A 144,179-nucleotide genomic window follows, 5' to 3' on the forward strand; every position below is an offset into this window, starting at 1 on the left:
GACCCCATTCTGGAAACTACACCCCTCAAGGAATCTTTCAAGGCATGTAGTGAGCACTTAGACCCCAAAGGTGTTACCTAGAATTAGGAAACACTTGACTGTGAAAATGAAAAATTATATTTTTCTTTTAGCAAAAGGGACTTTAGGCCCAAATTTTTCACTTTCACAAGGGGGAACTGGAGAAAAGGCACCCCCTAATTTGTTGCCCATTTTCTCCTGATTATGGAAATACCCCATATGTGCTTGTATACTGCTATATTGGCGTACCACAGGGGTCAGAAGGAAAGGATCACCCCTGATGTACCCCTAGAAAACTCCCAAAAAGTGACCCCATTCTGGAAACTACACCCCTCAAGGAATATTTCAAGGTGTGTAGTGACCCATCAGGCGGTTTACAGAATTAGGAAACACTTGGCTGTGAAAATAAATAATTATAATTTTTTCCAGAAAAAGTTGCTTTACACCCACATTTTTTACTTTCACAAGGGGTAACAGGGCAAAATGCACACCACATTTTGGAACCCATTTTCCCCTGAATACGGCAACACCCCACATGTGCTCAAAAAGGAATGCATGAGTGCATGGCAGGGTTCAAAAGGGAAGGAGCGCCATAGGGCTTTTGGAGGACAGATTTTGCAGGATTGGCTTTTTGGAGCTATGTCGCATATGAAGACACCCTGAGGTACCCCTACAGTAGAACCCCCCAAAAAGAGACCCCATTCTGGAAACTACACACTCAAGGAATATTTCAAGGTGTGTAGTGAGCACTTTGACGCATCAGGCGTTTCACAGAATTAGGCCTCCTGCACACGGCCGTTATTTTTTCCCATTTACTGGCCGCTTTTTGCGTTCCGTATACGGAATCATTCATTTCAATGGTTCCGCAAAAAAAACAGAATGTACTCCGTATGCATTCCGTTTCCGTATTTCCGTTCCGTTTTAACATAGAACATGTCCTATTATTGCCCGCAAATCACGGTCCATGGCTCCATTCAAGTCAATGGGTCCGCAAAAAAAAACGGAACACATACGGAAATGCATCCGTATGTCTTCCGTTTCCGTTCCGTTTATTGCTGAACCATCTATTGAAAATGATATGCCCAGCCCAATTTTATCTATGTAATTACTGTATACTGTATATGCCTTACGGAAAAACGTAACGGAAACAAAAAACGGAACAATGGATCTGTGAAAAACGGACCGCAAAACACTGAAAAATCCATACGGTCGTGTGCAATAGGCCTTAGGAAACACTTGGCTGTGAAAATGAAAAATTACAATGGGGTCCATTTATCGCAAAATGGACATGGTTGTTTGCATGAGGCCTTTCAAGATTATTATTATCCCTATTATTCTTCATTTAATTGTTCTTGCATTTGACTTGTAATTGCCATAAGTAAAAAACATTTACAGCACTTAGGATATTCGTGCTAAAATACTATAGTCCTAATTTAGTTGGTGAGCCCAGTACATCCATGCATCACATGGACAGCACATTGATTTCAATGGATACTATCTTATGCTTCTTTTTCCTTATGGTGGCGCTGCAGGGGAACTAAATACTCACTGCCAGGTGAAAATCAGCTTATCACCACACTGACCTTTATTTAATAAGGTGTTGTCTTTGTGGATGTTTTACCGTGAATTCTGAGATCCGGGAATAAATAGGCTTGACACGACTTAGGTGCATGAAAGGTTTACTAAACTATGCTAAAAGATACAGTTAGGTCCATTAATATTAGGACATTGACACAATTCTAACATTTTTGGCTCTATACACCACCACAATGTATTTGAAATGAAACGAACAAGATGTGCTTTAACTGCAGACTGTCAGCTTTAATTTGAGGGTATTTACATCCAAATCAGGTGAACGGTGCAGGAATTACAACAGTTTGCATATGTGCCTCCCACTTGTTAAAGAACCAAAAGTAATGGGACATAATAATAATCATAAATCAAACTTTCACTTTTTGATACTTGGTTGCATATCCTTTGCAGTCATTTACAGCCTGAAGTCTGGAACGCATAGACATCACCAGACGCTGGGCTTCATCCCTGGTGATGCTCTGCCAGGCCTCTACTGCAACTGTCTTCAGTTCCTGCTTGTTCTTGGGGCATTTTCCCTTCAGTTTTGTCTTCAGCAAATGAAATGCATGCTCAATCGGATTCAGGTCAGGTGATTGACTTGACCATTGCAGAACATTCCACTTCTTTCCCTTAAAAAACTCTTTGGTTGCTTTTGCAGTACGCTTTGGGTCATTGTCCATCTGCACTGTGAAGCGCCGTCCAATGAGTTCTGAAGCATTTGGCTGAATATGAGCAGATAATATTGCCCGAAACACTTCAGAATTCACCCTGCTGCTTTTGTCAGCAGTCACATCATCAATAAATACAAGAGAACCAGTTCCATGGGCAGCCATACATGCCCACGCCATGACACTACCACCACCATGCTTCACTGATGAGGTGGTATGCTTAGGATCATGTGCAGTTCCTTTCCTTCTCCATACTCTTCTCTTCCCATCACTCTGGTACAAGTTGATCTTGGTCTCAACTGTCCATAGGATGTTCCTTAACTGTGAAGGCTTTTTTAGTTGTCGTTTGGCAAACTCTAATCTGGCCTTCGTGTTTTTGAGGCTCACCAATGGTTTACATCTTGCAGCGAATCCTCTGTATTCAATCTAGTGAAGTCTTCTCTTGATTGTTGACTTTGACACACATACACCTACCTCCTGGAGAGTGTTCTTGATCTGGCCAACTGTTGTGAAGGGTGTTTTCTTCACCAGGGAACGAATTCTTCGGTCATCCACCACAGTTGTTTTCCATGGTCTTCCAGGTCTTTTGGTGTTGCTGAGCTCACCGGTGTGTTCCTTCTTTTTAAGAATGTTCCAAACAGTTGTTTTGGCCAGGCCTAATGTTTTTGCTATCTCTCTGATGGGTTTGTTGTGTTTTTTCAGCCTAATGATGGCTTGCTTCACTGATAGTGACAGCTCTTTGGATCTCATCTTGAGAGTTGACAGCAACAGATTCCAAATGCAAATAGCACACTTGAAATGAACTCTGGACTAGAGATGAGCGAACTTCTGTTTTAAGTTCGGCGTCTAAAGTTCGGCTTCCGGTTAGCGGAGGATCCCGATATGGATTCCGAATTCCGTTGTGGTCCGTGGTAGCGGAATCAATAATGACCATTATTGATTCCGCTACCACGGACCACAACGGAATTCGGAATCCATATCGGGATCCTCCGCTAACCGGAAGCCGAACTTTAGACGCCGAACTTAAAACAGAAGTTCGCTCATCTCTACTCTGGACCTTTTATCTGCTCACTGTAATTGGGATAATGAGGGAATAACACACACCTGGCCATGGAACAGCTGAGAAGCCAATTGTACCATTACTTTTTGTTCCTTAACAAGTGGGAGGCACATATGCAAACTGTTGTAATTCCTACACCGTTCACCTGATTTGGATGTAAATACCCTCAAATTAAAGCTGGCAGTCTGCAGTTAAAGCACATCTAGTTTGTTTCATTTCAAATCCATTGTAGTGGTGTATAGAGCCAAAAATGTTAGAATTGTGTCTATGTCCCAATATTTATGGACCGGACTGTATATACAAAGTAAAAATAAGTCACCAAATCCGTGGGCAAATGAGTGAGCTCCCCATCTAATAGTTTCCAACATGGCACCTGGCCAACGCCAATATGATACAAAAAGAGTTGGTAGTAGCAAGTCACATCTTACCCTAATGATGTCTTCAATGGAGCTAACCTCTTTGTTACATGCCTAGCTGTTACTGCATGTACAATTACTTCAGACTTCAGGAACACGGCCCATCAGGTGAACAGAGAGCAGCCGTGCGTAAGCAGCCTCCGTTCACCGCTATGGGCTCGGCTATTTCAAGCAGTCCCATACTGGTGGCTGCGCTTGCGCTGCATGCTCTCTATTTACTACTATTGGACTTCTGAAAACAACCAACACCGCTCGCTCCGTTAATTTTTTAACTCCGAAAGCAATAGGTGGACACTGTGCATGGGTGGTGTGCTCTCCTTCGCTTCAGGGGCACCGTTCTGGAGATAGTTGTGGGTCCCGCCTCTGGGACAGTCTCCTATCTGACATTGATGGGACAACCCCTTCAATTATTCCCCATGACACATCTGTAATTTAAAAAAACACTGCTTTATTTTACCTAGTGTAAAAGACCTTCACAATCAACTTTTACTACTACAATTTACATTCTCTTATAGCTTCCTTTAAACCAATTTCAGATATCCATTGAAAACATTAATTTTACGACCCTAAATTCCCTTTCATTGTATAATTCCCCATGTATTCTCTATTCCTTCTAAAGGCCGGCTATGCTTCACGTAATGGTTAAATGGTTCCGACATTAGATTATTCATTTTTTTTTTCTTTTCTTTTTGATCACCATTACATTTTACATAACAATCAATTTGAGTATATAGAATATGTAAAGCCCGTCCCTTTCAAATGCTAACCAAGTTAAAGTACCTAAATGTATTTAAATGAATTAGTTACGTAAATGCGTTTCGGAAAAAAAAAAATGTAAATTAGTTCTTTTTTCTTTTTTTTTTCTTGTATTATGCTTATCAATAAAGGAGCAAAAGTAAAGTTTAACTAAAGCTTAGAGCTAATTGAACAGTATTTTCTCGGTCGGCGTCGGTTCTGGTACATTGTTTTTATTTATTTACAATGACTGTGCTCATTCAGGTTTGTAATGACACTGCTACGGGTGAACAGAATTTGCTTTAAGTATTACTACCCCAATAAAATCTCACAGGAGTAAATATGCGAAAAAGCATATTAAAAAGAGCACTTGACTAATGGCTGGGATTAGAAAACTCACTTTCTTTATGTTGTCAACCATATTTCTCATGAATTTATAGAAGGCAATTTGGCTTTTTTTTTAAGGAACCACTTAAAATGCATGCACTCATTATAACATTTTCATCCTAAAAATAAATTCAAGTTGATTAAAAATTTATATTACAGAACATTGATCCCCGTAGAAAAAGAAATCTTTGTCTGAAAGTTTAAAAAATATATAAATGACTATTATTGGTGCAGTTTTAATTTGTTTCATTTTTTTTTTTTCTTTAAAATTATAGCTGTTTAGCTACCAGAGTAGCAGAACTAGCAAAGGCTATGAGGTCCGATGGCTAAGGGGTGCTGCGGTGGCTCAAAATCTGCAATAATGGGCACAGGGAGAGAAGATGGGGGACAAGCAATGAATAGTGGAAGGTAGACTAGATTGAGAACCAGCAGCGGCTATGGGGTCCAATGGCCATAGGGAAGAAAGTGACCATGGCGTTATGGTTGCTCGAAAACTGCTACAATCTGGATAATGCGCAGGAAGGGAAAATAGGGGACAAGCAATGAATAACAGAAAGCAGATTGAGAACTAGCAATGCTATAGGGTCCAACGGCTAAGGGAAAGTGAGCGATCATAGTGTTAAAGTAGCTCAAAATCTGCTAGAATCGAGATGATGCACAGGGACAAGCAATGAATAGTGGAAGGCAGATTGAGAACCAGCTGCGGCTATGGGGTCCAATGGCGTTATGGTTGCTCGAAAACTGCTAGAATCTGGATAATGCATAGGAGAGGAAAATGGGGGACAAGCAATGAATAACAGAAGGTGGATTGAGAACTAGCGATGGCTATGGGGTCCAGTGGCTAATATAAATAAGTGATCCTGGTGCTATGGTCACTTTGCTAGAGTCTGGATGATGCACAGGGAGGGAAATGAGGGACAAGCAATGAATAATGGAAGGCAGATTGAGAACCAGCAATGGTTAAGGGGTAAGGGGAAGAAAGCAATCATGGTGTTACAATTGCTCGAAAACAGTTAGAATCTAGATGATGCACAGGGAGGGAGAATAGGAAATAAGCAAAGAATAACGGAAGGCAGATTGATGGGAGATTAAGGCCTTCTGCACACGACCGTTGTGTGCACCCGTGGCCGTTGTGCCGTTTTCCGTTTTTTTTTCGCGGACCCATTGACTTTCAATGGGTCCGTGGAAAAATCGGAAAATGCACCGTTTTGCAGCCGCATCCATGATCCGTGTTTCCTGGCCGTGAAAAAAATATGACCTGTCCTATTTTTTTCACGGCCAACGGTTCACGGACCCATTCAAGTCAATGGGTCCGTGAAAAATCACGGATGCACACAAGATTGTCATCCGTGTCCGTGATCCGTGTCCGTGATCCGTGTCCGTTTTTTCCTATCATTTCAATGGCAAACTTGACTTAGATTTTTTTTTCATTTTTCATGTCTGTGGATCCTCCAAAAATCAAGGAAGACCCACGGACGAAAAAACGGTCACGGATCACGGACCAACGGAACCCCATTTTGCGGACCGTGAAAAAATACTGTCGTGTGCAGGAGGCCTAAGAGAGAGAAAAATAAATTAAGGTCACAGAAGAGTAGGGCTATATTTTTTCCAACCCTAAAAATGGCATATCCACCTCTGGGACCTCTACGTATAGCATTTTGGCAGACTCCCATAGACTTCAATCAGAAAAGGTACGCACACGTGCAGATACTTGTCTAACCAGATTCTACCTGGAAAAGTAAAACAGGAGTCATTCTTCAAACAAGTGGAACAGGAACATAGAGGGTGGTGGAAACCAGTGAAGCATGTGCTTTTTATGCTGGGTTTTGGGGGGTTACCAACAAGTCCCACCGCCACAGCCAGGGTATTTAGATACAGGGCTCGGGCAAGCAATTAAATTTTTGCTCCAGATAATGGCATATCCTACAGGTATATCATAAATGTCTAAGATGGGTAAACCACTTAAAATGTTTGCTGTGGGTTCCTAGATTACTTGTTACTCCGTACTATACCCTTAAAATAAATATTTGCTTCACTATTTATAAAGTAGTATGCAAGTAGATGAGTATGCAGGTCATAGATTAAAGGGGTTCTCCGGAAATTAAGAAAATGAAAATACTTAAAGAGGACCTTTCACCTGTATAAACGATGTTAACTGAGTATGCTGCCATATAGAGCGGCGCCCGGGGATCTCACTGCACTTACTATTATCCCCGGGCGCCGCTCCGTTCTCCCGTTCTAGGCTCCGGTACCTTTGCTTCTTAAGTTATAGTAGGCGGGTCTTCTCTTGTCCTGTGGGCGTCTCCTTCTCCTAGGCTGCAGCGCTGGCCAATCGCAGCGCACAGCTCACAGCCTGGGAGAAAAAAACCTCCCAGGCTGTGAGCTGTGCGCTGCGATTGGCCAGCGCTGCAGCCTAGGAGAAGGAGACGCCCACAGGACAAGGGAAGACACCGCCTACTATAACTTAAGAAGCAAAGGTACCGGAGCCTATAACGGGAGAACGGAGCGGCGCCCGGGGATAATAGTAAGTGCAGTGAGATCCCCGGGCGCCGCTCTATATGGCAGCATACTCAGTTAACATCGTTTATACAGGTGAAAGGTCCTCTTTAAATATTATTTTATTATAAACATATTCACAAATAACTTTAATTTGTTATAATGGCTTGTTTTGTCTAGGGAGCAATCATCGGGGGAAATAAAATGGCAGCTGTCTTATTAGTGCACACAAAACCTGTCCTAATCATATAGCATGCCAAGTTACTTCACAACACTGAGGTAAAGAGCTGCCTCATCCTCCTCTCTGCTTGTCAGGGATTATAATCCTGAATACAGCTGATAAGATCTCTGTAGGAATGGAGTTCAGAGAGGATGGTGAGGATGTGAATAATGAGTAGCAGCACTTGTATGTAGTCTCCATTACCACAGTCTGTCCTCTCTGTACTTCATTTATCTTCATGAACTCCATTCCTACAGAAATGTAACTGAAAATCTTGGAGACTGCATACAAGTGCTGCTCATGACCCCTACCCTCCTCTCTGTACTTCATGTCTCCTCCTGAACTCCATTTATTCATCTGAAGATCATATAACTGTATTCAGGATCATAATTCCTGAAAAGTAGAGCAGAGAGGAGCATGAGGCATCTCTTTACTTCAGTTTGTGAAGTAACTTGTCCTGCTATGTGATTAGGACAGATTTTGTGTGCACTAATAGGATGGCTGCCCTTTTATTTTCTCTGATGATTGCTCCCTAGACAAAACGAGCCATTATAAATAATGAAAGGTATTTGGGAATATATTTATAATAAAGTAATATTTAAGTATTTTCATTTTCTTAATTCTCGGAGAACCCCTTTAAGGACATATTTTATTGTATATTTAAGAACATAGGGCTGATGCCAACCTGAAAATGTTCTGATCAACATTAGAGACTGGAAGATGTTCATGAGAACTATTGCTAGGTAAAATGGGGTAATTGTCAATAGCTGTCAATCAGCCTGCAGCAAAAGTTTCTGGGAGCTGGAACCTGACTGATCGTCATCAGCAACTACTCCACTTGCCTGCAGTAATTTTTTATAGATCTCCCTCACATTGATCTCCTTACTGCTTAAAGAGGACCTGCTACCAGTAAACGCAGTGCATTCTGCAGGCAGCATGTTATAGAGCAGGAGGAGCTGAGAAGAGTGATATATATTTTTGTGGGGAAAGATTCAGTAAAACCTGTCATTTATTCATTAAAATTTCTGATATTTCTGACTTCAGTTGTGGGAAGGTGTTATCAATGGTTGATAGCATTCTCTGTGTAAGTGTGTATACATAGATAGCAGTTAGTCACTGATAGTTGTACATGGGGAGGTGTTATCAGTAGTTGATAGCATTCTCTGTGTAGTTGTGTATACAGAGATAGCAGTTAGTCACTGCTGGTTGTAGTCGGGGGAGGTGTTATCAGTGGTTGATAGCATTCTCTGTGTAAGTGTGTATACATAGATAGCTGTCAGTCGTTGATAGCTGTACACAGGGGAGGTTTTATCAGTGATAGCATTCTCTGTGTAAGTGTGTATACAGAGATAGCTGTCAGTTAGGGATCCGAAGTTGATTTGCATAAAACTTTGTTTCAATACTATATGGAGCAAGTACTCCGTACAGTATTAGACTGTATTGGCTCCGATGAGCCTAAGTTATTACTTTGTGAAGTCTCGCAAGACTTCGCGTAATAACTTCATAAATCGATTTCTACTGTAAAAAACATTTCCCGAACTCGGGTTCAGCTCCAAGTGGTACCTTGGAACCGAACCCGAGTTTGGGAAATGTTTTTTTACAGTAGAAATCAACTTATGAAGTTTTTACTCAAAGTTTTGCGAGACTTCACAAAGTAATAACTTAGGCTCATCGGAGCCAATACAGTCTAATACTGTACGGAGCGCTCGCTTTGTACAGTATTGAAACAAGGTTTTATGCAAATCGACTTCGGATGTAATTAAAAATTTTGCATAGCCACTGAGTTTTTCAATAAAATGTACCTGTATAGCGCCACCTGCTGTTTGTTTTTTTCTTATTTCTTTGACCTGCTCACTGAGAAGGCCGCACATGCTCAGTTTTATCCTTCAGCTGCCTCCTGAGCTGTGATAGGGAGAGCTGAGACACGCCCCCTGAGCTGTGATAGGGAGAGCATGGACACGCCTCCTGAGCTGTGATAGGGAGAGCATGGACACGCCCCCTGATCTGCAGCAGAAAAGACACTCCCCTTGAGTTGTCAGCTTGATATAAATCTAGCAGAGCAATGAATGAGGAGATCTCTGGATCCATGTGAGGTACAGGGCTGGTTCTAGCTTTGTTAGAAAGAGATTGTCTTGTACTATATATTGTCTGGTTTTCATTTTTGACATTATTCCTTGGAAAACCACTTTAAGTCTCATTTATGATGTGCAACTTTTTAAAAAGTTGCATCTCCATGCCAGGCAACCTCCTGGTGTAATTTTACAGATATAGTTGTACACTACGTTGCACTGGCGCCAAATATATTATCATTGAGCCCCATTCCATAAATTTGGCACATCATCACAAAGCAAATATGTAAAACTGACACCAAAAAACCACAGCAAATGATAAAATACCTCCTACGTGTTATATTTCTGTCACTTTCTTGGTGGAGAGGAAGCTAACATCTTCATACCATTAAGGATTGCCAATGGCTAGAGTGTAAGCATAGTCTAAAAGGCCGCATCAAAAATGAGTTAAATGAAAAATGCGCTTAAAAAATAAAATAAAAATTGTGCGGATTCCATGCTGAATTTTGTAGGCAAATTTTCAAAATTCCATTGTGTGAACATACCCTAAGGATAGGAGGCGCTATATTCTTAAAGGGGTTGTATTACTTCAGTAAGTGGCATTTATCATGTAGACAGAGTTAACAGAAGGCAATTACTAATGCATTGTGATTGTCCACATTGCTTCCTTCGCTGGCTGGATTCATTTTTCCATCACATTATACACTGCTCATATACAGGGGTTACGTCCACCCTGCAATCCATCAGCAATGGTCGTGCTTGCACACTATAGGAAAAAGCGCCGGCCTCTCTAGTGGCCGGGACTATGCAAGCACAGCCACCACTGCTGGGTTGCAGGGTGGTCATAACCCTGGAAACGAGCAGTGTAGAATGTGATGGAAAAATGAATCCAGCCAGCAAAGGAGGTAATATGGACAATCACAATACATTAGTAGGTGCCTTGTATTACTTTTCTCCACATGATAAATGCTGAAGTGAGAGAAACCTTGTAATACAGAAATCCACACGATAAGTTCTATATTTTAAGGACCCCCTATGTCAATGGACATTCACGTGACTTTAGTCTTGCATTATACATGCTCCAGGCATCAGAAATAAAACGAACGGTGGCTGCCCAGGACTTAGAATTGATTTAGAAATGTGGCCATCTCTCGCTTTATGCCACTAGAGTATGCTATGGTGTCACCAATCTGCCCCTCTTCCTCCATATAATTAACTTCTGGGGAAGGATCCAAATCCCGGACTCAAAAAAAAAAAAAAATATATCAAAGAATTTTAGGCTCCAAATATTTGAGGAAAATGCATTTAATCTAGTCCTGGACACAAGTCATTGTGTTCCAAATATAATAGTGCATGTTCCAATTAACCCAGCGCAGCTCTCCATAGCAAGAGTACAATAAGTGATAAGCGAGTGAGAACTTACCCAATAGCCTGTCTAATGTAATTACCATTTACTGCCTTCTTCATTCACAACACTCTTCACCTTCACTGCAGGTTAATGAAAAGTTCCCCCGATATGTGACAATTGTCAGCCGCCATAATTAGTCCTGCGCTGTACCTACACCAGGCTTCACGCTGAAGGACGTTTAGTCCTTTCGTGAGGATATTTAAAGTCAACCTGACATATTGAAAACACAGGTTACAGAGCAGGAGGCGCTGAGCAGGTTGATCTATCGGAAAGGATTCGGTATAAGGGCGCCTTCACACGACCGTGCCCTGTTTTGCGGATCCACAAAACACGGATGCCGCCTGTGTGCGTTCCGCAATTTGGGTCCGCAATGGGGCTTATCCCTGTGCGGACCCACTGGCACATCTGTGCAATCTCGGATTTCTGGTGCGGAAAATACACATCATTTGCCCATCATAGAAATGCCTATTCTTGTCCGCAATTGCAGACAAGAATAGGACACGCTCTATATTTTTTGCGGGGCCGTGGAACGGAACTACGGATGCGGACAACACACTGTGTGCTGTCCGCATCTTTTGCGGCCCTCATTGAAATGAATGCAATTTGCGGACCCATTTATACGGTCGCGTGAATGTGGTTGTAATTTATTCATTTACATCCTTGCTCTATGTTTAGGAGTCCAGTGGGCGGTCCTATGAGTGATTGACAGCTCTCTCTATATACCTGGTCACATAAGGAAGGCTGTCAGTCACTGGGTAGCAGCGACTGTGACATTATGTTTGTAACTCTCTGTTTTAGTAACTACTTCTAATCCACATGTAATAACATTTCTGGAGCATCTATTCTTATGAATTTAAGTTGTGCCGTTCCTATATTATTCCTACTAGAATTTATGAAGGAATTGCCAGCAGTCTGCAAAGAAGGTCCAGCTGGGTGCTACCAGTTGAGGAGGTCCATGTGCAGTCCGAATGGCAGCACTGATTGGATAGTGACAGACTTTGCAAGTGCAAAATAAACTGAATATTGGCCAGCAGGGAAGCTGATTGAATTATTACATTTAGGGCTCATTCACACGAACATATTTTTTTTCCGTGTCCGTGCCGTTTTTGTTTTGCAGCCCTTATGCGGAACAATTCACTTCAACAGGGCCGCAAAAAAAAAAAAGGAAATTACTCCATGTGCATTCCATTTCCAAAAAATTGAACATGTCCTAAAATTGTCCGCATTACGGCCAAGGATAGGACTGTTCTATTAAGGGCCAGCTGTTTTATTCCGCAAAATACGGAATGCACGCGACCGGTATTACATTTTTTTTTATTTATTTATTTTTACACACTTATATAGCGCTGACATATTTCGCAGCGCTTTACAGACATTAGCATCCACCTGTCCCCAATGGGGCTCACAATCTAAGGTCCCTATCAGTCTGTCTTTGGAGTGTGGGAGGAAACTGGAGAACCCGGAGGAAACCCACACAAACACAGGGAGAACCTACAAACTCCATGCTGATCTTGTCTTGTTGACAATGGGGCTTATCCCTGTGCGGACCCACTGGCACATCTGTGCAATCTCGGATTTCTGGTGTGGAAAATACACATCATTTGCCATAGGCAAATCCTGGACATATGAACATGTGGATTTTGTTGCAGATATCCGTGAAAATCTGCAATGGACAAAAAATCTGCAGTGTGGGACACCTGCCTGCAGAGAAAAATTGTGTTTTTCCCCCTAAAGGGGTCTGCCCATGAATGAACATTATCTCCGATTGATAAGCGTCAGGTGTCTTACCCGTAATCACGAGAACAGAGGTCCCATGTTTCTCCATGTCCGCTGCCAATCCAGTCAACTCTATGGGACCGCCAGAGCTAGTTGTGTACAAGCACCTGGCTCATCCCCAGCAGTCACATTGGGGGTCATTTACAAATACTGGCTTCTTACGCCGGTCTTTGATTCCCCGCTGTTCTGCTGGAGGAATCGCCTAATTCAAGACAAGGCGCATGCCTGGAGTAAAAAACTACTCCAGCCCCCGAATGGAGTAGTTATTACTCCTCTTTTATTCCTAAAAGATAGTATATTTGCCACACCATGCCCTCGCAAGTGGCGAGGATGGCACAAAACGGCTGTGCGACAAAATTTTGTTTAAAGAGTCGCAAAAAGGGGTCTTGCAACTATTTTTATGTCAAAAACTGGCGTAAAAATGTTAGTATACCACCCCCATAGAATTTAATGGAGCAGCAGCATGTATGTATGACCTCCACCCTGTTCAAATAGGGGAACACAGGGCCCCAGCAATAAGATCCCTGCTGACCAGACACATCCCCTATCTTGTGGATAGGAGATATGTGTTTGTTGTGGGACTGAGAATTCTTAAAAGGTCTCAAAATCGTCGAAGTCTTAGGGCTCTTTCACACCTTCGTTGTTCTGTTCCGGCATAGAGTTCCGTCGTCGGGGCTCTATGCCGGAAGAATCCTGATCAGTTTTATCCTAATGCATTCTGAATGGAGAGAAATCCGTTCAGGATGCATCAGGATGTCTTCAATTCCGGACCGGAACGTTTTTTGGCCGGAGAAAATACCGCAGCATGCTGCGCTTTTTGCTCCGGCCAAAAATCCTGAAGACTTGCCGCAAGGCCGGATCCGGAATTAATGCCCATTGAAAGGAATCCGGATCCGGCTTTAAGCTAAACGTCGTTTCGGCGCATTACCGGATCCGACGTTTAGCTTTTTCTGAATGGTTACCATGGCTGCAAAGACTCTAAAGTCCTGGCAGCCATGGTAAAGTGTAGCGGGGAGCGGGGGAGCAGTGTACTTACCGTCCGTGCGGCTCCCGGGGCGCTTCAGAGTGACGTCAGGGCGCCCCAAGCGCATGGATCACGTGATCACATGGAACACGTCATCCATGCGCATGGGGCGCTCTGACGTCATTCTGGAGCGCCCCGGGAGCCGCACGGACGGTAAGTATACTGCTCCCCCGCTCCCCACTACTACTATGGCAGCCAGGACTTTAATAGTGTCCTGGCTGCCATAGTAACACTGAACGCATTTTGAAGACGGATCCGTCTTCAAATGCTTTCAGTTCACTTGCGTTTTTTCGGATCCGGCGGGCACCTCCGGCAAATGGAGTACACGACGGATCCGGACAACGCAAGTGTGAAAGAGCTACTCCAGTACAGTAGTGGCGCAGAAAGTGGAGTAAGGGTTAGAGACACCAAATCTATCAGATATACTGCAACATTTCATACATTTGGTCCAAATTACAGCAACGCAGACCCTCGTAAAACGTACAGTATTTTTCCCTCCCAAAGTGGTGGTGGTGAGGGATGTCAGTGCGTCTTATAGGGCGAATACTAGTGAACCCTTCCATTACTGAAGTGCTCATTAGTACAGCAGGACCAGGGAGCGGTGAATGCAGAGCTCCCTGTGCTGGTTGTACTCACAGATACCTGGTCTTCATCTGCTGGCGGTGCACGCTGTACTGTGACTTGCGCACACCATGCGGACGTCAGCGCACTCTGTGACCTCACGCCGTTCAATGTCGGGTCACAGCACAGCGCACCAGTAAGTCCAGGCGCTGGGCCTCAGGAGCGGCGGCATCTGGAATAGGAGAGGTGAGTCAACATTTTTTTTTTTGTCTGATCCGAGGTCTGATTAACATGGGGGTCTAATCTGAGGTCTTATTATAATTGGGGGTCTGAACTGAGGTCTGATTTGGGGTCTTATTAACATTTAGGGTCTGCTCTGGGGTCTGATTGGGGGTCTTATTAACATTGGGGGTGTGATCTGAGGTCTGATTGGGGGTCTTAATAACATTGGGGATCTGATCTGAGGTCTGATCTGAGGTATTATTAACATTGGGGGTCTGATCTGAGGTATTATTAACATTGGGGGTCTGATCTGAGGTATTATTAACATTGGGGGTCTGATCTGAGGTATTATTAACATTGGGGGTCTGATCTGAGGTATTATTAACATTGGGGGTCTGATCTGAGGTATTATTAACATTGGGGGTCTGATCTGAGGTATTATTAACATTGGGGGTCTGATCTGAGGTATTATTAACATTGGGGGTCTGATCTGAGGTATTATTAACATTGGGGGTCTGATCTGAGGTATTATTAACATTGGGAGTCTGATCTGAGGTATTATTAACATTGGGGGTCTGATCTGAGGTATTATTAACATTGGGGGTCTGATCTGAGGTATTATTAACATTGGGGGTCTGATCTGAGGTATTATTAACATTGGGGGTCTGACCTGAGGTCTGATGAAAATATTTTATTTTTATTTTTTCCTCCTCTAAAAACTAGATGTATTTTATAGGGCAAAAAAATAAGGTACTTTAAAAATTGATAAATCTCCTCCAGCGTCCATAGAAATCTGTGGGCCAATACCGTAGCGAGGTGTGGCATCATGGTGTATAAATGGCATGTCATATTACATGTGGAGGGCTCCCCATGGAGGCACCACACAGCGGGTAGCTACAGGTCTGGCACATCGCTCTGCATTGCTGTGGGCACGGGGCTTTGCTCAGTGGCGCATCTCTTCTGCTTCAGTTACTCCCCATTGAATTTAATAGAGGAAATAAAAAAATACTGAAAAATAAATGTAAAAAAAAATATTTCTCCACATTTTCTTTCTTTAAAAGTATATGAAAGATCTTTATTTTTTTTTGCATTTCTCATATGACAGGAACAAACATTAAAAATATCAAATGCAAAAATAACGGAATGACTGCTCAGTAATTAACACTGCAACATCTAATTAGGAAACATATGAAGGTAAACATGAGGCCATTAAGGCACAATTAGCCTAAAGCTCTGTTGTTTTTCCCCTGGTCTACGTTTTTCTGAATCACGGGCATTAATGAGTAGGTTCTGGAAAATGAAATTGAACGTGGAGATTTTTTTTTCTGTGTCCGGTGTTGTTTTAGTCGATACAAAAAAAAAAAAACATTCTGTAACCAGATGGGCGGACACAAAGATGGACGGGGCAGAAGGAGCAGGGGACCCTCCCCACCCCAAGGATACGACACAAAGCCTTTTCCCCCAGGATGCCGGATTACCTCTTCATCTGAACACCCTCCTCCTGCTGTTACCCATAGAAAAGTCACAAGTAATATTTAGTGCAAGTTCACATGAAGCAGATTTGGTGCTGAAATTTCGGCAAAACCCCCATCCCATGCATGTAAATGGGGTTGTTTCTGCAGCATTTGCCACATGTGGGGGTGCACCTTTGACAGTATCCTGATTTTTGCATTCTGCAACCTCAGCTAGGCTAATCTCACACATGCGGTACAGCAATCTGGCATAGCCGGATAGTGCCATGTGCCTGCCCAAACCCGCTGACTAGAAGAGGAACCGGTGGGAATCCAGATGCTCCCCAGCATTATTGAGGGGCACGGTCCGGATCCCCTCCGGTTCTCATAGTCAATGGGTTCCGGCAACAGGGGTGGTCTGGAAACGTAAACTTAAAAGTGGCCCCATTTTGTAAGTGAATGAATCAAAATTAATAGAAGCCGGGGCAACACAAGTAGGCAGGGCCAATATACGCCACATGTAGGGAGGGACAAAAGAAGTAGGCGGGGCCAGTAATACCATAGTGCAGCACTAAATACCGCCCCTGCAGAACCAAATACCACAGTGCAGCATAATACTGCCCTATCACCAAACTGAGGATGCCAATACAGTTGAGTTCAAGAGGGCAGCTGTAGCCGCCAGCCAGATGCATAAGTGCCTGATGCTCCTACATTAAAGGGGTCATCAGTATCTGATCGGTGGGGGTCCGACACCCTGGACCCCCACATTAGTAGTTTGAGAAGGTACCTGCAAACGCCACAGCCTTCTCCGCGCTGTACATTGTATAGTGGCTGATATTGGTTTCACACTCCGTCCCATTCACGTCAATGGGGCTGAGCGCGATACCAAGCACAGCCGCTATACAATGTACAGCGCTGTGCTTGGTAAACACGGAGAAGGCTGTGGCGCTCGCAGGAGTGCTGGTACCTTCTCTAACTGCTAATGCGGGGGTCCCAGGCCCCCACCAGTAAGATGCTGATTACCTATCCTGGTCATCAGTATCTGATTGGTGGGGGTCTTGGAAAATATCAGAAGACCCCTTTAATTAGAGGAAATGTGCCAGTTAGATAGTAACACATCTCCTTTTTTCCTTTTCTGAATACAGATTAATTCTATTTCCTGAACATGATTATGGGGGCGGCCATCATGCCTGAGCTGTTCTTTACAGCATTTAGAGAGCATTTAGAAAATTGCTTTACAGCAGCCCCATGGTCTGGAGGGGACCTCATTGATGTCTATGGGAGAGTCTTCTGGGCATGCTCTGTGACCTGTGCAGAGGTCATTGTACAGGAAAATCACCTATTGTGAATGGTGGATGCTGTCTTATCTTAACACATAGGTGATATCATTACAGGCAGGATTAGAGGGACAGATAAGCAGGTAACTACAGTAAAATGATCTGTACAGACTAAGAAGTGGGGTCTAGTATTAGGCCTGGTAACCTGTGGGAAAATTTATGTTTTTTGTTTAAACTATAGATTAATAAATAATCACAAATTCTTTAAAAATATGTTAAAAAAAAAAAAAATGTGACTTAGGCCTCTTTCACACTTGCGTTGTCCGGATCCGGCATGTACTCCACTTGCCGGAATTACACTCCGGATCCGGAAAAACGCAAGTGTACTGAAAGCATTTGAAGACGGAACCGTCTTCAAAATGCGTTCAGTGTTACTATGGCACCCAGGACGCTATTAAAGTCCTGGCTGCCATAGTAGTAGTGGGGAGCGGGGGAGCAGTATACTTACAGTCCGTGCGGCTCCCGGGGCGCTCCAGAATGACGTCAGAGCGCCCCATGCGCATGGATGACGTGTCCAATGCGATCACATGATCCATGCGCTTGGGGCGCCCTGACGTCACTCTGGAGCGCCCGGGGAGCCGCACGGACGGTAAGTATACTGCTCCCCCGCTCCCCACTACACTTTACCATGGCTGCCAGGACTTTAGCGTCCCGGCAGCCATGGTAACCATTCAGAAAAAGCTAAATGTCGGCTCCGGCAATGCGCCGAAACGACGTTTAGCTTAAGGCCGGATCCGGATCAATGCCTTTCAATGGGCATTAATTCCGGATCCGGCCTTGCGGCAAGTGTTCCGGATTTTTGGCCGGAGCAAAAAGCGCAGCATGCTGCGGTATTTTCTCCGGCCAAAAAACGTTCCGTTCCGGAACTGAAGACATCCTGATGCATCCTGAACGGATTTCACTCCAATCAGAATGCATTAGGATAAAACTGATCAGGATTCTTCCGGCATAGAGCCCCGGCGACGGAACTCTATGCCGGAAGACAAGAACGCAGGTGTGAAAGAGCCCTTAGACAATAGGTCCTTTTCTGATGACACATTCCCTTTTTTGATAAGAGCATCAGATCGTTATGTACCTGACCAGCAGTCGTGAGGAGGGCGTAGGCGCCTTCCGGGGCATTAGCCCACCGGAAAACTTTGCAGTAGGGTCTATGACCAGTCTGCTCCTGACCAGTGGGCAACCGGACCCAGAGAACGCCAGTAGGCTGTTCTCTGCTGGAATAGTCTGCCAGATTGCTGTGCCGCGTGTATGAAAGTGGCCTAAACTAGTTACTTGCACTTCACATCTACAGCATAACATGACACTTGCTGCAAGTAAACTCCAAATTTAATTAGGGAATATTTCCTAGTAAAAATGACTAGATGGATGCAAACAGTATATTGATGCGTCCAGATATCCGAAGACAAGCGTCGCGCCTACATTCGGCAGTACTTTACAATCAGTGGATACACGTAGATAGAAAATCAGAAGCAAAAACAAACACAATGCAACAGCGCTCTGCAAACACAAATAATAAAGTAAATACAATTGTGCCACACTCACTATAGGAAATGTACTAATGCTGATGCTATGTTGTAAATGTGACATTCTTGGCAAATACATTTTGTACAAAATTATTTGTGCCTGTCCCCCAGCGTCAAGGCGATCTCTTTAGGACAGGAACCTACACTAAATACTACCTCCTCTGGTGCCATAATGGCCTCCAATAAATTTAGGGAATGCAGGTTCCACATGCATGCTTTGCATGTGGCACCAAAAGAGGTATAATACAGTGTGGGCTCAACATGCATGTGGAACCTGCATCCCCTGAATCTAATGGAGGCCAGTATGGGACCAGAGGAGGTAGGTAGCATTTAGTGTAGATTCCTGTCCTAAAGAAACCGCCTTGACGCTGGCAGACAGGCACAAATAATTTTGTACAAAATGTATTTGCCAAGAATCTCACATTTACAACGTAGCATCAGCATTAGTACATTTTCTATTGTGAGTATGGCACTACTGTATTTACTTTATCATTTGCGTTTGCAGAGTACTGTTGCATTGTTATTGCTTTTGTGCTTCCAGCCGTAGTGACGTGCGCACTGGGATGTGCTGACTAACCCCCATTTCTTTCTTTGCAGGAAGGAAAACGGACATTACAAATTAAGGCCTCATGCACACGACCATATCCGCTTCGTTACCAAATAGAAGATTTGCAAAACACGGATGCTGGCCGTGTGCATCCCACGCTTTCCCATTCCGCATATCCAGCCCTATGTTAAAAATGCCAATTTTTGTCTGCAAAATGGACAAGAATAGGACATGTTCTATCTTTTTTGTGGGGCGATGGAACAGACACATGGATATGGTTTTTGATATATATATATATATATATATATATATATATATATATATATATATATATATTAAATATAGCTTCACCAATGTCATCATACGTGACCTCGGTGCATTTATAGCCACACATGAACCTGTATTACTAATGAACAAGGTGAGAAGTGGTCTGGATCATTACAAATAAGCAGAAATACAATGTCTAAATGACTGGTTCCAAGGCTGCTAATTAGGTGGAGAGATTGATTTTAAAATAGGAAGTCGGACCTGTTCCTCCGGGAACCCCAGTCCTTTGCGGCTGGAAATCACATTCCTCAGGGAAGCAATATCACAGTAATAAGCAAGGAAAGGAAAACAGCAGCAAACCACACCTGAGACAAAGGGACAGGTATGATGGATTCATTTCAAGGTTCCCGGTGACTAATGAAACCAATTTAAAATTAAAAAAGAAATATCAGTCTCTTTAAAGGGAATGTGCCATCAGAAAATGACCTATTGTTTATTATGTTAAGCATTTTTATTTTTTTTTCGAATTTTTGAAATTCCCCCCCCCCCCAAAAAAAAACAAAAACATTAAATCCTTCAGTTTTCACACTGGTCACTAGACCTAAAATATGATAAAGGGGTTGTGCAAGGTTATATATTGATGCCCCATTCTCAGCATAGCTCACTAAGATCTGATTGGCGGGGGTCCGACACCAGGGACCCCCGCTGATTGGCTGTTTAAAGAGGAGGTGGTGCTCCTTCCTTTTCACTACACTGCACATGGTTTTGGAAGTCACTTGAATGGAGCGAGTATTTGTAATTACACTACACCGCCAGTCCACAGGAGACGACGGGCAGTGTAAAATTCAGGAAGCGGCGCTCACATGGAATGCCACCTCCTAGTCAAACAGTTGATCAGCGTGGTTCCCAGGTGTCGGATACCTGCCGATCTGATATTGATGACCTATGCTACATCGGCCATAGACACAATGGTGAGACGCTGACCTCATTGACATCTATGAGAGAGGCATGCTCTGTGACTTGTGCAGAGTTCACCTGGGAGTAGATAAGCTGTGATATCACCAGTGGCGTAGGTATAGGGGTCGCAGCAATCGCTAATGCGACTGGGCCCCCTTGCCCGTGGAGCACCGCTGATTATGTATCACCATCCTCAGGACGGCAATACAGTTAGATACTGTGGTGGGGCACGGGAGCGATGTCCCCCTGCCCCGCTGTTACCTCTACTAGATTTATGTCTGTAGCATAGAATGGAGCCCACAAAGTGATAGAGAAGACAACCACACAAGCGTGGCCGTCTTCCATTCATTTCTATGGGACTGCCGAAAATAGCCGAGCCAACATTCAGTACACCATGAAAAAAAAATCCCCACCTCACCACAGGCACAGCTGAGAACACTCGCTCCTCACTGGAGGCGACAGGACCTGATATTCCCAGTGTGATCATGTGACATCACGACACTGGGAGCGTCAGGTCCTGCTGCCTCCAGTGAGGAGCGAGTGTTTTTCCTGGCATGCCTGTGGTGAGGGTAGTATTTTATTTATTTTTAATAGTTGGCACTACCGGGGGGGGGGGGGGGGGGGGGGGGGGCATTATATATAAAGGGGCCATGGGATTATGGGGGCACATTTATAACACTGGGGGCACTATGGGGGGATTCTATATACTGAGGGCACTGCAGGAAGGAGATGTACTGAGAAAACTGCAATTTTTAACGGCCATTTAAAAAAACGGGTACAAAAGGGATTTAAAAAATGGATAAAAGGCCACTAGCGTTGTTCGGATCTGGCAGGCAGTTCCAGCAACGGAACTGCCTGCCGGATCCGGCAAACCGTATGCAAACGGTAATGTTTTTTCCGGATCTGTCTCATCCAGAATAACGGATCCAGCATTAAATTTTTTTCAAAGATCAAAAGCAAAAATAGCTCCTCCTATGTCCCGGTGCATGCGCAGACCAGAAAACCGGATCCGGCAACGCGGCAATTTCCGGAACACTTGGTACCGGATCCGGCATTAATACGTCTCTATGGAAATTAATGCCATAGATCCGGCAAGTGCAGTATAGTGTTCCAGGATTTTGCCCGGAAAAAATACCACAGCAAGCTGCGCCATTTTGTCCGGTCACATCCTGACATCCTGATGCATACTGAACGGATTGCTTTCCATTCAGAATGCATTAGGACAAAACTGATGCGCTTTTTTTCCGGTATTGAGACCCTTTACCGGATTTCAATACCGGAAAAGAATAACGCTAGTGTGAAAGTACCCTTATCCGTTTTTAAAGGCAGTTTTTGTCGTGTGACTGGAGCCTTAGTATATTTTTGGGAGGCTAGTGACCACCTTTTTACTCAGTAACAATCTTCTTATCATTGAGAGCGTCATCGTGGAAGATAGCGGTAGAACAATAAACAGCCTTCCTGGTGATTAGTACATGGTCAGATTATCGGATACAAACAGTGCGATGGAGTATGTGACAATCTGGGTAATTATCCTGAGGTGCTGAATGCCCATGAACCAATTTGGTCATCCAAGTGCATAACCAAATCTGACATGAACGCTGCTGCTCCACGACTACCATGGTGTGTGGGATTCGGCCTTACACATCAAGATTAAAGGAGGTGAAAACTAATCTGATGCACGATGGCGACCGCACTGTAAGAGTGACCAGGTCTGAGGAGAAGGCGAGAGGAAGAAGCGTCCATGCTCACGTTCCTCAGGAGGAGGAGAGTCAGGGGGGCAGCACCTGCCTGGACCTTCTCATCACCTCAGGTGGTTCAGAGTCACTCCTGGTATCACTTCTATCACAAGGTCTGAGTATTTTTGACACAGAACGTAGTATAGAGAGGACCACCATGATCTGCTCCTGCTCCAGGGGCACATATATGGTCCCCTGTCAACCATCACTATCAGTATTAGATTTCTAAGAGTAGACAACACCAACTATCATACACTTCTGACCCTGCGCGGGAGGGCCCATAGGCACCTGCCTTACTAAAATTCTGGATCTATCTAGGACACATTGTGTCACATTAACTTAGGCTACTTTCACACTTGCGGCAGAGTGATCCGGCAGGCAGTTCTGTCGCCGGAACTGCCTGCCGGATGCGTCAAAAGGTATGCCAGCTGATGGCATTTGTAAGACTGATCAGGATGCTGATCAGTCTGAAAAATGCATTGGAATGCCGGATCCGTCTTTCCAGTGTTATCCGGAAAAACGGATCCGGCATTTATTATTTTAACTTTTTTTTTCAGTCTGCGCATGCGCAGACCAGAAGGACGTGTTCGGCATTCCGTTATTTTGAAGGCACTAATACATTCCTATGGAAAAAATGCCGGATCCGGCTTTTAGGCAAGTCTTCCGTTTTTTGGGCCGGAGATAAAACCGTAGCATGCTGCGGTTTTATCTTTGTCCTGATCAGTCAAAAAGACTGAACTGAAGACATCCTGATGCATCCTGAACGGATTACTCTCCATTCAGAATGCATGGGGACATGCCTGATCAGTTCTTTTCCGGTATAGAGCCCCTGTGACGGAACTCAATGCCGGAAAAAAAAAACGCTTAAAGGGAATCTGTCAGCAGTTTTGAAAATGCTAAACTGCTGACAGCACTAGGTAGGGACTGAGGAGAGAATAAAAACATACGGTATGTTTTGCAGAGCTATTATTATAAGGATGCTCACAGAAAATGAGGATAAATAAAGCAAGGGAAGAATCCAGAGGAATCACAGAAAATAAATATCCCTAAAATGTAACTTTTACTAGATATATTTAGGATTGGAACACAAAAACGCCAAAATAAATTGTAAATAATCACTCTAAAATCATAATCATCAAAACATGCCCACGCTAAGATACAAATGGTGCACGTATATATACACAGATGAGCGGAACAACCAGGGGACAGTATCAGGATAAGGCCTCATGCACACGACCGTTGTGTGCACCCGTGGCCGTTGTGCCGTTTTCCGTTTTTTTTCGCGGACCCATTGACTTTCAATGGGTCCGTGGAAAAATCGGAAAATGCACCGTTTTGCAGCCGCATCCGTGATCCGTGTTTCCTGGCCGTGAAAAAAATATGACCTGTCCTATTTTTTTCACGGCCAACGGTTCACGGACCCATTCAAGTCAATGGGTCCGTGAAAGAACACGGATGCACACAAGATTGGCATCCGTGTCCGTGATCCGTGGCCGTAGGTTAGTTTTTATCCAGACGGATCCGAAGATCCGTCTGCATAAAAGCTTTTTCAAAGCTGAGTTTTCACTTCGTGAAAACTCAGAACCGACAGTATATTCTAACACAGAAGCGTTCCCATGGTGATGGGGACGCTTCTAGTTAGAATACATTACAAACTGTGTACAAGACTGCCCCCTGCTGCCGGGCAGCACCCGATCTCTTACAGGGGGCCGTGATCAGCACAATTAACCCCTTCAGGTGCGGCACCTGAAGGGGTTAATTGTGCTGATCACGGCCCCCTGTAAGAGATCAGGGCTGCCAGGCAGCAGGGGGCAGACCCTCCCCCCCTCCCAGTTTGAATATCATTGGTGGCCAGTGCGGCCCCCCCCCCCCTCTATTGTAATAATTCGTTGGTGGCACAGTGTGCGCCCCCCATCGGCCCCCCCTCCCTCTATAGCATTAACAACATTGGTGGCCAGTGTGCGGCCTCCCATCTCCCCCATCCCCCCGCCATCATTGGTGGCAGCGGAGTTCCGATCGGAGTCCCAGTTTAATCGCTGGGGCTCCGATCGGTAACCATGGCAACCAGGACGCCACTACAGTCCTGGTTGCCATGGTTACTTAGCAATAGTACAATAGTAGAAGATTCATACTTACCTGCTGCTGCGATGTTCGTGTCCGGCCGGGAGCTCCACCTACTGGTAAGTGACAGGTTACGCATTGCTAAATGAACCGTCACTTACCAGTAGGAGGAGCTCCCGGCCGGACACGAACATCGCAGCAGCAGGTAAGTATGAATCTTCTACTATTGTACTATTGCTAGTAACCGGCTGCCACCAATGATCGGGGGGGGGGGGGGGGAGATGGGAGGCCGCACACTGGCCACTAATGTTGTTAATGCTATAGAGGGAGGGGGGGCCAATGGGGGGCGCACACTGTGCCACCAACGATTTATTACAATAGAGGGAGGAAGGGGGGGGGGGCACACTGTGCCACCAACGAATTATTACAATAGAGGGAGGAAGGGGGGGGGGGCGGGGCGAGGGGCACACTGTGCCACCAACGAATTATTACAATAGAGGGAGGAAGGGGGGGGGGGGCCGCACTGGCCACCAATGATATTCAAAGTGGGGAGGGGGGGGTCTGCCCCCTGCTGCCTGGCAGCCCTGATCTCTTACAGGGGGATATGATAGTACAATTAACCCCTTCAGGTGCGGCACCTGAGGGGTTAATTGTGCTGATCACGGCCCCCTGTAAGAGATCGGATGCTGCCAGGCAGCAGGGGGCAGTCATGTACACAGTTTGTAGTATATTCTAACTAGAAGCGTCCCCATCACCATGGGAACGCCTCTGTGTTAGAATATACTGTCGGAAATGAGGTTTCACGATCTAACTCATATCCGACAGTATATTCTAACATAGAGGCGTTCCCATGGTGATGGGGACGCTTCAAGTTAAAATATACCATCGGATTGGAGAAAACTCCGATCCGATGGTATAAAAGGGACTCCAGACTTTACATTGAAAGTCAATAGGGACGGATCCGTTTGAAATGGCACCATATTGTGTCAACGTCAAACGGATCCGTCCCCATTGACTTGCATTGTAATTCAGGACGGATCCGTTTGGCTCCGCACGGCCAGGCGGACACCAAAACGACTTTTTTTTCATGTCCGTGGATCCTCCAAAAATCAAGGAAGACCCACGGACGAAAAAACGGTCACGGATCACGGGAAAACGGAACCCCGTTTTGCGGACCGCAAAAAAATACGGTCGTGTGCATGAGGCCTAAGTATACTTCAACCAAAGCAAGGCAACAGCATTAGCTGAGATCCATAACTCACGGCTACTTGATACCAAATGCTACGATCAGCAGGTCTTCAGGGGTAACATTCTTTTTTTATATTATGTTTCCATCGGAGGACCCTAGTTATTATAAGGAGCAGTGAGAATGTGAACATTTATTCAACCAGGCTCTGGTTCACAAGAGTCCAGGGGGCGGAGCTCTCTGAATTCAGCTGCTTCACAAGCCCCTCCCCTCTGCTCTGAGTGACAGCTGTAGCATCCAACTAGTAGATGACTACAGCTGTCACTCAGAGCAGAGGGGAGGGGCCTGTGAAGCAGCTGAATGCAGACAGCACTTCACGGGGAAGCTCCGCCTCCTGGGCACTTCTAGTCACATCTGTTTTGTAAGGTTATAAACTTCTTGACAACCGTAGCCTACAACAGATGATGGCATGAACACCTTCACTACATTAGACCACCAAACATGAAAACCAGCAATTTATCAGCCTGGAACATTATAAGCGTTTTGCTGCAATCGTGTAAGATCGTGGCAAAAAATGCACTGTGGCTGCAATCTGTACTTTTTTTTTTGACTCTACTCCTGGCCTTGGAATCAAACTGCATAAAAAAAACCTGAACAAAAGTTGCATGTGTCAATCAATATACCTTTATGGCCTATAGTCACCAATCCTGTCAAATATTTAAATGGCGTAAACTTAAGGGATACTGTATGATATGCTCTACACCAGAAAAGTGGAGTAGGCATTTATGATGTACTGTATATTTTTGGACTATAAGACGCACCTAGGATTTAGAGGAAGAAAATAAGAAGAAAAAAATATGTTTCCTCAGATCAGACCCCCAATCCTCATCAGACCTCAGATCAGACCCTCAAAAGACTCCCAAGCTCTATCAGGCTCAGATCAGATCCCCCCACCCAACCTCCATCAGCCTCAGATCTGACCCCCATCAGACCCACGCCCCCCAGCCTACATCAGCCTCAGATCAGACCCCCCATCAGCCTCAGATCGGACCCGCGCCCCCCCAGCCTACATCAGTCTCAGTTTAGACCCCCCCCCCCATCAGCCTCAGATCAGACCACCCATCAGCCTCAGATCGGACCCCCCCCCCCCCCCATCAGCCTCAGATCCAATTCACCGTTCCCTGGCCTTCTTCCGGCCTGCACAGCCTATGTGCACCAAGTTCTGACGCTGTACGGTGTCAGGACACAGTGTAGCGCAGGGCAGAAAAAGACCTGGGAGGGTGAGTACAGCCATACGCACTGCACTTTCCCACATACTGATGAGTTGAAACGGTCATTAGCATTCGGACTATAAGCCACACATACACACACACACTTTTGGGAGGGGAGGGCGTCTTATAGTCCATAATGTATGAAGTGTGCTGTGCCAGAAAAAATGTTTTTGCCTGTTTTGCTGGTGGAGTAGGTATTTATAGCCAAATTTATCATCACAACTTTTTATAATAACAATTTTTTTTTAAAAAGGTGTAAGTGCATCAGTGGTGTACAAAATGACAAAACCCCGTTAGGGGAACTGCACACGACGCAGATTACATGTGTTTTTTTCAGCACAGATTTTCGTGCAGAAAAAAGCAGGGTGATTCAGTACGAGCAGAGTGAATATAATCTGACAAATCTCATGTGCACTTTGCATATTTTTTTTCTGTGCAGAAATTGACCTGCGGCTGAACTGTACTCACATAAAGCCACCAGTACGGTCTACAGCGGAGGTCGGTCAGGAGCTCACAGCACAATAAATCATTATAAGGCCTCATGCACACGACCGTTGTGTGCATCCGTCATTTTTCACAGTTTAGCGGAGGTCCCATTCATTTCTATAGAGCTGTGGAAAAAAAACGGATAGTCCTCCGTTTTTTCTCCCCGTCCGTGATTCCAGTCCGTCAAAAAAATATAACCTGTCCTGTCAGTGGAAAACGGAGGACGGACCCATTCAAGTCAATGGGTCCGTCAAAAAAAACGGATGCACAACTGGTATGTCATCTGTGTCCGCGTCTGTGTCCGTTTTTTTTCTACAAGACCTTGGTGCAATAAAATTACACTTTTGATTAACCTTCCTTTTTTCCCCCTGTCAGACAAAAAAAAAAGGAAGACACAAGGAAACACAACTGAAGCAAAATCGGACACGGACCACTGAAGCCAAATCACTGACAGTGAAAAAACACGGTCGTGTGCATGAGGCCTTATGTGTCGTTTTTTAGGTGGTTTTGCTGCATATTTTCTGTGTACAAATCCAGAACATGTGCAAGTAGCCTTCTAAGTAAGATTAGATTTTAGAAACAGAAATCACTATATCATTTGTGCAACAAATTTAACAAATGGCGTGCAACGAAGCACTCCCCCCCCCCCCAAAAAAAAAAAAAAAGTTGGGGAAAATGGCAACGAGTCTTATAAAGTGAATACTCGTTATTATGAAAGTGCTCACGAGGCGCGGGGAGCGGTTGCTGTACTTTCTCTGGGTGACGCGCTGCACTGTACTGACTGCGTATAGTGTCAGGACCCAGCGCACGCACTGTGACTGGGCATTGTATGCAGTCAGGTTGCAGTGCAGCGCGGGCCCAGAGATGACCAGAGAGCGGTGAGTGCGACTGGATTTGATCAGGGGTCTGATCTGAAGTCTGATGAAGTTTGGGGGGTCTCTTCTGAGTTCTGCTGACATTTTTTTTTTCTTACTTTCCTAGATACATGTTATCACCATGCAAGTCTTATAAAGCCAAAAAAATACGGTACTCAGTAGACAAAAAAAAAGGGCAAAATGTCCCCTCTTAAGGTACTTTCACATTTGGGGCACTTCTCTCCGCAGGCAGTTCCGGCAGAGAACGCCAGGAATCAGCCGGACAAAAAACATTGAGTGCAGCGTTTTTTGTCCAGCTGATTTCTAACATATTTGCCGGGTAGCAGCTGGCTCTCATTGTAGTCAATGGAACCGGCAGGCATTCCGGTAACATCCACCAATTCTGGATCCGGAGAATTCCGGCAGGCGGTTTTCTGCTGTAACAGCCTGCTGGAGAGCTGTGCCGCAAACGTGAAAGCAGCAGGCCTCTTTCACACGAACTTGTGAACTCTGTGGCCGTATTGCGGATCCGCAATACACAGGCACCGTTCCGTATGCATTCCGCATCCTGGATGCGGACCCATTCACTTTTATGGGTCCGCAAATCCAGAGATGCGGAATGGTGTGGAACGGAAGCACGGAACGGAACCACTACGCAGTGCTTCCGTTTCGTCCCGTACTTCCGTTCCGCAAAAAGATAGAACATGTCCTATCTTTTTGGGGAACGGCAGGATCGCGGACCCATTAGTGAATGGGTCAACGATCCACTGCGGCTGCCCCATGGTGGGTGTTCGTGCATTGCGGCCCGCGGGCGCACACGTTCGTGTGCAAGAGGCCTTACTTTAGACCATCATTTTGTCACCAAAAAAGTGGGACACGGCAATAATAAATTTGGTGCAAACTGCAACACCTCCAAACCCTGACGACATTCGAGTATTAGGGTACGGTATGCTGCGCCTGGGATGTGGCTGCGCACCGGCGGTGGCCCTACGAGCTGCCACTGTACGGTTTGTCTTCACTGATAACGTCTGGGCAGTAAAAGTGCTGCCGCACGGTCAGGGTTTTTGATGCAGTTTTGGAAGCCAAAACCAGGAGTAGATTGAAAAAAATAAATAATTAGATGGGGGTCATTTATTAAGGGACTTGCAAGTCCCTTTTTTTAACTGGCCGTGGGACGATATTTAGTCGCATGGGGCACATTTACATAGACCAGAGTGCGCCTGGTAATAAATTTGGATAATTTAAGGATGCTGGACGGCAAGAGGAAAAACTACGCCAGGCTGGCCTAGTTTTTCACCGACATGTATGCTGTACAGGTTAGTGGCCACTGATACACCCCCGCTCCACCTCACAAAACTTTTTGACACCGACTTTATATTGTCGTGCGGCCGGTCAAAAAGGGGAACTTGGGAGTATTTTTATACCAAAAGCTGACCCCCCCCCCCCGCATATTTGGCAGCTCGGTGGAGCAGCATTCTTATTGGCCGCTCAGTATTGAAGTTGCCTCAATGCCATTACCAGTACAGACAGAAGGGCTCATGCACACGACCGTATGAATGGGTCCACATCTGTTCCGCAATTTTGCGGAACGGGTGCGGACCCATTCATTTTAATGAGGCTGCAAAAGATGCGGACAGCACGCAGTGTGCTGTCCGCATCCATATGTCCCTTCTGTGGCCCCGCAAAAAAGATGCGGACAAGAATAGGCATTTCTATAATGGGCCGCCTGTTCTGCAAATTGTGGAACACACGCTGGCGGCATCCGTGTTTTGCAGATCAGTAAGTTGCGGACAGCAAAACACGGCGCGGTCGTATGAATTAGCCCTAAACAGTGCGGTCTTCCTTGGTCTAATTAGAGCCCGCTGCCAGCCGTACGGTATTCACCTGCAGCGGGGCCCCGCCACACTCCTCTCTGTAGAACGTAGAGCAAAGAGGCCTGTGCCACCATATACGGTGGCACAGGCATTCAAAAAAGTCGCAAAAAGGGGGGGCATGAAACATTTTTATAACAAAAACTGGTGTAAAAATGTTCGTAAGCGACCCCCGAAGTTTCACGCGGTATTGGTTGGTATCACAGGCACCCGAGGTGCGCTAGACCCATTGGTTCTGATTTCATGGGCGTCGTAAAAAATAAATAAAAGTATTTTACACCTGTCTTTGTTCTTTACGCCATGTATGTAAATGACCCCCTATGACTACTTGATATTAAGGAGCGATTTGAGCTGAGCGCTACAGCATAGGAGAAGGAGACCGCGGCAGGCTCAAGTGGGTGGAGCCTAACTATGACTTTACCGGAGCGGCGCCCGGGGATAACAGTAAGTGCAGGGGGATCCCTGGGCGCCGCTCTACATGTCTGTATATTCAGTTTACATACTTGATTCTGATGAAAGGTCCTCTTTAAGTCGGGATCTAACATTCAGGTAGTAAGTAACCAGTTTCTGAAGCAATATGGTAAAGTTACCTCACGCACCTCTATTTCCCATGCTGCCCCATACAGTGAAGCACTGTGGAGGTATGACATGCTGCATGCACACACAGACATAGAACAGCCATTTATAAAGGGAACGGGAAAAGACTTCACCTTCTCTGACTTTACTTCAGGAAATAAACACACCAACAGGTGGAAGGTGTAGCGTTTCAGGCTTCGCCTCTGGCTGAATCTGGTACTCCCGGGACACCGTAGGAGCCGGAAGCAGCAGCAGCAGCTCCTAGGCACCTGGAGCGCGAGACGCTGCTCCCAGACAACGGATCACGTGACCGGCCCAGGAGACAGGCGGCGGCTGTAAGTGATGGTATTGCAGATATGCTACATAGCTGCGGGCACCAATGGGTTAACCCTGTAGATATAGAGTAGGAGACAGCGGCGAGTGCATCATAGCCCCCTTCCCAATATTATCGCCCACCCTATGACAGGGGCTGCGCTTCCTGTGCGGCTCTGCTGCCGTTTGTATCCAGACTGTGAAGTGAAGCTGTACATCAGGGCTATTGAGACGATGCAGAACTACGACCCTCAGCATGGACAGTCAGTGGATGACAGGGCTTGCTGGGAGTTGTAATTTCATACCGGGGGGGGGGGCTGCTCTGTGCCGCCATATCCTGCCCATAGACTTGCATGGAGAAAGCCTTGCATGCAATCTCCTGCCCGGAGACATGCACTACTTTGATCTGTGATGCGGACCAAGCACGCTTATTTAAGTCTATGGGTCTGTGAAAATCACGGACACAACACTGATTGCATCCATGTTGTGTCAGCTTTTCACTGAATGAATTGCTAGCAGTCTGCAGTAAGGGTACAGAGGGGAGGTAACCAGTTGGGGGTGGTGTGTACCTGCACAGTCTGAAAATGGCAGCACTGATTGGATAGAGTGAGTCTGTGCAGGTACACACCCCCAACTGGTTACCTCCCCTCTGTACCCTTACTGCAGACTGCTAGCAATTCATTCATAACTTCTAGCAGGAATGTTAAAGGGAACCTGTCACCTCCAAAACACATATAACACCGACACCATCCCCTTACAGTAGCCCCAATGTGTTCCTAATCATGTGTTTCATTCCTCCATCAGTTGCTGCGTACTTTATAAAAATGCTGTTTTAATCTCCATTCCCGCTATCTTCAGAGCCAGTACCCGTCCTCTCTTCACTTGGAGTCATATCCTGCCGTGAGGCAAGTCTTGCGCATGCGCGGTGCGCTCCTTGTTACTGCGTGATCCCGGCTCCAGCTCCCGCAGTCAGCCGGCTGCTATTGTCTCACTGCGCCTGCACCGGCCATTTCCATCGTGCGCGCGCCCGGTGATTCTGGTCGTCAGTGTGATCACTGGCTTCAGGCGCAGGAGAATGCAAGCCAGTGGTCACGCTTCGCCCCTGAAGCCAGTGATCACGCTGACGCTGAGGACCAGAATCGCCGGGCGTGCGCAGTGAGACAATAGCAGCCTGCTGACTGCGGGAGATGGGATCACGCAGTAACAAGGAGCGCACCGCGCATGCGCAAGACTTGCCTCACGGCAGGATGTGACTCAAAGTGAAGAGAGGACGGGTACTGGCTCTGAAGATAGCGCGAATGGAGATTAAAACAAAATTTTTATAAAGTATGCAGGAACACACTGGGGCTACTGTAAGGTGATGATGTCGGTCCTGCGTTTAGGTGTGGATCCGTCTGGTATCTGCACTGACAGATCTGCACCTAAATGCAAACGATGGTATCTGTTCTGTACGGATCCGTCTGCATAACCTAGTCAAAAAAAGTCTAAGTCTAAGTCAAATGGATCCGTCCTGACTTTACATTGAAAGTCAATAGGGGACGGATCCGTTTACAATTGCACCAATATTGTGTCAATGTAAACGGATCCGTCCCCATTGACTTAGATTGTAAGTCAGGACGGATTCGTTTGGCTCCGCATCGCCAGGCGGACACCAAAACACTGCAAGCAGCCTCCAGAGCGGAATGGAGGCTGAACGGAGGCAAACTGACGCATTCTGAGCGGATCCTTATCCATTCAGAATGCATTAGGGCAAAACTGATCCTGAAACGCCAGTGTGAAAGTAGCCTTATATGTGTTTTGGAGGTGACCGGCTCCCTTTAAAGGAATGGTACAAGATACAGACATAAGAATTACATGGGGAATGCATAAAGTTATTAAAACAGGCCTGTCAGGAGTGGTGACAGCTCCTCTTTAAAAGGGGTTTTGCTGGGAATACAATATTGATGACCTATCCTCAGAGGCCCCCCGCAGCCCCGCCGATCAGGTGGTTGAAGAGGCCATTGAGCGCCGTGGACTACTCCTAGGCCAGTGACATTACATTCATCAAGTGAATGGGCCTGAGCTGCAATACCAAGCCCAGGCGCTGTCGGTAAGCTGTTAGGAGTCATAGCGCTCAATGGAGGACCGTGTCCTCTTCACACAGCTGATCGGCAGGGGTGCTGGGAGCTGGACCCCCACCCATCAGATACTGTTCAGCTATCCTGAGGATAGGCCATCAGTATTGTACTCCTGGAAAACCCTTTTAAATCCTCCGGCCTTGAAACAGCTGACCGGTGAGGGTACTGGAAGTCTGACCCCAACCCATCTGATATTGCTGGCCTTTCCTATGGGTAGGCCATCAGTATCCTTGTCCTGAAGAAGCATAAGCTCAGCATCTAATGGTAGCTTTCATGTAATGTTTCCTTGGCCTAGGTGTCCTGCATACAGCTGAGGAGGTGTCTCTCCATTCCTCAGACATGAGGGTAACTGGAATTGCCGGTTCCTGCTGAGTGACGGAGAAGCCTGTCCTTCACGTCTCACCATGGGGAAGAAGAGCATGAAACCTGCAAGCAAAACCTGCGCCGACCCTGGAGAAGGAGCTCGGCACCACGGCACCTGGAGCCTTGTGGTTTTCACTTGTGTTTTCGCTGTCTACATTAAGACTTTACACCCGTCTTTACCGGGAGGAGATTCAGGTACGGTGTGCAGGCCGGGAGGGTGCGGAGACTGACAGACGGGGAATGTTGGTGTACATGACAGTCTTAGGAATTCTAAAATCACGACAGCAAATGTGTGCCAGGGACTGGCCGAGCGGGAAATGCCCACTCAGCAGCTAACTGGCCGTGTTCTGACCGGGAAGCCTCTGAAAAGCAGCGGTAGGCCTTATACACACGACGAAGTGCTGTCCGCATCTTTTGCAGCCCCATTGAAGTGAATGGGTCCGCACCCGAGCCGCAAAAACTGTGGCTCGGATGCGGACCAGAACAACGGTCGTGTGCATGAGGCCTTAAAGGGAGTCCGTCAGCACGTTTACCCCTTTTTAACAGTTCCCATAGCGCTGTAGCCGCAACACAGATGATTAAAACGGTACCTTTATATGCTTTTGTGGACTTGTAAAACTGCCAAAAACGAACTTTGATGCATATGTAAATGAGGGCTCGCAGGTGCCCAGGGGCGGCGCCCACCGCATTGGTGCCCAGGCAGTTTTGCCTCTTCGGCTCTTATCCCCGCCCAGCCTCTTCCTCTGCCCGCCCATCTGTTTTCTCTCCCCCTCAGCGAGATCCCGCGCCTGCGCGCCGACTTCCTTGGCCGGGGCATGCGCACTGCGATGCCCATTGCTGGCACGGCATCGCAGTAGCTTATGCGCATGCGCCGGCTAACGGATCAAAGAGATAAATGGACCTCTGTTGGCTCTCTGTGTCTGCAGTGACAGCTGCTCGCTCGGCTTTCCTCCTCTTCTCCTGCGCCGATGGACCGCCTCCTTTCTGCAGTTTTTGCGCCGTTAGCCGGCGCATGCGCATAAGCTACTGCTTCTTTTTTTTTCTGCCTTTTTTCTGAAAAGGTTAATCCCTCTGTACAACCTCCTTTAGATAGATTAAACGGGTCTTCCAACCTCAACATTTGTGGCATATCGCTAGGATGTGCCACAAATATCAGATTGATCTGGGTTCCACCTCTGGGACCCAATTCTCTCTCCAGAACAGGGACCCCCCCAAAGTGACAGAGAGTGCACAATGCATGTGCAGCACCCTTTCCAGTCACTGCTATGAGAATTCTCAGAAGTCCCATAGGAGTGAATGGAGACGAAGCTGTGCGAGCGCGGCCACCCCTCCGGAAATAGCGGAGCCAGCGCTCGTCTACTTTCAGACCTTGGGGTGGCCGCTTATGCGCAGGTCTTCTCCTTTCATTTTGAGGGGGGCCCATTCTGGAGATAGGAGGTGGAAAGCGCCTATCTGACATTTCACTGCCAGGACGAGGTCTACCCTTGTGACGTGAAGAATTGCAGCCTGAATTATGAACTGTAAGTAGTTACCCGGCATATTCCGACCATCGCACCCAGCACCTTTACACTCCTGAGTATCTTTCTGCATTTTTGCATCAAAGTGTAAAATTTTGTGGAGAAAGGAAAAAAAAAACATACGAAATACCGTGTCTGTGTGTACACCTCTCATATTCACAAAAAATAGATCCTCCATGATTCGGATGCTCCTTGATCCTTTAATTTGAAAAAAGTAGACTCCCCAAAAGGGGTTATCCTTTCACGACTGGAAACGCGTCGCCGCTGAGGCCAGACATTGGCGCATTTGACCCTGTCTGTTTGGAAGTTAATGGGCAGAGTCCGGGAAGAGCAGTGATGGGAGCAGGTAAGTATATTTGTTACACAGGTGCAGTGGGTGCAGGTACATACTTGGCAGTTAAAGGGGTTCTCTGGGAATTTGATTTTGATGCCCTATCCACATAGATCATTGGGGGTCCAACTTCCGTCACCCGCACCGATCAGCTGTGTGAAGAGGCTGCTATGCTCCAGTGATTGCTGCTGCTCCTCACAGCTTAACAAGCACAGTGCCATTCATTGTATAGTGGCTGTCCTTGGTATTGCAGCTCAGCTCCATTCATTTGAATGGGACGGAGCTGTGCCTAGGCCATATAACCAACGTATGTTGAAGTCAGTGGCCTAGGAGAAGGCCTTAGTGCTCACAGAGCGCTGCTGCCTCTTTGATCAGCTGATTGGCGGGGCTGATGGGAGTTGGACCCCTGCCGATCTGATGCTGTGCGGTCCTGAGGATGGGCCATCAATATCAAATTGCCAGATAACCCCTTTAAAGGGTTTGTCTCAGGGCATATCACTAGGGTATGCCAAAGATGTCTGACACCATTTTCTCCCCCATCAATAGTTAGAACCGAATAGCTGAGACCATAAGAGGGCGCTCCGCCATTTCATCTTGTCAGTTCTGCTCGGCTTTTTGTAGGCGTTCACTTGGTCGGATGTTGAATTAGATAGGCCTACCATACGGCACAGCCTAGTCATGCCGGGGCTTTATTCGATGCAATCGATGTTGGCCATAGCATGTTGACCAGACATTGACGGCCTATCCTAATGATATACCACCAGGGTCTATCCTAACCAACCGCTTTAATTGGCGGCATGTAGGAAATGGGGTTCGCCTCACAACAGTTTCTCTCTCTCTCTAGAGAGTGCAGGCAGAAATCGTGACATCCGCACGTGCCCAAACTTAAAATAACTGCATGATTTTGCACATGAAGCTGAGGTGTCGCCTTTAAAATCGCACTGCCATCGGTCGCCGTATGTTCAGCCGCACGCGGACATCGCAACGTCTGCCGTTGCCCTAATGACATCATGTAGGCTGCACCCCATTCATCTGCTCAACTCTCATTCAAACGGGACACTGGACCCCCATTGTTATCATCAGTGGGCGTCTCATTGGTCGGATCCTCTCCAATTTACTTGTGGGTAGGGTATACCTGTTACCGTAATGTCCCTTTTCTGTGTATGGGTACTGGCATAAAAAGTTTTTATATATGCAAATGAGCCTCTAGGAGCAACGGGGGCGTTGCTGTTACACCTAGAGGCTCTGCTCTTTCTGCAACAGCTGCAACCTTTGATTTGAATACGTGATCACACCTGGTCCTGTCAATCAAAGTGCAGAGGGCTCGGCATTTGGTGAGAGAGCAGAGCCTCTAGGTGTAACGGCGACGCCCCCGTTGCTCCTAGAGGCTCATTTGCATATATTAAAACATCATTTATCTAATCAGTGCGGGTACATATGAACATGGGACCAACACAGATGTCTTCAGCTGCCAAGCGCAGATGTAACAGGTCAGCCAGTGTCATAGGGACAAATCTGCTGACAGATGTCCTTTTAAGGTGACATTTGAGAACAAGTCTTGGCCTATAGTTATGAGCGAGACTTGCAGGGAGCAGCTGAAGTAACGCCATCTGAATAGCGGTGAGCAATTGATTTCTGTCCTGGATATCCGATTTATTTCCCCCCTTTCAGATACTTATAAGGTATTTCTATAAGAAGCACAAACTGTTCCTTCTCATCGATTGTAATAATGTGTAAGGGCGAGGAAAAAATAAAAATCCATGAAATAATTTCACGCCTTTTTTATTCTATTTCATTTATTCAGAATGATCTTTTTAAATTTGGGGTGGTGGTGGTGGGGGGGGGGGTTCTACCATACCACCGATTTGCTGGAAATCATTGAGGCTATAACAACAGCTTTCTGCTATTGAACAAATATTACCGCATGTCAATATTCGCGGCGCACAAAAGAGCAGGCCACTTTTGTGTTTTGCGGCGGTAATGATTAACATTACGCTTATTTAAATAATGCATAATTACCGTGAAGTAGAAAGACGTTACCTGGAAAGAGCCTTAGAGAAAATTGTCGCTGGCGGCGCATTGTTTACGTACATTAAGTCTAGAGTTTCTCCATCCACTTCCCAGGCTCCGGGATAATTACTGCCTACAGTAAAGGTACAGCCTTTGCCGCCAGTTCACATCCAGCTTCATTTCCTTTTCAATTTCTGGTACTGGAACTGATTGCGAGCTCTTTGGGGTGACTGCCCACCCCCACTTCCTTTTACCAAATCGTAATCAAATAATAATTGTAAAGGCGCTGAGAAGGGTCTGCTTTTCACCCTCGGCTCCGCTCGTAGCAATCTAATTAAATAGCAATGTCTGTTATAATTACCATTACATTATTCCGCGCTCTGGTATTGTTTACCGGCCCCCTACCCACTCCCACTACCTGCTGCTAGTAATGTTCTATAAAGAGCAGGTGCTGGCAATATGAAAATGACTTATTAGCAAGGAGACTAAAGAGACAATATTTTAACATTAAAAGAGACACTTAAATCGGAAAGGGATCTGTTTTTTAGAATTTCTGGCTGTTTTTCTTTTTCATTTTGGCAGTACTGTACCGTTAAAAATAAAATACAGTCTTGTATCGGAGAGAGAAAACTCCTATTTTGAGAGGTAACCCATTGTCAGTTTACTGCTGCCGTGAGGGAAAGATGTTAGCATAATAGCAGGTGTAGAATTAGGATAACAGTATGACCGCTTTATTGTTCTCTTGATAGGCCTAAATAAAGGTGGCCACAGATGAGCATTGTACTTAGCAGTGTGATGCTGTCATTTTGTCACTCATCCCCTTCCCTCTCTAGGCACTGTGAGTGGTCTGCTGTGCTAAAAGTCCAAAAAAACAGCAGTCTGTCAGCAGTTCTGTACCTATGACACTGGCTGACCTGTTACATGTGCGCTTGGCAGCTGAAGACATCTGTGTTGGTCCCATGTTCATATGTGCCCGCATTACTGAGGAAAATGATGTTTTAATATAATCAAATGAGTCTCTAGGAGCAACGGGGGTGTTACCATTGCACCTAGAGGCTCTGCTCTCTCTGCAACTGCCGCGTCCCCAGCACTTTTGTTGACAGGACCATGCGGTGAAAACATCATCACACCTGGTCCTGTTAATAAAAGTGCAGAGGGCGTGGCAGTTGCAGAGAGAGCAGAGCCTCTAGGTGTAATGGTAACGCCCCCGTTGCTCCTAGAGACTCATTTGCATATATTAAAACATCATGTTTCTCAGCAATGCGGGCACATATGAACATGGGACCAACACAGATGTCTTCAGCTGCCAAGTGCACATGTAACAGGTCTGACAGTGTCATAGGTACAGATCTGCTGACAGATGCCCTTTAAAGAGACAAGACAGGAAGTAGAATATATCCAGTAAACCATCCACTCGTTTACTGTATTAAAAATATATATATATATATTGAATGGTTCCATATAGGCTGTTTAATATGAGGGAAAAAAATTGATGCTAGTGTCTCTTTAAATTAAAATTTGAAAAGGTATATGTGCATTGGTTAATTAAAAATATCACTGAGGTTTCAAAAAACTTTTTAGGGTACTTTCACACTAGCGTTTTTCTTTTCCGGCACAGAGTTCTGTCCTAGGGGCTCAATACCGGAAAAAAGTAATCAGTTTTATCCTAATGCATTCTGAATGGAGAGCATTTCATTCCGGATGCATCAGTTCAGTCCCTCTTATGTTTTTTTGGCCGGAGAAAAAACCGCAGCATGCTGTATTTTTCTGTCCGGCCAAAAATCCTAAACACTTGCCGCAATGCCGGATCCGGCATTAATTTCCATTGAAATCTATTAGTGCATTAAAATTGACGGATTCGTTCTTCCGGTCCGTGCATGTGCAGACCTTTAAATCTGTGAAAAAAATAAATACCGGATTTGTTTTTTCGGAGGATGACACTGGAGAGACGGATCCGGTATTTCAATGCATTTGTCAGACAGATTCGTCTGACAAATACTATCCGTTTGCGTCCGGATTGCTGTATCCAGCGACGGAACTGCCTGCCGGAATCCTCTGCCGCAAGTGTGAAAGTACCCTAATATGTCTTTGAGACATATGAAAAGTTTTGATCAGTAAGGGTCTGAGGGCCAAGAACCCTACCAGTCTCTAGAATGAGGAGGGAGAAGTGCTCGCATATAGCGCTCTCCCTCCTCAGTGCAGGAGATGGACTGAATAGAAAGTCTTAGGCTGGGTTCACACTTGAGCGTTTTACAGCGCGTTCAAACGCGCTGTAAAACGCTCAACACCTGAAAACCAATGCTTCCCTATGGCCCTGGTTCTCACTTGAGCGTTTTACAGCGCGTTTGAACGCGCTGAAAAACGCCCTACGCTCAAACAAGTTCTTGAGCTTCTTTGGGGCGTTTTGACGCGCGTTTGTGGCCATAGGACACTGCAGTCAATCACACAAACGCGCGTTTACTATTGCAAAAAACGCGCGACAAAAACGCGCGTTAAACGCGCATATAAATTACGCTCAGGTCTGAACCCAGCCTTAGGGCCCATCTCCTGTCCGTCTCCTGCAGCGAGGAGAGAGAGCGCAATATGTGACCGCTTCCCTCTCCTCCTTCTAGTGATCGGTGGGGAACTCAGCCCTCAGATCCCCAATGATCAAAACTTTTGATATGTCGCTGTGACGTATCAAAAGTTTTCTGAAAACTCAGTTACTCTTTAAGGAGCCCCCCCCCTCCCAAAAAAAATAATTATAATTAAAAAAATTCCTATTAACTATGGGTGCTCCGGTCATCCCTTTCTAGTAAATTGTAGAACAACTCTATATCATCATTCGGAGAAAGCTAGCGTGATAACCAGTGATTATCCCAAAAGACGTGGTAGCCATTGAAATCAAGGTAATGTAGAGGCACCAGGGGAATGTGATCGAAACTGGTGTAAGCAAAGCGGAGCGGTTGAACGGTAACCAGCCAGATTGGTTGATATGGGTATCGCCTCTATTTTTGCTTTGCATCACTTTTGGTAAATTTCTCCCACTGCCTTTTTCTCATCTCCGCTCTTGACTATTAGCGTCTGGATTCGTGACTGTTCCCCTTCCGTGTGCTGTCTGTTTTAAAACATAGACCCATGCAAGTCAATGGGGATACTCATACACGCACACGACCGTATGTGTTTTGTGGTCAGCAGATCCACAAAATACGGATACCAGCCGTGTGCATGTCACATTTGCCTAATAGAACTGCCTATTCTTGTCCTCAAAAACGTGTAATAGGGCCTTAATGTGTATGAGGGGTGCCAGACGGCAGATTTCCGGGGTAAAGTCCCTATTACACGAGCAGATCATTGTTGGGAGGGAAGCGTTCCCTTCCATCAATCGCCTGCTCGCTAGCGGAGGAGACCGCTGCTATTACATGCAGCGATCTCCTCCTCAGTATAGGGACGAGCGATCGCTAATGCATCACTCATACCTCTACTGTCTCTTGTATGCCGGCAGCAGAGCGCCTATTACACGGGCAATCTACCACCAGCAATCCAGGATTTTTTAACATGTTAAAAGATTCTTATTACCCAATGAACGAGCGTTTGCTTGTTCATCAGGTAATCAGCGGCAGTATTAGGGTCCATTCACGCATCCGTATGTGTTTTGCGGATCCGTGGATCTGCAAAACACTGACATCGGCTATGTGCGTTGCGCATTTTGCGGACCGCACATCGCCGGCACTATAATAGAAAGAATAGGACATGTTCTATTTTTTTTTTCGGGAACGGAATTGCGGACCCGGAAGTGCGGATCTGGACAGCACATAGTGCGGCCCCATAGAAATGAATGGGTCCTCAATTCCGTTCCGCAAAATGCAGAACAGAATTGCGGACGTTACACTGCCAGATCATCACTAACGAGCGGTCATACGAATGCTCACCAGCAATCCTCTTAACAGTAATCTGCCCGGGTAATAGGGCCGTAAGACTGATTGGGCAGTTAGATTCAACATGCCCAATCCTTTTGTTCTCAGGGAAGATAAGCTGTTGTCTGGCATTGGCTTTCTTCCCTTTTCCCCATTCACATACATGCATGCTCAGCCGAGCCGATCGGGCAAATGTAGGGTCAAGAGGTCTGAAGTGTGTGGCCTACCTCACTGGGTAACATCATTGCATAATGTACATATCCAATACAGTTCCTTTAGTCCGGCATTAGTCGCCCCCCCTTTAAGAAGATCGCCCAGGATAAACCGCCATGAACTCATCAGATCTTCCACGATCACTGTGTCCGTCAGATGATTCTCATAACCCCAGCCGTCCGGTGAGGTGAAATCCCTGACCTTCTCGCAGTTCGACGCCAGATTATCGCCCTTTCTGGACTGTCGGATGCCAGATTAAAGGAATTCTCCTCTATAGAACCAAGCCACTGCGTTTGATTTCATCGCCAGAGCAACAAAAGGCACGTTCTGTTTGTGAAATGATTTTCCGTGTCACTAAATCGAAAGTGGGAGGAATTTCTGAGAAAATGCCATGCTGCTAAATCTCCCTAGATTTATTTTTATCAAGTCAAATTAATGCAAAATCCCAGCGCAAGCCTTTGAATTTGGGAAACTTTGGAGGAGGGTCATTCCCTAATGGTAATTATTGGTTTTACATTTATTTTTTCACAGGGGAGCTGATCACAGCCGCCTATGAGCTCGGAGTAAGTATTAATTTTATTGTTTAATCAATGCTCTCATTAACAGTTTTAGGAATTAGGGAAGTTTAATTAAGCATGGAGTAAAGTAGATTAATTTATTTTCAAACCACAGTTTTACTAACTTATAAGTACAGTATGCGACAATTTACTTTAAGTTTTAAATCCAATTAAACAAAATTATAAAGCAGGGCTTTTTACTGTATGTACAGTGGCATGGCTTATTATCAACCCAAAATGTGGATAAGCTGGGGAGAACGAAATAAATCGGGTTAACAGTTTTAATAAGTTTTATTATTTTATAAACCTAATTATGGTGTCATGATCCCTTTAGGTAAGACCCAAAGTCTGTTAGACTGGCACTAATCTGGAGACCGTGTGGTCTAGGCGCGTGTATTAATCAATATAGAGTTCGTAAAGGGACGCAACCCCCCACCCTTTCTGGAGGCTCGTATGGCATTGAGAGCAGAAAGAAAAATCACCAGTAAATGTTAAAGGGGTTATCTGATTTCTGAAACATCCCCCCATGTGACGGGCCCATCACAGGTAATATACTTACCCCGCTCCCAGCGTCTCTCCTGGTCCCCGCACCGCCGCTGCTGCGTGTTCCTGGGTGAAAACATCCGGTGTTAGGGGGGGTGTTGGTGTCATCCCTGCCTGCCATTGGCTGCCCCCCCCCCCCGACACCGAATGTTTTCATTGGTGTGGTGACCAGGAGTATTACATGTCAGGGGCTCGGCACATGGGGGGGATGTTTCAGAAATCGGATAACCCCTTTGAAGAAGCGCTCCCACAAAAATGTTTATTTTCTGACCTGTTAGAAAGGTACATGATGTAAACTGTAGTGAAGGTACTCTTACCCGTGACTGTATTTGTGAGTTATAACCTCCCCTCCGATCCTCAGCTGTGTCATGTGACCAACACTCTGATCTCCACCTGACACAGGACAGGAAGTCAGTTACTTCTCTATTCATTCCTATGAGACTGACATTGAGGCTTCCATAGGAATAAATAGAGAAACTGGCCAACTGTCCACACATATGCTGTATTTTTTTGGAAAGTCACAGTTCGGGTCACATGACACAGCTGAGGATCAGAAGGGAGGGGATAATTCGCAAATACAGTCACTGGTAAGAAGATTACCTTCACTACAGTTTACATCATGAACCTTTCTAAGGCTACTTTCACACTAGCGTTAATATTTTCCGGTATTGAGATCCGTCATAGGGTCTCAATACCGGAAAAAAACGCTTCTGTTTTGTCCTCATTCATTGTCAGAACGGAGTGCTCCAAAATGCCTGTCCTGGGATGCGGAGCAAGACGGATCCGTCATGACCCACAATGCAAGTCAATGGGGACGGATCAGTTTTCTCTGACACAATCGAAAACGGATCCGTCCCCTATTGACTTTCAATAATGAGTTCAAGATGGATCCATGGCTATGTTACAGATAATACAACCGGATCTGTTCATAACGGATGCAGACGGTTGTATTATCAGTAACGGAATTGTTTTTTTCTGAACCCTGCCGGATCCAGCAAAATGTTTGTGGGAGTGCTACTTTAAGTCCTTCAGGTGTCCTGCTCAGGTGACAGCCGGCATGGTCACTATTACAGGTCCTACAGGCTTCATGCACACAGCCGTGTCCTGACTTCTCTCTGCAAGAAACCGATCCATGGAATACAGGAGCCTTCCGTGGGCATTCTGCGTTTTTTTTTTTTTGTTTTTTTTTCTCACTCCCATCATTAGAAAGGGTTATTCTCATCTGTATAAGAATAGGACATGTTCTATGATTTGTGGAACGGCCACACAGGTCCGTAAAAAATATGGATGTGTGCATGGCCCCTTAGAAAAGAATGGAATATAGCACATGAATGAAAAATATGGTCATGTGCATGAAGCCTAAGACGTGAGATCTGGACTGTAACACTGTATACTGCAGATCCTGGTAGACCAGGGTGCCCACCTGGCACGGTAACAGCGGCCATTTGGGTTGACCTCGGCTGTCTACCCTGATACAACAAGAAAGTAAGCATCTTATTGCCCTGTCTGAACAGGGTTAAAAAAAAAACAACGTTCTTATGAGACCCCATAGAAAAACTTACAGTGGGACCCCACAGTTGCATGAATATGAGAAGCTTATCGTTATGTTGGGATAATGCACACAGTGATGTCACAATGGTAGCATAACGTACACCATCAAGGATGTCACAGTGATGTCACAATGCAGCAATCAGGCTCACAGTGATGTCACACTAGTATGATAATATGTGTGGTGATGTGCAGAAATGATTCAGTGATGTCACAGGACAGAAAGAGTTAAAAAAAAGTAATGCGCACTTCTATTGTCCCGATATATCACAAACTGCACAGATGTCTCAGTGGAGATGGGCCCCTTTAGTTATTGGGGCCACATAGTAGCTGCTATGCCTGCTACCCTGGTAGTTATGCCCATGGTGCGGAGAGGTAATGTCATATAGTGCCCACATAGTGCCATATTTTGCTCACATGGAGCTAAGCCTTGCCATCAGATTGCCATGCCATGCTCGCAGCCATACCTAGAGAGTGTCATGCACTCCCAATATAGAGACGCTGTGCCATATTGTGCCTACAGAGCACCATACTTTGCCTAGTTGGTGGATTAAATTGCCCAGTTAGCGCCAACAGTCGCCCATCACAAATAACCACTTACCCCCCATTTACACGTTGTGTGAGTGATGCTGCCCTCTGTTGGTAGCTGCCGGTACAGCATGTAATGCCAGATTGTCATTATGAGTTTTATGTCCCGATGAGGCAAGGGGCACTTGGGAGGCATGAGGTACAATTGACTTCTTAGCATCCGAATTGTTCACATGCAGACACTTCACCAACAACATGGGAGAAGTAGGAGAGGTCCTCCAAATTTCTCTTTGCTAAGTAATTTTCCCCATTTACGTTTGTCAGGTCGCTCATCCTCCTGGATATCCGTTGTTCACTTTGCTGGCCAAACTGGTGATGGTTCTTCTGCCGATCGGCTCCATTGCGTATCGAGTCAACCTTCTCTGCAGCTTTTGTGGAGCAGTCGCTGCCTCTCTGCTGTTTAGGACGACTGTCAGGTACTTCTTCCTGTTTTAGATATTGGAAGCCTTAAATGTAGAATTTGTAATGCACTAAATATAGATCTTTAGATGGAATTTTGAGAAAGTTAATATGGCATCCCAAGGACCACCTAGGAAGTTAAAGGGGTACTGAGATTTTAGTATTGGACACTTATCTTTAGTATAGGCCAGTGATGGCTAACCTCCGGCACTCCAGCTGTGGTAAAACTACGACTCCCAGCATGCGCCATTCATTTCTATGTAGTTCTGAGAACAGCCTAGGAAGTGTACATCTTGGGAGTTGTAGTTTTACCACGGCTGGAGTGCCGGAGGTTAGCCATCACAGGTATAGGCTTTCAATATTGGATCCAGCATCCCCTCTGATTAATTAGCTGTTAGAAGAGGCTGCGGCACTCCCTTATTGTTTCCCTGGTACAGCGCCACACATTTTGTAGTGGCTGTGCGTGGTACTGCAGCTTTGTCCCGTTCATTTGAAGTTGCGTGTAGTACCACGCACAGCCACTACAGAATGTACGGCGCTGGGCCTGGTAAGAAAGAAAGCTGATTGGGTAAAGGGTGCAAGGAGTTGGCCCCCCACCGATCTGGTAGTAATGCTAAAATCTAAGGATAGGTCATCAATAACCCATTTAAAGAGGTTACTGGGATATACAATTTTAATAGGCCATTCTTAGGCTAGACCAGTGATGGGTAACCTCCGGCACTCCAGCTGTGGTGAAACTACGACTCCCAGCATGCTCTATTCATCTCTATGGAGTTATGAGAACAGCATAGTTTTACCACAGCTGGGGTGCCGGAGGTTGTCCCTCAAAGGCCTAAGCCATCGATATGACGTCAGTGAGAATAATATTCCCTGCAGTTTAAATCTAGTAGATGGCAACCATGTTTTTCTAAGCTTCTACAACCCCTTTAAAAGGAATATGTCACCAGTGACCTCCCGCCTAGACACACATCTGTGGTTCACCTGATTTAAAACGCTGTTTTTCTTTTATTGATCTGAGGCTCCGTTCCCGGGTTGTGATACTTTTCCATCATATGGCAAATTAGGCCTTTGGCGCAATGAGGGCGTCACCATTGCTCTTATTGCACCCAAGCCCTACTCCTTTCTGTGGCCAGCCTCTCCCTGGCTTCTTTGTGACTGCCTGGCCCTGCCAATCAAAGCAGCGGGGCAGGAGCTAGTCACAGAAAGGAGCGGAGCTTGGGTGCAACAAGAACAATGGTGACGCCCTCATTGCACCAAAGGCCTAATTTGCATATTAAGGAAAAGCATCATAACTCGGAAACGGAGCCTCGGATTAACAAAAGAAGATCAGCGTTCTAATCAGGGGAACCACAGCTATTTGTCTGTGCGGGACGTCACTGGTGACAGATTCTTGTGCATTTTAATGTGAAAATAAAATTCCAAAAAAAATCCTAAAATAGTTGTGATGATAAAATTTGCAGAAATCCGTCAGCAAGCTGCTAAAAAAATCTGTGCCCATTTTTTTTTTTCCTTGTGTGTGAACAAACAGAGCACTTTGAAGGCGGCAGATACATTCGTTTATCGCCACATTAGCCAGTCTTACTAATTGGGTTGATCGCTTTGATGGTGCGTTTAGTTCAGTGCCAGGACAGCCTTGCGAGCCGCCACAACTGCCAGTTTTGCTGTCTCTGTGATGTGCACGTCTACTGACCCATGAAAAGTAGATCTTTCTGAACTTTTGTTTTAAACTTCGTCTGAACTTGACCACCCACTAAAAGTATGTCTTCAGTTGAGAGATTCCTGCGCCGTGCCAAAACCTCGGCGTACTTTGGGGCACAAAGTCTGCGTGTTATTTCTTAGGGAGAAGAAAACTCAGAAGCCACTTCAAAAAGATCACCGCTCTGCTCTCCTTTTTTTTTTTTTTTTTTTCTGTCTTGGAGGAGATGCAAGGACCCTGACCATGGAATTAAAGGGATCCTGTCACCATGAAAACGCAGTGCAATCTGTCGGCAGCATGTTATAGAGCAGGAGGAGCTGAGCAGATTGATGTATAGTTTTATAGGAAAAGATTCAGTTAAAGTTGTAATTTATTCATTTTATTCTGGGCTTAGGAGTCCATTGGGTGGTCCTCCATTAATATATAATAATATCATGTATAATATTTTAAAAAGAAACAGATTTCATGTATTTATTTTATTTTTTTGCTGGATGTCTGACAATTTTCAGTATAAAAATTCCAGTAAAATGTATCTATATCTATATTTCTTTTTTTTTTTTCTTTTATGGATGGTTTTATCTTTAGACCCGAGGCTCTACGGTCCACCTCAAGGACTGAACTGTTGCATTAGAAAGATAATCTCTGTATTAAATGTACTAGAGTGTGGGCGAAGAGACCCCACCAAAGTACTGGAGGAAGAGGGGGTTTAGTGCAGGGATTATTTAAAGTGGAAATGCCTTAAACGGATAAAACCACATCTCGGCTAATGCATGTTATGATCCACGGCGAATGGCCTCACGTTGTCCATTTTTTCAATTTTCCGGCCAGTACCCTTTATGCTTTTATATCTGTCGACGACAGCAAGTTTGGTATCCACTCCCCCCCCCCCCCCCCCCCCCCCAAAAAAAAAAAAAAAAGATTTGTTCAAAGCATCTGTTTACCAGGATTTACTCTTTGTATGATTTACCAAAAATACCATTTAGGTCTGTGGCATGCATTACAGATGCAAAGGGAAAAAGCCAGAAAGTGGATTTAGCAGGTTTTTCAGATCTATAAGGACTCTGCAGCTTTGAAGTTTTCTAATACGGTGTAAAAAAATAAATAAATCACGGCCATGTTGTATACGGGCTTCTCTGCTGCTGAATGCCTTGTCTGTTATATTATTACATGTGGAAGTTGGATGGGTATGACGGTGAGACAGGTAGATATATGGATAGATATAATAGAGAAGATACATGAATGGGAGGGAGAGAGACAGGAATATGAGAGATTGATGAGTATCAGAGAAGATAGACCGATCTATATAAAAAGAGAGATGATAAATAGATAGATAGATATATATGAGAGAGATAAAAATTAAAGATATTGTAGATTGTAAGCCCTCACGGGCAGGGCCCTCTCTCCATCTGTAACTCGTCTTGTTCAGGATTAGTGCAATTGTCTGCATTCAGTATGTGCACCGCTTATCATATGGAATGAATGGCGCTTCAAAAATAATAATGATATGTGATAGATAGTTAGATATGAGCTAGATAGACTGACTACCAGAAAATGGAAAATAAAAGAACACCTGGAAAAAGGGGTTACGTAGCCAGTACACAAGGATCATCTGTTTGAAGAGGAGGTGGCGCTCTTGCACGCGCTACTTACTCTTCAAGATTACACTGTGCTTTGTTTCGGAAGTCTTGGCGGCGCAGTGTAATTGCAGGTGCTTGTTCCTTTCACTTGACTAGGACAAGCACTTGTAATTACACTGCACCTCCACTGCAAGCGAGACGACGCGCAGTGTAATCTGGAAGTAGCTAGCACAAGCGCTGCCTCCTCTTCTAACAGCTGGGGGGGGGGGGGGGGGGGGTGCCGGGAGTCAGACCCCCACCGATCGGATATCGATGACCTATCCTGAGGATCAATATGTACTGGCAGCACAACCCCTTTAATGCAATTGAGCTGAGATGGACAAAGTGGTGCTTGGTCAATGATCACACAACCAAGGTGGTGCCCCCTTCATTTGAGGTTCTGCAGCAGGGTATAAGTGGAGGCAGGGTCCCATCATTACTGCGATACAGGCTGTTGGATGCGCTCCTCTGATATGTCATTCCATAGTTCAGCCAAGGTGGTTGTTGGCTGCTATGCATGGGAGATCCGTCTCAGATATTCTCAATGGGGGAGAGATCTGGAGATTGATCTGGCCAGGGGAGCTGTTGGATACCCTGAAGAACACGTGTAGTGCAGGCCGCGTGTGCAAGGGAGGTATCTTGTTAGAACACCACGTCTCCTAAATAAGTGAATAATGGCAGTAGGACTGGTTCCAGGATGTCCTGGACATCCCGAAGGCTGGTCAATGTTCCTTCCTCCAATACCAGATGAAAACAGCCATGATGACTTTTGGGGCTCTACACCATGACACCTGGTGTTGGTCCTGTGTTTCTCCGCACTGTGCATGATGACAGTAGGCGCTCTCCAGCCCTCCTGAAATATGTGATGAGGCCATGGATGGTAAACTGTAGTCTTCAGTGATTAAAGCAGGTTCTGCCGTGGTAGTCATTATGGCCATGTACTTTGAAACGGATTTTTGCATTGAAAGACTTTAAGCACTATATTGTCTCTGTAGACCGTAACGTACCTACATCTAGAACTGTCATAGGAAGACCAGGTAGTCTACCTTGTTTACCCAGTTGTGTGGGTGAAAGCAGCAAAAAATGGAGAACCCCTTTAAATGTTAAATTGGTTGTCTGGCCACTACGTTTTTTTTTTTGTTTGTTTTTAATAAACACTCTGAATGCTGTAAAATAGTAAAAGAAGTAATGCTTACCTTACTAATCCCCCGCTGTCCCCATTCTGTTACTTCCATGCCCCTCCCAGTCCTCATCCAGACATGTGACCACTGCAGCCAATCACTAGCAACTGTGGTGACCTGCTACAGCCAGTGATTGGTTAAAGTGTCACATGTCCACGTCTAGAGGGACGAGAAAGTACAGAGACGGATGGGGGACTCAGGAAGTACTGGGAGCATAGAAACATAGAATGTGTCGGCAGATAAGAACCATTTGGCCCATCTAGTCTGCCCAATAGGCGGCAGGGGATCAGTAAGGTGAGTATTACTTTTTTTTTTTTTTTTTTATTATTTTAAAATTTTAAGTGGTGGGACAATCCCTTTAAGTCTTTGCACATATGTTCGTGGAATTGGGATCAGGTATCGATCTATTTTCCATAGAAATAAAAATAGAATGTGTTCGGTTAATCTCTGTTACATTTTCAAGGCCCTTGTCTCTAAATTAATATAAATATATATATATATATATATTATTTTTTTTAAGTAAAGCATATTCACATTCCTCCTGCTTTTTGGGTGCTCAGGAGGAGAGGCTAGGGAAATACCGAAATCATCACAAAGTGAGACGCTTGGGAGCTGCACTAGGTCCAGGGACTGATGGGGTTCACTACAATCTCCGCATTACTGCAGAATATGTTGGTGCCATATAAGCAACGGGAATGAAATGCATTAGGAAGATGTCTTCTCCAGTTAGTAGACATGATCAGCTGAATATTAAGCACGGGGCACGTCTCACGTCTGAGCATTTTACAAATTCCCTCTCGGTGACTTGCCTGATGGGTTTTGGTAATGTCGTAAATTGTTCTTTTTTTGGACCTCGGACCCCCCCCTCCCCTCATGAAAATGAAAACAATTTGAATCACATGATCCTGGGAGTTTGTTAACCTTGCTCCGCTTTGATGTGGACATTTTTCAGACTTCCTAACCCTAAGCTGACCGTATTTGAGAGGATTATCGTGCAAGATACAAACAATTTCTAATTCCTTTATGCTGCTCAAAGTAGGGCATAGATTATACAGGAACTCCTGCCACATCAGGGCTCTGGTGGCCGGCTAGTGGCACAGAAACCTGCACTTATTCTCCGTTTTCTAATAGTTCTAAGAAAGAACACTTTAAAAATGTATATAAATTGTCTATAACTATAGATAAAAATTCTACAAATACATATAGAAATTCTATAAATAATATATATATATATAAAAATTCTACAAAATATGTATAAAAATCCTATAGCTAGATATAGAAATTTTAAAAATACATTTAGAAATTCTATAAATATCTATAAAATTCTACGGTGTGTGTGTGTGTATATATATATATATATTATATATATATTATATAGAATTTTTATATATATTTATAGAATTTCCATTAATATATATAACGATTATAAACATTCTAAAATTATATGTAAAAATTATATATATACATATATATATATATATATATATAAATATATATATATATGATTTAAATATATTAAATGGTTGTAAATATAAAAATTCTCTAACAATATAAAAAAAATCTATATATACAATGGTGTAAATATATATAAACATTTTCTAAACATAGAATTTTTAGATATTTCTAGATACATACATAAAAATTCTATAAATATATGTACTTTTTATTTTTACATAATGAAAACTAAAATTATAGTGATCATTAGCATGTGGCATAGTGAAGACACTTTGGATAAATTGCAAGTTTACATCAAGCTATAATGAATTTTTTTTATAAGTATATTTGTTATATAAAACTGTATGCAGCCAAGGAGAATTTTTGTTCTCATGTATTGTTTTTTTATACTTCAAAATCATTACACTTAGTGTATTTTTATTATTACAATAGCTTTTTGATATTCTAATGTAATATTATACTATAATTTTGTTATTATACCTTTTTTTTTTTTTCGTATTTCATTACCAAATACTGGTTCATTAATTCTACAGATGTCGACACACGCCCTTATTTTTTATGATTTTTTTGTGTGTATTGTGTGCCTTTTCATGTCCTCTGAAGCAATGCATGTAAACTGATGAGATAATCGGTGTTGTCTGAGACTCATCCTTTGTCCAGCCTGACAACAATTGATAACGCCATGCCTCCTGCAGATTTAAATATGAAAAAAAAAAAAATAGTTTAAGTATGCAGAATACAAATAATGATGAAGTACATGTCCTTGGGGAACATCACAGTTCAAGTGGCAAATTTGTCTTGTCAAACAAAGAGAGCCCTTGGTAAAGAGCAAGCCATCTCTATGGTAATAGTGCTAACAGCGCCCTATTGATTGAGTGGAAGAAGACATTATACAATGTCACTTGTGTCCTTACAATTTAATTTGTCTTGTGACCTGAATTTAACCTCCGCAACCTTTCTACTGTGAACAGAAATGTACCAGCAGGGCACGTACGCTGCAGACGGTACAGTCAGGGACTTTAAAAAAAAAAAAAAAAAAAAAAAGAATAAAAAAAATCAATGTTTTAATATAGTGCTGTAATCGGACCTTTGATCGGTGGTACCTTTAGTGCCGGAGCTCGTAAAGATTAGACAGGAAGGCAGGCGGCGATGGAGAGGCTGAAAAATAATTATGTATCAGAGCGGAGTCCTGCCGCAAATAAGGAGCACTTTTTTTAAGGGGGGGGGGGCATTTTTTTTTGTACATTTTTTTTTAAACGGAAGAATGGAATTCCCGTACACGTCTTTATATATAATATTTACCGCAAAATAAGATACAGTATATGATATGTTACTGTGCTGTTCCTGTAGCTGTGGAGCATGGGGAGTAGAAAGAGACGGACGGATGGATGGATGGATAGAGAGAGAGAGATAGATATGAGAGAGAGATAGATATGAGAGCGAGAGAGAGATATGAGAGAGAGATGGATATGAGAGAGAGATGGATATGAGAGAGAGAGAGATATGAGAGATAGATGGATATGAGATAGATGGATATGAAAGAGAGATGGATATGAGAGAGATAGATATGAGGGAGAGATGAGATAGACAAATAGATAAGATAGATAGTAGAGAGATGGATACATAGGCAGATATGAGATAGATACTTACTATCTATCTATCCAAAATCAAATAATGAGGCAGCACTCCGATTCCAGTAAAGGGTGTTTGACCTGTTTATTTCCCCAGTTGCAGCGTTTCAGCCCAGCACAATGAGGCCTTTGTCTGTCTGTCTGTCTATCTATTTTTCTATCTCAAATCTATCTATCTTTCTGTCGATCTCATATCTACCTTTCTGGCTATCTATCTAAAAAGTTAAAAGCAGCCCCAATATCGTTTATACTGGAAAAGCTGTGTTCAAGGAGCTGACTTACAAGATGATGAGGTGGTGGAAGAGTTCTTCCCAGGTACGACCCGCCGGTCATGAGAAATCTCCCCCTGAATGTCGGTGTGACATGAGCAGTCCTCTTCCATCATCTCGGCATATTGTATCCCCTGAGGTGTCGGAGGATGCGCTTCATTTATGGCGAAGCTCAGGCCTCATCATGATTTAGGCGCATCCTCTGGCAGTCCATGCACCTAAAAACTGAAAACTATGGCAGCTCAGAGCTGCCGTTGATTCCAGAAAACTGGCGTCATTGAAGATAGATGTTTCCGGGACCACTGTCCCAACCCTCGCCACCCATCCTTTTTTTTTTTTTTTCTTTTTTTAAGAAACTGGCGAGGTATCATTAAAATTGCAACTCAATTTTGTCATGATGACTTTAAAAAGTCACAAACACAGGGTTATTTTATGCATTTTTTTTTATCGCATGCCTACTGGTAAAGGCAAAAGTTTCAATTTATTATAAAAATAATATTTTCCGATTATTGTAATGAGAAAGTATTGTGCTCTTGGCGGAGAAAAGAGGAATAGAAAATGCTCGTCGAAAAGTTCTTATTTTTTTTTTAAAATTTTATTTTACAGTAATATTTCATTCCTTGTCACTAATGAATTTTATCTATATTAAAAAAAAAAATTCATGCCGCCTGTTTTCTGTACGTCAAAATTAAAAAAAAAAAAAAAAAAAGCGCGGCTCATTTCCATAATATTTTAAGAGTCTACTGCTGATAGCACTTCAATTTGATGAATTAAAAAAAAAAAAGGAAGAAAAAAAAACCTGATATACAAACTCTTTAGAAATATGGAGTCCCGTCTGACAGCTAGTCAACGTTAAAATTAGTTCAAGGAAATGTTAATAACGCGCCGCCTGGCCTAATCCCTTTGATATCACCAGGTATCCTCCTGCTCACGGGTTAATTGCTTTAAAAAGCAAAGGCAATATTCTGAACGGTGGGCCGCTTCACCTTTTCACAGCTGTTACCATTGAGTGACAACTAAATCCCATGTGTAAGATGAGGAAGAGCTCAATCTCCAGTTGGGAGAAAATTTATGTAAACCGCAATCCCTTCAGAATGTGCGGAAGTCATAGACTTTCTTGATTTACCCTGCTTTTTCCGAAAAGCTCTATTGTTCCCTTCCCTAAGTCCCATCAACCCTTGTAGCGGAATATCACAGTGGCTGCAGATAGCTAAAATATATAAATGCTATCATCGCCGCGATTAATGGCAGTGCTTATGAGTCAAGTCTGATAACGGCGCAGCTCTCCACTCAATTTCAGATACTGCTAATGGAATCTGTCTTCTCCAATTGTAATTTGAGAAGGCCTAATTTGCTATGGAGCTTGGAGCTGTCATCAGTAGGGGATTGTGGGGTCAGCTGGGAGCTGCCAGGTTTTTGCCCCGCAGCTTGTATCTTTCTCTTTGAATAGCACAGCCCCCTGCCTGCCAGTTAGCTGATAGGCCGCCATGGGGTTTATGCCACTTCATACAATAGGACAGGGCTGCACGGGGCTGACTTTATAATTGTGAAGTGATCTCATATTTCCACAGCCACCGCGGCTGCATAATTTCTAATAAGTGGTTTTAAGAAATGTCAGATTATGAAAAGTTTCCTCAATTACAAAAACTTATAAAACATTTAAATTGCTAAATCTGTTCCCTGCAGAGTTTTTTGCTGCCGGAGCTGCACATTATTTATGGTGGTAATGGAGATAAATGCATACATTTGTAAAAAAGGGTTTCTTTTTTTTTCTCCCCTAATTACTAAAATAAAATAGAAAAAACACGGAGACCTCGAGGCTAACGCGAATTTGCTATGCCGGTAGAGTTCCTCTAAATCTGGCATAGGAGGGTAGGAAATGTTTTTTTTTTTCATTACAGTTTTCAATTTGGTGACATTAAGGGAACATTTCAATTAAGTCATTTGGAGGAATAACTATAGGGTTATTAGGGAGGGCTTGGCATATACTGTGTCTAATTGGCGTGCAGAGTACCTGGTTTTCGGTGTAGGGCTACTGGGATTTGAGCAAGAAGATCCAAGTAACGAGTCAATTTCTCTTCTTGCCATTGACTGCAGGGTTGGACTGACCCACCAGAGGATTGTGGCTCTGACACTGTAATGAGTCCTAAGGTTCCACCTGAAGGCACCCCCGCTGTTGGAGGAGACTTTAGAGCCAATTGTATACTACTAGGGTCTATTTCTGATGGGTCGATTTTTAGCTACTCTTAATTGTTCAGTTTTGACATAGGTTAGACCCTCAGAATGCACATTTCTCTCATCATAGGATACACCTTACCATAAGACGCACCTAGGTTTTAGAGGAGGAATTATTATTATTTTTTTTAATCAGACCTCTGTTCCTAATCAGACCTCAGATCAGACCCCATTAGACCTCAGATGAGACATAAAATGAATAAATGAACTTACCTCTCCGGCATCACCACTCGCAGATCCAGCACGCACTTCCTGCACTCAACGCTCCTGGTCATCTTCTGCCGGTGCCTGCCTGCTGTGATCTGACATCACACACCGTCAGGTCATAGTGCGCACTTACTCTGTGTGACATTAGGTGTCACAGCACATTGTGCGGCCCCGACAGAGGAAGACCAGGAAGAGGTGAGTTACAGCCAACACAAGGAGCGTTGTATTCATTGCTCTCCTGTAGTGTTGAGCGAACCTCTGTTTTAAGTTCGGCGTCATAAAGTTCGGCTTCCGGTTAGCGGAGAATCCCGATATGGATTCCGAATTCCGTTGTGGGTCCGTGGTAGCGGAATCATAATCGGCCCATTATTGATTCCACTACCACGGACCACAACGGAATTCGGAATCCATATCGGGATTCTCCGCTAACCGGGAAGCCGAACTTTAGACGCCGAACTTAAACAGAAGTTCGCTCAACACTACTCTCCTGGTTCTACCATGTGCTAGTGAGCTCTTTCATAATGGAAGTGCTCTCTAGTATTCACTTCATTAGACGCACTGCCATGTTTTCCCACTTTTGAGAGAAAAAAAGTGCTTTTTATGGTGCAGAAATATGATCATTCCTTCTGGTGGGCCAAGGGACCCATCCCACAGTGAGGCTCAGTTTTGGATGCTTTTCCTAAGCCATTCATCTTTACAATCTTAGTAAGTAGCAGTCTTTGTGTTGTCTGCCTTGGTCAAGTTGTTAGATTTCCTTTCATATGTGTCTCTATTATATCTATTTCTGGAATAATTTGAGAATCTACAAAAGAGGTTCTCCAGCGGGGCAACATTTTTAGTAAAGTGCTCATAACGGTATGAAAAAATGGAAAAATCAATATTCTCCTTTTACTATACCCTTACTGCTCCCATTACGATGTTTCCGGGTCCCTGCTGGTTACGGGCTCCACACATGGGTAATGGCAGGAGATGCCAGAATATGATCTGTTTAACTCCAGTTTTCAACTACAACAAAGAGAACCTGTCATCAACGTTATGCTGATCTCACTGAGGGCAGTATAAAATAGTGACAGAAATGCTGATCTCAGCGCTGTGTCACTCGTGAGCTAAAAGTAAGTGGTTGCTGAGAACCAGCATCATAATCACTGCAGCCCAGGCCTGGAAAAGAGTCAGATCTACCTGAGAAGAGTCCTGGTTATTCCTAATCTCCTGCTCTCTCACCCATCTGCTGATGGTTGGCAGTTCTCTCCTAGAGGGAAAGGGAGAAAACTAGGTAGGAGACTGTCAGCCATCAGCAGGTGGGCAGGAGAGCAGGAACTCATGGATAACCAGGACTCTTCTCAGGTGGCCGGGACTCTTTTCCAGGCCCAGTCTGCAATGATTGTGATGTTGGTTCTCGGCAACCACTTACTTTTAACTTATAAATGACAGACGGCTGAAATCAACTCACCTGTGTCTACGTTATACTGCCGTTAGTATGGGCAGCATAAAGTTGATGACAGGTTCCCTTTAAAGCGAACCTGTCACCAGGATTTTGTATATAGAGCTGGGGACATGGGCTGCTAGATGGCCACTAGCACATCTGCAGTACCCAGTCCCCACAGCTCTCTGCGCTTTTATTGTGTTAAAAAACAGTTTTGATCCATATGCAAATTACGTGATATGAGTCCTGTGTCCGGAGATGAGTCAAGCGGAAAGGAGCCCAGCACCGCCCCGCGTCCTCCGAATCTCCTCCTTGCTGGCTAACGTCACAGAGCTGGAGCGCCGAAATCTCGCGATGCGCGAGCTAGCGCATGCGCAGTGTCGGCATCATGTTCATTCCCTGTACTGGCATCAGCACAGGGAACGAACTACGCATGTGCTAGCTCGCGCATCGCGAGATTTCGGTGCTCCAGCTCTGTGACGTCCGCCAGCAAGGAGGAGATTCGGAGGACGCGGGCGGTGCTGGGCTCCTTTCCGCTTGACTCATCTCCGGATACAGGACTCGTATCAGGTCATTTGCATATGGATCAAAACTGTTTTTTAACACAATAAAAGCGCAGAGAGCTGTGGGGACTGGGTACTGCAGAAGTGCTAGTGGCCATCTAGCAGCCCATGTCCCCAGCTCTATGCGCAAAATCCTGGTGACAGGTTCTCTTTAAGAAATAATGTATTCTTGTATGTCGCTCTTCTTATTGAGCACAGTTTTGTGGTATTATTTAGGTATGCATGATTTGTCACCTTTTATGGTGGCGGTATTTGGGCAGTGGATGGTGATAACATGGCACATAGTAGGGATCAAAAACCTCTGGCACTCCAGCTGCTGTGAAACTACAACTCCCAGCATTCACATTTACTTGCCTGTCCTTGTAACTCCCATACAGGAGGATTCTGGGAGCTGTAGTTTCTGAACAGCTGGGGGGCCAGAGGCTGCCAATTCCTGGCATACAGAATGTAGCTCTGTATAGCGCTCTCTTTTGACAAGTATAAAGCCTGTATTGGACAGGGAGATCAGCAAGCGATTGTCGGGATGGAAGCGTTTCCTCCCAACAATCGCCTGATCGCTAGGGGAGGAGACCACTGCTATTACATGCAGCAATCTCCTCTTCAGTATAAGGATGAGTGATCGCTATTAGACAGCTTGATCTGACCCGATGTACAAGCGTTTGCTCGTTTTATCAGGCAGTCGGCGGCAGTATTACACTGCAAGATTATCGCTAACGAGTGTCCATGCGAACGCTAGTTAGCGATTATCAGCCAAAGTATTGATTAGTGTAATACAGGCTTTAAGGAGAATTTTTATTTGGAAGGAGGGAGAGAAGTTTTTAGGGCACGTTCGCAAAGACCAAATATTCTATAACATTTCGGAAAGAACTACTTAATCAGACCTCTACGTACTGAACCTTGAACTGACCCAAGAGCTGACAACATTTTGCATCTATTGCATTTTCCTGATCATGTTTATGGATTATGTGGGTTTTTAATAAAAAAAAAAAAATTGTGTTGTCCACCTTTTGAAACACTTTTGTTGGGCCCCTTTCCCACCCGCTAGACCTTTTGGAGTGAAGCACCCTTAGCTGCTCCCTGCTGCTTGGTTCCAGCTCCTAGGATTCCAGTTCACGGCTTGTCACCTAGCGGAGTGGACGGGCAGTCAGATCCCGCTTGGACAAGTCACCGCTGAGGTCGGTTATTGGCTACAGAGTCACACAAGACCCCCTTCTATGCTTACAAGACGGGACTACGGAGCGCAGCAAACACAGCCGTGTATAGAAGGAGCCGGAACCGAGCAGCGCGGAGACTTATTTTGATGGGGAGACCTCTTTAATACACAGGTTGCAGGGTTGGCATTTGCAACTAGCTCATTTCCCCACAATAATATAAGACATGTTTGGGTACATGATTATTAATATTGTCTGCTTCTTTTATAACAAACACTCTACTTAAAATCTGTTATGAAAGTTTTTAAATATTTTTTCTTTATTTTCGGCTTTGGAATGCGTCATTGGCATCTACTTGGGTATCTGTATTGTACCCATTTGGTTAGCTAAGACCTCAAGGCATTAGTAAAGTCCAGAATGTAGATTTGGGCTGTCGCCAAGTGAAATTTAGATCGAAACAAATTTCAGAAAGAAAAGGAACATCCGATTTGTATTTTTTTTGTTTTTTGTAGCCATTCACTGACAGCGATGAGAGGGCTTACCTACTGAGTGTTAGCAACATATAGAATCGTACGGAGAAGAGACGTTCATAGAGAGCAATCATGAATGGGTTGCACTTAACTGGGTTACACCATGATTTAATGTGAACAATTAAAATCTGACATCATATAAGACATGACAATCTCATCCTAACAAAGTTAGAACCTCACATGGATCCAGAGATTTCCCCATTCATTGTTCTCCAAGATTTTGTTTGAAGCTGGCAGCTTGTTCTTTCATGGGGGGGGGGGGTCCTTTTTCTGCAGCTGGTGGCAGTTGAAGGATGGAACTGAACATGTGTATCCACCTCAGTGAGGTGGACAGAGAAATTAGAAAAAGAACAAACAGCAGGTGGCGCTATACAGATAAATTTCATTGAATAACTCGGTGGCTATGCTAAATTTTTTATTACATGCAATTACAATGCCATTTAGATCCTGGTGCTGGTTTGAAAAACTGTAGAATATTTTTCGTGTGACAGCCCCTTTTAATTATGTACGGAGTAATTGGTCAACATCTGAAGCTTTTTCTCAGAAGATGACAGACCTTGGCCATTAGTTCAGCGAACATCCACATAGACGTGACAGAGAAGGGGAGGGAAAAGATGACCATCTTCAACTTGGGGAGTTGAGTGCTTTATGTATATGACATTGTGGCTAGATGCTGGGCATGCCCGGGAGTATATTGATGCTTTGTTAACCTATGTAAGTCAATACATTGGTTAAAGGGATTGTCCGGGTTATCCCTTTCTTCCCCCACTCAGCCTCTCTGACATGAGCATATTTCATGCTCCTACTCTCTCACTTCCCCTGCGCTGAATTGCACAAGGCAATTGCTGTTTGTTTGCATTTCTCACTGCTAGGCGGAGGCTTCCGCCTAGCAGTGTTCCCAGTGACGTCACTGGATGATGGGCGGGCTTTAGCACTGCTCCAGGCCTTTTAACAGGCTAGGGCAGCACTAAAGCCCGCCCATTAGTGGAGGTGATGTCACCGGACTCACTGCTAGGTGAAAGCCTCCTCCTAGCTTTACCCATGGAGAGCCCAGTACGTCACTGGATCTTCAGAAAAAAGCCCTTGCCCTGCGCGATTCATCTGAGTGGAGGAAGAAAGACATATGTCCAGGTTCAGCTACTACTGGTTGTATGATATCAGGATGTGCTAGATTTTATCTTTTGTTTTCTAATTATCACTCCTGTCGCAACTAGTTGTCGTGACAGGAAGGTATGAACCGTACATGCAGCGGTACACTGGTTGGCCAATGATCTTCAAGTTACAACGGACTCTATAGTGATCTTAAATGGGTTGTCCCATCTAAAAAACCCATTCTCTGAGGAACCTCAGGTGGTTAGCAGATCATCCTGAGCCTGACAGCTAATACTACCAGCAATTGGCAGATGTAGCATGAGTGTCTCCACAAAGGTGTTATTTGATACCCATTCAAATCAATTTATTACCAAGTTATACATGGTCGCTTTTATTCTTACAGTGCAGAAGCAGCTTTTTGCACTTGATCTTCACTATAGCAAATAGAGAAGGTCCTGACTGGGAACCCATCCCTATTAGACTTCAATTTTGCCCCAACAAGTCATATGGACATAGGTTGTCCTAATGGAGCAACTGTTCTCATGTTCCGCTATTTCTGTGGAACATCTGGATTTGGGTTTTCCACGTTTAGGTGCAGGATAGACAACCGGTTGTATGAAGCCTGGTGTAACAGGGTCTCTGTGGCCAACTTTAATTTTTTTGAAAGTCAGTGTGGTGTCAATGAATTATTTGAATGTGAACTGTTAGGGTAGATTCGCAACGAGGATTTTGGGTGTAGGCTTCAGTGTGGATTCGGTGCGGAAAACCAGGCCGAACCTGCGCTGAAACCGCCTCCCAGGAGGCCATACTACAGTTCATGCAAGTGAAGGTTTCTGCTGCACAGTTTTCAAGACGGCGTGAAGAGTGTACAGGTCCATTGTCGGCGTAGTTACCGCTCGGCTTTCTCGCAATGCCACAGTGGGAGCTACACCTAGAGCGGGTCCTCATGAAAACCCACGGCTGAAACCACAACACAGCAGTTTCTGCCATGGGATACACAGAGGATTTTCTACTCTTGGGCCTCTTGCACACGACCGTATGTTTTTTGCGGTCCACAAAAACGGAACAGCTGGCCCTTTATAGAACAGTACTATCCTTGTCTGTAATGCAGACAATAATAGGACATGTTCTATTTTTTTGCGGAATGGTATTACGGACATACGGAAACGGAATGCACACGGAGTAACTTCAGTTTTTTTGCGGACCAATTGAAGTGAATTGCTCGGCATACGGTCCGCAAAAAAAACAGAGCAGACACTGAAAGAAAATACGTTTGTGTGCATGTGGCCTTAGGGTAGGTTTTTTTGGAGGAGGGTTTGAAGCAGGTTTTTCAACCAAAGCCAGAAGTGCATTGAAAAGGAATCGAATATATAAAGGAAGGACTTCTCCTTCCTGCCAGATCCACTTCTGGCTTTGGCTGAAAAACCCACAGGCATAACTGCTTCAAATCCTGCTCCAAAAAACTGTGTGTGAACCTACCTCTGTATGAATCTTCATCTCCACACTTGTGTGGCCCTTTGTAAACTTGTGGTGCCCTATGATATAATCTCAATATTTCTCCTCTAAAATTTAGAGCAGATTTTATACAGTTGGTGCTTGTGAAAAGAGGGGTCTGTGAAAATGGAGACTCCAGACTGGGTCATTACACAATAATATGGAGAAAGGGAACATTGATCAGAGGGGTATTGACTGGTTATCTTTGGGGATTTAAGACAATTAGGCCTCATGCACACGACCATTGTTGGCCAGTGCCCGTATTGCAACCGCATAACGGATGTGTACCATTCACTTGAAAGGGTCCGCAATCCAGAAGGTGCGGTGCGGAACAGAGGCACTTCGTAGTGCTGCTTTGGTTTCCTGTCCGTGCCTCCGCACTGCAAAACAGAAGGGCATGCACTACTTTTTTGCGGTGTGGACAGTCGGATGCAGATCGTGGGGCACATTCAAGTGAGTGGGTCCTGCGTCCGCATACAGCCGCAGCACGGGCCCGGCCGGCACATGTTCGTGTGCATGAGCCCTTAGTTGATTTTGTGATTCAGTCTTTGTGTGATGGGTTTTGATGAATTTTGATTCAAGAAGACAGGGCATTACTAAATGACAATTATCTACAGCCGTTTCCTCCAGATAAGACTTGTGAGCTTTAAGGCACAATAGCCGTTCCTCACACACGTGGACGCCGGGGTTTTTATTTTTACATTAAATGGTTTGCACTGCCTTAGATTATCGAGAACAAGCCTACTTGAAATCTCCCTAGGACTGATAACCTTATTGTATACTGTAGCTAATAGCCAAGGCTTTGTTTTCCAGTCCTGTGCATTGCACATGGGTAGCCGAAGAAAGTGCAGGTTGGCAAGGAACCAAGTCTGAGACCTATAAGTACTAATGGCGGTGCCCTCGAGAGGAGTCATAGCGCCACATTAAGCATCGAGTGGAGCACTATAGGAGAAATTAACTTCACTCACTCCACGCCTTTCAGACAGGCACAAAAGAAGTGGTAAGGGGACTAACATCAGGAGATCCATAACTATTATTGCCGTGGAGGGTTGGGCATTTTGTATTTAATAAATCCCAGCTCAGATGTGATATACACATGCACGCATTAACATTTAGCAGACATTGTACTCTGGCCTTGATTAATTTGTGAAATCTGGAGTAATACAATTAGAGTCAGTATGGTAGACGGGATTGAACTTTGTACAAAGAATATTATTTTGGAAGACAAATACATTTTAATCCGTATTTGCTGGTCATTCTAAGACAATGATTCCCAATTATGTAACCACGGGGAACCCAGGGAAAATGCATTTCCTCACAGGGACCCCCTGCTCCTACCTTAAAGGGTCTGTCCAGGATTTTAAGACTGATGGCCCACCCTCCGCTTAGGCTATCCATATCGGATCTATGGGGATCTGCATCCCTCCAGGCTCCAATTCAGATGTGGGCGAAGCCTAAAGATGACCACTTGTATCATGATGATCAAATCCAGTCTGAATACCATGCATTTGAATAAGGTTTCAGCTGAGAAAACCTTGAATGGGGCTGAGCTGCTCCTAGGCCATGTGACCAATCAACGTGTCGTCACTTGGCCTAGGGAAAGCAGAGAGAAGGCCGCGGTGCTCACAGGAGCGGCGCTGCCTTCTCAAACAGCTGATCGGCAGAGATCCCGGGTGTCGGACCCCGAAGATCAGTAAAAAAAAAAATATATATATCTCAGAAAACACCTTTAATGCCAACAGGTGAACATAACCTAAAGCTGGCCATATACTTTTGTTGGATGAGAACGATGGGATCGGCCAACTGGGATGTGTGGGGAGCTCCCGACCATCATATGTTAGGGGAGACAGTGTACTTTTAAAGTGGTTATCCGAGGCTGGAAACAGGCCCCCATACACCCGGGTACCCTCACACTGATTCTACTTACCTGACTCCCCATCACCGCCTGCCATTGGCTGCTCCCCCGAAACGGGATGTTTTCATCCGCGCACGGGGAGAAGCGGCTGCGGCAGTGCGGGGACCAGGAGTGCCGTGGGGAGCCAGGTAAGTAGAATCAGTGTGAGGGGCCCGTGCGATAGGGGGCAATATCCAGCCTCGTATAACTCCCTTTAAAGTAATAGGCAAATTAGCAGTTAAGTGCATTGAGGGTGAGTCCTAGCCACTCGGTGCACCCTTGATCTTCCTGCTTCTCTTGCCAGCCCCTCTCTCTTCCACTTCCTGCATAGTGATCTTGCTTGCCACTGTTAGGTATCTTCTCTGCTACTGGTCTCCGCAGAACTCAGCGGTCATGTGCTGAGGGCATTGATTGGCCAGCAGCAGTTACCGAGCAATTAAGACAAAAATTGTACAAGATCATTATCAGACATGAAATGGTGTTCTCCAGAATCGGGAACAAATGGTCAGGGTCCCCACTGACCATAACTGTGATGCACCTCTACTTGTACGTACAGCTAGTCAGTGGCCTCAGCGGTGACCTGAACATGAACAGCACTTGACCGCTGAGCTCTGTCTGACCGGACCCGGGTGGAGACGGGAGCTCATAGAAATATAGAATGTGTCGGCAGATAAGAACCATTTGGCCCATCTAGTCTGCCCAATATACTGAATACTATGGATAGCCCCTGCCCTATCTTATATGAAGGATGGCCTAAGCCTTTCCCATGCATGCTTAAACCCCTTCACTGTATTTGCAGCTACCACTTCTGCAGGAAGGCTATTCCATGCACCACTACTCTCTCAGTAAAGTAAATACTTCTGATATACATTTAATAACCTTTGCCCCTCTAATTTAAAACTATGTCCTCTTGTACAGTTTTTCTTCTTTTAAAATTTCTCTCCTCTTTTACCTTTTTGATTCCCTTTATGTATTAAAAGTTTCTATCATATCCCCTCTGTCTCGTCTTTCTTCCAAGCTATACATGGTAAGGTCTTTAATCTTCTGGTAAGTTTTGTCCTGCAATCCATGTACCAGTATAGTAGCTTTTCTCTGAACTCTCTCTAGAGTATCAATATCCTTCTGAGATTATGGTCCACCAGTACTGAGCACAATACTCCAAATGAGGTCTCACTAGTGCTCTGTAGAGCGGCATGAGCAACCTCCCTCTTTCTACTGTGTAATTCCTCTTCTATACACCCAAGCAGTCTCTAGCATTTCCTGCTGCTCTATGACATTGTCTGCCTACCTTAAGTCTTCTGAAATAAGATCCCTAAATCCCTTTCCTCAGATACTGAGGTTAGGACTGTACACTGATTTTATATTCTGCTTTTGGGTTTTTTACGCCCCAGTGCTTATCTTGAACTTATCAACATTAAATTTAGTTGCCATATTTTGACCATTCCACTAGTTTTCCTAAATCCTTTTCCAATTGGTGTATCCCACCATGAACATCAACCCTTTACAAATCTTTGCGTGCATCAGCAAAAATGTATACCTTACCATCGAGGCCTTCTGCAATTTCGCTGATAAAGATATTAACACAATGAGTACCCAGGAACAGAGTCCCTGAGTACCCCACTGGTAACAAGACCATGGTCTGAATATACTCTATTGACTACAACCCTCTGTTGTCTGTCCCTCAGCCACTGCCTAATCCATTCAACAATATGGGAGTCCAAGCTCAAAGACTGCAATTTATTGGGACAGTATCAAAAGCCTTACTAAAGTCTAGATAAGCGATGTCTACTGCACCTCCGCCATCTATTATTTTAGTCACCCAATCAAAAAAAATCAATAAGATTAGTTTGACATGATCTCCCTGAAGTAAACCCATGCTGTTTTACATCTTTCAATCCATGGGATTTTAGATGTTCCACAATCCTCTCCTTAAGTATGGTTTCCATTAATTTCCCCACTATTGATGTCAGGCTTACTGGTCTATAGTTGCCCGATTCGTCCCTACTACCTTTCTTGTGAATGGGCACAACATTTGCTCATTTCCAATCTTCTGGGACGACTCCTGTTACCAGTGACTGGTTAAATAAATCTGTTAATGGTTTTGCTAGTTCACCGCTGAGCTCTTTTAATAGCTTTGGGTGTATCCCATCACAGGAATGCACTGAGCAGGTAAGTTTTTTACACCATGCCTGGCCATTGGTTCCTGGTCTCAGAGGACCCTTTTAACATGGCTGATATTTATCTTGTCTGATTTCCAATATTATTAGTGGACTTTGGGGATCCACCTGGGCATGCATGTGCCGTTGAGCAATATTACTGTACTGATGCCAGACTAGTTTAAAGCTATATCATTTGCTCTTCATAGACACAATTCTTGTAATACATAATCCATCTTTTATAAGGCTGGCAGAATCTGACATTCGGGGGTAAGTTTGATTTTGTTTACAGATTTAGGGTTTCATGGAGTGAAAATGAACTTTTTGTCCTACAGGCTTGGCAGGCTGGAATACTGTAAAGCCAAGCGCGTTTCAGTACTTGCCGACCCTTAGGGGAAACATTTATGACAGTATGTGGTTGTGGGAAAAGATGTGAACGACGAGAATATGGAATGGGACCCAAGATTAGTTTTCTTTGCAGTCAGCGGTACATTGCATATTTATCATCCAGTGCTCAGAAGTGCATTACGGCCGAAAGTGTGTTTGTCCTCAGCTTCATGGTGTCTAGATGTGCTGGATATATAGGCGAAAGTATCATGGACAACAAAAATTAATTCAGATTTATGGGAGAATACATATGTATGTTTGCCTCGATTGCTTTATTCATGTGGCACACAAGCATGTAGGATGGTGGAGGATACCTGGGGTGCTGGTGCATGGAGTAGATACATATACAGTTGATGAGACCTTTGTCACAAGGCAAAAGACCCAAGGCTGGTGCCAGGTGCACGGAGACTAAAATTGCACCAGATTTATCACACTGGCTGATGCTGATTTACTATCATTTACTCCAGAAACTGAAGATGTTCCAAATTTACTGGGACACCTGCGTTTCTTAATAATTTTGGCTCATTTTATGCCAATGGTGCTTACCACGCTCCCCGGCAACCACGTCGCTCCTGATGCCTGCACGGCTGCAGCTGCATCTCGAGCCTTCCTAGCGTTGCGTGTGACGCTAGGGAGGTTCGTTCCCGTCGTGGCTTGCTATTGACTGCCCTCCCCGATCGCTGGATGTTTTGATCAGCGAGACAGGGAGATGCAGCGGCCGCCATGCGGGCATCAGGAGCGACGTGGGTGCCGGGAGCAGGGTAAGCACAACCTGTATGAGGGGGCCCGGGCATTAGAGGGGGTATTATAGGGGCTGTATAGCCCCTTTAAATCCCTCCTGTTAGTTCAGCCTGCCAATGAAGCATCATTTAATCACATGGTACATATTACATTGGTGTTTGACTATTAAGAAGCGCTTGAAGCCAGGTCCAAGTTACAGTTGCCTGCAACTTGACCATGTCAGGACATCCCGTGTCAACAGCAGGGTTGCTCTTGAGAAACCTGCTGAAGAAAGGGCAGCCGTCATCTTGCTTTCTGCCCCATAGGTTAGCAGTGATGGTTAACCTCCAGCACTGAAGCTGCGGTGAAACTACAACTCCCAGCATGCTCAATTCATTTCTATGGCGTTCTGAGAACAGCCAACCAAGTGTACATCTTGAGAGTCTTAAGGGTACTTTCCCACTAGCGTTTTTCTTTTCCGGCGCTGAGTTCCGTCCTAGGGGCTCAAATCCGGAAAAGAACTGATCAGTTTTATCCCCATGTATTCTGAATGGAGAGTAATCCGTTCAGGAGGCATCAGGATGTCTTCAGTTCAGTCTTTTTGACTGATCAGGCTTTTCAGAAAACCGTAGCATGTTGTATTTTTACCTCCGGCCAAAAATCCTGAACACTTTGACTGAACGCCGGATCCGGTCTTTTTCCCATTGACTTGCATTAGCGCCGGATCCGGCGCCGTGTGTTCAGTCAAACCGGATCAACCGGATTCAAATGTAATCCGTTTTCACATGTTTTTCCGGATCCGGCGGGCAGTTCCGGTGACTAGTGTGAAAGTAGCCTTAGTTTTACCACAACTGGAGTGCCTGAGGTTAGCCATCACAGGGTTATAGCAAGTCAACATGTAATCATGGCCCCTACAAGCCGCCACAGGTTAGGGAAAGGACATCCAACTGGGATCCCACTAGGTAAATCAATAAAGGAGAAGAGTAACAATTTGGTGTATAAAGGCCACAGAGCATTAATTTATTTATTTATTTTTCCTCGCGTCTTAAATCTCAAATGGACAGTTGTTCTGAGACATGAAGTTGCTTGAGATGCATGACCTTCCATTGTGTACAGGAGCTGTTAGGTTAGGACAAGTAAGTGTATCCGGATAGTAAAGAGCCTTTCTGAACTCCAGAGTAAGTTAGTTTCACTCCGTAGGTTTTCCTTCTACATAAATAGTTACTTTTATAGTCACTTTGATCATAAAAGAACTTCCCACCCGCGAACAACCTGGCAGTGGTAGTTCTACAAGGATTCGAGACCCACGGGCAGCCTTACCCCCTATGTCAAATATCCTATCTAGAAACCTGGGACCGATATTGGACAAAGGCAGTCATTCACTGATCTCCCTTTCTTCCGTGTGACATTGAATCTGTCTGTTCCCCGTACACTAGGATCCATTGTTCTCCTCCTATTTATGTTAACATTACAGGCTTGCTGCTCGCTGCGGCCGCTGTTTTCATTCAGTCTGGCAATGGTCTTGAAAGCTTAGAACTTCCCATTCTACCTTAAGGGGCATGCCATGTGTGCTAGGACATGAAACAGTTGCTCTCACTTACCCTTATTGTGTGTGCTTTTTCTCCCCCCCCCACTCTAATTAATATTGTCATGAATTGGTTTGTGGAAATGTTACATAGCGAAGCGATCGCTCTGGGTAGCAAGAGCTGATCGTAGCTATAATATAAAATGCATAACAAACAGTTCTATTTTGTGGCAAAAGAAGATTTTCCCGTTATCTGTGTTTGCAGGCTTTCTGGCTCGTATACGGCAGGAATCCTTGCTGCAGGGTTATATTCATTTTCACGTCTAACATGGCAGTGGTCCATTGCAGCCGAGGTTTTCAGCCTGAACAATCTGTTTGTGGTGATGCTCATGGGTCTTACGGTGGAGTTTCACAAGGCGAAAACTGTCAGCGAGAGATCAAAGGTAATGTTGGATGCATCCAGCAGTGCCAAGTGAAATAGAACAATTCTGTCTCAATAACGAGAAGTATTTATTCATTTGTTTTGTGTGATGTTCTATGTTCAGTAATTCAGCTTCCATGAAGAGCATTTCCCCTTGAAATTAAACAGGAGGGTGTTTCCAGGATCTCCCATTCAGGGGTCTAGGAAAGCTTTGTGACACCTACCATACTTGGTGGTGATATTGGTTCACATCTAACGTCACCATGAACATAGACTGTACAACTAAGCTTGATGAAATGGTCAACTTGTCCCAAAGCCATTTCTGGTAGCTTCCCTCACTTGGCATGATCCCTTCCATTAGCCATGGTGGAGAGCTGCTGCCAGGAGACATCCTTTCAATGGGTGCCATACTACGAGGATGATTTGTGGCTGCTTTCAGCTTTTACTATTGGAAGTTTCACCTACTAGAGCTACAACAACCCCTATATACACCTACTTTTAGGATCATATACTCAGTCCAGTCTATTTCTGGCTTTGGAACTAAAGTCAACATTAGTTATCTAGAGACACCTATCTGTGGACAGGTTTGTTTTGATCTTTTGGACATCATCAGCAGAGAACTGGTTAGCTGTCTGACGTCCTGTTTTACCTAAAGACAAGTATCTGTGGACAGGTTTGAGGTCCGTTGTGGTCTTTTGGACCTAATCAGCAGATATCTGGTTGAATGTATGATATCCTGTTTTACCTAGATACACATATCTGTGGGCAGGTCTGTTTTATTATTTTGGACTTCATTAGCAGATATACTGTATGTTAGCTGTAAAAAATGCTGTTTTACCTAGAAACAAGCATCTGTGGACAGGTCTGTTTTGTTCTTTTGGACTTCATTAGCAGAGATCTGGTTAGCTGGATGGCATGCTGTTTTACCTAGAGACAGCCTGTGTTGGTCATTTGGACCTCATCAGCAGAGATATGTTAGATGTATAACATGCTATTTTATCTAGAAACAAGTATTTGTGGACTGGTCTGTTTTGGTCATTTGAACCTCATCAGCAGAGATATGTTAGATGTATAATATGCTGTTTTAATAGCCTCATTTCAAGATGAGCTATTATACATTTCTCATGGTGAAATGTCGAAAGCCACCTTTCTTGAGCATTGGTAATCCACTACTGTTGATTTTAAGGGGAATTGTTCTTCAAATAAACTTAAATTGTAATATTAAATCAAGTCATGCAAACTGTTTTAAATGATCCACAAATACATATGTAAAGGCTTCTGCTAGTTTAGCCTAATACAGTTCACTTATAAATTAGTTGTATTCTTCAAAGTGACTGTCCAATTAAAAGAAAAAAAATATTCAGACTAGCTGGGGAACAAAAAGAACACTTACATGGTGACCTTCTTTTCATTTGTTGAGATGCAGAGCCGTCACTTCTCCAGGCTCCTCTTCTGCTATCCATGATGGCAACACTGCTTCTCAGACTGCCCGATGCATACTCTGAGTTTGGTAGTCCAAGATGCTTCCTGCTGTCCTTGGATTGGCCAGCACTGCTCAGCTGAACAGTGCTGACCAATCCAAGAGCAGTGCTGGGCAAGCAGGAAGTGTCTTGGACTACTGATGCACAGTTTGCATCAAGTAGCCTGAGAGGCATTGTGGCTATCTTGGCTGGCAGAAGAGAAACCTCGAAATTGGTGGATCTGCAGATGAAAAGGAGGGAACCAGGTAAATGTTCTGTTCGTTCCCCAGTCTTGAACTGGAGGGTCACTTTAATGTCTATGGGAGTTGGCAGACAGGTCCATAGAAGGGTCATGAAAGAAAAAAAAATTATAGACTGCACCACCAGTGTAATGCATACTGTCTTAGAATGATTCCTAGCTAGAAATCTTGTGCTTAGTGAACAACACTATTAGGAGGTAGGAAAGTGGCTTCTCATCTTTACTCCATGCTGAATGGGATTGGGCTTTGGTTTTGCGGTGGAGATGGATCACTTGGCAAGAGAAGACTGGTGAATATGCCAAGACACCGGCTAAGTAGCCTTTGGTATGACGGGAAACAATGAAGTACAAGACAATAAATCTTCAAGTTTTCTATTGAAAGCAGACGCTTTGAGATCAGATGAAGATTGTTCGCACTCCATTAGTCCATGTCATATAAGAAGCTGCTTTCCTGGTGCCATGGGATTGTCACCACTTTTTGTCTGCAAAATGATCCAATCAAGCATGTAGAAGGATCATCAGTCTCATTCCTAAACACTTTCTGACATAGTCCTATTTCGCTTATAAAACTTGTTGACCTTTTGAAAAAATGCTTATTGATAACTTCTGTGTCATAAATGATTGTTTGTTTCCATTTTTTATTCTTAGATTTCTCTCTATGGTGCGTTTTGCTGTGGGCTCAGCTTGTGTAACCAGCACACTGTTGTACTGTATATCGTATGCATTGTGATTTGGGTTCTAGGACATCAGTTCCTGCATAAGGTTTGTATGCATATTTCTACACGGACACCCACATCTCCGTGGAGTCTTAGGGAAGGTGGGGAACTAGTGGCAGAGACTTTGCGAACCAATAACTTCGGCTCATCGGAGCCAATACATTCTAATACTGTACAGAGCTCCTGCTCTGTACAGTATTAAAACAAAGTTTTATGCGAATTGACTTCGGATGTGTCATCCGAAGTCGATTTGCTCATCCCTACTTACAACCTTTCTGCGTGCAATAAAAAAAAGCAGTGGCCCAAAATTAATGAGTAAAGAATTTTTTATTTAATTATGCAAAACTACCAAGAACATGCAGGAGCCACCCATTAGTGCTTTCGGTTCTTTAACTCCCATTCAGATCAGTGGAGAATGATTACACATATGTGGCCACCTTTCCATTAATGGCTGGACTTTTAAGCCCTACAAATAATTTTTTAGACAACCTCTTGAACGCCCTTGCGTTCTCTGGAAGTATATTGACTTTACGGCTTTGTTTGTCCCCTTACCACTTTTTCAAGCCTCATCTTCTTATGGCGTTTGCCTTATTATTACCTCCACCCTTAGTTATGTACTTTTTTTTTTCAAGTCTCTGAACTTGAACCTACATAGTTATATAGTTAATAAGGTTGAAAAAAGACATATTGGGTTCGACCAAGGGATAGGTGGGGATGTAAATTTTAGAAAAGGGGAGTGAAGCTGAACTTTTATTATTCATTCTTTTTATGTTACAAGGAACATCGGTCATGAGCTCTCCTATAGACTTTCGAAGGAAGTATAATTTAGTTGTTAAATTCACTAGTCACATACCATTTCTTATATGGAAACAAAGTTCTTCTCGAAACCACGTCTTGGAAATGAGATAGTCCGAGGCACCATTTTACAGTAGGGACCTGTTCCTACGGTAGCTCTTCATAAGCCTGTTGATGGACATCCTTTCTTAACGCTGTCTTAATTTTGTTGAAGAGCACAGGATGTTCTGTAAAATGCACTTATCAGCCTTCCTCTTCCAATTCTGGAGTGGGTTATCTCAGCCTTGCAGTTCCTACCTATGGATATCAGGAAAATGATTTCAGCACAGGCAATGCAGGTTATGATACTCGGGAGTGCGGGCTAATAATATTGGCTTCACTTACATTCTCACTCTGCCATGCAAAAGAGATCAGTTCGAAGCAATTTCTAAATAATCCCTAAAGTCAGGCGATTTGACAGCATTCCCGGAGACTTGTTACAAATTGGGAAATCGTCTATGTGTAAAAATATTATTTGATGTTTTCCAGCCTCTTGTAGAAGTTGGTCGGCAGTAACACTCAATGTTCTCTGTGCAGGAATTGTCCTTTAGTTATTTGGTGAAGTTAGGGCTCTGCTTCGCCACGGGGCTCTTACCTTATTCTTACCTAATTGTTTCTTCGTACTTCAATCAAGCACGATGGACCTGGGGAGACCAGACGACCGTTCAAGGGCTTCTGACTCATTTACTTCGAGAGGAGTACGGGACATTCAGTCTGGTAAAACCTCTCCTTCTTGTTTCCTCTCCTTTGAAGTTCTGTAGAACTTTAAACGCAATATTATCAGAAATTCCTTTCGTTCTCCTTTTTTTTTTTTTCAAGTGGATAATCTGTTATTTAGCTGAAAACAGTGATTTGGAATTAAATCCCTACCTCTGATTAATGTTGTTTAAAGGACGGTTCCAGAAGTGCCTCTCTTTATTATTTATTTTTTATTGCTTTAATAGCAAACTGCAAAAAGTAATCAGGATGGCCTAGCATAACTCTATTGGACGGGATTCCAGCAGAATTGCAGAACCAACGAGAATTGCAGAACCAACGAGATCCTTGAGTCTCTACCATACTTGTCCCTCATTGGTTGCATTGCATAAACAGAATAAAATAAGTCCTTTTAAGTGTTCACTTCCTGTAAATTATTAAAGGGGTTGTCCAAGGTAATTAAAAAATCTCGGACAAGCCCTCCCAAAAAAAAAAAAACATTTTGTACTCCTTTCTCCAGCGTTGTTCTCTGTGGTGATGGTCCAGTCCTCCTGCTTTTGCTTGTTTCCAATCTGCAGCGGGCACATACCGCACACCTTCGCGTCACAGCGGGAGTTATTTGCAGGTGTACAGCGCGTGACCGTTGCGGCCAATCGCTGTTTTCAGCATTAGGCCTCATTCACGCGTCAATGTTTTGGTCAGTGATTTCCATCAGTGATTTGATGAGCCAGAACCAGGGGTGGAGGCTACACAGAGATGAGGTACAAGGATTTGTTCTGTGTTTAGACCCTCCCCTGGTTTTGGCTCACAATCACTGGTGGAAATCACTGACCAAACACTGACTTTGTGAATAAGGCCTTATACTGCCAAGGACGGCGATTGGCTGTCCCACAAATCCCTTAGAAAATCTTTATGGGATTTGTGATGGTCGTCTGTTTATTCTTTCATTTGACCATTTATTAACGTTTTGCTTTTTACCAGGTTCTTGATGAGATTATAAACCTAACACACTTTTTTGTACCACTAGGCAAAATCGGAAGCAGGATCCAGTATGGGCGAGACTCTAATGTAAGAACTTAACGATATGTAATCATAGATTCCAAGGATACTCTGGACAGTAAAAAGTATATCTTCAGGATAAGTCATCCGTATCAGATCAGCTGTTTGAAGGGGTATCGGCGAGAGGAACAGCTGATCTGTGGGGGTGCTGGTAATCAGACTGATCTGATCTGATATTGGCGAACCTATGCTGAGGATAAGTCATCAATATTAACTTACTATACAACCCCTTTAATATGGTGGTTAGAGTATGTGTAGGGTACATGGGAGTGGAGATGACTGAATTGAAAAAGGGCAACTTGCATATTGAAGGCCCATTTTTCTCTTGTATAATATAATCCTGGTTTAAATAGGGATCGGTATTAAGGTATTTTGAGGGGTCGTCTAGGATTTTGATATTGATGGCCTTTGTCTAGGATTCTGATATTGATGGCCTACCATCAGGGCGCCCTACACCCTTGCTTATCAGTTGTTATGTTGTTGCTCCGTCTACTGTGTGGTGAACAAAGCTGGTAACTGCGGCGCTGCTCCATTCACGTCAATGGGAGCAGTGCTGCAGTAACCATCTTCTTCCACTACACAGTAGATCAGGGATGCTCAACCTGCGGCCCTCCAGCTGTCTTAAAACTACAACTCCCATCATGCCCTAATAGCTGTAGGCTGTCCAGGTATCCTGGGAATTGTAGTTTTGCAACAGCTGGAGGGCCGCAGGTTGGGCATCCTTGCAGTAGATGGATCTGTATAGTTCTTCTGACACCAAAGTTATAAGGTAACTGCTGATCAACAGGGATGCGGGGTGTCAGCTCACCACCAATGCGATCTTGATGGCCTATCCTGAGGATTGTCTATCAATATCAAATTCCTGGACGTGTACGTTGTCAGATATACTGCAGATACAGCTTTGTAAATTTGCTTCCCAGTGAATAAAAATGTCATTTTGGCACGTTTTGCATTGAAAGATACCACAATTATTCCTCTGCCCATAGAGTTTTTCCAGTCGTTACTTTATGAATGGTGAGTTTCTGGACTGATTGACATTTTTATATCTTTCTGTATTTGTGATTTTTTTATTTTTATTTTTTTATATTTTTCTTTCCTGTAGGTTTCAAATCAGCCACATGTGTGTAGAAATCACTCCTATGGCTCAAGGTCTCGCCGTGTTATCACTGTTGCTATGTTTTACTAACAGGTATTCTTTGCAAAACTATTGCTTTTGATTTCAACGACCCATATAACATGTGTAAATCTCATGTCAATCATTACAGATATTAATAGTCCCCTTTAAACGTTTCTCCCTTTATAAGCGCTGATATTCAGATCAGTGTGCCTTTGTTCACGCAGCTATGTGCAACCTTTTATACTCATCGGATGTCTTTCTCAAGCTTGCATAAGACTTGGAAAAGATCTAAAATAAAGTTGAAATGTTGCACATATTTATGTGCATATCGTCCATTGAATCGGGATGTCTTCCCGCAAGGCACCCAGTCTCCATATCGCTGCTGTTGTCTGTTATGTCACATATTGGATTCTACCTGTATAAAGCTGTAAATGTAAGTCTCTTCCATGACTTTAGATTGCACATATTATTTACTGCAGTTGTTATTTTTGGATATTTGTAGAATGGTACACGTATTAAAGGGGTTGTCCCATGAAAATACTCTACCTTTTTTAAACCAGCACCTGGATCTGAATATGTTTGTAATTGCATGTCATTAAAAATTTTGCATAGACACTTAGTTATTCAAAAAAATGTATCTGTATAGCGCCACCTGCTGTTTGTTTTTTTCCTTTTTTTTTTTCTTCTCTGTTCACCTTAGGGTACTTTCACACTTGCGGCAGAGGAATCCGGCAGGCAGTTCCGTCACCGGAACTGCCTGCCGGATCCGTCAAAATGTATATGCCAACTGATGGCATTTGTAAGACTGATCAGGATCCTGATCCGTCTTACAAATGCATTGAAATGCCGGATCCGTCTTTCCGGTGTCACCTGGAAAAACGGATCCGGCATTTATTTTTTTCCAATTTTTTTCGGTCTGGAAAAGGACAGATCCAGCATTGCGGTATTTTTCAATGGGAAAAAAAAATGACTGATTCGGCAATCAGGCAAGTGTTCAGTTTTTTGGGCCGGAGATAAAACAGTAGCATGCTGCGGTATTATTTCCGTCCTGAGCGGCATTAATGCAAGTCAGTGGGAAAAATGCTGGATCCGGCGTTCAGTCAAAGTGTTCCGGATTTTTGGCCGGAGGTAAAAATACAACATGCTACGGTTTTCTGAAAAGCCTGATCAGTCAAAAAGACTGAACTGAAGACATCCTGATGCATCCTGAACGGATTTCTCTCCATTCAGAATGCATTAGGATAAAACTGATCAGTTCTTTTCCGGAATTGAGCCCCTAGGACGGAAATCAGCGCCGGAAAAGAAAAACGCTAGTGTGAAAGTACCCTAAGCTATTCTATAAAATTACGTTGTTTTATAAGGAACTTTTCTTATTTCCTGTTGTAGGGAGTCCGTCTCCATTGTTTCTCTCTTTACGGCAATGCTACTTGGCTATTCATTATTTTTTTCCTGGAGAGCAAATTTAAACATTACTAAACCTTTGTTCTTGGGTGTGGTAAGTTCGCTATTTATTAGCTACATATGAAATGGAATTATGATGAAATCTGTTTAAAGGGCATCTGTCAGCAGGTTTGTCCCTATGACACTGGCTGACCTGTTACATGTGCACTTGGCAGCTGAAGGCATCTGTGTTGGTCCCATGTTCATATGTGCCCGCATTGCTGAGAAAAATGATGTTTTAATATATGCAAATGAGCCTCTAGGAGCAACAGGGGCGTTACCATTACACCTAGAGGCTCTGCTCTCTCTGCACTTTGATTGACAGAGCCAGGCAATGTAGACGTCATCATGCCTGCTTGGCTCTGTCAATCAAAATGCAGGGGATGCGGCAGTTGCAGAGAGAGTGGAGCCTCTAGGTGTAATGGCAACGCCCCCGTTGCTCCTAGAGGCTCATTTTCATATTTTAAAACTGCCCCTTTTTCTCAACAGTGCGGGCACATGTGAACATGACACCAACACAGATGCCTTCAGCTGCCAAGCGCACATGTAACAGGTCAGCCAGTGTCATAGGTACAAATCTGCTGACAGATGTCCTTTAAGATCATCTCAACCCTAAACTGGCAGCATATATTTAAGGGAAATCTTTCTTAAAGGAACACTAAATCTAGAAACAAATTCTAAAAGTAAGCAGGAGATAATCTTGCCAAAGCCATTTCTTCATCTGTAGCATTTTCTGCATGTTCCTGAAACAAACAGACTTGTAGAAATCCTGCAGAGAACGCAGAGGTTAATCTCCTGCTGAGCTGGTCCATCTTCAGCTGGAGACTGGCTTAGGGAGTGGGCCTTAGTCGGTAAAGTGGGACAAAGTCCTTCTATCCTATTGAGGTTTTCTCCATTTATTCATTATTTAGTTGTACATTTTTGTGTTAAAAGTAGATTTGTGCTTTGGTCATAGAACATCTCTGAAGTGTTACCAATTTTCTAAATTGATAATGGAACTTCCATGGCTTGGGTCACCTGCATGTGATGGTGATGAACTTCTGTCATACAAGTGTCATTCTATCCCATAGGTGGAGAGGTTTTGGATGCAGAGCAATATTGTGGTATGCGCTCTGGCAGGACATGGCTTGGCCTTATTGATAAGAAGCATAAGGTCAAAAATGCCAAACAAAAACTTCATTTTCTACTTAGAATGGATTTTCACGGTTGCGGTTGTTGCTCGGCAGATGCACACTAACTTAAGGTAGGTCCATTTTGGGTATCAAATCTTAGGACTTGTTTCAGACTAGACCATGGGGTATGTACAGTCTGGAGTCTTATAGTGAGCAACCAGAAAGGAATTCTGGTTAAAGGTTATGAACATCTTTGACATGGACAAATGATTATTACTTATGTTAGTGGTCACCTCGAGTTAAAAAAAAAGTTGCATTAAGTTTCAGGCCGCAATTTTAATTCCTTTATTCATCCTCCGACCTTTTGACATGTAGTTTTCAACCTGCTCCTAGTTTCAGATTTTTGTCGTTATCATGTGACTCTAGTAATAAATGCTGGATCTGTGTGTCCAGGATGCTTTTGCCCTTCCATGAAAACTGCCTTGTGTGTGCTTTCCTTCCTGTATACAGCCTGTGTGAGTTGACCTCCATGGTGTACAACCTCCTCCTCCGAAATGCTCTGGTTTCTGAAGGCTGTCTCTGCTCTCCCCTCCCTTCTCTCAGTGTTAAAGGTAATCGCATGGAGGAGGAGAGAGATCCAACAGAAACCAGCAGTGCACTAATGGATTTATGTCAGATTCTGAAGCACCAGGGGCTAGGTGAAGGACTTAAACACACTCGGCAAAGGCAAAATGGTAGAAAAATTTTCATGAAGATTATTTAGAAAGTTGCCTAATTTTGCATTTAGGAAGCAAATGAGCAATGAGAAAAGTTCAGTGGCAAGGTGTCCATTTCTTATAAAGGTCCAGGATTCAACTGTTCTATGCCTGAGGGTCCAGTTTTGTGGGCCCACCGATTCAGAGTAAAGAAATTGTACCAAAACGTGTTATTTAATGAAATATGTTATTAAATGACTAATTCTTCCCATTTTGTGTTTCTAGTGTTTGTGACCAAAGCAGCAATTATGTGGTAGACAAGTTTGCAAGGAATATTTTGTTCTCAATGCCTCAGAACGCTATCATGTTACTAAGAGGTGATCTGCCAGGAAATTCTTTGCGTTACCTTCATTATTGTGAAGGACTGCGTCCTGATCTGTCGTTAGTGGATCAAGAGGTGAGTGGAAAGATCCATCATATATGCAGTGTATGCAGATGTGATACAGTCAATGGTGGCATTTGGGAAGCTTTGGAATATATAAAAGCTTGTAAGACTCCTTGAATTAATGAATAGTAGGTATGGGATTGTGGTAGGGATCGACTGATACTGATAACCTGTGAACTTTCAGGCCGAAAACCTATACCAATATTCAGATTTTAATTTTTGGGGGAAAAAAATACATTTTCTGTAACGCCATTCACCACATAAAAGATTTAAAAAATATATATATTTGAATAGTTTGGACTTTTCAGACGTGGCAATATATGATATATAATTATATATACAGTACAGACCAAAAGTTTCATTCAAAGAGTTTTCTTTATTTTCATGACTATGAAGGCATCAAAACTATGAATTAACACATGTGGAATTATATACATAACAAACAAGTGTGAAACAACTAAAAATATGTCATATTCTAGGTTCTTCAAAATAGCCACCTTTTGCTTTGATTACTGCTTTGCACACTCTTGGCATTCTCTTGATGAGCTTCAAGAGGTAGTCCCCTGAAATGGTCTTCCAACAGTCTTGAAGGAGTTCCCAGAGATGCTTAGCACTTGTTGGCCCTTTTGCCTTCACTCTGCTGTCCAGCTCACCCCAAACCATCTCGATTGGGTTCAGGTCCGGTGACTGTGGAGGCCAGGTCATCTGGCGCAGCACCCCATCACTCTCCTTCATGGTCAAATAGCCCTTACTTTCAAAGTTTTCCCAATTTTTCGGCTGACTGACTGACCTTCATTTCTTAAAGTAATGATGGCCACTCGTTTTTCTTTACTTAGAATTTGTATTATGGCAAGAAAAAAGCAGCTAACAGTCTATTCAGTAGGACTATCAGCTGTGTATCCACCTGACTTCTCCTCAACGCCACTGATGGTCCCAACCCCATTTATAAGGCAAGAAATCCCACTTATTAAACCTGACAGGGCACACCTGTGAAGTGAAAAACATTTCAGGGGACTACCTCTTGAAGCTCATCAAGAGAATGCCAAGAGTGTGCAAAGCAGTAATCAAAGCAGAAGGTGGCTACTTTGAAGAACCTAGAATATGACATATTTTCAGTTGTTTCACACTTGTTTGTTATGTATATAATTCCACATGTGTTAATTCATAGTTTTGATGCCTTCAGTGTGAATCTACAATTTTCATAGTCATGAAAATAAAGAAAACTCTTTGAATGAGTTGGTCTGTACTGTGTGTGTGTGTATGTATGTGTGTATATATATATATATATATATATATATATATATAAATTTATTTTTTTTATGTAAAATTGGGAAAGGGTGTGATTTATACTTAATATTTTGGTGTTTTTTTTAACGTTTTATTTAATAACTATTTCCACCCTTAGGGGCTAGAACCTGGTATCTTTTGTCCTATTCACCCAAATAGAGCTCTGTCCCTGCTGCCCTGTGCATAGTACACACAGCAGCAGGGAGATTACCATGGCAGCCAGGGCTTCAGTAGCATCCTGGCTGCCATGGTAACCGATTGGAGCCCCAGGATTACACTGCTGGGGCTCAGATCAGAAGCTGCCACTGCATCACCAATGAAGAGGAGGGGAGGGGACCCTGTGGCCACTGCCACCAATGACTTTAATGCTGGGGGTGTTGGGGGGGAAGGTAGCGCACTGCGCCACCAATGATTTTAATACTGGGGGGTGGGGGGAGGGCGTACTGCGCCACCAATGATTTTAATATTGGGGGGGGGGGGGGAGTGCGCACTGCGCCACCAATGTTTTTAATACTGGGGAGGGCGCACTGCGCCACCAATGATGATTAACGTTTAATACAGGCGGGTGTGTCAGCACAGAATCACATAGCTGACACCCTGCCTGCCATCAGCAGCAGCAGTTAACCCCTCAGGTGCGGCTGCAGCTGATCGCAGCTTCCTGTCATATAGGCTGGGCACCACCTCCTGTATTTGTATTAGACGTTAATTATCATTGGTGGCGCAGTGCGCCCGCCCCTCCTCCTCCTGTCTCTCCTCATTGGCAGTGCAGCACAGGGGGAGGAAGAGAGTGACTCCTTCTCCTCCTCCATCTAATAACAAAAGAGCCGGCTGGATGGTACAACTCGCCCACATGTAAACTGTAACGCAGTGTCTGGTAAAGTACTGGAGATAAAAAGGATCCAGGAAAGCTGTTTTGGCAAAGTAGTTTTGCTGAGGCACTTTTCTTTACAGCATTTTATAGGCCTGGATTTTTATGGAATGGTGGGTAGGTTGCTAGAGGGACCTGCCATTCCCTCTCCACTCCAGTACAACATTTTCCCCTAGCCTGAAGTAATCCCAGGTGTAGATGCCCAGCTCATTACTGTGGGAATAAATACAGGGCTGAAATGCTCATTCAGTGTCGGTGCCTGGAAGCTGCAAGTTGTCAGCTGTGTAAGCCTGATCTACTATGTTACCCGAGTACATAGGTGAGGAAACCACTGTGTCGAGTTAGGGCCCAGAGGGTTGGTATTTTCTTTGTTTATATGAACCAAAGTGACTGCTACTTGGATGCCCCTATATTTTTGTTTGGAACGTAGATAAACAGTTTCTAGACTTTCAACCTGTGGAAGCCTGTGAATTCTGTCATTGCCAACCCACCCATACGTACAGATCTTGTCAGAACATTGGTCTTATGATTCCACCTGTAAGAGTATAGCATGCAACCTTGGAAAGTATGTCCATTATTGAGCTTCCTCCATTAGCTTCTAGAAACACCAGATCTATACTAATCATTGAGTACATTAATATTATGACTAGAGATGAGCGAATTTCATATTTTGAGATTTCGTTCACACTTGGTTTCTTGGTAAAAGGTGAATTGCGTTATGGATTCCGTTACCACGGACCATAACGCAATTCTATGACGGAATGAATAACGGAATGCCTAAAGAGACATTCTGTTATTCATTCCGTCATAATAGAAGTCTATGGGCTGCAAAAGGATCCGTCCAGTTTCCGTTATGCAGGGGAGTCCTCTCCGGACGGATCCATTATGCAGCCCATAGACTTCTATTATGACGGAATGAATAACTGAATGCCTCTTAAGGCATTCCGTTATGCATTCCATCATAGAATTGTGTTATGGTCCGTGGTAACCAAGCGTGAACAAATTTCATAAGCGGAAATTCGCTCATCTCTAATTATGACATAATTGATTACTTCCTGATCAGGATTTCCTTCATGATCAGACAGTCTTGGTTGCTCAATTAGCCAATTAAAAAAAATTGCCAACTGTGTCTGAATCACTCTTTAAAAATAAATAAATTTCCTCAGCTTTTTTTGAATAGACCCTAATAGACAGTGGCGTAGCTAGAAATGACTGGGCCCCCCCCTCCCCCAGTAATTTTTTTGCAACCCCTTCCTTTCATGCTGCCCCCATTCCTGTGGCTAGTAAAGATCGCTCTCAGACCAGGACCGGCTCTATACTGTCACTGTATATAATTTCATTGTGTAATACTGTTGAGGGGGCCCTGACCAAATCTTTTAGTCCTCCTCCTCCTGGATGGGCCCCTTCTGGGTCAGGGCCCCAAAGCAGCCGCTTCCCCTATAGCTACGCCCCTGCTAATAGAGTGCCATGCACATGTGTGGTCGACTTTTTCCGTTTCTCCTCCCTTTTCTCTCAATAACCCATGCTTCCATCCTTTTGGACCACCACCTATCAGACATTTATGGTTAATAGTTGGGAAATGCCATTCAGGTCTGGTATCGGTATAAACCTTTCATTTTATAGAGTTTGGGACATTGACTTCAATGAATTATTAATTTTACTTGAATATGTTCATTGTGCAGATGATGACATATGAGTGGTATCTACCAAAGACAGCAAAACACTTGGCAGGCGTCCATTTTCCTGGCAATAAGTGGAATCCAGTGGTAACAAGACGTCTGGACGGAACAATTACCTTTAACCTTCAGCATTTTATCAAAGTAAATGAAAAGTAAGGGTTAAGTTCACTGTAATGGCTTTATATGATGTCTGTAAAGACCTATTAGACTGCGGCAGGGTCCTCTTCTTCTATTGTGCCTTGTTTCTATACACATGAAAGGACAGTGATACATGTAAAGTGTGTGTCTTCTTTTCCTTTTCTTTTTTTATATGAAATTTGGGAATGGCATCACCTACGTTACTTATCATGCCATTAGAGTCAGCTATCATGGTTGTTGATGAGAAGAATAGGGGAAGAGTATAAACTAGAATATAAGAGGAGAATAATTGTCCTCAGTTTTCCTGCAGTGCCACCTCTGGCCAAATATGGCATTACACATTTCTTATTGAAACCTGTGGCCTTTCCATGTTATACTTGGACATGCTAGGTCCTCCAGAACAAGAGATGCTCTTTGCAGCTCCTCCGGTTAAGATTGGGATATCCTGTTCAGAATTCTCATATCTATTAACTCACAAATGCCTAATACTGTATTTGAAATTGGGATTTCTCTCCCATATTCATTGGGGGACACAGAGACCATGGGTATAGCTATGTCCTCTAGTAGGCGTTGACACTAGTAAAAGCTGTTAGCCCCTCCCCTGGCAGCTATACCCCCTCCAGCCTGGAGAGAGAGCTTCTGTTTTTTCCAGTGTCAATAGGAGGCAAGACCTCCCTGCTCTGCAGGGATCTCCTGAAGATTTTTTATTTTAGTTTATTTTTTTCCTTCTTTTTCAGATGGGCAAACGGGGACGCCTCGCCTCCCTGTTCTCCCAGGGTCGAGTTGCGCCAGCGCCGGTCACCCGCACTGCTGCCTCCCCCACAGAAGACAAGGTGGACCAGGGCAGCCTCGCTCCCCTGCATCCCGCCAGCCAAGGGGTCACCCATCCAAGCCCCCTTTTCCAGCGTCCTGCCGCTACGGTGCCAGTAGCTGAAGGGGTGACCCTGCTGGACCAGAGGAGGTGTGAAGATGGCGGCAGGAGAGAGAAGATAGGTGAGTACACGGGACTAGGTGAGTATTTAACCCTCTGGGTTGGTCCCCCCTCCCTCTTGGTGGCAATAGTCTGCGACCAGACAGGGCTTCAGCATAGCCCAGCACCCCTGAAGCATTCCCCTCCGGCACAGGCAGTTTGATTGATTGAGTGGAGGACATAGGGGGTTAATGGGTGCGGTATGCATTACTGGCGCCAATTAGGTGGACTATGTAACTCCCTAGGTCTAATTCCTTATTAACATGCAGGGAGCGGAGTGCAGCTCCCGCTCACAGACAAGGCGGCATTTACCCTTCTCCACCCCTTCGGGAGCGGATGCCGGGCGCGTCGCTCCTGAGGGGGTTAACCACCCTGCGTTCGGCCGGCACCGCTTCGGTGCTCCGGCCGCGATTTTTGCCGCCCCCTGCTCAAAGAATATGGCGGCAGCAGGGCAGACGTTCACACATGCGGAGAAGCTCTGCTCCCCGACACCTCCCACATCTACACCCCTTGGAGCGGACGCGCCGCTCCGGAAGGGGTTAACTGCAGCGAGATCGGCCGTGCACCGCATCGGTGCTCCGGCCCGCGCCCTCTCTGCCCTTACCCCACTATCAACGGCCCAGCCGGCGGGGTGATGCCCCCATTCTGTGACACGGCCGGAGCAGCATTAGGTGGGGGGGAAGGCAATCTCTGAAAAGCCACGCTGCTGGGCCGCCGCCTTCGTCCCCTGGGGGGGGGGGGGGGGGGGCGCGCCTTTCTCCCCCTCCCCCAGTCGCCTGCTGAGCCACTGCCTTAACCCTTCATGGCCACCCACCATTCTTAGGCTGGGGCCCTTCCCCTAAGTGCACTGTACATGAGTGGAGGATTTAACCCCTTAATGCCTCGTCATTGAGGCCGGCTTCCTAGTTTTATCCAAAAAATAAAATAAATAAATAATAATAAAGGACATATCCGTCCATACGGGTCCCCCTCCTCAGCCACACTCGCATAGTTCCCAATACCGCCTCCGGGCCGTTTGGTTGATGATTCTCCACATGCGCAATCCAGTGACGGACCGCTGCAGGATCCGCTGGAATCTCCCATCCACCCTCCGGGGTTCTTTGGTTGATAATGCACCGCCTTCGCAATCCGGTGGAGAGACCTCTGGGAGTTTCCGTTCCACCCTCGGGTGGTTTGGTTGATAAGTCCCCGCCTGCGCAGTCCACTACTGCCAGGGGCGAGATTCTCAAGGGTAGCTCTACGCGTAAGCGAACCGCAGCAGGACAATTTTCTCCACGAATATTTCCACTCCCCTACTCTTCCTCCCTAAGTCATGCTCAGACACACCCTCCCTTACTGGGGCGGGTCCGTCCAGGAAGAGAGGAGAATCTCTGATTCGGACGCTGACATGAGTCCGAAGCAATCTTCCAGAGATTGCGTCTAGGTGGCCAGCAGTACTGTCGTATGCATTGCCCACTTCCTTTGGTGTTGTAACTGCACTACTTCAGGATACAGTGCCTGCCTTATACATTGTCCCCTGCCATAGGTGGACTAAGTACAATGACTTGGGGTTCGGGACCTGCCATATGCAGATCCATCGGTGGCGCAATGACATTGTCACTGGTTACATGATGTGCTGTATGCATTACCCCCTTAGGTGCACTATTGCACTCCACGGGGTACAGGACTCGCCATATGCGCTAGTTCTCGCTGTGGGCATTCGCCCATCTTCTTAGGTGGGGTATTCTCCCTACCACTGACCAGTACTTGCCGTATGCTCACACCTTCCTTAGTTAGCTAATTACTCTACCATTGAAGACTGTCCGCTATCCTTCCATAGGCGGAGTGTTTCACATCACCGTGCTTCTGTCGCATTTCCCCCTTCCGCTAGTGATCCACTAGCGGGGAGTAACTAAACATCTTCTGCGGCACTACGGCTCTAGGTGCCTTCGCTTATTTCCAAGAGGGCGTGGCTACAGTTGGTTCTCACAGGCGCCCTACACTCTTACCCTAGTGTTATATGGGAGCCACCAGTGGATACAGTGGCTATTCATCGTTGCATCCTTCTTTTGGTGCTGGTTTCGCGCCTGATTATAACATCCTCTGTCTTCCAGGGGGTCCCTAGCATCACTTGTGGGTCTTACAGACCCCCCCCCCCCCCCCAATCTCCATGGGCCTCTGTTGCTCCGGTCGGTCCTGATATTGTCCAGCGTTCCAGCGGGTCGACTCTTTTCACTGACTCCGTATTCTCTATCCACCACTCCCCATTCTCTGGGGAAGTGGTTATGCTGGCGACTCCGATTTAGCTCCTACAGCTTGTTTTCCTCCACAGGCGCAGCTTGTCGCTAATGTTCGAGTTCATGGTCGCTGCAGTGGGACCATCCCCCTCTGGTAGGGGTCCTACCCTGGAGCTAGCTTGGCAGTTGCGCCTGTTCAGCGCCCTTCCAGGTAGAATTTTTAGGGTTAGCTCCACGTAACTGGGGCAGTGTGGCACGTGGTTTCTATGGATAGTATCGGGCCTCTCCCTCAGTTTTTGCATTGTCGGGGCAAGCGCTGGCTACCACTGTGGTAGCGGTATTATTTTCCCTACATGCTTGGGTTCTTACTGCACAGCCCTTCGCTAGGCAGTGGACTCTTTAGCACCGGATCGGTGGCTTCTACGGGAGTTCCCTCCTCTGCTGGGATATGGGGCTAGCATTGCAGTGTGACTTCCCTTGCCTGGCTTCCTTCTCGGGCGGAGTTTTTTTGGCACGGCCGCTTGATCTTTGGCTACTTCTGTATAGCGTCGGTCTCTTACAGGGTATGGGCTTAGACCTAGCCTATTGCTTCTCCTGTCTTTCCCCCTCTGGCTCATGGTTCATTGTCACCCGTATGCCTTGGTAGTTCCTACGTTGCTACCTTCCCTCACCTGTGTGGCATGGGGTATTCGTTGGGTGCCTTTCCATTCCAGACACGATCTGGTCCCAACTGGTGGGCTGTGACACCCTCCACATTCTTCCTCCTACAGGGACTCTTCCATTGGTCCGGGTGTGCTAACGGTATCTGCACAAAGGCTTCCGCCTTCTCTCCAGAGCCAGAGTTCCGGAAGCATCCGCCATGGAGGTCCTGATTCTCCTTGGCGGGAGTTTCTTCCCCTCCTTCTCAGGGTTCTACGGAAGGTCTGGATGGAGGACATTCAGACATATCCTAGTCGCTCCGAAACTGACTCGTCGTGCGTGGTACGCCGACCTCGTTCTCCTGGAGACGTCCCTTGGTCACTGCCACTCAGAGACGTCCTTCTTTCAAGGGGTTCAGTCTTGCATGACCTTTTCAATGACGGCGTGGCTATTGAGACCGCCGTTCTAACGTGGAGAGGGTTTTTCGGCGGATATCTTCTGCACTATGATTCAGGACAGGAAGTCTGCATCGCCAGTATCTATTATGGAACCTGGAGGTCCTTCTGAGGCTTCTTTGAAGCCAAGACGTCCCCCTCACTTTGGGGTTTTCTCTCTCCTTTCTACTTTAAGGGTTGGACCTTTGTTTAGCCCTTGTTTCCTTGATGGATGGGGCAGGTGTTGGCGCTTCCGTCTTGGGCAGCCTTCCAGGTTCCCTGGTGCCCGTGGGAATCTTCTTTCAAGGAGCTGCACATATGGTTCCTCTGTACCGTCCTTACAGCCTTGGGATCTGAATATGGTTTTCTCAGCATTCCTTCTTCTCCCGAAGGTGGTCTCTGACTTCTATAGCAGGTTCCCTTCCTTCGCACCCTATGGAAGGGAGTTACATTATGGACATTGTCAGTGCTCTACTCATTATTAGCAGCCTCCAGTCCCTCTCGGCGTACGGATCCCCTTTTTCTCTAAGGAGGGTCCTCGCTGGGGATTGGCGGCCTCCAAAGGGCGATTGCACGTTGGATTCTGTCTGGAAGTGCTGCAGCTCACCGCGCTCGGAGCAGGGTTCCACCCTTAGGTGTCACGGCTCACTCCCCCAAAGCGGTGGGCGCTTCTTGGGCTAGGAGGAATCGCGCTTTGGCTGCACAGTAATGTATGGTGGCTCCGGTCCTCCTTGCACATGTTCGCAAGAAGTTGCCAGGTGCATACTTATACATCGATGGTCTCTGCGTGGGCCGCGTGGTCTTGCAGGCGACAGTTCTTAGTTGACTGCACGGGCGCTTGCTTCATGGGTCTGTGGTTTTCCCTCCCTGTGGACTGCTCTCGGACGTCCCATGGTCTCTGTGTCCCCCAATGAATATGGGCGAGAAAACGAGATTTTGTAAAACTTACCAGTAAAATCTCTTTCTCGCTCTTCATTGGGGGACACAGAACCCACCCAGTATTGTTGTTCGGCCACAGTTGTAGCTGTTGCTGGTTAGAACCTGGTTCGGTTCTTGGCATTGTTGCTGTTCCACGTTTTTTTCGTTGGTTTACTTGCTTCTCCTACTGCTTCTCACAAACTGGAGCACTCTCTCCAGGCTGGAGGGGGTATAGCTGCCAGGGGAGGAGCTAACAGCTTTTACTAGTGTCAACGCCTCCTAGAGGACATAGCTATACCCACGGTCTCTGTGTCCCCCAATGAAGAGCGAGAAAGAGATTTTACTGGTAAGTTTTACAAAATCTCGTTTTCTAAACCAGACCAACTCCTTAATGGGGTCGTCGACTCCTTTTATATTGATGGCCTGTCCTCAGCATGTGAACATGGCCCTGTCTTGGTGCAGAATCTCCCATTGAAATGAATGGGAAGCAGCAAACAAAATATGCCGTACGCTCTGTACATATCCGCGCCAAAAACCACAAGCAGAAAATGCACTTTTGCATTGACGTATACCCGACAAAAAAAAGCGTAAAGAAACACGCCCCAAAAAGATTCCGTGCTGATTTTTGGAGGCAGATTTTCAACCTCTGTTGTCTGAACGTACCCTTACAGATTCTCTCGCTGTGCAGTCAGCGGATAGAGAAATCGGCGAACCATTTAAAATATACATTTATCCTCCATGAAAAGGTATTTTACACTAAAAAGCCTTCTTGGCCGATTTTCTTTTGGTAAAACCTCAGTTGAGTCTTAAATGGTTGTTTTTTTTCTTTTTGTTTCCAGTAGGGAGACCTTTGTATGCATAGGACTGAATGAGGGAGATCCAACATGGAAGAAAACGCATTCACTGTGGCCATGGGGCTGTTGTGAGAAGCTTGTCTCGAAAAATGTGATTTTCAATGCTGAGGAATGGATTACGCTGACTAGCAATCTGTATAACTGGACGGAGCAGTATGGAAAGTACGTGCAGGGCTGCAAGTTGTCTATTTACCCCTCCTGGTCCAAGCAGTATTTTTATTTCTTCCTTTTTTGGCTTACAGTAGCGCCCTCTGCAGACCCTATGATGACATTGCAATGAAAATGATTAGTTATGTCATAACTTTTATATGCCAGCCTCAGTGGCAGTAGTCATTGCTTATATGGAGAGTGAACTGTTCTATTCAAATTTGTGGAGGAGCCATTTTATTGTTAAAGGGTACATACACATTACAATTATTTTTCCTTATTACTCCGATACATCTAAAATTAAGAAACAAAGCAGTCTTGGATAAAAATATTTTATTGTTTTTATGTGAATAGCATCTGTGGGTTACAGATGGGAAGGTGGCATGGCTGCAGGATCAGACTACTTGGGATTTGTTTGTAGTCTGTAGCCATGGAGACACCTAGGTTTGCGTAGGAGCTTTAGACACAAAACGGTAAAATATTTTTAATTCAGACCCTTTGAGATAAAACGGTTGCAAATGATGATAAAAATGGTGAAATATATAATACATATTTTGAATTGCAGGTTTGAAATTTCCTCGTGGGAAGCTGTAGCCAATGAAGAGATGTGGGAAGCAAGGTACATTTCATTGTATATTTCTATACAATCGCTGTGGTTACCCGCAAATGTCAAATATGGAAACGCCGCACTGAGCTATTGCAATGGTCCGACTTCAACCAACCAACCAATTTTTAGCATCTAGTTGATATTCCATAAGGTTTAAGGATCTGTTCACATCTTCATCAGTTCTACACTCCATCATAAGATCAGAACAACGATGGCACCGGACAGACCCCCATTGACTTTAAAGCGGCTCTGTCACCAAGATCAACCCCATTAAACCAGACATACTGGCTTGTAGGGCTGTGCCCTCAGCATGTCTAGCTCTGTCAATCAAGGGGAGGGGGGAGGGGCCAGAGCACAGTGGGGTGTTACAAAGCAGTGCTCCAAGGATCCAGCCCCACCTCCTGGTGCTCGAACCTCTAATTTGCATATTAATAAAAACACCGATTTCTCTGCAGCTGTTTAGCATACAGACAGAAGAAAGGTATTGTTTTAATCAGCATGATGTCTGGTTTAATAGGGTGGATCCTTGTGACAGAGCCGTTTTAAAGGGTTTTTTGAAATTCAGATATTGATGCCCTGTCTTCAGCATAGGTCATCAATATCAGATCGGCGGGGGTACCTGGTGTTAACCCCTGTTGATCTGATATTGATGACCTATCCAATCAGCTGTTTGAGAAGGCCGCAGCTCTCTGGCGAGCGTTAAAGCCTCTTCCTAGACCAGAAACTTCATATTGATCAGTCAAATGGCCTAGGTGCAGCTGAGCCCCATTCAACTAAATGGGGCTGAGCCGCAGTACCAAGCACAGCCGCTATCTAATCCTTAGTAAGTTCAGAGAAGCTTGCGGCGCTCACCCGAACACCGTGGGGTTACTGGTATTATCGGACCACCACAGATCACATACTGATGACCTATCCCGAGAACACGTCATCAATACCTGAATCTCAAAAACTCCCTCTAATGGGATCTGTTCGGTTTCGGTCATGGTGTCTATCATTTCACAAGACAAAATTACGCAGCATGCTGGGCTATTTTGCCTTACTTTTCTAAGAGATGTGAACACAGCCCTAGGTGGGAGCCCCCTTTATGTTTCACACAAGTGTTTAACCCACCTGTGACCTGTCTATTACAGAGTGAAAACCGCTTTCTTTATATTTGACCTTGCGGAGTCTCCACATTTGTCGTCATCTGTCAAAAATCAGCTGTACCTCTATTCTTACCAGGTAATATACTGCCATCTATATATTTAAATATTTCTTAGCTTTTTTGATTTTTATGGCTACAATAATCTATAACTACAAGTCACATACAGCTAGTGTGAGGCCTACATTATAATATTATCATTATGCCTTTATCAATGGTGGGACAATCTCTCTTGCTGCACACTCTTCCTCCCTCGGCCCCTGAGAGGGGAGTCCTCTCCTGCATAACGGAAACGGGATGGATCCGTTATGCAGGCCATAGACTTCTATTATGATTCCGTTTTGCATTATGGTCCGTGGTAACTGAATCCATAACGCAATTCACCTTTTACTAGTAAACGAATTTCATAACCGGAAATTTGCTCATCTCTAGTCCTGAGCCCCATTCCTGTGCTCTCTTGCATACGCAGGACAGAGCCTCGATTTCAGGAGTTGTTCTAGTGTTCCTGTAATACTGTTTTTTTTTTTATGACCAGTTTCCTAAATCTAAATCAGATTTATCCTAAATTCTCATTATAGTGCACTAAAACTGCACAACTTCCATGCCTCACAATGGGACCACTTGCTCGCAGCTACATATCTATAAATGGCGACTACCAAATTCAGCGAGAGGCTGTTTTTTTTGTTTTTTTTTAGAATTTCTAAAATATGAAATTGTTGTGGATGGTAATGGTGGCACAGTGCTGTGACAGACCATAACCAAAGCATTCTGCACCCAAACTTTAAAGGGGTTGTCTCATCTGAGACATTGCTGGTGTATCACCAGGAGAACGGGACCCAAAGTGAGCGGCCGCCCTCCATTCATTTCTACAGGACTGCCGAACATTTGCTCAGCTATCTCTGGCGTTCCCATAGAAGTGAATGGAGCGGTGGTGTGGTGCACGCTCCATTTCTTTGGGTCTGACAAAAATAGCCAAGCGCTCTCGCTTGGCTATTTTTGTAACTTCCATAGGAATGAATGGAGAGCATGCTGTGCATGCAGTGTGTGCTCTCCTTCATTGTCGGGGGTCCGTTCTGGAGATAGGTGCAGGTCCCAGATGTGAGACCCATAGTTAGCTGACTCTAATGGCATATCCTAGTGATATGCCATCAAAGTCCCGGATGACACAACCCCTTTAAAGGGGATATTTCATTCTATACATTGGAGGCCTCACAGCCATCACTAGGATAAAGTGGCAGTGAAGCGTGAGAATATCTTTCCTGGGACAACTCCTTTAAGCAGTTTAGAAAGCAATAAGGCTCTGACACCATGGCATCCCCACTCCAGCAGCACCCAGAATTCAGCTATCTCTCCAGAATTCCCCATACACCTGCTCACTCCGCTTAGCCAAATGAGCATTGAGAGAGGACAGAAAGCCGCCCCCAGGTTCCTCAGGCAGCAGCTTATATCCTGGAGAACAAAAGCATCGGGCAGGTCAAGATGTCCTCCGACATCTGCCACCACGGGAGAGTTGGGGGGCTCCCATACACATGAGAGTGTGGGCCGTTCCTGTCAAATTCAGTGGGTTCTACCAACATTTATCCAATGTATATTGCCTGCATTAAAGAGTCACTGTACTTTCACACAACTTACATAAATCAGTAGTACAAGAGACCACAAGAAACTTTGTAATATGTTTTATCAGTAATAAATGTCTAGTTCTCATATTATCAGCTGTTTACCCCCTTCCCCCACCTTGCTAATTGCTTTTCACTTTGAAAAATGCTTTGAATTCTGTCTTGAGATGAGTCAGCTCCACAGGACGATCATGTCACACATGTCAATACAAGAAACACCAAATAAATAGCACAGATAATGCCAATAAAGGAACCTTTATTGAATACTATTAAAAATAACATGATATTTAAAATTCACAAGGTTAGTGTCAGAAATACCTTAGGTACCGGGCCCATTTTTTTATTTATTTTTTTCTCACCGTGTTCCAAAAGCCAAAACTTTTTTAAATTTCCGTTCATATAGCCATATGAGGGCTTATTTTTTGCGTGATAAGTTGTATTTTTTAAGGGCACCATTTAATTTACCATGTCCATTATTGGAAAACGGGAAAAAAATTCTTTGTGGGGTTAAATTGAAAAAAAAAAAAATTCTGCCAAGGTTTTTTGGATTTTAATATCACGCTGTTCACTGTGCACTAAAAATGACATAACGCCCTTAATATGAATACGGCGATACCAAACTTGTATAGGTTTTTTTTTTTTTGTTTTACTAGTTTTAAAGAAACAAAAACCTTTGAAGAAAAAAAATATACAAATTTTCTTTGCATCGCCATTTTCTGACAGCCATAGATTTTTTATATTTCCGTCTGCGGAATATGGGGGCTTGTTTTTTGCATGACGAACTGTAGTTTTTATTGGTACCATTTTTGTGGTACGTGCAACTTTTTAATCACTGTAATTCAATTTATTTCGGGGTGGTGACTAAAAATGGCGAATCGTAGGGTTTTCATTTTTTTCTGTTGCAGTGTTCACAGCTCAGGAATTTTTAAAAATTATTTTAATAGTTCATACATTTTCGGACACGGTATGTTTATTTTTTTATTAATTTTTATATGTAAAATTGGAAAAGGAGGTTGATTTAAACTTTTTAATATTTTAATGTTTTTTTTTTTGTTTTTTTTTACTTTTCTAGTAATAACTTTTAACCCCCTTATGGGGGGCTAAAACCTGCGGTCTTTTGATCCTATGTTCTATGCTGATTCAGACGTGCTCCCTGCTGAGCTCTGCTTCGTGCACAGTTCAGCAGGGAGCTTAGCATGGTAGACCTGGTAAGCTTCTAATGCGTCCAGGCTGCCATATAACCTATCACAGCCCCACGATTTCACTGCCAGGGCTTCGATCGGAATGCAGAGGGAGCCGCATCCCTCTGCCTTACCTCACAGATGCCGTGATCGATGTTGATCGCGGCATCTGAGGTGTTAAATGACGGGGTTCAGCGCGATCGCTGTTCCCCGTCATTGCGACCATGTGCCGGCTGTGTTATGCAGTCGGCACCCACCGCATGTGGGGCGGACTCACCACAGCAGCCCACTCTATATACTCCCTCGAACACCATGACAAACGAGAACATTTCGGTTTACATATTATTACACATGAATAAAAAAAATACCATCAGCAGTTCAAAATTTTAAGTGCAAGTGCCATTACATAAACATGAGAACGCTGTAGAAGAGTGCACTAGAATTACGCATTATTCAAAATGTAGTAAATAATACCAATCAGGATGCCCCGCCATGCGTTTCGCCTAATGCTTTATCAGTACAAGTCTATGGAGAGGGGTGAGGATGAGTGCGCAGCAGCAGGAGTGAGACTAGACTCAAAGAGAGACACTTTGTGTGCAGTGAATGGCAGCTGGTCTCCACACACACCATGTCTGAGACATCTGCAAAGGTACAAGAGATATAGTGGTCAGAAATAGTGTTATTCCTCATGTACACACTGTACTATTGATTAATGCAGAGTTTGTTGAAGGGTTACTGATACTGGCAGAAGGAGAAGAAAAGGCAAATCTCACCTGTCCCCTTTACTTTGCTTATTTTTCAGCTGTACAAAAAGGCAATAGACAAACATGAAAATCACCCCGTTACCTGGCACAAAAACTACGCCATAGCATGCGAACGAATGCTGCGCCAGCACAGGACCGACATTGAACCGGAAGATCTTCTAAAGGATGCCATCAAACACTTTTCCACTTACGCCAGCAAGGCTACGGCTGACGGCCAGATCGAGGCCATACTGCAAGCGGTCGACTACTTCAAAGATGAATTCCTGCGACTTAAAAGACTAAAGGGCAATGTCCGATGAAGCATGTCACATCTTCTCAGCAAGGCCTCTTTCACACGAATGTGTGCGCTCCGTGGCCGTATTGCGGACCGCATTTGCGAATCCGCAATACACTGGCGCCGTTCCGTGGGACCCGTGAATGGGTCCGCAAATCCGGAGATGCGGAACGGAACCCTACGGAAGCACTACAGAGTGCTTCTGTAGGGTTTCGTCCCGTACTTCCGTTCCTCAAAAAGATAGAACATGTTCTATCTTTTTGTGGAACCGGCGGATCGCGGAGCCATTAAACTGAATGAGTCCGCGATCCGCTGCGGCTGCCCCACGGTTGGTGTTTGTGCATTGTGGCCCGCAGCACAGCCACAGGGCGCACACGTTCGTGTGCAAGAGGCCTAAGGGGAACCTCTCCCTGAGGAACACATCTTGTGGCTCAGACTTTATGCAATTAAGACGTGACCCATCAGTTTACTGGTACATTACAGCACGGGTAGACAATTTTGGTGCTATACCTCAACTTTTACTCAGCAACTCCCCCCTCCATTGGTATTGATATATCACGTGGCCTAGGAGCAGCTCAGCTCCATAGAAGTAAATGGGGCTGGGCGCGATCCCAAGCACAGCCGCTATACAACGTACGGCGCTGTGCTTGATGAGCTGAGAGAAGGCCGGGGCAATCAAAGAAGTGCTGCTGTCTTCATAAAACAGCTGATCGGCAGAGGACCCCCACCAATCAGATACTAAAAAAACTTCTCTTAAGTGGAAAATGTCCTTTCTGGTGCTTTGATGATTATCATACAATTGTCACTATTTTACACTGTTGTGCTCTCTGATGCTAATTTTTCTCATTGCTGTTATTCCCCCCCCCCCCCCCCAACACTGCAGATATCAGGAAAACCACTAATATACCGTCTTGTCTGTGTAAGAAAATGGTTCCCCAAGTCCTGCCAAAACATTGTACATATGGGGAAGTTGTTTTATACTTTTTAATAAAAAGAAATATGTAAAATAAAAATAATTACTGTGATTAAAAATTTAGTATTTCTGTGGAATGTGCCCTAGAGAATATACAGAGGTTGTGTATTATTCATTTTACGCAATTAGCTTCATGGTCTACTGGGCATCCGTCAGCAGATTTGTCCCTATGACACTGGCTGACCTGTTACATGTGCACTTGGCAGCTGAAGACATCTGTGTTGGTCCCATGTTCTTATGTGCCAGCATTGCTGAGAAAAATGATGTTTTGATATAGGCGAATGATCCTTTATGAGTAATGGGGGCGTTGCCGTTACACCTAGAGGCTCTGCTCTCTCTGCATCTGCCATGCCCTCTGCACTTTGACATGAAGGCGTTATGACGTTTTCACTGCCTGGTACCTGTCAAAGTGCAGAGGGAAGCAGAGCCTCTAGGTGTAATAGCAACGCCCCCCGTTGCTCCTAGAGGCTCATTTGCATATATTAAAACCTAATTTTTCTCAGCAATGCGGACACATATGAACATGGGACCAACACAGATGCCTTTGGCTGACCTGTTACATGTGCGCTTGGCAGCTGGTGTCATAGGGACAAATCTGCTGACAGATGCACTTTAAGGGTAAGTTATGTGGATAGGGAATAACTAGCTGATCACTGGGACCCTTACCGATTTTAAGACGGGGTTCCAATCCTCCGCTGCGATGCGCTCATGCTGTTCCTTCTCTGTGGGAACTCCAGAGATAGTCCAGACATGTACAGTCTCCAGTATAAGTGAATGGAGGCCACTCATGGACAGACCCCTCAATCAGCGGCCATGTTCCCAGCGCAGCACTGGACGCAGGTCAGGATACTGAAGTTTTAATAATGCTTATTACTAGCTGCAGGCATGTATGTTCCCAAGCCCCATGTGCAGCTAATAATATAAACTAGCCAAACCCCCTTCAAGTCTTTATTGCCACTTTCTTCTTTGCATCCTATTAGCAAAAAAAAATATTAAAAATCCACTTTTGTCATTTCATTTTTATCATGGCTGCCGAAAACTGTTAACTGTTGCCAAGTCAACTGGATTATATAGATAATATTTTAAAAAAAAATCTTTTTTATTATTTTTTCTTAATCACTTTCATATTTCTACTTCCGTCTATTAGTCCCTAATAATTAGCAGGCTCCTGCTGCCTCCGCGTAGAAGAAGACTTTGAGGCTCCTTTATCCTTGAATGTCGTTTTCAGGCATCTTTTATACGTATTGCTAACGAGACCGTACAAAGAGGGGGGGGGGGGGGGGGGGGGGGGGGAGGAAAAAAAAATGCAAATAATTGTTCTTTATTTTATTATGACAGTTAATTAATAGCAACCTGTTTTAATGAATAAAGTCACTCCCGAGTCCTTCAGCATTTCCTAAGTAGAAGGCAGAATCTGTAGGGATTCTTATTCTCCCAATTGTATAGCTTGTAGACTCCGAGCACTGTATAGACCCCTGTATAGAAATGCTCGCTAATGAAGAGGGAGGGCTAGAAGCTTGTCTGCATTCATGGATCACTAGTGAGTCATTCGGCAAGAAAGGCCCCCTCACCGGGCATAGTCACAGTTCCGTGGCATTGTACTAGAAAAAAAGCCCGATCAAAGGTCTCCTGTGGAGCTTGCATGGTTCCCTTTCATACTACGACCATAATTAAAACCACTAATTCTCTTTTAAAATGCTGCAGGATGCCATGTAGGCATCTGTCTGGAGTGTCCTTTGTGATGTCATAAGCTGTTAAGGACCAGCGCCGAGGGCTTTTGAGCAAAATGCCAGTCATGAAGGCGATTCAAGACAAGGGTTGTGTCTAAAGGCTTGGACAAGGCTTTGACTGCACAATTCGATCTGAATTTGCCCCTTGTCAGCTGCCAGTAAATAAATCTCAAAGGGGAGAAAGCTGAAGTTTCATTACCTGATCCACGGTCTTTTGTTAGTTTTGGCATCGCACAGGGGGAAGCTCTTGCTTCGCCTTTCTCTAAATTTTGAAGATGTCCAATGGAGCCTGCAGATTCTGGATAGGGTTCAGAGCCGAACCTTTTGATGAGTGTCAATAGTTGTAACAGTTCAGCTGTTCCGAAGACAAATAAATGGAGGAGCTCATTAATTCCCCTTTTTTTTTTTGGCTTTTGCCCCTTTTATCGCAGAATTATTAGGCTCCTGATCATCTTAAAGAAAAAAAAAATGGATAGAAGTTGTCGAGTGCTAATTGGCAAAGGGCTGCCTTGAAAGACGGAGGTGGGGGGGGGACTTCAGCTGACTTGAAAGTAACTTCCCCGCAGGGGAGAAGAAAAAATGCAGTCCCTCCTAAAACAAAAGCCTGGATGGTCAGATTGGGAGGAGCATGCTAAATGTTAAGTATGATACGGGAGGGGGGTTCTTAGTTGGAAAACGGAAGTTCCCACTGACAGGTTGTTGTGTGTGTTATCACGGCTGCTGACAACCAGCTGCTCCCTTAGCACGGAGACCATTGTAAATGTAATTATTTCCTGCCCTTTTATTTGGGGGCTGTTTAAAAGGTAATCACGTGATCGAAAGAAATGGTATAAATAAGGTGAGACAGCGCTGCCAGGGGTCACCGATTTTCATCTTGAGCTAGAAAGGAGAGACGTGTGCGACATCACTGTGCGTAAAATATAACTCTGTACAGGCGCCGGCCCCTTGGACTCCAATAGCCAAGCGTGAACAACTCCCTAATATCCCCGTAAGACATCTTTTACCTTCCAGTGAATTACTGATGTATACATCTGGTTTTCCACCTTCCGTGGCGGAAGGGGCAATATTTGAATTCGCTAATATTTTGTAGAATATTCGTCATATATTTGAGATTATATTATTCTTAAATGCGAAAATCGGCAATGTAATATTCACATAATGCGCGCGAAATACAGGCGTTGGTCACTTATGCTACATTTTTCAAGCTGGTATAAGTTTCCTGAGACTGGAGAAAATGGTTGGCACGGCAGAACAGCAGAATAGCTTTATACGCAGATAGAGTGCTCCGATATATTTGCGCCTGCGAATTTTTGGCCTTTAATGATGCGCATATTTTTTGTATAGTAAGGGGCAGGCAACTTTTCTATTGGTTGCTAGGGATGTTGCTAAGCTGTGACAAAGCCTTCTCATTGGCCCACAAGCTAGAAGAAGGGAGGTATGATCACCTGGTGTGTACTGTGTTAAAAAAAAAAAAAAACATATATAGCACTATATTCTAAATATTCGCGAATTCTCGAAGTGCCGATATTTGCGATTAAAAATTCGCTTTTAGAATATTTGCGCTCAACACTAGGCGACACCACGGAAGCATTCCCTATTTTGTCCATGGTTATGGATCCCTCAAGTACGTGAAAACCACAGACACAACACTGATGCCATCCATGTCTGGGCCGTGGTTTTCATGGACCATTGGTAGGAGATGAACTGGAAACTAATTGCAGCCTAGCAGTGTCCATGGAATATAGATGACACAAGGTGGACAAAAAACGGACACACGGTCCAAACACGGATCCTTCATGGACATCTTAACAGATGAACCATTGACCAACTTGTCACAGATGTCAACATGGACGTGTGGATGAGGCCTAACACTCCACCAGTAATTGTGACTTAGATTAGTTGCTGCTTTTAAGGGTGCATACAGAAAATCCGCAGAGTAAGGCCTCATGCACACGACCATTCTGTTTTTTGCGGATCCGCAAAACACGGAAGCCGCCCGTGTGGCTTCCGCAATTTGCGGAACGGAACAGGCGGCCCATAGTAGAAATGCCTATTCTTGTCCGCAAAATAGACAAGAATAGGACATGTTATTTTTTTTTGCGGGGCCACGGAACGGAGCAACGGATGCGGACAGCACACTGAGTGCTGTCCGCATCTTTTGCGGCCCCATTGAAGTGAATGGGTCCGCACCCGAGCCGCAAAAAACTGCGGCTCGGATGCGGACCAGAACAACGGTCGTGTGCATGAGGCCTAATACAGTAACAGCTATGTAGAGGATAGTTTCAAAATCTCATGCACACAGTGCAGAAATTGACTTGCGGTGTGGATTTTGAAATCTGCAGCATGTCAATGCAAAAGGTGAGATCTGGGGCAAATCTGTATCAAAACTCGTGACAAAATCTGCAAGTAACACATGCAGAATTTGGTGCAAAAAATGTACAGGAAATCCGCATAAACTACACTGCCATGTGCAAATACTCTTAGGCCTCTTTCATAACATGGTTATGAGGGAAAATAATAGCTTTCTTAATACAGAATGCTTAGTAAAATAGGGCTGAAGGGGTTTAAAAAAAAAAGGTGATGGACCATGTGATGAGCGCAGTGACGTCACAAAAGGTCCTTTTCCTCAAAGAAGAAGAAAGAAGAGAAGCCAGGCTGCACGAACAAGTGGATTAAGGTGAGTTATAATATATATTTATTTTTTTAACCCCTTCAGCTCTAAAATGTTTTGCACTCACGCGGAAAAATAGCGCATTTTCCCGCGACTCACCCGCATCTTATATGGCCCAAATCCGTGACGCACGTGTGAAAGAGGCCTTAGGCTTTTAGAACACTTAGTTGTTGTTTTTTTGTTTTGTTTTTTCCTGCAACACTTTTTAGCCTTTTATTTTTGTAACAGGCATAAGGGACAGTGCTAGAAAGAAACAGCATACCTAGAGCAAGCTGCGTTTTGTAAATAAACACACTAAGGCTAGGTCTACACGACGACATTTGTCGCGCGACAGTTTTTATAATGGCAGTCTATGGTGTCGCACTGCAACATGCAACATACTGCGACGCAACAGTCGCAGAAAATCCATTCGAGATGGATTTTTCTGCGACTGTTGCGTCGCAGTCGCAGCATGTCGCATGTTGCAGTGCGACACCATAGACTGCCATTATAAAAACTGTCGCGCGACATTGGTGCGACAAATGTTGCGCCCTATCTGTCGCGCGACAAATGTCGTTGTGTAGACCTAGCCTAAAACCACACAACTGCAGCTAAAAAAAAACTCACCAGAAACATTTTGGGGGAGGCCTGTACTCCAGAATTCTGACTTCAAAAAGCTTTATTTTTTTGACTGGATTTATTTGCACAAAAACTTTAGGCTTTTTGTGACTTTATGCTGCTCTTGTTTCTTTTGAAAAGTGGGCACCTTTAGTTATGTTAATGAAGAGTTACATAGTAGGGGGTGTCCTAAAAGCTTAGACTAACATCTCTAGACATATTTAAAGATGTGCCAAATATGTCAAACATTGACATGCGATGTTTGATAAATTTGGCGAATAGCAGCACAGATTCAAGGAAGACTGACTTCAAAAATTCCCCTCACGATAGATTTTAGATGTATTACAGACTAACATCTGGATGAATAAAAAAAAGTGAGAAAAAAGCCTAAAAAGAACATGCATTTTAGATGTATTGCAGACTAACATCTGGATGAATAAAAAAAGTGAGAAAAAAAGCCTAAAAAGAACATGCATACAAAAATTAAAAAAGTGGCAAAAAAAAGTCTATAGGGGGAATTTATCCTGACGAGAATTTTTAGTTCAATTTTGCGGGGAGTCTGTGTTTTGCCGTAGTTTGAGCTATAATTATTAAATGTCCCATGATGTTTGATAAATTAGGCATATCTTCAAGTCTGAAGTTGAGCATACACATTCAATAACGGTCGTTCGAAAGATCGTTCAGCCGAGACGAGAGGTATCTCTCCCATCTCCCCATACGCATACATATTCTGCTCGGCCGAATGTGTATTCTATGGGCAGAGTGGAAAAAGACGCCAGACAGTTCTGCCCGATCCTTCTCTCCCCCGATGACATCTGTTGAGGGTGAGTCGGGAGCTCCCCATACACAGATTGTTCTGCCATAATACACTAAAGGGTAAGGGGGCCCTAAGGCCCCTTTCACATGTCAATGTTTGGTTGGTTTGCATCAGTGACTGTGAGACACAAAACCAGGTGAAGGTCAAGAACACAGAACAGTAGCAAGTCTTTCCATTATACCTGATCTCTGTGTAGGTTTTGGCTCACGATCACTGATGGAAGTCACTGATCAAATACTGACTTTTTAATAAGGCCTCTTGCACACGACCATATGCCCTCCGAGACACACGGTCCGTGAGTGGGCCATATGTCCTGGAGTGGCATTGATTGGGAGCACACAGCATCATAGATTACAATGATGCTGTGGACATCGGGCCGCCCGCGGGGCTATATGATCCTATGAGTGCAGGACAATAGCCCCGCGAGCGGCCCGACGTGCACAGCATCATTGTAACCTATGATGCTGTGCGCACGATCAATGCCGCTCCAGGACATATGGCCCACTCACGGACCGTATGTCTCGGAGGGCATATGGTCGTGTGCAGGAGACCTAAGTCTGTTGATAAATCTTGCTTAAAACAGGCTAACCATGCCCCCTTTCCCATCTGCTTTTCAAAACTGGAGTGGAGTACAACAAATGGAGTAAAAATGCAAAATGTCACAAAGGTTTTGAGTAAGACCAAAAAAGTCCTATTATGAGACCTTGATAAATTCCCCCATTGGGTTAAAACAACCCTTAAACCTAACCCATAAACTGACATACCTAAGAAATGACTCTCTTGACATAACAGACTTTGAGGGTATTTATTGGTCATTTTCTGGTTCTAGGGGAAAATTTACATCTATTTTGCTTTTGTACACTTATTTTTTGCTATTGACCGCAACTATTATTTGCAGCTATGGAGGTTCACTTTAGTCACAGGGTCACCTAGGCATCATAAAAGTGTATGGCCCCTGCACATTCCCTTCTCTCTTTTGGATGGGGTAAACATTTTTCAGTGCATGATCTGTGGAAACCTAAAAGAGGAGAAAGGCCAGGCTGAATGGTCAGCAAATCTTCCAGATATTTATGCCGTGTTTTTGCTTTTAATTGCTTTGAAATGAAAGGATTATTTTATTTATTATACTCATATAGTGCTGACATTCTATAGCGTTTACAGACGGGGCTCACAGTCTTAGTGCCGTATCAGTATGTGTTTGGAGTGTGGGAGAAACCGGAGTACCCGGAGAAACCTACGCAAACACAGGGAGGACCTACAAACTCCATGCAGATGTTGACCATGGTCGGATTCGACCCCAAGGACCCCAGAACTAGAAAGGCACCAGTGCTAACCACAACTTCAATATATTAATATAGGAAGTAAGGTTGTGGGACTGTTTCAAGTTGTACTAATTACGTCTTGCACAGTGAACTCAGTACAAAGTTGGCTGAGTACATATCTCTACCAACTGCACTATAAACATGCATGCTCGGCTCAGCCAATGTGCGTGTTTATTTTGGTAGGGATTGCCTCTGACGGCAGACATCGGTAGGACAATCGAGCTGCCCTTCTACACATTAGATTACATGGATATGGCTAGCTTTTGCTGTGTGGTGCAAACATTGTAAGTAGAGCAGTGGAGGAGAATTTGAATTCTCCGCAAATGCCTTCCCTTATTTGAGTACGCGAGGCAACCTGTAACTACATGTACCGACGATCAACTGGTTCTAGGTGAAAGTTGGTTGAGTTACAGTTTCAGTGTCCATGTGGTGGACGTGACATCTAGACCCCCATGATTCTACTCAACTGAGATCTACATACTGATCCTCATAGTCCCGTTTTCATGGGATTTCATTGGAAGAACCAGCCTACAAAAGGGAAGTATACACGGTGTCTAACAGGTTATTGACTCAGATGTTCTTGGTCCAAAACTCCTTTAGAAGACAAATGCCATGGATATGGGTTATGCTGATGCACATACATTGAGTGTATTCCGTTAGCCACTCAGTACGGAGTTTTGGGCCATTCATTGGGAGATATTGCACACACTATAGTGTTAAAACACCATCTATAACATCTAACACCATCTATATCTTAATGGTAAAATGGTTTTCCAATACTTTAATACTGATGACCTATGCTCAGGATAAGTTATCAGTATCTAAGAGGTGGGGTCCAACACATGGGACCCCCACCGATCAGCTGTTTGAGAAGGCACTGGTGCTCCTGTGAGCACCGCCAGCCTTCTCCCTGCTTGCCAAGCACAGCGCAATACATTGCATAGGGGCTGTGCTTGGTATCGCGCTCAGCCCCTTTTACTGTACTTGAATGGGGCTGAGTTGAGCCTAGGCCACGTGGCCAATGAACGTGTCGTCAGTGGCCTAGAGAAAGCTGTGAAGGCCACAGCACTACCACAAGCACGGCTGCCCTCTCAAACAGCTTATCTGGGGGGGGGGTCCCGGTGTCGGACCCCCATCGATCAGATACGGATGACCTATCCTGAGGGATGGGTCGTCGGTATTACATCTTCGAAAACCCCTATAAATATGAAGTTCACTTGCACAATCATTTGTTTAATTCTTTCAATACACGTAAAAAAGAAAAATGAAGCAGCTTTGCAATAGGTCTTAATTAAACAATTCCTACCATCTTACAGCTCCTATGCAGACTGTCCGTCTCCATGGTAACAGACAGCAAACAAACTCTGTGTAGTCTGATCCTGCAGTCATCTTCCCTTCTATCCGTCCTCTTCTGGAAAACCTACAAAATGTACAATACATTAGGATAAACCAGGGGGCAAACCGATGAACGATAAAGACTGCACGATTACAGCACACCAGGCCCCAGGGTTTGATTCGTATTGCAGATCATCCCATTCTATTGAATATGACATAATGGGGTGAATTACAGTGCCAGGCAAAGCTGCCCAAATGGACAAGCTGCTGTGCCTGTGCTCACCATAAAGGGGCCATTGTGCTGATTGGTGGTGGACCTGGACCTGATCAATAAGATTTTGTAGGTTATTTGTCACTCTACCTATGAAAAACAGACCTTAATGGGGTCATGATAAGTCATCAATATCCAATCAGCGGGGGTCCAACCCCCCCCCCGCTCCCCTACCAGTCAGTTGTATCCTGCAGCCTGTGGTGCTGTGTTGGGTCACTGCAGCTAATGTCCCATTGAAATGAATGTAACCTGGCGCAGCCACTACACTTTGGACAGAGCTGTGCTTCTGGCTCCATTCAAAGTGCTAGCTCTGGCACCAGGGAACAGTTGATCTGTGAGGTGTGGTGATCGGATCCCTACCGATTGGATATTGTTGGCCTATCCAAAAGACATACGTTTGGCTATAATAATCTGCTTCAAACAGAGGTTGTCTTCTTCTAGAACCTTTCTGTCGAAAAAAGGGCCCAACAGAGATCCTCTGGTGAGCTGCTCCAAAAGAATACAACCTGGCCAGTCATCATTATATCCTTCCAAGATCAATTTACTATGGATGTTTGGTGGCACATGTAAGACTGTTGGTGGATGCTCTTGAAATCGGTTAGATCAGGCAACAGCAATCTAACGCCTATGGATGAATCACTCATTTTTACAATGTTGGGGAGCATTCACACAACATTATTTTGAGTCTTCATCCGATCCGCATTTTTTTTGCGTATCGCATACAGACCCATTCATTTCAATGGTGCCGCCAAAGATGCGGACAGCACACTGTGTGCTGTCTACCTCCATATGTCCATTCTGCGGCCCCCAAAAAAAAAGCAACATAGAACATGTCCAATTCCTGTCCGTTTTGCAACAGGGGGCTGGACATGCTGGTCCGCAAAATGCGGAACGCACATGGCGGTATCTGTGTTTTGCTGACTGAAAAATGGATAGAGTTGTGTGAATGCCCCTTTAATGGGGGGGGGGGGAGATCATAGATTTTTTTATGATTTAATATTTAGGGGGTTAAATCATAAAAATATTAATAGAGACGCCCTTATAAATTGAAGACGATGATCTCACCATCAGATCGAAACCTCAATGTTCCTTAACTAACCCCACTTGTAGCAAATGTGTAACCTTATGTTTACATTGAAAATCTTAATAAAGAGCACGATCTCCCTGATATTTCTGCGAACAATAATCACGCTAAGTACATCTTAATGAAATTCCCCAGAGCCGCGTACCTTGCAGAAAGTGCATGCTGCTCCTGCCAACACCTGCGACCCTCGTGAGGCCTGAGCCTTTTTCACAAGTGACTCATTTCGCTCATTCTACCCGGGCGGCCTCTGACACTTTACATTCCAAGTTGCCTGAATTCAAAATGAAATTCAAGTTTATCCTTTTTGTTGTAATATGTTTTTTTTCTTCTAAATTTTATGTGCTTTTTTTTTTTTTTTTCTTCCCGTCCACTGTTCATACCACGGAGGAATTCATTAGCATCTGTGCAGTAAAAACACATTTAAAGTGGTATTATGCCTAAGTAATTACTCCTACAGGACGAGAAAAAAATATATCAAAATTTTTGCACAGCATGGAATTATTCTTGGCAAGCGCAGGGTTTGGTAACAGATTTTCAATAGGACCACTTAACAAGTATGCATGCAAGAAAAAACCATTACCAAAGGCAAAAATCCTCTCCGAGCTGTATATACTTTTTGGCTGAATGAAATATTAAACCTGCTACAACAATTTTCATGCTTTGCATTCCTAAAGCAGATGTGCTTCAACCATGCCAGCATTTCATTGGAAATAATCTGACTTGCTTTGTGTGCTCTACCCAGCAGAGGGCATAGCAGATAGTTAAGTGCGCTGTGTGTCGGGGCCTTAGGAGACGCTATAAGGTTGATTTGTAAAAAAAAAAAATATATAAAAAAAATATTTAGACGCATACATAGGTTGGGATGGGATTTATGAAATGTGGCCTTGAATTTGGTTTCGAGGTTTGCACTTTTTTTTGTTCATCTAGCAAAGCACAGGAGAGTTCGAGCATTTTGGACGGGGTTCCGGTTTAGAAATGCAGCATTGTTTTCGTGTTATTAGCCTGAACATAGTGACTTTTATCATTCATTTTTTTAAATATGCAGCCTGGAACATTTTATATACTGGGTTTTTTATGGAAATGCATAAAAAAAAAAAATAAAGATTTTTCTGGTTTGCAATTACAAATCAAGAAAGGGTCCCAGCATAAGGTAGTTCTTGGTCATTAGTTGCTCAGAAAGTCAATGTTGTGCTTTGTTTAATTGCTGTTAGCGTTGTTTAAAGGGAAGTTCAATGTTGATGGCCTCAACTCCTGGTACCTTCACCGATCAGCTCCGCTGAGCGCCGTGGCCTCTTCCTAGGACAGTGTTGTCATGTTCATCAGTCACGTGGCCTATCTGCAGCTCAGTCCCATTCAAATGAATAGGACTGGGCAGCAATGCCAAGCACAGCCATTATACAATGTATCGCGCTGTGCTTGGGATGCTGAGAGATGAAGCACTGCAGCCTCTACAAACAGCTGATCGCATGGGTGCAGACCCCCACCAATCAGATATTAATGACCCCTCCTGAGGCTAGGCATCAGTTATACTTCCCTTTAGTTTATCTAGCTGCATCTTTGGCCTATTTGCATTTTGACTTTTTTTAAATGTTCAGTTCTAACAGACCTCTTGCTACTTTTTGGTCTGGGCACTGTAGCTATAGGAGGGGCAGAGGTAGCATTTGCAACAGGACTTGGTGCCTGAAGGGGCCTCCATTATTCTGTGACTGTAAGACAGTAAAGAAGGAGATTCTCCTCTACTTTCTGTGTGTGCAGTGGATGGCAGCTAATCTCCACCTACCATGTCTGAGAGAACTGCAAACCAGATATTCAGGTTTATGATTTTTAAATTATACCTTTGGGACACACTGGACATTTGGTATTTTTGATGCAAACTATAATGCCAGGCAGATGTTACATGTAACTGTAAGAACAGTAATATCCCCTTTACCCATACAGTAGTACCACATTTCTAGTATTTTTGGAGCATTTTCATACATGGGGATATGTTTAGAAGTCACTGAAGGGATCTTGAACATGGACAGGTAATAGGTACTTGAGATTTTTTTGAGCATGCTAAAGATACCCAACTATCTGAGTTTTTTTGGGTTCAAATATAAGAAAATGACATCAAAATGTAAATATAAACTGTGCTATATTACGTATTCTGTGCTATAATATGTATTCTACTCTGATCTTCCTCCAGTGTCTTGCATCCCCTGCTACTCATGTGGTTCCTCCATACACGCTGAAGTGACATCCATATTAGGTTGCTGTCACTGCACCTTCAATGACCAGAGCATTGGACTATGGATGGAACATGATCATCATGTGCATTGTTGATATTGCTGAAATTTCTCATTCATACATTGCAGTTTATTTTTGTTCTTCTGTGATGTTGCCACAGTTTTGAGCATCTTATTCCCCTCCCCCCCCCCCCTTTTTCAGTTTATGGGAAAATGTTAGGTTTTAAACAAATTGCAACATTGTGTATTTTTTTGTTCTATTTTGCATCTGAAATTCTAGTTTCGTAATGACCCGATTTCAACCAGTACAGTTAGGAGGGCACCACTGCAGTGCAAATTGTAATTTCCAAAAATGTCCACAGGCCCCTTGTTCTTTAGACACCCTCCACACCTGCTCCTCTCTTGTTCATTAGGCTGGAGACGAGTGTGTAATTTTATCCCCGCAGTATAGTCTATTGATTATTAGCACTAGGAAACAGAAAGAATTCTCCATCTCTCCCCCTTGTCCAATAAGGACATTTTAGATCTGCAGCATTAGTATTGTCTCTTCTTCTATTTTACCTGTTTGGATGGAAGAAATTGCTTATTTTTTCATTTTTCAATTTACAGGATGATGTTTTTGTGTCTTTTTTTAATCCATTTGCATGGCTACTTTAATCTTCATGTGCCTGGTTTTATCTAACACTGTAATGTAGGTCAAGGGCATCATTGTATTGTATTCCAGAACGCATCACATTGTGAAAATCTGCAAAGGAAGTAGGATTTTCGGCCAAATTTTTTAGCCATAGTTATCAGTAACTCATCGATAAACTAAAATATATTGTAGCTATTAATCATAGTCCATTTGGAAATACAATGCAGTTAATGGTTTTTCTGAAGTTTCATCCAAAAAGGACACGTCTGTGAAGAGATTAGGGGTTCTCTCCACTTTTTGAATTGATCTCAAAGGGTGATGTGATCCCCCAAATGCTTCATGTTACCTATGTAATTTGTTCTTGTAAAAGGCTCAGGTCATGTGCAGGTGTAGCTATAAGGAAAACTAATAGAAGCACAATAGGGTAGTTAAGTTCATATAGTCTAATAAACAATATACCGCCAGTTGTAGGCTCACTTTAACCTTATGGGGCTGTGCTATACTAGACTTGTATAATAATCGATGAGAAAAAGGTAGTGAAGGTATACTTCCCTGGACGTTGGTACAATGAGAGCAAATATAAAGGAACGTTAAAATAAGCAAAAAAATAAAGTTGTAAAGTAGAAAACGTATAGAAGTGAATGACCCTAAATATAGTGGTATTGGGCCGAATCAGATATGTAAATCAAATCCCACCGCTAGTGGTGATTGAATATAAACATCCAATGAGCAGGGTTATGCCTCTGCACTAGCAGTGATGGCCAGTTCGCAGTGGTTCGCCGACGAACACATCCGATCTGCCACTTCACTCATAAGTCCGGCGATGCAGAGGTAAGTCCTTACCTGTACCTGTGCCTGCGCCGAGAGCCGGTCTGAACACATGTGGGTCACCGGGAGCAGGCAGTTCAGAGACAGCCCGATGAAATGCTGTTCTCGGAACTGCCTGCTCCCGGTGACCGCATGTGTTTCAGACCGGCTCGCGGCACAGGGTAAGGGACTTACCTCTGCAGTCGCCGGACTTGTAAATGAAGATGGCAGCTCGCATGTGTTCGTCAGTGAACACTGCGAACTGGCCATCACTGTGCTCTAGTTGTGAGCTGGTGGGATTAGTACTAAACGGAAATGGTATCACCACTGGGATAGACAGGTGTTCTCAGAGATGTGGTATCTCACAAAGAGAACCAGTGGGGTAACATTCTCAGCATACCAAACTGTCCAGTACCTAATCAGTCCACTGGGCAGTTGTAGTCAGCAAGAGGGACAGCTGTGCACTACACCGCCCCTCATACAATGACACTCATGCGGTGCACAATAATAAAAGGTGATTGCTGGTCTGGCTATGTACCACCAGCTACCAGCAGTCCTAATAACCCTTAGCTACAGCTCAACGCGTTTCTATGCACATGTCTCGTGCACTTCGTCAGGAGCCAACGTAGCAGTACACCTGAATCTGCCTAAGCCGAAACCCTAGTGTGGGAGACGGCGTGCTGCATCAACAAACATAGCCCTGGCACTGTGCTATACTCGGCACAACACTAGGGATAGAGTGTCAGAGTAGGATGTCTTGGGTCCTATGCAGCCACTGTAGTAGACTTTCAGAGGGATAGTGCCCATTTCCCTGGATAGGGGTCAATCACCTATACAAAGGGTCCACAGCAGTGGGGTAACTAGAACTGACTGGGTCCCACAGCTAATTTTTGAACACCCTCTACTGCCGGGCAACCCCCCTCCTTCTGTGCAACCTCCCACTCGGTGGCTAGTCAAGATAACTCTCAGGCCAGGCAGTTGCTCTGTACGTTTCCTACACGTATATACTGTCATGTCACTGTATATACTGTAACTGTATATAAAGTAATTGTATAATCCTGTTGAGGGGGGCCTGACAAAATCTTTCAGTTCTCCTCCAGGGTGGGTACCGTCTGAGGTCAAGCCCCATAACAGCCACTTCTCCTGCTTCCACTATAGGTACGCCCCTGGTCCACAGCTTCCCAGCGCAAGGACAATACTCGGCATCCACAAGTCAAGATATTCTTTATTGACAAACAATGCGGTTCGGGGATAACACTTCTCCTTCTTCAGGAGTTTAATTACATTTATATAGAAAAAAGACTGAGAATCAAAGGGCTGAGGGCGGGATAGTGGCTCAGATCCACCTACCAAGCGGGTCATTAACATAAATAATCTAGATGATTCCTTTACATGGGGTCCCTAAAGCTTGTGGAGCAGAGGGGCCTCTTGTGTAAAGAAGATATACTTTTCAGTATGCCCCGATCATGACATGCGGACAAGTATATCATCTTCTTCTTCCAAGAGGTCCCTCTGCTCTACAAACTTTAGGGACCCCATGTAGAGGAATCATTTAGATTATATATTTGTGTTAATGACCCGCTTGGTAGGTGGATCTGAGCAACAATCCCGCCCTCTACAAGGCGGCACTCAGCCCTTTGATTATCGTGGTCTTTTTTCTACATACAGTAAATGTAATTAAAACTCCTGTGTCTTTATGCAATGGTGTTTAACCTGAGAAGGAGAAGTGTTATCCCCAAAATGTGGTGTTGTTTACTACTTGCCAATAAAGAATATCTTTACTTGTGGATGCCGAGTGATTGACCTTTGTATGTCTGATGTGCAGGTTGTAGAGGCATTTAAAGGGAACCTGTCATGTGGATATTTTATTATAATCGAACTAATTATATACAATCATTAACTACTAAAAAGTACCTTAGATGTATTCACTTACTGGTGTGACAGATGGTTACCTCATAATATACACACAAAGATGCCACATGCCGCATGCTAATGAGCTGATTTGAGTCCAGCGTGATGTCAGTGAGTCCAGCGTTTTTTTAATTCAGAGATATAGCCACTCATCTCCCCACCTGCTGCTGATTCATATGGGAAATAACTGTCAATCAGCAGCAGGTAGGCGGGAACAGTCAGGAGCTCATGAATATTCAGACTCATCATTATGAGCTGGAGCTTTTCAATACAAGATGTTGGCAGATTGACTGGGTCAATTAAAGAAAGTGACCCAGCATTTTGCTAAGAGAATCAGTCACTTATTTATGTTGCCCTTAGTTAGGACACCATAAAACTGGTGACAGGTTCCCTTTAACCTCTTAAGGACATAGGGCGTACAGGTACGCCCTTGTGCCCTGGTACTTAAGGACACAGGGCGTACCTGTACGCCCTGTGTATTTTCGATCACCGCCGCGCGGCGGGCGGTGATCGGAACCCTGTGCCTGCTCAAATCATTGAGCAGGCACTTGGGGCAAATGCGCCGGGGGGTCCGGTGACCCCCCCATGTATGCGATCGCAGAAAACCTCAGGTCAATTCAGACTCTCTGAAGACCCGATAACCCGGAACAGGATGGTGATGGTGGTGTGATTTCACCCCACCAATCACCATCCAGCGATCCTGAGTGGTGATGGTGACATCACCACTCAGGATCGCTTTCTGATTGGTCTGTAGGCGGTCCGGCGGCAGATTCAAAAGAGGCAGGCGCTCCTCTCCTCCTCCTTTTGTGTTCCGGAGCCGGAGGAGAGAGGAGCTGCCTGCACGTGTGTCTGCCATCGCTGCCAGCACCCCACAGGACCTGATCTCTGCCCCCAGGACCCGATCTGTGCCCCAGCACCCCCCATCAGGTACATAGGGACAGCACAGGGAAAGTTTGGTTTAGGCAGGGAAAAAAAAGGGAAAGTTAGTTTCTGAACTTTTCTAAACTTTGATTGCATCACCCTAAGTTAGGGTGTCTGGGGTCCACAGCACCCCCCAGGGGTGCTGCCACTTGCCCCCCCCCCCCCACCTTTTTTGGGGTGCATTTTTTATTTTTTTTTGTGTACGCTGACTGTGGCCGGCACTTAGTGTCCGGCCACTGTTAGCGGCATCGCACACACCCACCGCTGATCAACTTCGGACGGTGATCATCGGTTTTGAATTTTTTTTCCCACATTTTTTGCCCTTTTTTTAGTTAGTTTATTTTTTTTTCTGTTAGTTTTAGGGTGAGTTCGTGAACACCCGTGCCCCCACACACACGCACACAAAATAAAGAGTTACACACACGCACATATACACGCAGACACACACTCCCCTATGGCCCGCCGGACATTCTCGGCCGAGGAGGCATACGCCCAGCTTGCCTCCGACTCCGAGAGTCCCCAGTGAGGATGAGGATGACCCCACATTCCTGTTGTCTAGCGATGATGATGAGCCCCCAAGGCGGCGGAGACGCCGCCAGGCGGAGCAAGGGGACCGCCATGTTAGGGACCCTGTGGCCCACACTAGTACGAGCAGCTCTGGGGCTCGTACTGGTTTCCCGGCCCACCAGTTAAATCCACCGGAGCCCCCTGCCGGTGAACTTGTCTGGTGTGTAGCCCTGAATATGACTTTTTTTGTCATTTTTTCAGTGACCCACTGGTAAATCTGATGGTGGAGCAGACGAATCTGTACGCCCAACAGTTTGTCGCTCAACACCTGGGCTCCTTTTTGGCCAGGCCCGGTGGCTGGACGCCGGTCAGTGCAGCCGAAATGAGGATATTTTGGGGCCTCGTGCTGCATATGGGCCTGGTCAAAAAACCCAGTGTCAGGCTGTACTGGAGTGGGGACGTCCTATACCAGGCCCCACTTTACAGTACAGCCATGACACGCTCCCGGTTTGAGGCCATCCGGAAATGTCTGCATTATTCCGATAATGCAGCATGTCCCCCCCCGAGGTTGATCCTGCCCATGACCGTCTGTATAAGATACGGCCGGTCATCGATCACTTTGGGGCCAAATTCATGGAGGCCTATGTACCTGGAAGGGAGGTCGCGTTGATGAGTCTCTCATTGCGTTCAAGGGGAGACTCATTTTCCGCCAGTATGTGCCCTCCAAGCGGGCGAGGTATGGCGTGAAGCTATACAAAATTTGTGAGAGTACCTCAGGGTACACTTACAAATTTCGTGTGTACGAGGGGCGAGATTCCGGATTCAACCCCCAGAAGGTCCCCCCACTCTGGGTGTTACCGGGAAACTTGTGTGGACCTTATGTACCCACTGCTGGATAAGGGTTACCACCTTTACGTGGATAACTTTTATACCAGTATCCCCTTGTTCCAGTCCCTTGCTACCAGATCCACGTCCGCTTGTGGGACCGTGCGGAAAAATCAACACGGCCTCCCTGCCACCCCCTCCAGGTACCTATCCCCAGGGGTGAGACCCGTGCCCTTACCACTGGAAACCTGTTGCTGGTCAGGTATAAGGACAAGAGGGATGTCCTTATGCTGTCCACAATTCATGGTAACGGCATCACCCCTGTCCCTATGCGAGGGTACCGCGGCAACGGTCCTCAAGCCCCGATTGTATCGTCCGCCTACAATCGGTATATGGGAGGAGTTGATCTCTGATCAAGGTCCTCAAGCCATATAATGCCATGCGCAAAACCCGGGCATGGTACAAAAAAGTTGCGGTCTACTTGGTGCAGGTTGCCATGTACAACTCTTTTGTACTATCCCGAAGCGCTGGCAGCACAGGGACATTCCTCCAGTTCTATGAGGCAGTCCTCAAGGCCCTGATCTTTTCGGACCGGGAAAGAGCAGGCCGGAGTACCTCGGGAACTGTAGGTGCCCGGATCGTCCCTGGCCAACACTTTCCAGGTGTGGTCCCTGGAAAGAAGGGACGAACCCAAAAAAAAGTGCAGAGTGTGTCGCAGGAGGGGGGATACGGAAGGACACGACTACTCAGTGCGACACGTGCCCCGATCATCCGGGCCTCTGCGTTATTGGTTGCTTCAGGGAGTATCACACTTCCATGGAGTACTAAATTTATATCCCAATTTAGCACTGACATCGGATAAAAAAAAATGGTTCTCAGACTTGACACCCAAAAAAAACTAAAATATTTATTAAAAGTAGACATATTAGGTATCGCCGCGTCGGTAATAATCTCCTCTATAAAACTACCCCATGACCTAACCCCCCAGATTAACACGGTCAAGGGAAAAAAAAAAAAAAAGGTGCAAAACAGTTTTTTTTGTCACCTTACATAATAAAAAGTTTAATAGCAAGCGATCAAAAAGTCATATAGCCCCCAAAATAGTGCCAATAAAACCGTCCGCTCATCCCGCAAAAAATGAGCCCCCACATGAGATAATTGGATAAAAAAAAAATTTAAAAAATGACCCTTAGACTTTAGATACCCAAAAAATAATTTGTATCAAAAAAGATAATATAGTCTAAAACCTAAATAATTGTAAAAAAAATGTAGACTTATTAGGTATTGCCGCGTCCGTAAGAATCTCCTCTATAAAAATACCCCATTACCCAACCCCCCAGATTAACACGGTCAAAAAATAAAAATAAAAAATAGGTGCAAAAAAAGATTTTTTTTGTCACCTTACATAACAAAAAGTTTAATAGCAAGCGATAAAAAAGTCATATAGCCCCCAAAATAGTGCCAATAAAACCGTCCGCTCATCCCGCAAAAAATGAGCCCCCACATGAGATAATTGGATAAAAAAATTTTTTAAAAAATGACCCTTAGACTTTAGAGATACCCAAAAAAAGATTTGTATCAAAAAAGATAATATAGTCAAAAACCTAAATAATTGTAAAAAAAAAAGAAGACTTATTAGGTATTGCCGCGTCCGTAAGAATCTCCTCTATAAAAATATCCCATTACCTAACCCCCAGATTAACACGGTTAAAAAAAAAAAAAAAAACGGTGCCAAAACCGCTATTTTTGGCACTTTTCCATTTCAATCCGTTTTTTCCGGTAACAAAACAAGGGTTAACAACCAAACAAAACTTAATATTTATTACCCTGATACTGCAGTTTACAGAACACACCACATTTGTGGTCGTAAACTGCTGTATCAGTAAAAGGGAGGCCGCAAAAGGAAAGGACCGACATGGTTTCTGGAAGGCCGATTTTGATGGCCTTTTTTTATTGACACCATGTCCCTTTTGAAGCCCTCCTGATGCACTCTAGAGTAAAAACTCCCCAAAACTGACCCCATCGAAGAACTACACCCCTCAAGGTATTCAAAACTGATTATCAAACTTTATTAACCCTTTAGGTGTTCCTCAACAGTTAATGGCAAATGGAGATGAAATTTCAGAATTTCAATTTTTGGTAACCTTGCCTCACAAAAATGTAATATAGAGCAACCAAAAATCATATTTACCCTAAAAATAGTCCCCAAAAAAATGCCACCTTATCCCGTAGTTTCCAAAATGGGGTCACTTTTAGGGAGTTTCTACTCCAGGGGTGCATCAGAGGGGTTGAAACAGGACACGGTGTAAATAAACCGGTCCATAAAAATCAGCCCTCCAAAAACCAAACGGCGCACCTTTCACTCTACGCCCCGCTGTGTGGCCGTACAGTAGTTTACGGCAACATATTGGGTGTTTCTGTAAACGGCAGAGTCAGGGCAATAAAGATACAGTCTTGTTTGGCTGTTAACCCTTGCTTTGTTAGTGGAAAAAATGGGTTAAAATGGAAAATTAGACAAAAAAATTAAATTCTCAAATTTCATCCCCATTTACCAATAACTCTTGTGCAACACCTAAAGGGTTAACGACGTATGTAAAATCAGTTTTGAATACCTTGAGGGGTGTAGTTTCTTAGATGGGGTCACTTTTAGGGAGTTTCTACTCTAGGGGTGCATCAGGGGGGCTTCAAATGGGACATGGTGTAAATAAACCAGTCCATAAAAATCAGCCCTCAAAAAACCAAACGGCGCACCTTTCCCTCTACGCCCCGCTGTGTGGCCGTACAGTAGTTTACGGCCACATATTGGGTGTTTCTGTAAACGGCAGAGTCAGGGCAATAAAGATACAGTCTTGTTTGGCTGTTAACCCTTGCTTTCTTAGTGGAAAAAATGGGTTAAAATGAAAAATTAGACAAAAAAATTAAATTCTCAAATTTCCTCCCCATTTGCCAATAACTCTTGTGCAACACCTAAAGGGTTAACAACGTATGCAAAATCAGTTTTGAATACCTTGAGGGGTGTAGTTTCTTAGATGGGGTCATTTTTGGGTGGTTTCTATTATGCAAGCCTCGCAAAGTGACTTGAGACCTGAACTGGTCCCTAAAAATTTAGTTTTTGTAAATTTCTGAAAAATTTCATGATTTGCTTCTAAACTTCTAAGCCTTATAACATCCCCAAAAAATAAAATATCATTCCCAAAACAATTCAAACATGAAGTAGACATATGGGGAATGTAAAGTCATCACAATTTTTGGGGGTATTACTATGTATTACAGAAGTAGAGAAACTGAAACTTTGAAATTTTCAAATTTTTCCAAATTTTTGTTAAATTAGGTATTTTTCGGTGCAAAAAAAAATAATTTTTTGACTTCATTTTACCAGTGTCATGAAGTACAATATGTGACGAAAAAACAATCTCAGAACGGCCTGGATAAGTCAAAGCGTTTTAAAGTTATCAGCACTTAAAGGGACTCTGGTCAGATTTGCAAAAAATGGCCTGGTCCTAAGGTGTACAAAAGGCTGTGTCCTTAAGGGGTTAATGTAATGCAGCCATACATGTGTATATCTAATTACATGCTGGTCTGCCAAAATAATGGATGGGCCTGGCCAACTAGACTGAAAGCTGCTCTTAGTAGCTCACAGAGGGGAGGTCACATATTGGGTACCATTTCTATGATGTCCATTGACAATGTTTCTGTCTTAATGCAGACAGCACAGAGGGGGGAGGCTCCTACTGCAGCCAGTCGCCCTGCATCTAATTTCTGCCAATGGAGACTTCAATGGTCACTAACTTTTCACAGCACTTTGCATAAATCAATAGTACAAGCAAATACAAGAAACTTGTTTTATCAGGTAATGTCTAGCTCTCCTGTTATCAGCTGTTTACCAGTGAGCAGCAGCTGAGGAGACAGGCACAGAGAGAGACTGCACAGCTACATAAGAAGGTTATAGACAAGACAAGAGCATCATTCACAAAAATACAGCTTAGTACTTCTCCGTAATTATCCTGGGGCTGCTCCTGAGTGACTGTGACACAGTTAGGATGGAGATTCTCCTCTACTTTCTGTGTGTGCAGTGGATGCCATGTAGTCTTTGCCCACCACATATGAGAAAACTGCAAACCAGATATTCAGCAAGCACATATAATAGACAGAAATAGTGTTATTCCTGATGTCCATACACTGTACTATTGATTAATGAAAAGTTTGTTGGAAGGTCAGTGACACGTTAACTATAAACATACCCTCTTAAAAATGTAAACTAGCTAATAAGCTTTGTTCCAGGTGCACAACCTGTTAATGTATCTGGTGCAGGGTCAATACACTAAGTTGAACCTCTAAACAGGATAACTTTATGAACTTGTCCCAAAAATCTGCCTGGCTGATAACTGATCTGATGGTCATTAGCCTGTAGATTATACTAAATTCAGAAACGTTTATTGGTGTATTATTATTATTACTGTATGCCGTTTGGCACATACGGTAACTCTATGATAGTTGAGTATGATGATAACTAACATTTAGGGGACATACATAGACTTGTATTTGCAATATTTCTATAATATGATAATAAGATACAGCCAAACAAATGGGGTCAGTGGTATTTTTGAAGAAATGGATGCCATTAAGCTAGTAACGATAAGGGTGTGTTGTGTTTCTCACCAAAGAAATAGATCCTTCCAGCTGCAGTTTGGTATTGACTAGATAGAAGTGCATTTTCTCTGGAATCTCCCCATACTTCAAACCAAGAAGGTACAGACTTTCCCAGCTGGATTATGGGTGTGCTGGAAGAAATTGAATCATGTTAAGAAACTCCCACAGGTAGCCACCAGAGAAGTGAGACAGAGACATAGTCAAAGGAAAGGCCAGTGGTCAGAACTAGAAGTAGAACATCAGGAACCAAGCAACAAATCTTAGGAACAAGACAAAAGCAGAATCTGGTAGCAAAGAAAGGGTTAGGTCCAGGATCTGTTGCACATTTGTACACATTCTTCAGGCGTGTTTTTCATAAAACAACTGGTCGTACGTAATTGATATAGGCGAGTTCAGTCTGAGCCCAGCAGGGCCGGCCTTAGGTGTTCAGGCGCCCTGTGCGAGCTAACCTTGTGGCGCCCCCCCCCCCAAAAAAAAAAAAAAAAACACTGCTTGTTGCTGGCATCATGGCATAGGCTGGCTGACTATCCAACCAAGTAGTTACCAGCCCACACACCCCAAAGGCCAGTGTAATGTTATACTTCCCTACTTCGTGAGATTTCCCTACCCTCGTCACTTCCGGTCGCACCGGACATGACGTGATGAGGTGTGCAGCGCCGCGCAGGCGCAGAACGACAGGTTAGGGAAGTTTCACAGCAGAGTGTGCATGTGCCAGGAGCCTCGCCGGCGGTTTGTGTAGGGAAAAACTATGGGCCAATGCGCAGGCGCAGTGATCGGATGGATGTTCTCAGCTGAACACCGGCCGACACTGCGCATGCACTGGGAGCCTCACCAGCGGTTAGGGAAGGGAAAAATTACGTACGGGCCAGTGCTTTTTCCCTACCCTAACCGCTGGTGAGGCTCCCAGCGCATGCGCAGTGTCGGCCGGTGTCCAGCTGAGAACATCCATCCGATCACCGCACCTGTGCACTGGCCCATAATTTTTCCCTACCCTAACCGCCGGCGAGGCTCCCAGTGCATGCGCACTCTGCTGTGAAATTTCCCTAACCCATCGTTGTGCGCAGTGCGCCCCCCCAATATAATAAACATTGGTGGCACAGTGCGCCCCCCCCCCCCCAACACCCCAGTATAATAAACATTGGTGGCGCAGTGCGCCCCCCAACACCCCAGTATAATAAACATTTGCGCAGTGCGCCCCCCCTCAGTATAATAAACATTGGGGGGGGCGCACTGCGCCACCAAACACCCCAGTATAATAAACATTGGTGGCGCAGTGCGCCCCCCAACACCCCAGTATAATAAACATTGGCGCAGTGCGCCCCCCCTCAATATAATAAACATTAGTGGCGCAGTGCGCCCCCCTCAATATAATAAACATTGGTGGCGCAGTGCGCCCCCCCTCAATATAATAAACATTGGTGGCGCAGTGCGCCCCCCCTCAATATAGTAAACATTGGTGGCGCAGTGCGCCCCCCCTCAATATAATAAACATTGGTGGCGCAGTGGGCAGTGCCAATGAGGGTTAAAAAATAATTAACTCACCTCCTCCAATTGATCGTCTTCTGTTCTTTCTTCATGACCTGTCAAAGGACCTGTGTTGACATCACTGTGCTCATCACATGATCCATCACCATGGTAATGGGTCATGTGATGAGCTCAGTGACGTCACCACAGGTCCTGAAGAAAACAGGAGACCGGCAGCTATGCGATCAACTGGAGGAGGTGAGTTAATTTTTTTTTATTATTTTTTAACCCTCCACTGGCACTTCCCACTGTGCCACCAATGTTTCTTATACTGGGGTGTTGGGGGGGGGGGGGGGGCGCACTGTGCCACCGTTTCTTATACTGGGGTGTTGGGGGGGGGGGCGCACTGTGCCACCATTTCTTATACTGGGGTGTTGGGGGGGGGCGCACTGTGCCACCGTTTCTTATACTGGGGTGTTGGTGGGGGGGGGGGCGCACTGTGCCACCGTTTCTTATACTGGGGTGTTGGGGGGGGGCGCACTGTGCCACCGTTTCTTATACTGGGGTGTTGGGGGGGGGGGGCGCACTGTGCCACCAACGTTTCTTATACAAATACAGGAGGCGGGTGCTGGAATCAAATAGCCGGCACCCGTCCTTTGTGACAGGGAGCTGCGATCAGCGGCAGTTAACCCCTCAGGTACCGCACCTGAAGGGTTAACTCAACTGCAGCTGATCGCAGCTCCCTGTCACAGAGTTTGGGTGCCGGCTATTTGATTCCAGCACCCGCCTCCTGTATTTGTATTTCAGGTCAGTTATCTTCATTGGTGGCGCAGTGGCCACAGCCCCTCCCCTCCTCCTCCTGTCTCTCTTCTTATTGGCAGCGGCGGAGGCAGGTCAGACACAGGGGAGGAGGAACGAATCAGGTCAGACAGGGGAGGGCTAGATGGAGGGGGCGCCCCGAGGGAGAACACAAGTTCAGCCTCGCCTACCGCATATTACATTGCGAGCTGTCGGCCGCCCAGCGCCCCTGTTACTATGGCGCCCTGTGCGGCCGCACAGCCCGCACACCCCAAAGGCCGGCCCTGGAGCCCAGCAACTAGATGGAGAGTGGTGAGCAACAGGATGCACTGGTAAAAAGAGCCAACCCTAGAGGAGGCCGCTATCTACCGGGGAGGACCAATAGCAATAAAATGTGATCTTAACAGTGTAGATGGTGTTCATATGTGCCCGCATTGCTGAAAAAATGATGCTTTTATATATGCCAATGTGCCTCCAGGAGGAATGGGGGCATTACTGTTATCCCTAGAAGCTCAGCTCTCTCTGCAACTGCTGCTCCCTCTCCACTTTGATTAACACAGGACCAGGCAGTGAAAATGTCATCACACCTGGCCCTGTCAATCAAAGTGCAGAGGGCTCGGCAGTTGTAGAGAGAGCAGAGCCTCTAGGTGGAATGGTAACGCCCCCGTTGCACCTAGAGGCTCATTTGCATTTATTTAAACATCATTTTTCTCAGCAATGCGGGCACATAGGAACATGGGACCAACACAGATGCCTTCAGCTGCCAATTGCACAAACAACATGTCAGCCAGTGTCCTAGGTTTATATCTGCTGACTGTTGTTTAAATCTACTTTTGTAAGGCATATCTCTGTCTTTATACATTTATATTGTGCCATTGAAAATAAGCTACATCTCCTCCTCCTTTTATCGGCCACGAGACTGAGTGACAATGCCTCTATTTCAAGAAGAAAGCAAGCTTATTTATTTTTTATTTTTCTTGTCCTCGACAAGCCCTAAATTTACTATACTATTTGCTATGTCGCTTATTCTATATATTGTGCCTGGCATCCAGCTAAAAAGAATATCTTGAGCTGTTATTTGTCAATCAACTGCTTTCAGCCAATCAGCATGCAGTGTTTTCAGCACTGCTGACAGGCATAACTCACCATACTCCTCCCAAGTGTCCTTTTCAGCCAGATGCCAGGCACTGTATAATCCCCCCCCCCCCTCCCCCGAGGGCTGTATATTGGGAACACTTAGCTCCCACTAGCTTAACCCTTTATAGGCACAGAAAAATGGATATCTATGCCAACCCTGAGGCTACACCGTCATACACACAAGCTAGAGTGCCCTTTTGATAAATGCAGCCCTGCTTAGGTCAGCAAAACTTATGTTTAACACGTTTTCTCTTGTGGACTCTTGTGGTTCCCTATTTTAAGAACTGAACAAACATTAGTTCTCTAGACATAAGTCCTGCCAGTGCCTAAAAGAGATGTATACACTGGTCACAGTGTTATTTGTGTATCTCTCCCATCTGAACTTCTCATTGTGACCCCGTATTTGGCAGGGGTCTTGCCATTTCCTTGCCAGCCATGAATTCCAGCCAACTGGCAGTCCTCCCTAACATATTTGACTTGCCTCTCCTGATAAACCTGCTGCATCAGCAGCAGAAACCGCTAGTGAGCTGCCTTCCTGTAAATCAGAGATGGGAAGGCTATTGCCTTTCAACTGCAATGTCCAAAAAGCTGGCAGAGCATGCTGGGAGTTGTAGTTGTACCACAGCCGGGTGAGCTCTACCACCCTAAAACATCAGCTCCAGGCTGAATACAGGGAATTTGCTTCTGCTCGGATCCTTCATGTTGCTCGGCCATATGTTTGAAGTGTGTGTGTGAGATTTCGTTTTGGTATGTTGCCCAAGTTAATTGGAAATTTGGTAAATCTGCTAAAACATTTAGAAGTTTCAATTTTTTTTCCTGTTCTGCAAGTAACACAAGTGCCGGTTTATCGTGCGTCTTTCAACAAGTTTAATTTAATTTGTAGATTAGTATTGGAAGTTGCATTTCCACTCTGCTGCGTGCTGGCCATTACGGGGACAACGGGGCCATTGTCTCAGCCTCTCGAGCTCAGTTGCAGGGGGAGAATTCTTTAGCACCTGACATTGTGATACTGACGTCCATTGATTTGTTATTGATAATGTTTATGCAGGTGGGCCTGACAAATGTCTCCAATTATCTATCCATCCATGTCTAGCTCTCCCGCTCATATCTATCTGTCTATTTTTTTCTCTATCCCCCTCTCATTTCTGTCTCTATTTATGCATCTATTTTCTCTCTCTCTCCCACTCTTCTATCTATTTCATATCTATCTATATCTCTCTTCTATCTATCACTCTCTCATATCTAACCATCTTATATCTCTTATCTATCTATCTTATATCTATTTATCTATGTCTAGCTCTCTGATTTCTATCCATCTATCAATCTAACTATATCTATCCATTTTTCCCTCTCTCCTGCTTTTCTAATGATCTATCGCTCTCATATTTATCTCTCTCATATATCTATCTATCTATCTATCATCTCTTATCTATCTATCTTATATCTAAGCCTAGCTCTCTTATTTCTGTCTCTCTATCCATCTATCATTTTAGCTATATCTATCCATTTTTCCTTGTCTCCCGCTTTTCTATCTACCTAATTATCTATCTAATTATCCCTCATTATCTTTCTATCCATCTATATCTATCTCCATCCTCTCGTATATGTCTGTCTAGTCCCAAACTGTCCCCTTTGGCTGTGCGCAGTTCTTGTTTTGGGCATTTATATGCAGCTTTCTTAGGCCCCGTTTACACGAGTTCCTACAATACGCTTGTTCCAAATAATTGCCCTGTGTAAATGTGCCTCTAATCACCCAGCAAACGAACATAACGCTCATCTGTTGGGTTATCTGTCATTATGTAGCACGTCATATATTTTTTTTATAAATTGTCCTGTATAAACAGGGAGGTGCTGCTGACAAACAGTGAATCTACAGGGAGTGCAGAATTATTAGGCAAGTTGTATTTTTGAGGATTAAATTTTATTATTGAACAACAACCATCTTCTCAATGAACCCAAAAAACTCATTAATATCAAAGCTGAATATTTTTGGAAGTAGTTTTTAGTTTGTTTTTAGTTTTAGCTATTTTAGGGGGATATCTGTGTGTGCAGGTGACTATTACTGTACATAATTATTAGGCAACTTAACAAAAAACAAATATATACCCATTTCAATTATTTATTTTTACCAGTGAAACCAATATAACATCTCAACATTCACAAATATACATTTCTGACATTCAAAAACAAAACAAAAACAAATCAGTGACCAATATAGCCACCTTTCTTTGCAAGGACACTCAAAAGCCTGCCATCCATGGATTCTGTCAGTGTTTTGATCTGTTCACCATCAACATTGAGTGCAGCAGCAACCACAGCCTCCCAGACACTGTTCAGAGAGGTGTACTGTTTTCCCTCCTTGTAAATCTCACATTTGATGATGGACCACAGGTTCTCAATGGGGTTCAGATCAGGTGAACAAGGAGGCCATGTCATTAGATTTTCTTCTTTTATACCCTTTCTTGCCAGCCACGCTGTGGAGTACTTGGACGCGTGTGATGGAGCATTGTCCTGCATGAAAATCATGTTTTTCTTGAAGGATGCAGACTTCTTCCTGTACCACTGCTTGAAGAAGGTGTCTTCCAGAAACTGGCAGTAGGACTGGGAGTTGAGCTTGACTCCATCCTCAACCCGAGAAGGCCCCACAAGCTCATCTTTGATGATACCAGCCCAAACCAGTACTCCACCTCCACCTTGCTGGCGTCTGAGTCGGACTGGAGCTCTCTGCCCTTTACCAATCCAGCCACGGGCCCATCCATCTGGCCCATCAAGACTCACTCTCATTTCATCAGTCCATAAAACCTTAGAAAAATCAGTCTTGAGATATTTCTTGGCCCAGTCTTGACGTTTCAGCTTGTGTGTCTTGTTCAGTGGTGGTCGTCTTTCAGCCTTTCTTACCTTGGCCATGTCTCTGAGTATTGCACACCTTGTGCTTTTGGGCACTCCAGTGATGTTGCAGCTCTGAAATATGACCAAACTGGTGGCAAGTGGCATCTTGGCAGCTGCACGCTTGACTTTTCTCAGTTCATGGGCAGTTATTTTGCGCCTTGGTTTTTCCACACGCTTCTTGCGACCCTGTTGACTATTTTGAATGAAACGCTTGATTGTTCGATGATCACGCTTCAGAAGCTTTGCAATTTTAAGAGTGCTGCATCCCTCTGCAAGATATCTCACTATTTTTGACTTTTCTGAGCCTGTCAAGTCCTTCTTTTGACCCATTTTGCCAAAGGAAAGGAAGTTGCCTAATAATTATGCACACCTAATATAGGGTGTTGATGTCATTAGACCACACCCCTTCTCATTACAGAGATGCACATCACCTGATATGCTTAATTGGTAGTAGGCTTTCGAGCCTATACAGCTTGGAGTAAGACAACATGCATAAAGAGGATGATGTGGTCAAAATACTCATTTGCCTAATAATTCTGCACGCAGTGTATATGGGGATGAATGATCACAGTAGTGATTGTTCATCCACATGCTGCATGTAATTCAGCTTTAACAAGCTGGCAATCATCAAGAAAAAAATGGTTCTTCCCGATCATTGCCCTGTAAGGTACTCGGGGTGGTTGGAGGATCATTATGGTGGTGACAGGTTCCCTTTAAAACTTCCTTAAATGTTCTGACCTTTTGACCTTGAGAGTTCTTGACTTTCGAGGTCATGTTCTCTTAAGGATATTTCACATATGATAAAATGATTGCAGAAAATGTCCCATTCATCAGAATGGGGTTTTCAGAAATCCATACAGTATATCTGAACCCACAAAAAACCTGTATCCCCCGTCCACATAGGAAATAGATCTATGGTCGCTCAATGTACGACTGCTGGGACTGCTGCGATCATGAGAGCGGGGGGTCCCTGATTCCCTTGTGTAAATGGAGAGGTAGTGGACATGTGTGAACACCGCTCGATTCGCTGGGACCTCTGGCATATAGAAGTGAGCGGAGCTGTGGTCACCTGTGGCCACTTACTGCTCTGTTCACACAGTAGACTTCCATTCTTGTGATTGGGGGGCGGGGGGTCCTAACAGGCGGTCTTACATTCATCACCTACTCTTAGTGAAAGATTGTGACAGCTACGGCTTATTTATAAGGACGTGTTTTCAGTCCATTAACCGTCTGTCATTGAAGTGAATAGGGCTGGCTGCAATACCAGACACAGCCCATCAACCAGAGTGGCGCTGTTTCTAAAAGAGAGCAGCCTTGTGTTTCTAATCTTACACAACCCTTTTAACCTTAGGCTGTGATGAAACATCTCCTTCCTCCCATACTGCCATGTCAGCTGTTACTGGCGTGCCCTTCATGCTGTGCCATGAATTCTTTATAGACGTGAGAAACGCCAGAGGATTCGTTTGGTTGTGAAAGAAGAGACGGTTGCACTGTTTTGTTTTTAAGAAGCTTTCCATTGGCGGATGTTATTACCGTCCCTGGAATACACTCTATACTGGTGTGGTAGGTTCTTCCTGTCCATGGCCACTTCTCCAGTCACATGTATTGGTAACATGTGTATGACATATTGCACTGGTAATATTACCAATCATATGTCCTGGGTAATGGAAAGGGGCAGGACTTTTTGCATCATCCTTGAGCAGCGACATCATGTGTTCATTATATCTGCATGATGACATCATTATGTTTTTCTGTTTTGTTGTCATGGTAAATATTTTTTTTATATATTTTTGTGTGTGCAATGCCTGTAGTAGGATGTCATGATGTGAAATATCCCTGTAACGTGACATCACTGTTTGTTATCTATCTACTGTATCTATCTATCGCTCTATCAAATATCTATTTAATATCTATCTATCTATCAAGTATCTATCTATCTGTCTAATATCTATCTAATATCTATCTTTCTGTCTGTCTGTCTGTCTGTATAAACCTGACTATTCAGGTAGTAAATGGCAATCTTGCTCCCTGTCCTGTACACAATCACCTCAACTCTGTTACATTAAAGTTCTGCCTTATCGCTCCACTTTTACAGCTCAACATCAGTGCAGCACTACTACAGCTCTCCTACATCGAGTGGTCTTTAGCCCTGCCTCATCGCAGCATTCCACTAGCTCTGCACAGTTTTAGCTCTGCTACCTTTACTCCGCATCCTCGTCAGTTCGGCTACACCACCAACTGTGCAACATCTTCAACTCTGCTACTTATACAGATCAACTATACCACTAGCTCTGCTACATCAGGGATGCTCAACCTGCGGCCCTCAAGCTGTTGTGAAACTACAACTCCCACCATGCCCTGCTGTAGGCTGATAGCTGCAGGCTGTCTAGGCATGTTGGGAGTTGTAGTTTTGCAACAGCTGGAGGGCCACAGGTTGGGCATTCTTGAGCTACTTCATCGGCTTTGCTTTCATTGGTTTTGCCATGTTTACAGCTCAGCCACAACATAAGCTTCTCAGCTCTGCTACATCTGATCTTCGCTCCCCTCTACAGGCACCACCAGTATATTTGGCAAAAGGTCTGCTCTTCTGGACCAAAGGCTTTGCAGATTCACCTCCACTTGTGGCTTCTCTAGATAGTGTGTACTAAATCTGGTTAAAGTATATGGAGCACTAGAAAAGTAAGGTCGTATTCAGTGAGGATCAGCTTGACCCTCATGGTTGTAGCAATATGACAATTTTGATATAACCTGAGGATTCTCTGGTGATCGAAGCAATGTAACCCAGCTTAAAGCATTTCAGACCCTGCTGCTGCAAAGGGGGGACAAGTTAAGACACCCTATACACCCCAGACTAGTGGACACTACAGCCACAGTTGCCAGATTGTATTTGCTAGTCAGAGGCCAATAACAGGGACTTTAGCAAGAGAAGGAGTAACTAGAGGGCCATTGCTGCAACAAACTGCCTAGCTCATGCTTGGACATCTGGGAGGAATTTTCACTGTGTACACTGTTGGATGTACTACAACTCCTATTGTGCACACAGAATTTTGTGAAGTGCAATGTGGCCTGCTCTTTACACCACATGTGGCCATTGCATATCCATCACATGCCCTGCCTAGCACCAACATGGGCATTAACACCATGGGAACCCTGAGCTACCATCAGGCAGGGAGCCTACCACTACAAGGAGCGCCCCCAAGGGAACACAGGGTGCCCCCCCTTCGCTTCACCGACCCCAGGGAATACATTGTGACACATCATCATCAGGGCCACTCCCATCCGGTATCCCAGGGGCTTGCTGCACGTGCATTGCTAAATTACTGCTGTGACCTCCTAAAGTTCTTTGGACTCCACCAATCGGTCAAATTTCATCCACCAGTAGCCAAATTGCTTAATAATTGCAGCAGATGACATCATATGCATGAAAAGCAACTTATGCCATTAGCTCATATTCATGTTTTAATCAAAATTGACCTAGAGAACAATCTGTGTAATCTACAACTGTTTTACATTAATTGATGCCCACTTGTTACAAGCAATTAGCACATAATTACTGACCTCAGACAGATAGAATCAATCTGCAGCGTTGAATTTATGTCGAATATCCTTGTGGCCTAAAGTGAGCTATTTCTCTGCTGCTGGATGATTCCCCGGCGAGACGCACGTTTAATTTATATTTATATTTATGTTATTCATTACCTTTTTATCACAATAATGTGATCTTTTCAAGTTTGTCTTTTTCAAGCCTCAGCATAAATCATTTACTCTTAGTGAAAAATAAATATATAACCTGTGATAGGAGCAAGCGATAGTTCAACGGCAAGAGCCAAAGGAAACTCAGCCCTGTTGTTAAAGTCATGACCCGTTAACCCTTTCTCTGCCCAGTGAATCCGTAACAGCAGTGGACCCGTAGTAAGATCCTACATACATCAGATCTTGATATGACATGGTACCTTGATCTCTTGTTCTCATGTCTTCAATGATAGTTACATTTCTTAGAATCAGGTGACAATTTGGGGTTTGCATGGTCTTCAGTGAGGCTTAAAGGGGACCTCTCACCTCTCCTGACATGTCCTTTTAAGTAATTTCTTGCATTGCCCATGTAATAAACATTCTGGAGCATTTTTATTATGACTATGGTGTGCTATTTCACAGTTATTTCTGCTACAAATTATGAATGAATTGCTAAGTTTGTAATAAACAACTGGAAATGCCCATCTAGACCTTCATTTTAAACTGCTAGCAATTCATTCATAACTTATGAATAATAGAGAAATGGTATAACGTAGAGTCATAAGTAATAGAATTATTATTACATAAGAAATGGAAGACGTTACTAAAACAGACATGTCAGGAGATGTGGCAGAACCTCTTTAAAGGGGTATAATGATGACCTATCCTCAAGATAAGTCATTAGTATCTGATTGGCGGAGGTCTAATTCCTGGCACCCTCACTGATCAGCTGTTTGAGGAGACTGCGAAGCTCCGGTGAACACCGCAACCTCCTCGCAGCTTACCAGTGATGTCATGTTCTTCGGTCACGTGGCCTAGGCCATATTATTATCTTTTTATATTATGCAAAAAGAAGGTAAAAAGATGTAAGACTTGTGTTCATGGAATGACCTGCTTTGCTCCAATGTTTCAGAGTAAAAAATAACTGCAAATCACAGCGTGCCATATACTTGTACAAAGATTAGCGATTTTTTTCTGTAGAAGTGTGAGAGTGGAGATTACTAGAAGGGGAATGGCCAACAACTTTACAACAAATTTGTTAATTCTAAAGTCATAAAATTGCTAACATTTTAGTCTAAATCTACTACTGTTCCAACAAGGCTTATGGCACATTTACACGTGCAACAATCAGGAAGGAACCGTTTTTTCACGATAACTGCCTGCTCATCGGAGGAGGTGAGAGCTGCATTTGCGTGCAAAGATCGCTTCCACTTTATGGAGTCAGAAAATTGCTCAAATTTTAGTGCAAATCTGGTCCTGTTCCTGCAAGGCTTATGACACATTTACACGCACAATGGTCAGTAAGGAACCATTCCTTTCCGATAACTGCCTGCTCGTAGGAGAAGGTGAGAGCTGCATTTGCACGCAGCAATTACCTCCACTATATGGAGAACAGTGCCCATACAGGGTCATTGTTTCTGGGTAGCATAGCGCTGTTCACACAGCACAATCTGCTGCCCAGAAGCAATGATTATATGGTGTCAGCATCGACGATGATTTCGCCTGAGGATTTCACATCAGGTGTTCAGTAGCACTTTAGGGCAGTTATTGGGAACGAGCATTCATACAAATATTTGTGCCCGATAGTCCCATGTAAAGGGACCTTAAGATTCTTTTTTCCGGCTTTAGAACAGACCAACAAAAAAAGAGTAAACTTCGTAGAATAAGGTTGGTTGTATGAGTGCCTGTAATTACAAGAAAAAGGAATTAAAATAATAGAATACAAGTATAAAAATGAAAAACGGAAGGGCAAAATTCTATCAGTTTAAAAAAATATATATAAAGAGAAAATCAACCTGGCCGTGCATACATGAATCCCATCTTTAGGAATGTCTTGTAACGTATAGCCCCTTAACAAACTGCATCTCACAAGTAAAAAGTGACTGGCCGTGCCATGGTTATATTGCCCTATACATGGCCACTTTGAAAGGTGACTCAACCTATGTTCATGACTCATGACCAAGAAATGTAAAGGGGTTTCCTATCTGATATGTCAATAGATCACATGTGGGGTTTCTGCCAAATTTGGACCTGCAGTGATGAAGGAAAATGCAGATATTCCTTAAAGAGATTGTCTTTTAAAAAAATCTATTAGGGAATTCTGATTAAATATATGGGAGTCAGTCCACTGTCCAGAACTTACCTCTATTAACCAGGATGATTGAGAGAGGCTTCAAAGAGGAATCTTTCACTTTGGAGGACTCAGCATGTCAGGGCAATACATGGACAGGTCATAAATGTCAAAGGGCACTGTGCAATGTTTCATCCCCCTTGTGGTGGCTCTACAGAGTCGTGTTTACTGCTAAGTTCTTGTGCAGCTTACAGCTGACTGTTGAAAGCTTCAGCAGCTTGACCACCTACGATCAGTTTACCTTCAAAAGACCCTTCTAACAAAAAAGGGCTAGACAACCGTTTATAAAATGGCTAATAGACCGGTATTCCTAAAAATTGATAATGTAATGACCAGTAAACTGAAAAGGATCTTCTGTGATAGAGACCTAAATTTGGATGACACAAGATGTCCCCTAAAACCATAATTGTATTATCATTGAACCTGCTCCATAGGTGCTAGATGAGAAATGTATTGTATATTTGAAATAGATCCTAGGTTGTCCAAGGGGGCTAGACATATGATCTCCATATTTGTGTTGATTTTTGTGATGACAAAATCAGACATGGCATAACAAAAGACAGATGGTGAAAAGTAAATCTTGTTTTTGGCAAAACACGCTTGAAAGTACATCATGTGGTATGGTCAGATTGGCACAAAGATCTGCAAAAATGAGTAGGATCTGTCCTATATCCTATGAAAGCACTTAACTATTTCATCATAGTCTCTATTGAAGGCAATCTAGACTCAGTACTAAACAAAATATTCTTTACCATGCTATCTCAATCTCCTATCCTATAAAGTCTTAGCCAAAAGACATGTAAAGAAGATATGCCATCTTTAGGTGTCTTAAACCTGGCCAACATGTGGAATCGTTAGCAGATCATTAGTAGAAATATACCACCTTGTGTCTCTCCTTGGTTCCACACTTTGTCTCTCTCTCTCTCCTCTGTTAGCTTCATCTTGTTGTTTAATTCCTTAACTTTTCTAACACTGAATTATACCACCACCAGGTTTTGTTGGACACAAATAAAGTAACCTATTGTAGGTCCTTTAAGGGCCCTCACGGACACCGAGAATTGGGTCAGTTATTTAGAATGAACGTTACCAACACTTGTTCCCGATAAGTGGCCCTTGAAGTTGCCTCCAATCACCCATAAGAAGATTTCATGAAGCTGTTCTCCAAAATGTATGACCTTCACGGGGGACCATGGATGAGTAGATTAACTCCTGTTCCTTGAGTTGATACAATTTTTGTTGATGGAACAATCTTAATCATAGACCTAAATAAAGTTGTGTCTTAGTCTAGTCAAAAAGTCCTCAGAGTTGTCATTAGTGTAGACACCTTTCCTCCACATGACTGATGACGTGCGTAGAGTTCTCAGTAGAAGCTTACATTTTGCTCCTTGCCTCAAACATTATGGTTCAGAAGATCATAACCAGGAAAAAACATTACCCCAGCATTATACACGGAGGCTGATTGATTCTGTTGCAGGGTCAGACTGGCCCACCTGAGTACCAGACGATTCTCTGGTGGGTCCAGGCTCTGATACTATATTGGGGCCCAAAAACCCAAGAGAAAAAAAACATTTGGCTGCCTTTCGAGCCAATCAATTGTCACTAAGGTCTATTTCTTTGATTCAAAAACTATTACATTTTATTAATGATATAAAAGTTGGGCCTTAAGAATAGTGTCCTCTGGTGGGCCAAGAGACCCCAGTTGGACATTTATCTGTTTAGTTATATTTTAAGTGTCTAGACTAATGTTGCATTAGAAACTAGCTCCTTCACAGGCTCCTTGGCATCGTCTTCAAAATGGATAACTTTAAATAGGAGAAAATAAAATGTCAGGCAACATGGATCCATTTTTTATTTCACTGATACTTATCACAAAGCAATTTGGGGCCTTTTTTAAATGTAAAGCTAATCCTTAAGCTGATATGTCAGTGTCAAAAGTGATGGGATTTCAAGATTCTCATTATGGCAATGTATTGTTCCTTCTTAAAGCTTCCATGTTAATATGTAGAAACAGCACTGAAGTAGACACATTTATTGTAAGGGATACATCCTTGGCCCCCGGATCAAAACCCTTACTTGCTGGTTAATTTTTTTTTTTTTAGTTTGAGAATGTCACATTGAACATGCTTGATTATGCTTTTGTTGTTTCGTCAGCAGTCATTCCAAGAGTAATCCTAAGGAGCATGCCGTATGGTGTTGATTTCTCATTACTTTTTGATCTTTATGTCTTTTCAGTTTTGGACTCCTAAAAAAAAAACTGTTGGTGAATCACTAGCTGTTATCTTATTCTAACTAATGCATTTGACCGCAATTAAAATGCCCAGCGGGAGCCAACAAAAAATCCTTTTGTGGATTTTCTTTTTCAGTAGAAGGGTCATAACCTGGAATGTGTTATACGTGCTTTTTCATATTTTTTCTGTTTGGTTATTTCTACCACTGTCTTGTTTGGTCATTTCTATGTAAGCACCCTAAAAGTCATGATGATGAACCGCGCAGGATATAGAGATACTCAGAAATGTGGTTCGCTGCTATTTTTAAAGAGCTCTTGCTCTTAATCTCCTCTGCTTAAACCTGGTAAGAATGGCTAGGATGTCATAGCTGTTGCAGTAGAAGTCTCTTGACAATAGTCCATAGTATTAACTTGGCTAAACACTTGAGATAATAGTTTGTTGAAATATCTAGTTTTGAACATTTGGTAGATGGTTAGTGTGGAGAAGGATTGCAAATGACGAGAAGATACTAGACCACTCCTGAAGAAAAGTTTGTATTGATTTGATCTGCCAGTTACCTGGGATCTCTATAGTCACTTCATTCAAATCCCTAACCCTTATCTATAGGTGGTTACTTTAGAAGTCCAAAACCCACCCCTTAAAGAGTCTTGAAACATGATGTGTTATCAGCCAGACCTTTTCTATCACCACTCACAGAATACCTCTTAAACATAAGCCTGAAGAAAGGTGTATTACCATCTGAAACGTTGTATCTCATGCATTCAGTTCAGTGGTGCCCATAATAAATTACTAATTTGCAAACAAGTTCACACTATTGCTGTCTCTGGAAATGCGTGATCAGCCAAACCATCTGTAGATACCACTGTCTCTGAGTTTTTATTCCTCATCGCTACAGGATACTTTTCTGTTTGGCTTGTGACCAATTCTTGATTATGGAATTTGTACTTTGGGTAGGTATAAACTAACGCTACTGTCAACACTGCTGTTCTCAAGGTAGACCGTGTCCAAGAACGTCATATCATCAGTAGGGGGTCCCTTTTAGAGATAGTTATGTGCTCTCTGTACATACCTCTTGTGTGGAGGAAAAGAGATTACAACACTCATGAACACAATCTGCAGTCTGTAGTAGTGTCTGTTACATTTTCTATCTAGCTCATGGTTACCTGATAGGGAACTAGAGATTTTCTATACCAGGTCATCTTAAGCTCCTGTTTAAAAACCCTATAAGTTAAAGCCATCGGCCTTGGAAGTAGTGGTCTGCAGAGTCCTCAATAAAACCAGTGAAAGAGATTTGACACCCATTGGTTTGGGTTGCCATCATTTGAAGAAATACTTTGGCTTTTTCGTACCACCATTTACATTGTGGCTTCCCTCATGGGACAGTGAGGCAAACCATGCACAATCAGAATGTTTGAGTATGGGTTCTTCAAAGTAGACAACCTCTTAAAATGACTACCATCAAAAAGTTTTTGGCAAATATTAACAGCTTATTTGTGAATATTCTATGTACCTTTTTCTATAGAAAACAAAAACGGATGGTTTTATGGATATAATTTTTTGAAGTCTCCTAATTTATTCTACTTCCCATACTGGCTCTTCAACGTCCTCTTTGTGTTGACTTTTAGTACGACAAACCGTTTCGCTTGACTTTCTCATTCAGATTATTCACTCCCAACCAGAGATGGAAGGGGATGCGTAACTCAATTACAGAATCAGACATTACTCAGATAAGTACAATGCTCTTCTATAGCATCTTTATCTAGGCCTATTTAAGGCCTATTGAGAGATCTCATACGGTTGTCCCAATTCTACGCCTACTATTATACTAGCAGATAAAAACCGACAAAGAATTAGGTATCCATATAGGAGTTTCATCTCTCTGTGCTGACTGCTACAGAAGGACAAGATTTTTTATTTTAATTTCAATGAAAAAGAGAAACAGCCCAAAATTCTAAAAACATTGTTTTCTGTGAATGACGACTTAAAACATAACCTTTTCTGACAGAAGGGTCCCTTTAAATGCCACATCTGTTGCTTGACTGATATTCCTATTTAATGACTAATTCACAGTCCTGCTTTACAATGAAATGTTAATTTGACATTGCTCTCCCAGGGATGATGGATGATTTGCAAAATTACAGTTTTTGTCATTGCCATTCCCAAATTCTTAAATTGTAAACACGGTCGATCCCCATCTTTACCACACACAACATCAGATGCCTTGATTATTTATCCGGATTCCAAATAAACATTTGTAAAATTCATTTCCAAAGATGTTAACACCAGCAAAACCCATGTGGCCCAGAGGGATTATACAAATTTCCATGTCAAATATTTGAAGCAAAGCACTTATAGGGAAACTGTGTTTTTTAATGTTTTGATGCCTTTGATTTCCATAAACTAGATTACTTTCTGAAATTACTTTCGCAGAGAGAAGTGTTCTTATTGCATTCCAGTCAGTGAGCTGGTCGGAGTGTGATGTGAATGCAATAAGTCTAGGCTAACGCATTGTCTTTTGTTGCATATATTTTACTTTTTTTTTCTTTTCCCCCCTTAGAAAGGCCATGTCAAGTTTACATTGGGAAATATCTCATACGCCCTGTTCCAGAGTCTTACAATATGGCTGAATGGCGGTTTTATTTTGTAACCTAATGAGAAAGCCTTCTTTGCCTTTGTACGTGTTTAATAATGCTTTTATCTCTCGGCTCTTAAGTAGAGATTTTGTTGGCATGCAGCTGTTTTTCAATATGAATGATTTCTTACATTTAGAAGTTTTCTATACGTACTGCCAAAATTACACACACAAGAAAAAAAAAACCATTTGATCCAAGAAAACATTTTCCTAATTACTTCCAGCATCTTAAATTCAAGCACGCCCAATTTGTTCTTAATACCACTTGAATTTCTTTTAGACCTGATTTAACTCCTAATTGAATACACAGTTCTTCCATTTGTTTGGCAAGCCATTTCCGAGTTTCGGATATAACTTACGAGGCTGAGATAACACCTGGCCTGATGTGAAAGGAGACAAGGGTTTCAAAGGTGTTCTACAGACAGTTCCTTAGAGGGTTGTTCTGCCTGGCGATTACTTACAGCTAGTGGCATGATCAGGCTCTTCTACGACTTATACTAATCTGAATCGGCCATGTCTCAGTGCCTACTGAATGATGTTTCAGCCACAAGTTATCACCTCCCATCTTCTTGTTAATGGTGTTGGCCACCTTTTGGATTGGGGAGGTTGGAAACCTACCTCCTGGGCAGACCTGCAAAGAGATGCATACTTACCTGCTCCCTGCCATCGCGTTGTCTCTTTCACTCCCTGGACTTGCTCAGGTCCTCTGCTGTCAACATCCACTTTGGTGCCACTGCAGCCAGTCACTTGTCACTGGCTGCAGCGGTGACAAGCTCCCCTTGCATCATATTGGTCATGTAAAGCAAGGATAGCACTTAGTCACTGCTACAGCCAGTAGTGTGGATGTTGACATCGAGGGACCCAAGTGCAGGATTTCAGGACAGGAAGTAAAAGAGCTGGGACCCAGGAGTAGGCAGCAGGTAGGTATGCTTACCTTTGCAGATTTGCCAAGGAGAGGGGGCAGGGGAGAGGTAAGGGTGGTTTTGAGAAATAAAAAATTGGTGAATTGGCGTCATTGGAGCCTCATTCTCCTCATAGCCAAGGGTTCCAAAGATGGTATCTGCTCCTTTCTTTGTGGCATAATATATGGATAGGTCATAAATGTTGTCTAAGGTTAGAAAAACATGGCATCTTACTTCCAAAAACAACGCCACACCCGTCCACAGGTTGTGTGTCAAGTCCTGGGTTCTTTTTAGTCCGTGGTAGATTTCAGTCGGTTTTCCTGCCAAACTTTCCACATGTTCTCAGTTTCCAGCTCTATTCACAGCCAGCCACAGCAATGTGTCCACCACACACACCACACCCAGTTTGGCAGGAAAGTCGACTGAAATCTACCATGGACTAAAAAGAACCCAGGACTTGAAAAAGGGGTCCGCAGAACCCTGAAACGCGTTGTCCCAATAATAAAAAAAACCTATTGGTTTATAAATCTCTGGTTGCATCTTTGCGCCTATGGTCTACCCCTCCACTCGACCTCCGAGTCTAGTGGAAACTTACCACATTTGCTGACCCAGACGGCGGCCTGGCCCCCGCCAAAGGTGAACACGGACGAAATCGGCAGCACCAACCAGCTAGACTTAATCACTCCTATTCGCTATCATTGTGGTTGCACCCATTATTAGGTGCAACAAAAACAGGTGAGCAGAACCACTTTTCCTGTGTTTGGAGGCTTTTTTTGAACTTACTCACCCTATGAGCGCCTTTTTCCTCCTGTGGCCACATTTTGCTTTAAGATGAGAATGCATTCCTTTCATGATGTGACATTACTATGTGCGGGAAAATTCTGTAATCTAATATCATGTTGTGTATCATCCCTTTACTGTGACATTATGATGTGCATAATAGTTATGTCATGTGCTAGCATCATGTGCTTTATCCCTGCACTGTGACATTACTGTTTGCATCATTCCTGTGTGGAACATCACTTTGTCCATTCTGTAACATCGCTATGTGCCAGGGGCATTGCTAGGGTCTCAAAAGTTCCAGGGTCCAAGCCCCAATGCATATGGCCCCAGTCAACGCCCCCTGCCCGCACTAGCACTAAATACATTTTACTTGCTTTACTTGCTGCATAGACACTATCAAACATACAGGAGTATACAGCAGCACATACCTCTCACATCCAGAGCCTCCCAAGTGGCATCTCTACTAATCTTCTCTGTCATCATCTTCTACATTAGGTCAGGACAACTTCTCTCCGTCAGCCCTCGTCTCTGCAGAGTGTGACACAAAGACATCTTAGCTTCCTCACATTTCTATCATCACCCCCAACAACCTTCAGTCCCAACAGTATTATCCTGCTGCTCGCTGTGCCCCCCAATACTACCCTGAAGAAAAATTACTGCCATACAAATAGTCCCCCCATAGTAATAGTGCTCCACCAAGTCTCACCAATAGTAATTCCCTTCTAGAATGCACTCATTAGTAATACTGACCCCTACAGTGCCCCCAATTGTGATAATGCTCCCCAAGTGTGCCTCCAATAGTAGAAGAGCCCTCCAGTATTAATAATGCCCTCACACAGCCCCCAGTAGAAATAAGGCCCCCCCCCCTATTGTTCCCTCAGTGGTAATAAAGCTCTCTACAGCCCCGATGTATAAACACTCATATAGAGCCCCTGTAGCAATCAGGACCCCAATAATGTCCTCTGTATTTATAATGCCCCCCTGCAGTGCCCCCTATAGTTATAATACTCCCTGTAGTGCCCTCAGAAATTATAATGCCCCAGACATTCCAACATACAGACCCAATAACACAAATTCCCTCCCTCCACCATACAGTCCCATGCAGGGGCAGACACAGACAGCAGAGTGTCCCTGTGCAAAGAATGTGCCTGGGCCCCCCCCTTAAACCCAAATTTGCTTAACATTACTTAGAGAAAAACAAAACATACAGGGTAAGGTTACTTTCACACCTGAGACACTACGCTCCAGCCACCTGATCCGGCAGAAAATGCAAGGAATCGGCCGGACACAAACCGCAACATGCGGTCCCGCTGATTCTCTGCATTTTTGCCAGATTGCGGCCGGATCTCTGCCGTACCCCATTATAGTCAATGGGGCCGGCGGGCATTCTGTCTACATCCAGCAGTGCCGGATCCAGTGAATACCAGCAGGCTGTTCTCTGCTGGAACAGCCTGCCAGAATCACTAACGCAGATGTGAAAGTAGCAAAATACAGCACCACATACCTCTTACATCCAGTGATGTCTCCTTTGATGTAGATGTTCTGTCCTCATCTTCTCCTTTCAGACCAGACCGCCATGATGATTTTTCAGCCATCTCTTCTCTCTGCAGAGTTTGAAAGACAGACATCTTAGTTTCCTACTTTTCCATCATCCTCCCACCTTCTGAACACCCCATCCTGCCACCCCCAATACTGTGCCCACTGTGCTCCCTATACAAGTTAACAAAACAATAACAAACACAGGTGCACTCTGCAGTATCACTAAATCCTCAAACTGATTTTAAAATTGAGAGATTAGTCAACATGTCCTACGGTGTAGAACATGTCTAAGCCCGGACACCACGACAAGGTTTCTCAAGTAGCCCGGGCTTAGACATGTTCTACACCGTAGGACATGTTGACTAATCTCTCAATTTTAAAATCAGTTTGAGGATTTAGTGATACTGCAGAGTGCACCTGTGTTTGTTATTGTTTTGTTATATTGTTATATTAATTATGACATCCGCACTTGTTACCTTGTGTAGGATGTCTATTGTGGTACTTGTGGTTCGCCGCGGGCATCCTCCATTGTATGCATTTTGCTGGGGATTGCCATTAGCAACGGGCCACAAGTGCAGGATTTGCTCCCCTATATATATGCACAACTGCATGTGGGTTTGAGCACCTCCTGCTAAATGCCAACCTGTCTTCTTAGTTTGTATATATAGATTCCTGGAGGTGTATAAACTCCTATTTAAATGTGCCTGTTTTCCATCTACAGGTCACATTTAGGTGCACCTGTGAGGCCTGGGACATATCAGCAAGTCTTGAGTGGGACTCACAGACTCCTCCCTCCTCCCACTGCAAGCATGGCCACATGCTGGAGGTAACTGGTGAGTTGTTTGTGAGTCGGCCTTATGCTCCTGTAATTTGCCCACTGGCTCCTGGTATCGCCCATACGGCTCAGGTAGGAGAGTGTAGGGTCCCGGGCTACTTGAGAAACCTTGTCGTGGTGTCCGGGCTTAGACATGTTCTACACCGTAGGACATGTTGACTAATCTCTCAATTTTAAAATCAGTTTGAGGATTTAGTGATACTGCAGAGTGCACCTGTGTTTGTTATTGTTTTGTTATATTGTTATATTAATTATGACATCCGCACTTGTTACCTTGTGTAGGATGTCTATTGTGGTACTTGTGGTTCGCCGCGGGCATCCTCCATTGTATGCATTTTGCTGGGGATTGCCATTAGCAACGGGCCACAAGTGCAGGATTTGCTCCCCTATATATATGCACAACTGCATGTGGGTTTGAGCACCTCCTGCTAAATGCCAACCTGTCTTCTTAGTTTGTCCCTATACAAGTTACACACAGATAGTTCCCCTTCAATAATTATTGGCACACAGTGTCCTAAAAAATAACTGTGCCCAGGAAACAGTGTCCCTGACACTAATAGTGTGAACATAATGTTCCCCAAAAATAATTGTGCTAAGCTGATATCGTGCCAGGGTGCCCCCCACAGTAACAGTGCTCCCCAAAGTCCCACCAATAGAAATAATTATCTACCAGACAACACGTAGTAGTAATAGTGCCCCTACAGTAATACAATCCCACTGTGTCCCAGAAGTAACAATGCTCCCATAGTGCTGATACTAGTATTCAAGTTCCTCATAGTCCCTCAACTGTAATAAAGCCCACCATAATGCCCCCGGTAGTAATAATTCTCTTTATAATGTGTTACAGTAAAATAAAAGTGCCCTGTTGTGTGGCAGTATAACAAATACCTCCTCTTAGTGCCCCCTGTAGAGCCAATGTCCCCATAGTACCCTCATAACGTGTGCAAATGCCCCTTACTGTGTGCCCAAAAAACCTTTTAGTGCCCCCAGTTGAGACAAGGTCCCCATAGTGCCCTATAATTTGCGCCAGTATAAAATACTCCTATATCGTGCCCCAATAGTGCGCCTCCCCTTATCCCCATGGTGCCTGACAATGTGCCATAATAAAAATGCCCCCATAATGTGTGCAAGTATAATTTCCCTATATAATGACCCCAATAGTGCTCTTTTCCCCCCTTCTCCATAGTGCCCCCCATGTGTGCCAGTATATAAGATAGGGTCCCCATAGTGCTCCTCCCTCTCCATAGTGCCCCCCCCATGTGTTCCAGTATATATGATAGGGCCCCCATATTTCTCCCCCCGCCATAGTGCCCCCTATGTGTGCCAGTATATAAAACAGTTATTTTGCATATTACAGTATATAAAATAGGCAGGCCCCCCCCCATATGTCACTTACTGAAATAGGCCCCCATATCTGTTGCTCAGGACCCCCCCTATCAGATGCCCATTCACGCCCCTATATAAGTTGCACAGAGCTCCCACCCCATATGCCAGTTGACCAGGACCCCCCCATATCAGTTACTCAGGAGGAACCCCCCCAATATCAGTTTTTTATTTATTCATCCCCTCCATATATCAGTTGCCCAGGACACACCCCCATATCAGTTACTCAGGAGGACCCCCCCAATATCAGTTTATTTATTTAGCCCCCCCCATATGTCAGTTGCTCAGCCCCCCAATATCAGTTATTTATTTATTCAGCCCCTTCCCCATGTCAGTTGCTCAGCCCCCCCAATATCAGTTATTTATTCAGCCCCCCCAATATCAGTTATTTATTCAGCCCCCCCATATGTCAGTTGTTCAGCCCCCCCATATCAGTTATTTATTTATTCAGCCCCCCCCCAATATTAGTTATTTATTTATTCAGCCCCCCTATATGCTCATTCAGGCCCCCCCCCCTTGCTCAGTCAGGAGTCGGACCCCCAGAGTCAGGCACCCCCATATGCTTATTTCAGGCCCCCCTTGCTCAGTCAGGAGTCGGACCCCCAGAGTCAGGCACCCCCATATGCTCATTCAGCCCCCCCCTTGCTCAGTCAGGAGTCGGACCCCCAGAGTCAGGCACCCCCATATGCTTATTTCAGGCCCCCCATGATGTGACAGACCCCAGGGCCCCATGATATCAGACCTCAGATCAGACTAAAATAAATAATTAAAACTACCTCTCCTGCTCTCCCTGTCCTGTCTCCAACAGCCCGTGCTGCACGCGTACAGCGTCATGTCATAGTGCGCGCTGTACGCAGTCAGGCTGGAGGAGACCAGCGCCGCAGGGGTAAGTAAGCAAGCACCGATCTCTTGCATACTAGTGAGCGCTTCTGGATGCGCTTACTAGTATGATACTAATAAGCGCTTTCAGAAGCGCTCACTAGTATGAATGGGCCCCCTCACACACCGGGCCCCTGTGCAGCTGAACCGGCTGCACCGGCGATATGTCCGCCCCTGGTCCCATGTAAATAACATCACACCATCTCTCCTCCAACATACAGTCCCATGTAAATAACATCAATCCCCTGTCTTCAGCCCCTCCAACATACAGTCCTATGTACAAAACATAATTCCCTCCCTTCAGCCTCATCCAACACACAGTCCCATGTAAGAAACATCACTCCCTCCCAAACCGCCTCCATCATACAGTAGCATGTAGGGCTACATGCACACAAATGTAAAATAAATAAATAGGTGTTTAGAAGCAGACGCACTGTCAAACATTTTCTAACCCTTTGTGCGTCCATTTTCGCGCCATCTGGCTGTTTAAAAATGGATGAATTTCATTGGCTTATCCCAAACCCCCATAATGGCCCCAATTGTAAATGATGCCCAATTATTGGTCCCCAGCATTAATAATGTCCCTCATAGTGGCCGCCAGCATTAAAATGGCCCACAGCATTTTTTTTTTTACTGCAAAAAAAAAAAAAAAAAAAAACATACCTCATCCACTTTCACACGCGGGGACACTCGCTCCTCACTGGATGCAGCAGAACCTGATATGATCGTGTGATGTCATCACGCTGGGAGCGCAGGTCCTTCTGCATCCAATGAGGAGTCTGTGTCCCTGTCCTTTGGATGAGGTGAGTATTTTTAAAATTATTTTAACTTCTGAAATATCATTTATCCCCACTGTACCTGTTTTTATCAGCTGTTAAACAGGCATGCTCCTGTCTAGACGGCTGGTAAAAATGGCCTCATTGATTTCATAGATCATCAGCTTTTGATCGGCAGGGGTCCCGGGTGTCGGACCCCCGCCGATCAGCTGTTTGAGAAGGCGGCGGCGCTGGCAGTAGTGCCGCAGCCTTCTCGCTGTTTACCGCAAACCCAGTGACGTCATGATTAGTATCAATGGCCTGAGCAGGGCTAAGCACCATTCAAATGAACAGAGCTTAGACCCGTCACTAGGTTTGCGGTAAACAGTGAGAAGGCTGCGGTACTACTGCCAGCGCCGCTGCCTTCTCAAACAGCTGATCGGCAGGGGTCCCGGGTGTGGGACCCCCGCCGATCAGATGCTGATGATCTATCCAGAGGATAAAAAAACTGCAGAACCCCTTTAAACTGCTGTCACATTACCTAAATAACATCACTCTCCTCCAAGATACAGTCCCATGTAAATAACATCACTCCTCTCCCTTCAGCCCCTCCAACATACAGTCCCATGTAAATCATATCACTCTCTCAACCAAGCAGGACTACAACTCCCAGCATTCATCTGGCTCTCACACTGTATCCATCCCTTCACTTACCTCTCCTCAGTCACAGAAGCCATCACACTCAGGGTCTTCTCCACTAGTTCTCCTCTTCACAGCTTAGCTCTGCCCCCTCCCGCTCTTATCACATGACGGTGACATCATCGCTCCTTCTCCACCACTGAGCTCTGCCTCTAGCACAGGTCATCTGACTGTGATGTCATCACAGGTCCTTAAGCTCCTGCAGTGCATCCCTGGTTAGTAGTCAAGTTTTTTTTTTCATTAGCAGGCAGTACATTCGAGGCACGGGACAAAACATCCTGGGTCCAGGCCCCGAATGTTTTAACCTAGTGACGCCCATGCTGTGTGCATTATATTTTACTGTGACATTATCTGCATAATCCCACTACTGTGAAATCACTGTTTGCATAATTCCTTAATTTTAACTTTACTGAGTGGATAATCCCTCTATTGAACATCACTGTGTGCATTATCTACTTGCTTTGACTTCATTGCTTGCATTATGCCTATATTATAATATCACTGTGTGCATTACCCCTGTGTTGATTGGTATAGATTGAAAACCAGTATAATCGTGTACTTCTGCTGTGGCCCTGGAGGACAGAGCAGGGGAGGAGAGTGGTGTAGGCTCACAGTGGTAGTCCTGACACTGATACCCTCCTTCACCCGGGTCTCACCCTGATGTTGGGGCTCCTGCCTGATGATAGTAGGAGTGCCCTTGGTGTTATGGGTGCAAGTCAGGAGATGTAGGTGCTGTGGCCGGAGAATGGTGTTGGAGTCAGTAACCAGGCCAGTTACAGAAAATAGACATATCTGTCTTTACTAACATACATAATGGGAGTTATAGTACATCCAACTGTATCAAAACATGGTTCCAAACAATTCACAGTGCAAATATGCCCTGATTACAATGTATGTATATAGGCAAAGGTTAGTGTAGTACTTCTTTCCTCTATCTCTCCAAAGTCTCTGTCTGCAGAATCTAAGGTTGGCAATAAGGCTCTTGCAAACATGTGTGCAATTCCCAGTTGAGGGTACAGGAATGAGATATGGCTGTCCAGAACTGTGTCAAACTGTGAAGGGTGTTTTAGCAATGTCCCTGTCACTGCAGTAAAGTATCAGCCATCAACAACGAATACCTTACTGATTGACTCCAAGACTCGGCCATGAATATTCTGGACCTTCTAGTTCTTTCTTTTCTTTTGAATTGTCTTTTTATAAAATTTTTCATTTAACAAGTGTCAACAATTTTTTTGAATTAAACATGTATCTCAATTAATCACATATTAATACGCTTCCCAGCTAGTAGTGTAGCAATGTTTATAGAGAGTCCGCAAGAAAAATGAGGAAGAATTCCTGAGAGAGGTGTTGAATCATATCGATGTTAACTTGGGTCTTCAGAGAGTTTCTTGATCTAGGATTACTGCATTTGTTTCAGTCCATTAGGTTTCATGGGAGCAGAGATACGTTGCATGTAAACTGTTCAATATTCAACAAAGAGAAAAAGCAAATAAAGGAACTTGTAAAACAGCTATTTAGTAAGTGTGTGGTGTGTAGTGTTTCTGGGGGATGTGATGGGATTTAGGGAGGAAGGGGGGGGGGAGAGTTTGTGAGCTCAAGATCACGATCTATTATTTTCGCAGTTGTAATAGGTGATAATAGAAGTAAAGCCTTACTGTTTGTCTCATGTGCTACTACATGTAACCATTTTTGGAGTAGTCTCCTCAGAAGTGAGGGCTAGGAAAGATGTTGATTTGCGGAAGGTTATCCATG

At 44.3% G+C, this 144,179-nt stretch overlaps 1 protein-coding gene across 2 annotated transcripts; it reads left to right on the forward strand.

The window, feature by feature from the left end:
• The first annotated feature begins 30,971 nt into the window (after nucleotides 1-30,971).
• Nucleotides 30,972-94,399, forward strand: TMEM260 (transmembrane protein 260). 2 transcript variants are annotated; one of them, XM_040412770.1, is made up of 17 exons: nucleotides 30,972-31,090; nucleotides 33,480-33,742; nucleotides 42,046-42,077; nucleotides 45,015-45,166; nucleotides 68,640-68,817; nucleotides 71,163-71,276; nucleotides 72,602-72,781; nucleotides 73,788-73,828; nucleotides 74,922-75,008; nucleotides 76,323-76,431; nucleotides 77,447-77,619; nucleotides 78,469-78,640; nucleotides 82,466-82,614; nucleotides 88,617-88,793; nucleotides 89,344-89,397; nucleotides 90,516-90,606; nucleotides 94,126-94,399. In XM_040412770.1, the coding sequence occupies exons 2-17, from the start codon at nucleotides 33,589-33,591 to the stop codon at nucleotides 94,384-94,386; spliced, it is 2,124 nt and encodes a 707-aa protein (XP_040268704.1). In that variant the 5' UTR covers nucleotides 30,972-31,090; nucleotides 33,480-33,588; the 3' UTR covers nucleotides 94,387-94,399. The 2 variants fall into 2 exon arrangements, with proteins under 2 accessions (XP_040268704.1, XP_040268705.1); XM_040412771.1 differs by lacking the exon at nucleotides 74,922-75,008.
• The last annotated feature ends 49,780 nt before the right edge of the window (nucleotides 94,400-144,179 follow it).

The sequence above is a fragment of the Bufo bufo genome, chromosome 11 (genome assembly GCF_905171765.1).
Source record: "Bufo bufo chromosome 11, aBufBuf1.1, whole genome shotgun sequence".
In the NCBI taxonomy this organism is placed as follows: domain Eukaryota; kingdom Metazoa; phylum Chordata; class Amphibia; order Anura; family Bufonidae; genus Bufo; species Bufo bufo.

Excerpts from the sequence above, each read along its gene's own strand:
- TMEM260 (XM_040412770.1), top strand. The coding sequence starts at position 33,589 with ATGGGGAAGAAGAGCATGAAACCTGCAAGCAAAACCTGCGCCGACCCT. Across the intron at positions 33,743-42,045 it reads TTTACCGGGAGGAGATTCAG|GGGAGCTGATCACAGCCGCC; the intron begins GTACGGTGTGCA and ends ATTTTTTCACAG. Across the intron at positions 68,818-71,162 it reads CTGTCAGCGAGAGATCAAAG|ATTTCTCTCTATGGTGCGTT; the intron begins GTAATGTTGGAT and ends TTTTATTCTTAG.